General features: G+C 39.4%; 4 protein-coding genes and 1 long non-coding RNA gene across 15 annotated transcripts in view; 3 read left to right on the top strand and 2 right to left on the bottom strand.

Moving 5' to 3' along the window:
* The window catches only part of USP54 (ubiquitin specific peptidase 54), a 46,997-nt gene extending 2,505 nt beyond the window's left edge, over window positions 1-44,492 (top strand). The window contains exons 2-22 of one of the 3 annotated variants that reach the window (XM_066324044.1): window positions 1,140-1,232; window positions 11,053-11,187; window positions 12,109-12,222; window positions 12,356-12,438; window positions 14,254-14,359; window positions 16,236-16,382; window positions 17,729-17,878; window positions 19,147-19,315; window positions 20,542-20,712; window positions 24,739-24,870; window positions 25,165-25,545; window positions 26,582-26,816; window positions 27,582-27,721; window positions 28,756-28,929; window positions 31,876-31,995; window positions 33,142-33,334; window positions 35,552-37,005; window positions 39,332-39,450; window positions 40,586-40,726; window positions 42,170-42,356; window positions 43,072-44,492. In XM_066324044.1, coding sequence (XP_066180141.1) covers window positions 1,140-1,232; window positions 11,053-11,187; window positions 12,109-12,222; window positions 12,356-12,438; window positions 14,254-14,359; window positions 16,236-16,382; window positions 17,729-17,878; window positions 19,147-19,315; window positions 20,542-20,712; window positions 24,739-24,870; window positions 25,165-25,545; window positions 26,582-26,816; window positions 27,582-27,721; window positions 28,756-28,929; window positions 31,876-31,995; window positions 33,142-33,334; window positions 35,552-37,005; window positions 39,332-39,450; window positions 40,586-40,726; window positions 42,170-42,356; window positions 43,072-43,730 — 5,103 coding nt within the window. In that variant the 3' untranslated portion in view covers window positions 43,731-44,492. Of the gene's footprint in view, window positions 1-1,139; window positions 1,233-11,052; window positions 11,188-12,108; window positions 12,223-12,355; window positions 12,439-14,253; window positions 14,360-16,235; window positions 16,383-17,728; window positions 17,879-19,146; window positions 19,316-20,541; window positions 20,713-24,738; window positions 24,871-25,164; window positions 25,546-26,581; window positions 26,817-27,581; window positions 27,722-28,755; window positions 28,930-31,875; window positions 31,996-33,141; window positions 33,335-35,551; window positions 37,006-39,331; window positions 39,451-40,585; window positions 40,727-42,169; window positions 42,357-43,071 lie in introns of those variants that run through there. The other 2 variants (XM_066324045.1, XM_066324046.1) reach the window with 2 other exon arrangements.
* Window positions 44,493-54,419: 9,927 nt separating this feature from the next.
* Window positions 54,420-101,346, top strand: PPP3CB (protein phosphatase 3 catalytic subunit beta). Of its 8 annotated transcripts, XR_010744120.1 has the most exons (17): window positions 54,421-54,640; window positions 65,152-65,352; window positions 67,398-67,522; window positions 69,591-69,702; window positions 70,587-70,732; window positions 75,999-76,138; window positions 76,240-76,317; window positions 76,417-76,511; window positions 78,002-78,127; window positions 80,021-80,098; window positions 84,572-84,656; window positions 85,531-85,628; window positions 91,034-91,063; window positions 92,713-93,271; window positions 94,940-94,998; window positions 95,618-95,689; window positions 100,978-101,346. XR_010744120.1 is itself a non-coding variant. In XM_066324027.1 (14 exons), exons 1-13 carry the CDS (start codon window positions 54,571-54,573, stop codon window positions 94,948-94,950), a joined length of 1,365 nt encoding a protein of 454 aa, XP_066180124.1. In that variant the 5' UTR covers window positions 54,420-54,570; the 3' UTR covers window positions 94,951-94,998; window positions 100,978-101,346. The 8 variants fall into 8 exon arrangements, 5 of the variants coding, with proteins under 5 accessions (XP_066180124.1, XP_066180121.1, XP_066180120.1 ...); XR_010744121.1 differs by lacking the exon at window positions 95,618-95,689; XR_010744122.1 differs by lacking the exons at window positions 91,034-91,063; window positions 92,713-93,271 and having other exon boundaries at window positions 54,420-54,640.
* On the bottom strand, window positions 97,974-110,890 carry ANXA7 (annexin A7). The gene is made up of 13 exons (XM_066324028.1): window positions 110,809-110,890; window positions 109,253-109,310; window positions 106,500-106,716; window positions 106,074-106,175; window positions 104,992-105,032; window positions 104,632-104,734; window positions 104,256-104,350; window positions 103,465-103,578; window positions 102,125-102,295; window positions 100,462-100,632; window positions 100,278-100,353; window positions 98,838-98,950; window positions 97,974-98,322 (listed from the first exon to the last, which is right to left on the bottom strand). Exons 2-13 carry the CDS (start codon window positions 109,307-109,309, stop codon window positions 98,200-98,202), a joined length of 1,383 nt encoding a protein of 460 aa, XP_066180125.1. The 5' UTR covers window position 109,310; window positions 110,809-110,890; the 3' UTR covers window positions 97,974-98,199.
* A 3,403-nt stretch (window positions 110,891-114,293) lies between these two features.
* Window positions 114,294-121,286, bottom strand: EIF3F (eukaryotic translation initiation factor 3 subunit F). The gene is made up of 8 exons (XM_066324021.1): window positions 120,992-121,286; window positions 120,816-120,886; window positions 120,603-120,682; window positions 119,418-119,555; window positions 118,236-118,327; window positions 117,890-118,026; window positions 117,639-117,752; window positions 114,294-116,889 (listed from the first exon to the last, which is right to left on the bottom strand). The coding sequence occupies exons 1-8, from the start codon at window positions 121,269-121,271 to the stop codon at window positions 116,812-116,814; spliced, it is 990 nt and encodes a 329-aa protein (XP_066180118.1). The 5' UTR covers window positions 121,272-121,286; the 3' UTR covers window positions 114,294-116,811.
* Window positions 121,287-127,732: 6,446 nt separating this feature from the next.
* On the top strand, window positions 127,733-140,109 carry LOC136364249 (uncharacterized). 2 transcript variants are annotated; one of them, XR_010744119.1, is made up of 7 exons: window positions 127,733-127,821; window positions 129,203-129,279; window positions 134,005-134,121; window positions 135,971-136,074; window positions 137,030-137,101; window positions 138,476-138,660; window positions 139,415-140,109. It is a non-coding gene; the product is annotated as an uncharacterized lncRNA (long non-coding RNA). The 2 variants fall into 2 exon arrangements; XR_010744118.1 differs by lacking the exon at window positions 139,415-140,109 and having other exon boundaries at window positions 138,476-139,111.
* The last annotated feature ends 2,786 nt before the right edge of the window (window positions 140,110-142,895 follow it).

Raw genomic sequence — 142,895 nt, 5'->3', positions numbered from 1 at the left:
AGCACAAATTTTCCCTGGGTGCTAAATTTTTTCTAGCTGGTTGCTGTAGGCAAATTGATCAGAAGTAAGAAGTTTGGTTCCTCTGTGCTAATGAAGCATTTAGCTAGTCACATGCCAGCCTGGACCTTGCTGCTCTGTCTGGAACCTGTAGGACGTGATTTAGGTCAGGGCTTCTTGCAGTGCAGGCTTGTGCCTTCTGAAAGCCTGGTGACTGAGCTTTGCAGAAAAGTTCTGTTAGTTTGAGATGAAATAGCCAGTGCTGACCACCTTTATACATAAAGAGCTCACTGTAGAAAACTTCAGAGATAGGTATTATTGCTATTTTACAGGTACAAGTTTGAATAATTTCCCACGAGTGCACAGGTTTAGTAGTAAGACTGAAGAATAAAAAACCATGCTGCTGTTAGAGCAAATGTCACCTCTCATTGTTGCCAGCAGAACAATGCCTGCTTGCTTTTCTGTGCTGTGACCCTGCCTAGTCACACACCTGTTATTACCTCCATACCTGTTCTGAGAGAAAGCTGCAACTGCCCTGACAGGCTGGAGTTAGTAATCATGGCCTGTGAGGACACTTAGTAATGATAATATTGGGCATAACGGATTTTAGGATTCTACTGTTTTCGCTTGCACAAACTCGTTAATGTATATACTGTTGATGCTCCATTTTTTTTTAACATTTGGGCTTTCTCCTCATAACTAGAAAGCTGTGTAGGATTGGAAGAAGGGAAGAGTTTGGTCCCCAGCAGTCCGTGGGGTGCCCTCGGCAGCTCTGCTCAGCCTCATGGTGCGGTTGCCCAGCGGCCAGCCCTGGTGCCAGCACAGCAGAGCAGTCAGAGCAGGTGCTGTTTAAGCCAGCACTGCCACATGGATGAAGAAGCGAGTTTTCTAATCTAAAAAGCACATGGCAAGAATTTCAGAGGAAGGTCATACTGTATATTAGCATGTGAAAGTTACAGCTAAAGAAAAAAAGTTGAAAACGTCAACTTGCAGTTAGATAAAAGGCATCCCTTTTAAAGGTGATCACTGATATCATTGGTATACTTCTTGGATTATTCAGCATACGCAGTTTAACCAGAACCTTATGCAGTATTTTATTTCATGTATTCATAAAATTGGCTGTGCCCCTTTTTCTGTTTCAGGTTCTCTGGCACCTGGACATTTTTCGCCGCAGTTTCCGGCAGATCACAACGCACAAATGTATGGGTGATTCTTGCATCTTCTGTGCTCTTAAGGTAAAAGTTAAAAATACATTCTTTAAAAATTTGAGCAGAAATATTTATTATATTTAATTAATATTTATAATCAAACTTGCATCTGAAAATTGGTGAGAAGTAGGTCAGTATGATAGCTAATGGTCCAAGATCCAGTTTTATAAAATGTTCAAGCTAAAAATTTGTGAAAATACTGTTGGCAATTTTTCAGTTACAAGGACTCTTCATAATGGTGCGCAGGTCATTGTGAGTCTCCATTAGAACAGGCAGTAAAACACAAATTTGCTTTATTTTCCAATTTATCGTCGAGTGTACAGATGTAATACCATATGCAGTCAGTATGCTCATCAACATTTACCTTTCCTTTCAGAGCTACTTTAAATGTCAGGATTGGGAAGGCCATTTAGCTAAGCCTTTCTTTTCAAAACTGTTGATTATGTAAGGCTAAAAGGCTGTTTTCTACTGTAAATATTGATGTCTGCATTAAATGGCTCTGCTCTTTGTGGTCTGTTTTAAAAAACATCAATTCTGTTTGTAGCTGCAGATGCAATAACTGGCTGTCATAGAGGCTGCCTGGACAGTAAGATCTAGATGCTAGCTCTGATTTTGAGTACTGCTACATACTTGAGTAAATTGTGCAATCCTGTGTCTCTGTTTGTCTCTATCAAATAATTTGTTGCACTTCAGGGGGGGTTTTCTGACCTTCTTTCTAGATTTTGCTAGCTCAACCTCAACCCCCTGTCTTCTTGTGGGAGAAATGGACATGATGCAAACATGATGAAAATACCAGCTTTAATCTTCCTGAGAAATGATTTTTATTTCTGAAATTGAGACTTAGATGTCTTCTTTGATCACAAACATATTGTAAAATCCAACTAAATATATAAACTAATTGTGGGAGAATTTGTGTCGTGAATTCTACGTACAGTTATGAAAATGACAGACAACATCTTATAAAAATCGCAAAATAGAGAGTGCAGGTTTAAATTAAGATCATCTGACGTTCCCAGGCAGTATTTATGGTATAACAGCTGTCTTGCTGCTGTTATGTCACATCACAGGTGCTCTGGTAGAGAGAGAAAGGCTTGAAATGAATTATCTAGTGAGATTTTTGGCTGTTGTTGAGGAGTTTTCTCTGGCAAACAAACAGCAAATGGGAGACTATTGAGGCATGAATTAAGATAATTTCTCTTTTTTTGAAGGGAAATTTGTCTCAAGACAGATCTGTTGAAATGATGAGACAGGATGATATTTACAGCAGTTCCATCAGAAGAAGAGGATGTTACAGTGGGTTAGGAGCAAGGTAGTGCATCCAAAGTGAGATACAGCTCTTCAGACACAGAAAAGATGGAGTATTATATATCCTCTTCCTTAAAGGCGAATGACAAGACTTAGGCATGATCTGGTTTCATTAAGTTCAGTGGGATAATTTAAAGTAATTTAAAGGTCTTTTTTGGATCATGCCCTTGAATAGTGTCAAGTGACTGTTGGTATTATTTGTTAGCCAATATGAGGTCGGAAGGAAAAGCATTTAGGAACTTACTTTTGCCATTATGGGGTTTAACCTAAAAGCATGATGAAAGAAATACCAGGAGATGAGAGGTTCTGCCATGAATGAAAGTAGACTCTCAACTCTGCACCAGAGTCTAGGTTTTAGTATCAAGATAATAGTTAGAGGCCTTTCTGTATGGAGTACTGAAAACGAGGAGGGGGGATGTGAACGGATATTACAGGAAAGAGGAGAGGATGCACTTTTGTGGTTCTGGTCTTGAAAGATGAACTGCAGACAAAGATGCATGTGGATTTGCAGTACTGCTATGAGAGGGAAAGCACTACAGGAAAACTGGAAGATGACAGGATCTCTGGAATATATGTATTAAAAGCAGACATTGGGTCAAAGAATGTTTAGTTTTGTTGGTAAAATCCTTGTTTTTGATGTCTTGGAGGGTGCAGTGTGCTATTATAAATTTGGAAATGACAGGTGGTGTGGCAGAATTCACAAATTCTATGCCTGCAGCCATATGTTTATTTTTTAAATTAAGCAGCTTTCAAAAAATTTGCTGCTCTCTCTTTTCCCTCTCAGATATCTGCAGATTTTGTTTGTGTATGTGTTTCTGCTTTTGTTAGGTTTTTTCCTACCTGAAGTTCTTAGCAATAATGTTTCTAGCTGAGAGTTGTTACAAGCTTTAATTTCCAATAAAACAGTAATACTGCATCAGATCCTTTACTACTTTTGCCCATTTTGGAAAACTTGCATCTGGTTGTGTGCAGAATTCCTAGAGCTTATAAAAACTCTAAAGAACACATAAGCAATTAAAAAATTACCTAGACAAGTATTTATGAATATGGGCAGTAACCAAAACTTGAAAAATTAAATAAATTCCAACTGGATCCAAAGCAAAAAGTTAGCATTTACTTTATCTGTTCTTCCTGGGAGATTGCTGAGTGTCCTACCAAAATCTGTTCCAGAAACTGTCGGGGTTATATTGTGCCAAGCTTTCACTTTTATTATCTTGTGTAAAATATTGATGTGTGTACATAAGTATTTGAAAGTTTCGCCATTCACCTTTTTGGGTTGTTATCAAGTCAAATACTATTTATAAAGGTGAGTTATAAGGGCTGTCACTTGACTCTAAGTGAAATTGGAGGGGCAAACATCACTTCAACCCCCCAGAAAATCCCTGGGCACCAGAAACATAAGCTGTCTTCAGCTTGAATGCAGCTGAAAAGGTAGGGGTGTTCACAAGGGACGGCCCCAAACCATGGAGATGGTCACACTCATCTTCATGTACTTCTTAAGCAGGCAGTAGAAAGGGGGGAAAGGCTGTTCAAGGTATTTACTCGTTCTCTGCTGCCCTCTGGATCAGTGTTTTCAAATTGCTCTATTTTTTCCTCCTGTAAAAGTCTGTCTGTCTGGTACCTGTTACGTGTAAACTTCTATAAGACAAGTGGGATTATGTGCTTAATGTGCACCTAATACTGCAAGCATCACCAGAATCATGTTTTGTGTCCCGGGGCAGCAGGGTCATCCCCTCCTTCGTGTGCTCATCTTTTCCCCTGCCCCAGCTCTCCTTTCTGCTCTGGAAGCCTTTAACTGTTGTCCTGCCAGAGTAATGCTGGATTAGCCTCCAGGTCTTTGACATCCTCTTTTTCTTGAACCTTAGGCTTTGCTAAGATGAGGGAGAAGAAGTGGCTGGATCCAGTGGGAACACCAGAATTTGGAGCTCTATACCATGCGAAAATCTCCTATTAGGGTCTGGGGAGAGGTAATTAGCCTTGCATGCTGTCAGGTGGATCTGCGCAAGATACTTGTCCAGACCAGCAAGGTGGAGGCAGGACACGTTTCCTCTTCAGAGCATGCTGGCATGTTCAGATTCCAGCCTGGCCTGGGAAAGGGACAGTACTTGCGGGGAGGAGCCTGTGTCATATTCCCCTACTTCACTTCAGGGACCCTTCACAGCATACCTGACCCCATCTGTGTTGTACAGGGAAGGGTTCATGCTCTTCTCCTACTCCGAAGTGTTGCTCTGAAGGTGACATCCTCTTCCTTTTGACTCTAGAGGAAGATAGTCTTCTCTAAGCTAAGGAATAACACTGAAGTTGTATTTTTTTCACGTTTTCTTGGCTTGTTCCAGCTGTTTCTAGGGATTTGGATGTTGTGCACGGTATTTACGGTAAATGCTTAGTTAGCTCTCTAAATATTACTTGTAATTTCAAATATGGGATCACAGGACAGTGATGTCATACCTGATCAAATCACATTTTATTTTTGTGTCACATTGAAGACCTCCATTTCACAAGTTCTTAAGGTAATTTTAAAACTTGGTTTGCTATCTGATTGTGTTTACGTAGCTAGAAAATGAACCTTGGACTCTTCCCAGATATGCATTTCTTGGTTATTTGGAAGGAACCTTGCATCAAGAGCTATTTAAAGGGAGAGGTTTTTGCTGGAATCCCAAACACTGCTCCTTAAGATGTGGCATTACTAAAATATTTTTTTTCAATACACAAGCTGTCCTTAACCAGTGTGTGGTTTGCCTGCTATAACGCTGGAACAGCTTTTTGATTTATTATTTATGCTGAAGTCTACTATGATTTGGTTTATTTTCCTTTTTTTTTTCAGCATGACTTCGCTTTGGTGTTTATCACAGCTGGAAGAGGGTAGGAAGGGGGAAATCCGTCCACTGTACTGAGCATGCCACAGAGAGTTTGTTCTCCTTCCAGGGATTGTACTGGGAGCTCCATAGTGCCAGGATACAGGACAGAGTGTTTTTTGTAGGTCACAAAGAAGAATGTTCTATTGATTGATAAATTCTAATAGGGCTGGTCTTTTCTGTTGTTTTGTCATGTGCAACAAAAGCAGGAAGAATGTGAATTTTCTGTGTAGAAATGATGTTGTTGTTTAAGATGAAAACAGAGAACAGTAGGGTTTTACAGCACTTTAAAAAAGTGGAATGACTATAGTTGGTTCTGAAAAGCCACTTGCTTGAAATTGAGTGATGTATTATGAAATGTTCATCATGTGTTTGAGGTTATAATAGGTTGGTCACAAAGATTTCAATCTCCTATGCTATTTTTCGAATGACAGTAGTATTTCAGGATAAAACAGTAGTCAACATACATAAAATAATTACTTTTATTGTTTGAACTTTTTTCTTCAGTTGGCACTTGTAATTAACTGCCTGCCAAATAAACTAGCAACAAGTACAGTTTTCTGAGTTAATAAACTGGTAATTGAAGCTTCCAAATAACAATTGGCTGTTTTGATCTTGATCAAGCAGTTAATGAATTGTTACCTAGTAGATGTGCACATTCTATGATTAGAATTTCTTTCCCTGCCACCTTCTTAAACAACACTTGTGGAAAGTATTACTTTCACTTGATTCTGGTAGTAGACAGGAGGACCTGACTTGATGGAGTCTGTACTGGAGACCAGATCTTCATGTTCAGGGTACAGTGTGAGTACAAATGGAAGAGACAAAAAAAGATGAATAAATGGAAATCTGACTTGGAGGTTTGAAAAGAGATCAAAAGACACAAAACCAAATAGACATAGAATTTGTTGCAGCCTTTAAGGCGAATGTAGCATGAGGAAATGTGAGCTAGTGGAAATACTGTGGGTGGAGGCTGATGTGTGTGGATAGGAGAAAAGTGTTTTTTAGCAGCCATTTGAAACAGGTGGTTGTACTGAGTACAAGAGTTCACTGAGAGAGTGTAGTGTTCTGAATGAGAGATTAGGTACTATGAGCAGGAAAAAAAGGTCCACTGAATTGAACAGGGTAAGAAGAGCATGCTATTGTAATGGAGAGAAAGCTTAAAAAATTATGCAAACAAAAATCCTATTGCCAAAACCGAGAAACAATTGATTAGTGTAGGGAATACTAAGGCGTTTGAGGGGAACGTGTTTTGTTCTTTGAAACACCATACCACCAGAGCTGCAGTGATATCTCTGTACAGAAGAAACTTCTGTGTAATTCTGGAAAGGAATAGTTAGTTCTCAGAAAACTGCCAAGGACACAGCTCAAAATTACAGTGCATGAACACTGTTCTGATTCAGTAGCTGTTCCCTATTGTCTTCACCCATCAATTTATTCTTATGTCAGCCTACTTTTGCATGCTTGATTAAAAAGTCACATGTGAATGTATATCAAGTTTGGTTTGTTTCATCAGGATGGTTAGTTACACACTGCAGATGTTAGTTTATTCCAAATAAATGGAATTCTTCTTTCCTGTGGAGGAAGTTGATTCCAAACACTAATAAAGATAATGGAGCAGATCTTGTAAATAATGGGGGGAGGGGTTCACAGTTACTACAACTTTCAAATCTTGGAAATAACTCCCAAGAATGCATGTCAATCCCATGAATTACCTAGAAGAATACTTGCTATCTTTTTTCTCTATTATTCTTTAGTTAAGCCAGGTGAGAAAAACTTCGTTTATGATCATGCATGTGAATTTTAGTGTTCTGAAATATCTTCAACGTTTCTTAAAGGAGTTGCGTGATAAATGCAGCTTGTCTCAAAACTTAGGTTGTTTTCTTTTATTTGATCTTTGATCGATATACATAAAAAAAGTTCACACTGATCCCCATACCCACACGTCCCAAAGTGGAGGACATTGTTTTGTAAGCCCACTGACTCTGCCTGGCTTTGTTCTGATGTGTGTCAGAGGCCCAGCTGTGTAGTAGTAGAAAAGATATGAAGACTTCAGTTAAAAAATGACGAAAAATCCTTCTGAATTGTAAAAAAAGTGAGGCCCTACAACTGATTGTTTGAGATGGTTAAGGAAGTTCAAGGTTTGGACCCATCTGAAAGCAAGCTGGTGAAAGATAACAATGTAATTGGAGTTGATCTTCATATTTGGGGAAGGACTGTATGCAGCTAGATGGACTTTGTGAATTTATTCGTCTTAAAGAACACATACACTTCTTAATTCTCTTCTCTGCTGCCCTTTCCAGACTTTGGAAGAGCTGTAGGGAAGGGGGTGTGAAAGGAGATGGTTTTTTTCTTCCATATAGATCTCTCATAGGAATGCAGTAAAACCAGAACACAGACTTCCTATCTGAAACATCCCTTGCTCACACTGCTCTGTCTTAGCTTGTAGACTGACCAATGTGCCAAGAGCATGTCCTCAGTGTAGAAATCAAAGTAGTGCTATTAATACAGTATTAGTAATTCTTAGATTTTTTGATAAGCTAATTCTTTTTTTGTTCTGCACCCTTGATTTTAGTTACTGCAAACAGGTAAAATAGAAGAAACTTCGCATTTTCATGGGGCTTTTAGCAGTGTCAATTCATATTGTTGCCACTGTTAGGGACATGCTCATTTGTGTTGGAATGTAGCCATTGAAAGAGATCATCAGTGCAGGGAGTAACACTGGTGGATTTCCACCATCTTCAGTTTCAGAAGTTGGAGTTTTTGAAGGAGAACAAAGTTTGTATGTTTCATATATAAAGTTGTCATGTTCCATAAACCCTTGGAAGAAAGGTGCTGTGGATAACTCCTGGGGCAGAATCAGGAGTGCTTTTCTGGCTTTCGTACCTGTGTATGGAACCAACCAGTATTTGAGCAATTAACAGGATCGCTCACAGACAAGACCTTAAATTAAGGTGGGAGATCTGACTTAGATAATGCAAAGTGATGAAATTGCAGGAAATGCCACACCTGTCCATTTAAGGTTGAGAGACAAGAAAGACTTGTTCTGAAGGGGAGTGAAGAACCTGTCTTGAAAAAGAAAGGGGAATCAATCCCAACAGCCCCATCTCCCCTCCAAAACCCCAACTCCATTGACAGAAATCTAAGAAAAACTAAACTCCCCTGTGTTCAAAGAGCCTTTGACTCCATTTGAGGTGCTTTTGGGTCTTCTTACAAGCACTGGATTCCACCGTGCTCTAAACTGCACTGTGCAATGACACAATAAGCTTTGATCTTTATTAGATTAAAATGCACAATTACTGGTTTTAAGATTTTTTTTTCTCTCTTGTAATCTAAATAAGACTATATACCATTGTGTGCCATGTCATTACAAATGTGAAGAAGCACTCTTCCATATAATATTGGGATCTGTTACGTCCTGATTTTTGCATTCTTCACAGAACTGACATTGCTTAATTATTTTTTGTTCCACGGTAAGTATACTGTTTCTTTAAAGAAGGAAGTTTAAAAGAAGAGTTTCCTTGTTTGCTTTTCCTTTTACATAATTTAGAGCCTGCATTGTTTCTCACCCGTCAGGAGTGCAAAGCCATTTCAGGGCTCTCATTGAAGCAAACCAGGTCCTGCCCATCAGCTCACGGCAGTGAGGTTGTGGACCAGTTGCTAGACAAGTGGCTCAGATCTATGAAGTGAGATCGAATAAACAGAATAAACACATTTCTGAAGCACAGTTGTGAATATTGTGAAGTGCTCTTAAATTACTTAATGTAAAATGTGAAGCAGGATGCAGTTATGCTTCACTGCCTTCTTTTTTTGAGGGTCACTGAAATGAGAAAATTCACTAATGAAACATGAAACTTGCTCAGTTATCAGTGACAGAAATGGCGATCAGGTTGAAGCGCAGAGATGTTGTCATTCTTTCTGTTTGATGTCTGTATATCTAAAAGATATCTGAGGAGGGGTATTGTCTGTAGGTCATGCAGTATGCTGCTGCCTCACTTTCTCGTCATTACCCTTTTCTCACGATTCTGTGATACTTTAATAAAGGCAATAGTAAAAGAGCTGTAGACTTCAGCACAATGGACTGTTATCCATGATTGAGCACCTTGAGGACTACCAAAATAAAAGTTGCAGTAAAGAGAGATAGGCATATTACATCTGTGTTAGACTGTGTCAACTCTATAAATTGTACCATTCCTATGGGCAGAAATGTCAGAGGCATGGAGGTTGGTTTGCTGCCTGTGCAGTGACAGCTGTGCTCTGCACTTTTTCCAGCTTCCTCAAAACAGACAAGATCGTACCATTTGGCAAATGTCCCAGCTTACTTTCTCATTTCCTGATAAGAAACAAGTAAAAATAGTTAAAAGAGAGAAAGATTTAGATTATTTCCAGTAGGAATTTCCAGTAGTATCTATATATCCTAAGTATGTTGGGGACAAGGTATCTATAATTAAAGGAAGAAGTACTATGTGAATTGTGAATCACTGCAGATTAGTATAGATTTGAAAGAAAATCAAACAGGCAAACCAGTTTGATTTTCTCGTTATTTTACTAAGTTTAGAAGGCAGAAAAGCAAACTGGTGCACAATTCAAGGTGATCCCTTTTTCCTCTCATGCAGTATGAATTGAGCTTTTCCACAGTCTTTAGAGAAATTGTGAGGAAAGTTTTATAGGAAAGGACAAGCAGAATTTTGAGATTGACAGTGATGAAGATGATTGCTTGTCATATGAAATGAGGTAGAAAGTAGAGTACAGTGGTGATGAAGAGTTATCTTGTATCAAAATAAGGGCTAGAGATTTTTTTACTGAAACTGAGGATCTTGCATACAAAATTATGGTCCTATTCTTGTAGGAAGAGCACAGTGAAAGTTAACTGTTCAGATGATGTTTTGGATATTTCACACACATGTGCACACAAGCACACAAAATAAATGTGGACATTTAATCAGTTGGGGAATATGTACGGAACTTTGATGGGTATAACCCACAGTTCAGACAATAATGTGTCTTTTTACAACTACTCATCCTTGAAAATGATTGTTACCCAGGTGATGTGTGAGTTACAGTTATGAAAATGCAGGTTTATGGCAGCAAGTGAACAGCTGGCTATACATAGGTGCTGCCATTCCTATTCACGTCATGCCTTTTCCCTCCTGCGTGCTGATACAAAAATCATGTTCTTACCCACTTGGACTTAGGAAAGGTAAATTTAGTAAAGTGTGCAAGTATCAAGTTGAGGCCATTTAAGGGCTAGAGATGTTTAGAAGGAGTTGCTTAAAGGAGGAAACAAGGTGGCATGAGTAAGCCAGAAGTGAGAAAGTTAAATGGAGAGAGAGAGAGAGAGAGAGAGAGAGATGGGAATAAAAAGTACCAAGTTTTGGTGTTTGTTGTATTTGCTTCAGGAATCAGATTTGGAGAAATAAAAATAGATCCAGGCAGGTTGACACTGAGGGAAATTTTCTCCTGAACTCCTAAACTTCCCTTGTATATGTGAAAGGAAAAATACACCAAGATGCATATGATTTCAAAGGAGGAACTTTCTGGATTTTCTCTTATAGTCTGTGTGCCATACAAGTTTCTGTGTGTTTCAAGATCCAAACAAGTTAAATGTTTGCTGTTTGTTTTCCGATCAATTCAGTTGTATTTTGAAAAATACAGTAACTTTATTATCTTTGTGGGTTTTTTGCTAGGGTATATTCAACCAGTTTCAGTGTAGCAGTGAGAAAGTGCTGCCTTCCGATGCCTTGCGCACTGCTCTTGCAAAGACATTTCAGGATGAGCAACGCTTCCAGCTGGGTATCATGGATGATGCTGCTGAGTGTTTTGTGAGTATAACTGGAAGATGGTTTGACAGGCAGAGATGTGGCCCACCACTACCCAGTCTTCCTTGTTCTTTTTCCCCCCCCTTAATTTTTCCCTCCCTTATTTTTCCTTTCCCCAAATTGTGACAGACTTTGCAGTCTGGCCTGGAAAAGTGCATGGAGAGATCCACAAACTAATGATTTGGAAATGGTAATTTCATCAGTAACTGGTATTGCAGTTTCTTTGTATGTGTACTGCTTGGTCTCTCCCAGTGTGCTTTAGACGTGACAGGCAGCTAGTAGTGTTAGTGAAAAATCTTTTGCTGGAAGAGTTGGCAAGAGATTTCTGGCACCCACAGATTAATGTTGGAAACAGTGGGAGGAGAGAAGATCTTGGGACAAGAACTCCTGGGAACTTTAAAAACAGATGTAATTGTATGAATTAATATCTAGAAAATGTTCAGTCTTTTTGTTTCATACAGAGTTTAGTCTGCCTCTTCATATATTAGTTCTCCCCCTTTTTGATTGCATGTAGACGATGTGTGGCATATTTCAAAGCTCTCATGGAATGTAGAAGTTGATTTATTTTGTGGTGATGAGAAGGTAGTGTCAATCCAGTGATTTTTAAAACTGCATAGGTGCTCTTACATTTGGTCATATCCATGGATGCTTGAGAACTGGACAGACAAATTATCAGCAGAGTCTTCAGCAGTGCTAGTAAATAAAATAAATGGTTATCTGGTCCAGCATTTCAAATCAGAAGTGGAGGGCATTTCCTTTTTTATCCAAGAAATACCAACTTTGTTTTTGAAGCAATTTTCGCAAATTTGCAGGAGCCGTCTGTCTGTAACATAATTGCATCTGATATGCTTTTGTAATATGTATCTTAACTTTGTCTGCAGTTGAAATTATCTAATGCATTTTTTCCTTTTTTCCTTTGGCTAGGAAAACTTGTTAATGAGAATTCACTTCCACATTGCAGATGAGACAAAGGAAGATATTTGCACTGCACCACATTGTGTTTCCCACCAGAAGTTTGCAATGACTTTATTTGAGCAGGTGAGGTAATATGTGCTTAATACCAAAGGCCAGCTCTCAGACGTTGCCACAGTAAAGAAATGTGCAGGCAGAAGTGGTGCAGTGGAAATACCTATTTAATCTTGTCAATGTGTTAAATTTTCTTTCTCTTTAGTGTGTTTGTACCAGTTGTGGTGCCACCTCTGACCCGTTACCTTTCATCCAGATGGTACATTATATTTCCACAACCTCACTCTGGTGAGTTGAATTTTTCACAGGGAACCTCCCCACCTCCTTCCCCCCCCCCTTTTGTTTTTACTCCCCCCTTACTGGTATTGTAGTTGGATCTTTATGAGCTTTATTGATTAAATGTCTAGAACATGTTTTGTTCAGAGTTGGCAGGGCTTTGGTAACTGTGATAAAGAACATCAGGATTTAGTGAAGCAGAACATGGCAGTTTAGGCATGGGTCAGTGTGTCTGCTTGTTTATGATTCTGAATCTTGACAACTGTAGTAGCAAGGACTCACGTAGATTTTGAAAGACTTTAATGTGTGAGCAGGTGATTTAAGAAGACAGATCAGAAAAACAAAAAAAAATTACATTGAAAAGGACCTTTGGACATCTACTCCATCCTCATGTTTAAAGCAGGGCTAGTTTCAAAGCTAAATCAGGCTGCTTGGGGTTGTGTGTAGCTGAATTTTGAAAGTGCTTAAAGGACAAAAATTCCATGACTTCTCTGAGCTGCCTGTTCCAGTTCTGAACTGGAGGGTTTTTCCTCCTTCATGGTGACCAGGACAATTCCCTGAAAACTAGGGAAGGATGCAGAAAGGGAACTTCTCACTAGAGGTCAGACATGATTTGCCCTTGGTAAATCCATTCTGACTGCTCTGGCTCACCTTATCCTTCACATCCATGGAGTTGATTTCCAAGGAGATTAATTTGGTTTGTCATGGCCCCAGGTGGTGGAGTGAGACTGACCAGCCTGTAGTTCCTCAAATCCTCTTTTCTTGGACGAATATATGACTCTTGTTTAATCTGGTTATGGGAGAACTTCCCTGGTGACTGTGACCTTTCATTAAAGGCAGTGCACAGAGCATGAGCTCTAGGTCTGTAGCAGATTGTTTGAACTAATGCTGGAGAAGTTCTCTTTGAGTAGATGGCTTCTCAGTTAAAAGCTGTTTAAATCTGATTGAGGCAGGAATCTGTTATTTGTTTCTGTCTGGAAATTTTCACTGGGATTAGAACTTCTCTTTGTTTTATGTCTGGCATGTGAGATATGTAGTTACAGAGCCTGAAAAAACTACCGTGAAAACTGCTAGTTGCTCTTCACATGCAGATCTTTGAAAAGGTACCACTTTACCTGTGTAGCAAGAGTACTGTAAAGCGTCCCCCTTGTGGCTGCTGCCTGCTGTTCCATCAAGCTGTAGATTTTCATTAGGTTCCAGCAGACACTGTATATCAGAATATTATTTATTAGAAAAGGGGGAAAATAGTTAAGTAAATGGTATTCAGTATCTTTTAGGAAATATCACAATAGATCTTAAGTCATGCATTATTTTAAAAATACCAATACATACTAATATATTTACCTCTGGAACCTTTTTAAGCTTGAACATGCTATGAGTATTAATACTCTTGTGTACCTATTGGCATCTTTCTTTCAACTTGGAGAGTAAATTAAATTGGGTATTGTGCTATTTTTTGTCTGTAATTTTATTCAGAATGTGTCTTTCTGTCCTTCTTTACTGTAATTATACTTATTGAAGGGGGCATATTTTGAAGGAAATATTTCATTTTGAAATCAAGTAATTATCAAAATGTTTAAATTTTCTTTTAAGATACAAAATTTAAGCCAAACAATCTATTTCTATTTGAGTATTTTTGTGGAAGATATAGTAATTTACAATTAATTATGTGTTTTTTTCTGTATTACAAAATAAATACAATTTGTTGTGTATTTTAAGTTTCTTAACTTTAAGAAAATTTAGGTGAAACATATCCTAGATTAGTGTGGGTTTGTGTTTTTATTTTATTGTTAAACTTCTGTTTTCCATACTTTGTCTCCACTGAAGCAATCAAGCTATTTGTATGCTGGAGAGGCGGGAGAAACCAACTCCAGATATGTTTGGAGAGCTCCTGCAGAACGCCAGCACCATGGGGGATCTGAGAAACTGTCCAGTGAGTAGCCTTGGTTTGCTTTGGGTGTGAATTCGGTATGTCACAGTTACTCAGTCAAGGAAGGCAAAACTTAGTGATGATGGGTGCTTCTTTGACTAGCCACAAGTATTAAAAGCGGGAATAGATGCTTATTTTTTATGTATGTCATAAGTGCTAGATTTCTAAAGTAAGAGTTCAATATCCTGTTCTGCCTTTTTAATAAATATGCAGAAAGAGTAGTCATCAAACTTCTTTAACACACTGATTAATAGGTAGGGCAGAAAACAGCTGCAGAGTTGCTGCTTCATGTTACTTCATGTTACTGTTACGTGCATTAGCGTTAACAGGAGGGCTTGTGTACCTGGTTATTTTTCTCTTGTGTACCATTTTATACCTGGCTCCCCTCTCAATTTGTAACTCTGAAACCTTCAGTAAAAGCCTCCATTGAAATATATACTTTTTAATATTGGCAAATGGTGGCTTACTTATCTAAGTAAAAGAAATTAGGATATTTTATTGTCATTTAAAAGGTGCGTATGAGTCCAGCTATTTAATAACCAATGAATGTGACATTTAATAGAAATACATTCTTGGTCAGGGCAAACTGCTATATGACTGTGAAATAATCAGTCGGATAAAATTGTATACCAGCATTTGCTGCCTCTTTCTTTTTATACTCAAAAAAAAATTCTATTGAGGTTTAGCTAAATATGATCTTAAAGTTATACAAAGGAAGCTTTTTATCAGGATGCCATGTTCCTGCTGTCAAGCTGAAAATGCTGAAGCAAAGAAGATAATTTGAGAGTAAGATAGGCTGGGAGGTAATAAACAGAATTGCTTGTACTTTAAATGACTCTTTCAAAATATATATGAATCAAACCTTGTATCTACATTTAAAAATCAGAGTCCTCTACAGTTTCTTTCTTTCTTTGTTAATTTTCATTTTTGTCTGTCACTGATGGTTGGGATTGAAATTCTGGTTAAATTTTCTAGATGACTGGGGGGAAGAGACGTTTTGTGATCTCTTCCCCGGTTTTAATGTCAGAAATTATTATATCCAGTTGTGAAACTGGACTCTGTGGACCAGAGAAATAATTCTCAGTATGAAAATGGTATTTTTCCTGCAGTCTTGTAGGAGTACCTTTGTGATGTGCCTCAGGGAAAAATGAATGTTGCAAATGGACTTTGTCATATTTTCTATTGCGTCATTGACATGCCCCTCCCCTGAAAAATGCACTGGTACTTATTTAAAAAATAAAAAATAGGAAGAAAACTCGAAACAGGAAATAAGAATTGTAGAACTTTTATGAATTACTGAAACAACTCTTCTTCTCCTGATCTTCCAGCTGGTGTTCTCAGATTTATACAAATACTGACCTGACTATATTGTCTAAGATGGGATGTTTGAGGTACCATGTAGAAACACTCAAATTTAACAGCAAAGCAGGACTTTTTCTGCTTTTTAAGCAAAGCAGAAAATTTTTCTGACACTGTCATATAAGGCACCGGTGTCTGTACATACAATTTTTAATCTGAGATTCTGATCAAAAGTGACCTTTCTATCCTATTCCTAAGAATGTTACTGGAATCTTTCATGTACATTTGCATCTTTTTTTTAAATAAGCTTGAGATTGTGCTCTATGTTTCAATCAGCATCAATAGCAGGAGGAGGAATTGGCAGTGTTGACTTCAAAGCTTGAGAATGCAGGATAGTCCTAATAGCACATCTCATCTATGGCATGAGAAGCTCCTACCTTGGCACTGAGCATATCGGCCGTGTTTCACCACCTCCTCTTTGGAAGCTATACTTCCGACACTTTGACTTGGTAATGTCTTGCCCTAACATTATAATAAACACAGAATTATATCCAGTGTCTTGTTTTATTTATATGCTCAGAGTAACTGTGGGGAGAAGATCCGTATTCGTCGTGTGCTGATGAATTCTCCGCAAATCATCACCATTGGCTTGGTTTGGGACTCAGACCACTCTGATCTGGCTGAGGATGTGATTCACAGTCTGGGAACTTGCCTTAAGCTGGGAGATGTGAGTTTTTTTATTTTAGTACTACTTTAAAAAACAGTCTTTTCTTATTTGTCTACAGTAGCAAATGGAGAAAAATATAAAGTCACTACCTTTACCTTTTTTGGTGTCAATAAAAAGAGGAATAGAGGGCAGAACCAAGGATCTGACCTGTCTCTGAAAGCCTTAGAAAAACCTGTGAACTCTATATTCTTGAGTTTCTGAAATGTCTGAAACTTTACAAATACTTTCAAATGAAAGGAAATTCTGGATTGGGGTTGTGCTATTGCTATGAAAATGCACGTGTGCTCTTTCATTTTAAAGAACAGCAGTTTATTTCTATTTCTTTTGAAGACAAGATGTAGTTTAATGGTCTTTGGGATTGGGTTTTTTTTTACTCTTTAGCTCCTCTTTTTGGTGAAATGTGTGGTCATAACTGAAGAGTTATTTGTGACTGCTCAGTGTCTGAGAGGTGGTGGCTTGCACTGTGTGATTGAATGACAGACTGAACTATGTAGGATCCAGATGTTTGTCCCCTGAAGGATTTACTAACTCTACATTAACTGATGCTTTAGAGCTGAATTATGTGTATATCAAACTGTAGCTGTGTCTTATTGTACAATTGAGATACTACATAAAATAGTTTATATATATACACATTATGTTTAAAAAATGCATTGTTTAAAAAAAACATGCACACAGAATCAGTATGAGCTAATGGAAATGTGGTTATGAAACAGTGTGGTCTTGTGTAGTAAAGCAGTAATGCACTACAATGTGAGACTTATGCATTTTATATTAATAAAATTCAGTCAAATAGAAAAGATTTTTTTTTTCTGTGTGCTGAATTTTTTTGATCTGATGTCTTCAGTTAATCTTTTATGTGTTAGCATCATAAACTGGTCCATGCTGAATTCTGGATAGCCCTTGCTGAAGTCAGAATAAATGCCAGCTGTTTACTGTCCAAACCACTTTGTTTCTGCAAAAAAGAATGAATGTTTTAAAGAGTATTTGATGTAATCAGTAAGCATGACACAGAATACAAATTTTCAAAATAGAGCCACATTCAACTTATGTAACAGGTATTTTATCATTGTTGTAAATGTCTTCCTTCAAGTAGACACATTCTCCAAGTCCAACTTCATTTATGAGCATGTGGTGAGTTGGTCAGAATCCATTTCTGATCTGTGTCTCTGGTTTTGCTTAAACATTGCATGATTACTTATTTATTGCCTTGTTTTCTCTATCTTTTGAAGTAAAAGCCTGACACCTCTCTATAGTACTTTGAGATCTTTGAACATTTGTGGTATGTAAAATTCTGAGCACTTCATTAATTTCTCCTTCCATTTTTCTTACCTCCCTTCTTAAAGCTCTTCTTCAGAGTAACTGATGACAGAGCAAAACACTCAGAGCTGTATTTGGTGGGAATGATCTGTTACTATGGAAAACACTATTCAACCTTCTTCTTCCAAACTAAAATCCGCAAGTGGATGTACTTTGATGATGCTCATGTCAAAGAGGTGAGAAAAAAATGTTTAGGAAAATACTCTTGGAAATTCTTTAGCTGCTTGTGTGTAAATCCATACTGTTTTCTACAGATTTTGAGAGGTTTTTTGCTGGTTTTCCATTCAGGATTCACAAATTTTGTTAGTCCTTTTTTCTCAGCAAAGCAAAGTATTATCAAAAAAAGCATACCAGAAATCTCAGTAGCCCTATTCTTAGTTCTGTTCTGTTGGCTCCCACTCTTGTTTTTATGCTGTTTGAAAACATGCAGTTTGCTTGTGCATACAGCTAACACCCATCTCTTTCCTTGCTGACAAACAGTACAGCTATTTAGTACCTGCTGTTGAACTCTGCTTGAGTGTCTACATGCCAGTCTTCCCGAGAGTTTGCTGCCAACAACAAATTTTCCACTCTTCTGTTAATGCTTTTTTTAACCTTTGCACCAAGCATGAGGTCCTTGATATTAACAACACCAGTGCTGGGATCTTGGCACGACATTTATAACCCATTAGATTGTTTGACATTATTTTTACCCCTCTCCTGTTTTCCTTCTAGTCATGGAATCACAAAGGTGAGAGAGGAAAATTTTCTCCTGCAGTCATGCCAAACACAGTCTCAGTGGGGAAAAAACTGTTGATGCATTTGTTCAATCATACTTCTTAGCAGAAAAATTTGGCAAAGATAGATAGTGCAGTGCTTTAGTAGAATACTCACCTACAGAGCAAATTTCTTGGAGTAAATGCTCAGTATATCAGATGAAACCTGTATTAATACATAGGGAAGATTAGAGATTAGTATTACTAGGTGAATTAATTGCCTGGCCTGTCACTGCTTGCAGAGGTCACAGCAGAAAGACTCACACTTGAAATATTTAGCTTTGACTTGAATTTACTGTCCTGGTGTCTTTTATGGTTCATTTTGTTCATTAAAAAATTCTTCAGCTTTTTGGTTGATGCGAAGTTAGAACATCTCAGAGGATGAAAAGTTTTTTATGGAAAAAACATCTGAAAGGGAATGATTATTTTTGTAGTTGTTTTTTAGCAAGAATTGTAATCAATTTAGCCATAGGATGATGAATACCTGAATTTTAATTCGGTTGGCTCAGTAGCATTCTTGCTGAGTCCAGGTCAATGCTGGCTATAGAAAGAGTTAAAGTATGTCAGTGGAAAATCAAACTGTGAAAGAATTGTGATGGGGGAAAAGAGAACTTATTCTAGAAGATAATGACAGAAAACTTTGCTGCCTTTTTTTTTTTTTTTTTTTTTTCCCCTGGTTGTCAATTCAGATTGGTCCAAAATGGAAAGATGTTGTGACAAAGTGCATTAAGGGTCACTATCAGCCTTTGCTGCTGCTCTATGCAGATCCAAGAGGAACTCCAGTGTCAACACAAGATTTGCCCCCTCAGGTGGATTTACAGCAATACAGCAGGACTTGCTATGACAGTGAAGACTCAGGTAAGCAATGTGGTCCCTGTGCCTTGTACCTTCATGCTGAAATGTGGAGTGTGAAATGTTTTTCTTCTTTGGAGTGTATTATTGTCAGCAGGGATCCTTGTTGCCTGCTAAAGCTGGTAAAGAACTCTGAATAGGATTTCCAGAGTGAGCCTCTCTCTTGGTCTAAGACTGCTGATTGTTTGGATAGCAATCTTCTCCAAAGAAGTTTGGAGAAAGAAATTGAGGGATGGGGGAAGTGAAGGACCTGATGTGGTGTGGATGTAGAAAGGAACATTAACTGATGACTTCAGTAACTGAACTTTCTGACTTCAAAAGATCTAAACTGTCCTTAAATAGGACATTTACAGCAGGTCTTGTTCTCGCCAAAATGATGTGCCCTCAAGGACAGTTTTTGCAGTTAAACATAAGAATGACTTCCTTCTTTATTATATTTATTCTTTAATTTCCTCACTGAGGAATGAGTATGAAACTAATAGCCTGTGTATTAAGGAGTGTATACATCACATACGTAAAATAACCAACAGTCTTCAAACTGTTCAGATTTTTTATTTTTATTTACTGAAAGTGGAGGGAGGAGATTGCCTTTTTCACCCCCTCTAATGAGTTCAAGTATTACTGTACTGCATCTGAATCATGATGCTTCATACTTTTAAGAAGGGGATCAATGTTGGCTTCTTGAGAAGGAGCAGGTTACTTTGCTTTAGATAATAGTATGTCACTACAGAGTTTATACCAGATAAGCTTTTGATTTTTAATAGAGGAAACCTGTTAATTATTATTGCATGATGTTCTTGTTACCCCTATTAATATTTCGTACTTGGGTAATTTCTTTTTACTTTCCCCAAAGCAGTGTTTCATATTGTATTTGCACTCAACAGTGTTGAAAATGGACAATAATTTCAGTGTGGTACTAATGTGTACTTTCAATCCAATGTATGTAGTTTAATTTTGCATGTTAAAAAGATTCAATAAACTTGGACTTAGCAAAGAGGAAGAAAGAACAGGTTGTCAGAGGGAATGACGCTGTCTCCCTGCTTCCAAAGGAGCAGACTATTCCTATAATCTCTGGTGTTCTTAAATCAGAATTGGTATCTTTGATACTCTGTTTTTCTGTTAACTTCTGTACAGTTGCCCCTGCTCTCTTTTCTTAGCCTTTCTTGACTTTTATAATAGCTGAAAAAGATTGCAATTTGATATTCCTTCCCTGACATTTCTTTCTTCCCCAGGGAGAGAACCTTCCATCTCAAGTGATACCCGGACAGATTCCTCTACAGACAGCTATGCTTATAAACAGGCACACCATGAGTCTGTGGTCAGTCACTTCTCCTCTGACTCCCAGGGGACAGTCATCTACAATGTGGAGAATGATGCAGCTTCACAAAGCAGCAGGGACACAGGTAGCAGATACCATTACAGTTGTGTGTGATCATTGTCATTAGATAAGATGATTGCAGTGGATTCCAGTTGAAAATATCTCAGTATATACACACAGCCTTTAAATAAAATAGGGAACAGTGTTTGATATCCTAAATGTTTGATTCGTAGTGAGCTGTTTGCATTCACCAACATGATTTAAAAGTCTTGTTGGCTACTGTAGACCTGTGTCTAGGCAGAGAAGCATTTATAGATTTGTTTGACTGTTATCCACAATACTGCCTGCTCTGTTACATAATTTTGTGAGTTAGAGTCTGCACAGCCCTGTTGGGTTTGATAAGTGTCTTGTGTGCTGCTTTCTTGTCTTTGGGCAGTAATTTCATTTCAGCAGTTGCAACTATCTGGGAAAGGTGCTTTCATCACCAGAGTCCCTCATACTTGGGATCTAAGGACTTTCTCTGTAAGTTGGTGTTGGTAGTATTTACTGCACCAGTGAGGAGCATAAGATAATATCGTCCTGTGCCATGGAAGCAAGGCGTTCCATTAAGCTGGAATATCCACTGAAAAGGCAGTCTGTATGTGTGTTTTTTTGGGCAGCTGAACAGTTTGTCTGAACACTCTTTAGTTGAAAAGAGGTTAACTGGAAGTCTAAAGATTTGATCTCCTTGATTATTCATGGCTGGTGACCACAGTCAGCCTGTTTCTGCATACAGTAGCTTCTAAAAACATCACTTCTAAAAAAGTAGTCCGTAAGTTAAGGTCAGAGTTCTGTGGCATCAGAAATAGGATCTGCTATTTCTGTTTGAAAAGTTATTTTATTGTGCTGTAAATAGATTTTCTAAGAAGACCTAAGAGTAGAATCAGCAGCTGTTAGGTTGCACCAGAGTGTCAGACTGCTTTGTCCTTTTATTTGTAAAATTGTTCCTCTTTTGTATCATAATTGGTTCATTTGTAACAATCTATGGTACATCAAAACCTGGAAAAAATGTTTCAAGTGCACTTTATTTAGTACTCTTTCATTCTTCATCAGAGGTCTGAGTAACTGTAGTACACAGGTTAAGATGGCCCCAACAGTCCTTCCAGTGTCTTAGCAAATACTTAATGCTATAGGGACCAGTCATAGTCTTAGGTAGGGTGTGAGAAAGAAAAGAAAATTGAAGCAGAAATTGAGTGATGCAGAAACAAAATGTATGTTTGTCTTCGGAGTACTAGGAAGACAGAATTGAAAGATCTAGTTGTAAACTACTTAAATAGTCTGCAAAAATGGCATAGAGTTTATTGGATTAGGTTCCTTCCTGCAAAATGTGCCATGCATAAGTTGGCAGAAAACGAGAGTAAGGGGGATGGTCGCAAACATGTAAGCATGAAGTTCAGCATGTAACCTTTTGTTCTGTCATTTTAAGTGACTTTGTCCTTTTCTTTTTCTTTTTTCTCCTGTTGATTCTATCCTGTGTTATTCCCTTCAGCTTAGCCCATTTCTCCACCTAAATTCAGTTGTCCTTATCTTCCCTGATTCAGCCTTAGCTATGGTCAGTCTGTCCCCTTTGCTAGCTACTTGTCTGGGCATTTCCCTTTTCTTTTACCTACCCATTACCTTTCCAAAAAAAAAGTCAGTCTGCCAACTAATACAACTGCTCTCTCATCAAATGGTGATCCGTGGGGCTATAAAGAAGCCATCCACACTGACCTGTCAACTGAATCATTCTGGGCAAGAGCAGGATTCTTCATTTAATGGCCATTTACCCACTACTCCAGCACAGAAAATTATGGACCCTATCCCACATCGTCCTCCGGGGAAGGACCATCATTGGGTTGTATGACCTCAGGCTCCTGGGTACTTCAGAATGGGGCAGAAGAGTGGCTGCATAAGCCCTCTGTTTGCTCCTACCCATCTGTGCTGCTGAGAAAAATGTGCGTATTCTGGCTGCCCTATTCATGCAACTGAGATTCCAGAGGGAGGGACTAGAGGGTGTTCTGTCTTAACCCATTTGGTTTCATTTTGTTCTCTAACATGCTCTTAGAGACACGCACAACTCCTACAAAACCAGTCTTTTCCTTTGAATATTGCTGTTTGCTTGTGAAGCCATCCCAAGTCTGGAGGATGAGGTATTTAAGTGATACGTTCATCAAGAGACACCTTTTAAGTGTACCATTAGGCACTCAGAAGTTCTGGCTTGTTATTTTAGTGAATTTTAAAAAGTGAATGTTAAGTGTTAGCTAATAATATTCTTGGGATTTTAATTCCTGTATTCCTGTATTTAATATCCTGTATTGCTATATGCTGGATTTAGTTTTTGTTCCAGAGTGTCCAAGTAAAGACAACAAAGCCTGTGCCCTGCAGACTTCTCATTCTTGTCATCTCCTCCATGGCTATTTAATGTCCGATGACAATGGGACAATATTTGAAGTCTTTGAAAGGAGGAGAAAATCTTAATGCAAAGCTAGCAGCCCTCATTCTGAAAGACTGAGCTGGACTTTATTCAATGCAAACCCTCAGCTAGTGCTAATAGCACTAAATCCTGTCAAACAGTTTCTCTTATGGTAGTTAAGGATGCTAACCAAGCAATCTCTATCAGGCTGGAATGTTTAACTAGAGAAGTTGTGCATGCTGAAGTGAAACGTAAGTCTCTTCTGTCTTGAGGAGAGCCACTACAAGGATAATACTGCTATTGGAGTTCCTGAAAGATATGTGACAGTCCATGCTGTGAAGGACAAAAAAATCCATCAAAGCACAGATTTATGTTCAGTCACCAAAATGCTACACATCTTTTATTTTTATTGCCAACATTTCTCTTTTGCTTCCTTAATTTTTTTTCTTTAATGTAATCTGCTTGTTTCTAAAAAAATTTGGCCACAAAATCACTCTTTGCTTTGCAAATGGATAGAAAAGTGAGCCTTGTGTAACTTGCTTTTTATTGCTTGGATTTTTTTCCTACTCATTTATTGTAATGTCTTTGTAGCAATTGTAGTTGCAGTGAACTTTTTTAAATTGTTGAAGGTACAATTTTATATGTAAAATCTGCTTTTAATGTTACTGATTTTGATGCTAATCTCTAGAACAGAGAGAAGGGTCAGGAGGGCCAGCTATGTAGTCTGGGGGCTCTTAGACGACTATTTGCTATTAGGGATTTTTGTTTCCTATCATCCTGTGCCAAGTAAAAGTTTGTGATATAAAGGCTAGAAAAAAGTCTTTGTAGCTTATCATAAATTCCCTTCTTATCCTGCATCTCTGCTTGGGACTACTCACGTGAGTAAAGCCATGCGTGTGTTTGTGCTTGCAGGTTTAGGACTGTGACTGTGTGAGAACCATAGACTTAAGCAAAGGCAATACAGAAAACTTGTGATGTCAAATAGTCTTAATTTCCGTTTGATGTGAGGAAATGGGGAGTAAATTGTGTTCAAGAGAAAATACTGGCACTCAGACACATAAGCTGTAGTAAGGGAAAGTTGTGTGTCAGCTGATCCATGTTCATGGTTTGTGCGTGTGCTCTTCGCTTGTGGCAGATGTGAATTAGCTGGCTTGGCCCTTGAGAGCCAAGTGAGGCTTCTTCACTGTAGACTAGGCTAACTCAGATTACTTAGTCTTTGCTACAGGCAAAGAGAGTGTAGATGAATAGTTAGTGCAGAGCAGCTGGTGATGTGCAGTAATTTATTATTAGATGGTAACTCGCTCATGTGTTTGAGTCTTTATTCAACAGAGTAATGTCTGGCAAACTGTTTTCAGGAGTTTCATGGTCATTAAAACTGACAGCAAGAAAATGATGTCCTTAGACTATTAGAAAACAGAGTCAACCTTTTTCTTGGCCTTGGATAAGCTGTCATTAACCAGAGTTGTCAGAGGGGCTGCCTTGTTTTTTTATGACCTTAAAAACGGAACATCCTCTCCAAGACAAAACTGAAAACTTAGGGATACAAAAACTTACCTGAACTTGCCAGTTAGTGTTGGATTGTTTGCAGTTCCTAAGGAGCAAGAGTCCTGCTGCTCTTAGCACAGTGAACACTTGATCTGAAGACTCTTGTCATCTCTACTGTGTTCTTCCTCCTTCCAGGCCACCTGACTGACAGTGAGTGCAATCAGAGGCATGTTTCAAAGAAGGGCTCGCTGGCAGACCGCAAGAGGAGTTCTAGCCGGTCTAGGCGGAAAGGAGATGAGGCTCAGTCATCAGGATACCACAGTGAAGGCAAGAGATCTTTATTTTAAATATCAGTATCTTTCTGAATGTTTCTAATGTTCTCAGTGTGTACATACATTTCCCTCATTGTTCCTTCCATCTTAGTCTTTATTTAGTCCTCTCTTTGCCTTTTGATGTTTAGTTCCGTTTTGGTTGGATGTTTGTTTGTGGAGCGTTGGTTCTTTTATTATCATTTTGTTGTTTTGGATTGCCTTTTCAAAGTCTGCATGAGGATGCTGCAAGTAGGCCTGCTGGTTTAATTGAAGTTATTTTTGTGGCTTTTGCTGTCTGTACAAACTGCAGGAGAAACCTTGAAGGAGAAGCAAGCCCCCAGAACTGCCCCCAAGCCATCCAGCAGCACCAGCAGGCTGAGGGAATTTAAAGAGACAGTGAGCAATATGATCCACAGCAGACCACAGCAGATTTCCCAGTCCATCCAGAATGCCCCTCGCGGAGGGAATAGCGTGGATCCGACAGAAACGCGACCCTCAAAAAGCCTGACTGCACACACTCGAGACTGGGAAGTGGAGAGTACCAGCAGTGAGTCTAAATCCAGTTCGTCTGGCAGGTACCGGCCAACATGGAGACCCAAAAGAGAGTCTCTGAATATAGACAGCATCTTCAGTAAAGACAAGAGGAAACATTGTGGCTACACTCAGCTTAGCCCTTTCTCTGAAGACGCAGGTAAGAATTTGAGAAGATTTATTTCACAATGTGCAGGAAGTAAAATTTTGAATGCAGAATTCAGGTCAGTGGTGAGTCATGTCTGTGAAGACTAAATCCAGTGTGGGTATTCATATTGCATGTATGGTAATTCTGTTTGATTTCTGTGTGCTACATTTCCTGCCTAAGGAAAAATTAAGGGAAACAATACCATCTACCCTGCTTAAATGGATATAAGCTATATTACTAAGTCTCCAAAGTTTGTCCTTTGGCATGAACTTTTGTATTGCTCTGGTTTTAACTCTGGTTCATCATGGTATTTTTACTTGATGGCTCAGAGTATGGTGCAGAAACTTATCTTGTATATCAGTGCAGAGTTCTTGTTGTGAAGATAACAGCCTGGAAGTCAGTGATGATTTATCTACAAAGATTTTACAGCTATTCAGCTTGTACATGGAGAATTTGCTGGTTTTGACAGTTGAAAAGAAATGGAAAGCATAAAGGAGTATGTGAAGGGAAGGTGAAGGGGAAGAGAACACGCCTCCAGGGAAGGAAGGGAATCAAAAAAGAATTAAATAAAAACACCATGAAATGTATAAGGAAAGAATCAAAAAAACCCCCAAGTTTTTCTATCCTCTACATAAGCCACTATAAATCACAAATGGCAAAATAAACAATGTAAAAAATGAGAGTATCTGAAATAAATGACATAGTATTGGAAATGCAATTAGATAAACTGTAAAATAATTTTGTGCAAATAAAAATTATTGCGGGGAAGAAAGGATTTTCATTCCAGACTTAACTGTTACCTGGGGGGAATATGGCAAATTATACTAAAAGGGAAAGATTCAAAGATAAATTTGTGAACAGGCTATTGCTTAAAATTGCTAGGAAAACTGTAAAAGTATTGCATTTTTCTTGCTTAATATTGCAAGTTTAACACAAAATTAAGGATGATGCTTCTGATTTAAGCAGAGTTGAGAAGGTAATGCACATGTATGTTTTCCTGGCATTGAAGCTTAGGTCTTCTACCAAGCTATATCTTTTATCTTGACAGGTAAAGAACTTACTGAGAGTGAGGTGAAGGAACAAACTGTTCACGAAACAAGGTCAGGCCAGTCAAATGTCAGATACAAGCGTGGAGTGCTGGGCCGAGGCACCCAGCGCCATATGGTGGATCAACACCCTCATCTAATCCAGAGGATGGAGTCTGGCTACGAAAGCAGTGAGCGCAACAGCAACAGCCCAGTTAGTCTGGACATGCCCTTGTCTGAAAGCTCAAGCACCCACAGGTAGATTTCAACAAAATTCATGTTTGGAATGATGGAAATCTTGATTTCTTTTTTGTAGTCACATAATGGTGTACATATAGTGGTCCTAGTTTTAAATACAGCTCTATTGGGGCAGGAGAGAAATAGTAGGGAAATGGGAGCCTATTCTTCTCACTATATTGATAACTTAATGCTAGTGAGAAGAGAAGAAAACAGGGCTCAAGTGAGCAAGAAATATGATCTAAAGCAATGCATCTAAAATAGTAGATGTATAATAGACTAATAGACCCTTAATCTGTGACTTAAAAGCTTGTACTTTTGTTAGCTCATAGTCTTTTTTGTTTCAATTAAACCATTGATTCACAGACACCTTGTACAAAATGAGAAATCAATAGCCTTGTATAGAAATGTTTGTTCTCAGACATACTTGAAATATTTGTATGTAAAAATAAATAGACAGCAAAATGTGTTTCTTTCCTTGACTTAGGAAGCTTCAGGTAACCACAAACTGGCACTGTTTATGGCCAGAATATGTAAGAATGTGTTCTGAACAACTCCTGGACCATAGTTTTAACATGAATGGCATAATCTGGTGGAGAATAGAATTACTGTCCTCCTTGTTAATTGTCTTTTCCCATATTTCTCCCAGTATTTTCTTATGGTAGGCTTCTTTTAAAGTGAAATTAAAATGCAAGTATATGCTTGTTTTGGATACAAAAAAGGTAGTTAGAATTTCTCCTGGAGAGATTAGTCAAATGGTAAACTATAATTACTCTTTCCTTGGAGGGATGTCCATGTGAAGCGAGGAGGTGGATTTGTTCCTGCTTGGCGTAACATCCCGAAGTCTCACAGCAGCAGCATCTTGGAAGTGGAGTCAGCTTCATCAATTGGGAGCTGGACAAACAGCTCACACACCATGGGAAATGGTAAGATACCCTTTGTAGGAGTGGTTATGCAAGGTAAATTATATCAAGAGTTGTTCTTTACTTTCTGGGAAAATTTACAGGGAAATTATGTTCACGAGGAAATTATGTTCACAGGGAAATTATAAGGAAAGGGAAAAGCAACTTTGAGGAACATAACAATTTTATGGAATAAGAAATAATTATAAGATTTACCAAGGGGATTTCAAAAAAATTTGTTGGAATATTCCTTCGATCATGTTGCTCTGGCATGTCTTTTGTGTGCTGACTTAAGTGGTAAAACTATTTTTCCTGTTCTTTCTTATAACTCAGTATTCTGCCGTCAGTCAAAAATACCCTTCCGAACATAACTCATAACTTAGTGGGGTCATGAAAACAAGCTTGTAATTCTATACAAAATTCAAAACTGTCAGAACTGTGAATGTTTTTTACAAGCTTTGGGCTGAGGCTAAGCTTTTCTGCTTATGTATCATTCTAAGCAAATACTTTATTTCAGAAAGGAGGGAACGGCAAAGGTTGCAGGGGAGGCACTTTCTGAATACCAGTAAAAGTTGAACTGAGAATTAAAACTGTTTGATTTCTGTTGTGTAGGATATTGAGGTGCTTTATCTTCCTCCCATTTTCGTCCACTTTATGCAGTTGGAGAAAAAATATCTCATTTGGAAACCATTTAATTTCCACAAGCTAGTGATCTGGCTAATTTGACATAGCGTTATTAACAAATTATAAACACAGTAAGAAGCCTCAAGGTTTTGTCATCAGCTTAGGCTTATTCCTTCCAATGATTCTCTCTGTTTGATATGCTGTTTCGGTGAATCTATGGGCTGTGCTACAGGGGAGCTTGAAGCACTACTGTATTGGGTGGAGTTTTATAAATAAAATTTAACAAAACAAAATTTATGTTCTACAATTCTGTGGTCTCAGACTCTTATTACCTAATGTTAATTTTCTTCTCCAGTAATATTTCCTTGTCTTTTAAGGGATACTTTAAGAGATGTAGCTATCAAAAATGTTTGGTCGGTTTGTTTGTTTTGAAGGTGGAGACATCTTTGTCCCTTTAAAGAGTGAGCTGGATGAATTGCAAGAAGAGGTGGCAAGGAGAGCACATGAGCAAGAGTTACGCAGAAAAAGAGAGAAGGAAATGGAGGCAGCAATGGGCTTTAATCCCCGTCCCAGCAGGTTCATGGATCTAGATGAGCTGCAGAATCAGGGTAACCTTTGAATGCAATATATTTTGCAAGATGGTACTGCTGAAGTTTTTTGAACCTTTGAATGTAATTTCCTGTTTTAATTGTGTGTATGTCTCTCCTCATATCTACCCCCCATCACAGTTTTTCAGGTACTGAAATACTGTCTATTTCAAACCTGTAAAAAGTTGAAAAACTGGTATTTTGACCGAATTTCTTCTTCAATGAGAAGGCACAGTAATGTAGAGATATTCTTAATAGATCTGCATTTTTCCATTTTCAGTGGTATACACTCAAGTTAATAATATTGATACCTAAATTTAGCTGTTAGCCTTTAACCAGCATCTTGGAATGAGCAAGGCTGTTGGTAGCTTTCAGGCACCTCAGCTCCACCCAAAGCAGGGGTGGTTCATATAAACCATTGTTCTGTTTCTGCTTGATTTTAGTACCTTTGTAGCCCTAAGCAATTCTGCTTGTTCCTGCCCTTGTGCTTTCCAGTGTTCTCCCTGCCTGGCTGGGCACCCACAGCACAGGTGCAGGGACAAGTACTCTGGCTGGATCAAATTGAAAATCTGAGCTGGGTTTAGGTTGCCTATTTCCTAGGGAAAAAGAAATTTAAAAAACAAATTAAAAACCAAATACTAAGTTTGATTGTCTTTTCCCTGACTCCTCATCTTTCTGGCAGGAGATGGCAGCAGAACAGGTTTAATTGAAAGGATGCAGCTGGGGCAGAGGGAGCATGAAAAGATTCACATGTAATACTTTTGTTTTAGCCCTGAACCTCCATCAGTAAGAGATTTCAGGAGAAAGGTGGGATAAAGTGCACTGACCCAGTGGGGAGTGAACCTTGAAACCTGCTGGCGCAGTTATCTGGGTGTTGTTGGAGGGTGAGCAGAGCCAAGAAGGGTGAACACCTGGGCTCTGGTCCAACAAATGTATGTATGATCAGGGCAATCCTACTGTGGTTTGCTAACAATCCTGTGCTGCCTCCTGGCATCCCCATGCTGCATCCTCCAACCTGATGTAGGAAAGAGTTGAGGTTGCTGGTTTGCCCCTCAAGGAGAGGGACAGCCTACAGCAGTGCCAGTTCTGGACACAATCTCAGCTGTGCTCTTCAGCCGTGCCAGCTGCTCAGCAGGCAGAATGACGCTGTGCCAATGGCAGCTGAACAGTATGATCTCCATGAGCATGTCTGACTGGCAATATATGTGTAATTTTTGCTGACCAACAGTTATCCTTTACAGTCCTACTATGGCCTGCTGGTAACAGGAGAAGAATTCTGATGTACCAGAGTAAATGGATATATTTTTCTATTAGTGTAGTGTTTAGTTTTGTAACATAAACGCCAGTGATTTAAAAATTGAAAAGTAAACCTCTATTGCTGAGCATGTTGTCTTCTCTGCTTCTCCTGCATGAAAGAAAATAGCATATTCTCCAGTACTTTACCCCTCTTTTTGATCTATTTTGTTAGTTGATGGAAGCAAAGATTGCTTAGCTTTTCTTTATTAAAAGGAAAGTAAACTAGAGTACTGCTTAATCAAAAAAGAATTTAGTAGAATGTTCGAGGAGTTCAGATGCATCCACTTGAGATACAGGAAAGTCTTTGTTTATTCCTTTTAAGTGTTTCCCCACCCCAGTCAGATATAATAGCTTAACAGACTGCTGGACTGCCTGGAAGGCTTGCTTGTATGCAGAACTCCAGAACACTTGTGACTCATTTTCCCCTCAAGTAAACTGCTAAATTCATGCAAAGAAAGCTAACTTTAGTATTCTGTCCTTGATTGCAAGCCTCAGTTGCCTTGATTTTTGAAACTGAATGTGCTGCTTGATTAACTTACTGCTCTAACAACTCTCACTTCTCTCTCCAATACCAGCTTTTAATGCAGGTTCTTTGGGGTTTGTGGTAAAAGAGTTTGTGTTTACACCTGTGCACAACAGTGTTGGGGGGAGCAGGTCAGACCACAGCATGTGTTATGCAAATTGAGAGAATGTAATTTATAATTGCATTCTGATAAAGGTGCTCATGTTCTCTACCACAATGACAGAGATGCTCCATTAAAAAGACCTGCCCTTAAACAGAGTAAAAGTGAAATTTTATTTTCTGTTTTCCCTGCCTCATTTGAATGTTCACATTTTAGTGCATAATTTGCACAATGCCTAATAAGTGACACAAAATAGTTTGGGCATTTATTCCTCTCAGAAATGGATGTTATGCTGCCAGGACGCAGTTTCTTTTTTGTGTCCAAAATGATGCATCCTTCTCCAACACTGTTTTCTAAATTGTTGCAAAAGGAATTTTTGACAGTTGTCCCTTTCTTCTCAGCTTCCACCACCTTGTTTTTCAAGTTGCAAGACTGTTAGGTTTTTATATTCTGTATGTTACTTACAGCAGTTAAGTGTATGCACTAAACTCGTTTATAGAAGTATTTCATGCAGGCATTTATGTTCACACTCAGCTCCAAGTTTTCTTCTCAAGACATGTTAGTTGTTTCAGTTCACTTCCAGTTTGATGAAGAGACCAGTGGATTTTGTCAGGCAACTTAACATACAATGAAAAAACCCTAATGTGCTCTATTTCTTTAACTGATACATTTTGGTTTAGATTTTAAATTTAGTTTAATTCCTTCTTTACAGAAGTAATTTGAACTGACTCTGTTATATGTCTGTACCACCTTTTATACTGATTTAAAGAGTTGAAAATAGTAGAAGAAGCCCATACAGCTCTCTCAACTAAAGAAAATTTGAGGGGAAAAGAATCCATTTCGCCTTGTTTTGCTGTGTGGATGTCAAGCATATCAGGGTGCTCCAGATGTACTTCTGCTTAGGGAAGGTTAGGTGGTACAGTCTGGGATACGTGCAGCCTCTGCAAGAATCCGAGTGTGGAAGGATTTGGTGATCACAAATGGGATGAGGGTAAGTGAGAGCTCTGCAATGAATGAAACCAAAATGAAGGGTGCTGCCCATTTACAGGGAGGAGTGATGGCTTTGAGAAGTCGATGCAGGAGGCAGACTCAATCTTTGAAGAGTCGCTGAATCAGGAGCAGAAGGGGGATTGTGCTGCAGCTTTGGCTCTCTGTAACGAAGCTATCTGTAAGTAACCTTAACCGCCTGAGCTACTGCGCTTTGACTGTTCACTAATACAGAGTGGAGTATGAAATGCTACATCACATTAAGTAGTAATAGGTAGTAATATGGGGATCCAGCTGCTAGTTAGGAACATGCAGGTAGACAGAATTTTTCATTTTTGTAAGCTTTCCCATTTGGGGGTTTTAGTACTGTTCCTCTTCATCTCTGTTTTTTCATGTTTGCATTCATTTTGTTGTTCTCTCTAGTGCTAAGGTAGTAACAGTACTGGGGTGCTGATATGCCCTTTTTGGTGCTAAGTGGTGTGTTTCAGCAAGCACCTGGTAGGTAGTTCCCCTTGCCATCAGTCTTCACAGATTTTCCCCATCATCAGGCCAAATTGCCAAGGCCATTAAGCTGCCCTGTTTTTCATGGAGGGTGCAGGATAGGAAGAAAATGGTAGCCCAGCCTTGAGTCTTCTGGATTAGCAGAAGTGAACTATGCTGTACTTTAACTTTCATAAAGAAAAAGCATTAGGACATTGAAGTGCTTAAATGCATTGTGACTTTTGAGAATGTGTGCTATGTGATTTCATTTTATTTTTGGTGTTTTTCCATTATGACTGGCTGGCTGTCTCGCCCCATGCTCCCCTCTGTCTGTGTAGAATGGCTGCAGACAGGGTGAGTAGCTCCTGTGCTGTTTGCATTTAGAAATTGGCTTTTATGGACTGCAGAATAAAGGGTGCAGCATACAGCTGTGGTGACAATTCTCCTAGCTTTCATTCCAGCAAGGAATCTCAAATCCCAGCTGATTATTCCTGCACACAAAGGGAGTCACAGGTATGGAGGATTCAGGAGAAGAGTACATGACAGAAGGAAGCATCATTGTAGTAGGGCTGGAAAGAGCCTGTGTGAAGGGATGAGAAATTGGGCTAAAACAAGGATATCGTTTTTATTTTATTTTGGTTTAGTTTTGGTTAATGTGTTTGTACACCTGGCTAAGCTGAATGTGCATTAATGGAAACAGTAGCATCCTTGTGAATCCTTTTGTGGCAGTATTTGCATGGTCCATGTTTTTTGTTCCTGCTGCATCTTTTTTCTTTTTTTTTTTTTCTTTTAGAATTTTATTCCTTTTTTCTGTTTGTTTTCTGCTATGTTTTCTTTTGCATTTTAGCTAAACTAAGACTTGCCATGCATGATGCCAGCGCTAGCACTCACAGCAGAGCCCTAGTCGATAAGAAGCTGCAAATCAGTATCCGAAAAGCCCGGAGCCTCCAGGATCGCATGCAGCACCAACAGCCACCGCAGCCGCTGCCTCCGCCGGCCTGCCACCCACCACAGGGCGGCACCATGGCCCAGTCTACAAGGTAGTGCGAGTCCCTCGCCTGGGCACGGACCCGGGCTGCATCTGTGAGCAGTGCAGTCTGAAAGAAATAGCAAACTATGTCTATTCCCCGGATAGTCCAAGTCCTACCTGTGTTACACCTATTCCTTTCTTCTCTAGGGTAAATCCTATTATAAACCAGTCATTTTATAACTCCATTTTCCCACTCCCCACCACCCTTTTTCCAGTCTTTAAGAAATAGTCCGATGTGCATGTGTTCAAAATGTGATCTGTGACAGAGAATTGTAGCAGTCAGTGCCTGGCAGCATTGATGTCTCATGCACCAAGGGAAAAATACAATAGACAATAATCTGGATAAAAAAGTGGGGATACGTTAGGATGAAATGTGACTTTATAATCGGGAGCAGTTTCAGGACTCAGTCAGTAAAAGACTGTACTACAGTCAAAATTTTGCTATAGTTGCTTTTATGTTGGGAACACCAGCCCATGTGTTTAGTGCTCTGTAGTTTGAAAACTGTCAAGTACACTGATCTTTTCTTTCTAATCCACTTCTGTAGTGGTGCACTGGTACAACTCTTGAATCCAGATCCCGATCCTCTCACCTTGACTGCTCCATCATTCTTCATTTTCTCTCTGTGCTTCCCAGCATCCTGTAGCCTGGCTTACCAGCCCTCAGTGTCTCTTCATGATTCTTTCTTCCATACTGACTTTAACTACAGCATAATTAACTCTCTGCTATAACTGATCCTTTCTTCCTACCCTCTTTAGCATGCAGCTTAATCCTTCTTTCTTCCCATGCCATTCCCTCCTAGCACTAGATCATCCCTATCCAATTTCTAGGCTATTTCTTGAACTGTTACTTTTTTCTCCTTCCCCTTTCTTACATGTTATATTACCAGAAGCTTAGATAAAATCTCAGATGGGAATCCTTTTTCTGTTCCTTTCTGTAAAATGCTGGGTACAACTATATACAAACCCAGTTAATTTGCACACCTGCCAGGCTATAATTCAAAACATCCTTTTCTTTTCCTGCAGTACCTGAATTGCATGCAGTGAAAGATGATCTTGTTGTCGATCAGGGGTCCATTATATTCTCTCTTACAGGAGAAATGCAGAGCTCAAATTAGGCTTTTTGGCAGATTCAAGAAAATGAAAGGCACTTTCTTAACTAGTTTTGCTAATGCTGAACTCACTCACTGCTGTTCTGTGTAAAGTGTTACTTTTGCAAAAAGTTATATCCAACTGAATGTTAATATTTCAAAGAAAAAGAAACTCTATTCGTAGCCAGAGTTCTGTACTCTAGCTTTGATTTAAATAACATTGTAGACAGTACAAAGTTTGTAATTCTTCCCAAATAATATTCCATTGCTACACACATTAACTAGGTCTTCATGATAACTTTCATTCCATGCATCTCAAGGAGGAAAGAAAGCAGTGATTTTACAGGTGCCTTAAGTTTTCTGCTGGAACTGATGTAGCTTGTCATTTTCTCATAGGTGGTGGACTTAGTACTGTTTGTTCTGTCTGTATATTAAAATGCTAACTAAATGCAGAAAAATGCTAGGGACATGTATGACCCAAGAATATAACTGCCTCACATTGGTACTTAAAAGTATGAACATTATTTTCTAGAAGTATGCTTATGATACAATGTATTTAGCTTGAACTTCATTTAACATTTTGGATAAATATCTCAAAAAATGGGAATATAAAAATGATATGAGAAAAATTTCAAGCTGTTCTTCCATTTGTCAAGTCATTCTTCATGAAGTTGCCTGGAGAGAGGGGACCTTAAAGAAATACTGTCAGTTCATGTTCAGATCACAAACATGTCCAAAGTATTTTAAAAGATATCTAAGATGTTACTGTTGAAAACAGTTACTTTATTTTATTTTATATAAATGCTATTCTTACTCTTCTTACAGTATCCCTACTCACATGCTCAGTGTACCTGGTTGAAGTTTGTCTGGTGCTGTACGAGTATACTTCATATAGAGCCCAATTGTAGCAAAATACTCTTAAAAATATGGAATGGATTCAGTTAGATTGTTAGAGTAGGAAAGCAAAGTTAGAAGCAAAGGACTAACATGAATGTGTCTAGTGAATTAATGCAAAGTCTTTATCAGAATACAGTGAGCAAAGTGTGTTGAGCTCTATGTCACCTAGTGCAAGGTCTGTACCCTAGGAATAAACGTAAGCAATGACTACTGCTAATCATTTACTCTTCTGTGTGTTTTAGTGAACAGACTGGCCCGCTCCAAGTACTGCTGAGCCAGGAGGTACCACTGGAACCCAACAAAGAAGTGGAATTTGGGTCCAGTTCTTTCTTCCACCCACCTGCTTCCTGCCATGAATTGCACTCATCATTATATCCAGAGTCTTCCTCCTTGCCCCCTTCTGAAAGCAATCCATCCAACAGGATCTCTCCAAACTTCCAGTCTGCTTCTGCTGATTTTCATGACCAAGTTCCCTCTTTTCCCTATAGGCAAGGGTTGGCAGAGCGGTCTGCAAGAACTGAGAATGATGCCCACAAGAGTGGGGAATTTGCTGACACGACAGCCACAGGGCTAAAAGACTATAGGGATTGCTGCGGTAGCAGCAAGTTAGAAGAGGTTCATAACATAATGCCTGTTCTCACACCTCAGTACCAATCCAAGGCTAACACAGTAAACTCTGGGTCTTTACCTACACTGTTTCCCTGTCCACATCCACCACAAGCAGCATCTCCTGAAAAGGACAACCAGCACAGTCTTTGTTCCAAACTTGCAAGCTCTCCGGTGCGGCCCAGCATTGATCATTTAGGGGCCTATCATGCAATGACCCCTGCAACTTCATCCCCTACACAGCAGTGCTCCTCGGATCCTTTGCAGAAAAATAAGTACTACAGAGCAAACAGCCAGGAGATTTTATTACCCTCACAGGGCGAATATGGCACAGCAGACGGTTGTAAATCCGAGGCTCTTAGTACAAAGGGACATGTTCGCTCCTTGGCAGAGCAGTTTCAGAAAATGCATGCAGTCTCCCAGGGAAAAGGTACTCGTGAAAAAGACTGGATTACTGCAGTGTGTCAGGATGAGAAGTCTCCAAAGTTAACACAAAAATCTTTCACCAACCATTCATCTTCCGTTTACAGACAGCTAATCCATCAAAACCAAGAAAACAAAAAACAATCTTCTGAAAAATTACACTCAACTGTGGATATTAGGGACGGGGTAGTTTCTTTGAAGGGTTTTAGTGCCCAACATGTTGCTTCTATGAGTTTTTGTTCTCACAGTGAAGAACTGTGTAGAAGAGGTGGACAGAATGTAGCAGACCCTGTACCCTACACGGAAAGGCACTGTCATGATGGAGGAATGAAAGAGGTGGATGATGGAGCTGCTAGTAGCGTGGTTGCCTCTATGCCTGTGGACCATTGGGTGAATAATGTTACTAGGTATTACAGTTCTCAGAAGGCTAATAAGAATACTGAATGGCTTCCTGTACCTGGGAGGAGTGCACTCCTTTCTGATCAGAGAGCAGTTGGAGATGACTTGAGCAGGATCCCAGTACACCTGCATCCACAGTGGAATCAAGACACAGAACAGGAGCTCTCAGAACTGGAATCCCTCTATCAGACTAGTCTGCAGGCATCTCAGGCCAGTAGGCCTTTCTTGGGAAGACAGGACAGTGCTAGGTATCCATTTGACCAATCAGGTAAGAATGATGCAGTTGTTTTTCTTGGTTGACCTGCCTATGTACTCCAGTGTAGGTGAAGATGCATTTTTCCAGTCGATTTAGTTAAATGGGTATTAATTTGTGCACAGATGCAGAAAAATTCAGGTTGTAGACTCTGAAAACATTCCAGCTAACTAGGGAAGGCAGTGTGATAGCACTGCCTGAGGTGGCTACAAGTAGCTGTTGATCATGACAAACATCTGTTATGAGTAACATAGATATAATTGATCCTGTTTTCAAGTAGGGAGCTAGCTGCTTGTGTCAGGCTAATGAATTTTGCTCTTTGAAAGTCCTACATCCTCTCCGGAATTTCTTAAATTGTTTCTATGCCTGATGTTAATGTTCTCCACATTGGTAAATTTTAACTGATTGTATTGGAGTTGAGAATTTGGTCTGTATCTGGTTGAGGGAAACAACTTTCACAAGTTTATCAAGGTCTGAGAGTTGAACCTGTGTTTTGCTAAGGACAGCCTGCTTTAACTTCTGGAAAATTACTTGTGAAAGCAGCACTGAAGGTACATGAGGATCCATGAGACCTTGTGGATTAGTTGCTGCCGAGAGAAAACGAACAGATTCCATGAGTGAGGACATCCAGCTGTTGCTGCAGACATTCAATTAGAGTCTGATGACAACAGTCCGGTTCCACTTGAGCTGATCTGATCTCCTGCCTGAGATAGGGCAACCTTGTTTCTCTGCTTCGCAAGTGAAGCAAATTTCTTTATAATCTGTGTCATAGCATTAAAGCTATGTATTTTCTGGGTAAATACAAGGCAGCCTGAAATTGGCTGGGTACCAAAGTGACATGGATACAGCTGTACAGATAGGGTATGTATCACAGTGCATACACAAGATAAATTTTCCCCTGCCCTGCACCCATGGAGGTGAAGCCTCCATCATTCCTGGCAATGTCAGATCTGGCTGTGACCAAAGTGGGTACTGCGGTAAACAGTAGCAGGTTTTGAAGAGGTTTTTGTTCAACAGCTTGAGTTTTCTCGGGAACTCTCATGTCTTGCAGTCCACTCACAGGCCAATTAAGACCTCGAAATGTGGCCATTTTCCATTTGTTGTCCTTTTGGTTTACTTTCAGAGTTAGGCGGGATCTGACTTCACAACTTTGCAGATACTGTCTTGGCATGGGCTTGAATCAGAAGGTCTTACATGTTCCTACCTAGCTGACTGATTTTGGAAGTTCTTTCTGGAAATCTACCAGCATAAAGCCCAGTTGCTTCAGTGGTAGCTGGATTTTCAGAGTTCTATCATCACATGACCCATTTCTTATGCTGATTTTTCTTACCTATTTTCCCACCTCATATATGATATGAGATACGGATATTCTTCTGAAGTGAAGTTTGTATTTGAGATCTTCTGGTTTGCTGTAACTTTCAGCTGTTTCCTTGTAAGTTCTGCAAATTTTGTATGAAACTGAAAAGTTGGAGCCAGTGCATCTACTGTGATGAACTGGATGAAAATCACCTGAGTTAGGTCTAGGACTGCTCTTTCTTTCTTTAAACTTGTATTACCTATTCATTTTCAAATGTTGTTGAAACTTAGACCCACATCAACTGGTTTTGTCAGACCCTTGTCCTCAGAACTGTAGTGAAAATGCCTCTGTTTCATTAGAGGGGTTTTACAGCACAGTTAAAGCCAAGTCTTGCTTCTCCAAATGCAACCACTTCAAGGCAGAAAAGGTGGTGTTATCAGCATATCACCTTTCTTCCTTTATAGAGGAACTCTCTGTGACTGGTTTAATTAGGCCGTTGATCTGTCTATTCCATGAGAAATTTTAGGATTGTAACTCGTCGATGGGGATTGCACTGAAGTGAAGTAATTGTAGCAAACCTAGTTAAAAATAACACTTTAAACTATTTAACCAGCGCAAGAAATGCCTGAGAAACTGTAGCATTGAATGGGAAGGAGCAGGTGAATGTGTGGGGAACCTGAGACTGACTTGTTTATCCCGAGTAACTTTAGGTAACTTCCTTCTGGTAGCTGATTTTCTGTCTTTTTGGGCCCTCTAAACGATCTCACCTCTGTATCAGGCAAGTGTTGATATGCAGTTAAATCATTTAAATCTTAAATACTTCAATTAACTGCTCCCCTGAAGCCTGCAGAAGGGCCAGGGAAGTAGGCATGGTATCCTGAGAAGTGTTGGGTGTTAGCTGATGTGTTCATGTTCCAAGGATCTGTGACTTCTTGTTCTGTGTGTATTGTCCCTCTGTCTCTGCTGGAGTCAGACCTAAGGTAGTCAGAAATGTGTCATAACGTGCAGTCAGGTGTTGAATTTAATCGGTGTTTCCCTTCCCAGTCTCTGTGAACCTGAGTGTGCGGAAGCTGCCTGCTACGGCTGGCATGGGCCTGTCGAAAACCCCAACAGCGGAGATCGAGCGCAGTCTGTGTGGATCCACTGTCTCTTCTGTCTCCAAGGTGACATTTTGGTACTTCACATGTCCTAGAGGGGGATCTTGCACCCTGTGCAAGAAAGGATAAGTGAAGTACATTATGAAAAAGATACTGGAGTCATTGATATTAATGTTAGAAAGAATTTTTAAGTGCAGTCTAGCTGAGGATTAACTAGCTGAAATATGAGTGACTCATGCTACATGCAGCTTGCATGCAATCAAATGATCAAAATTCTGGCTTGGAGGAACACGCTCCTGAAAATGTTAAGATGTAGTCTCTTTGAACTTAGTGACATGAATTCCCTTGCATCACAAGTGACGATAACTGCTTCTTAATTTTACCACTTGCAGGGGCACAGGCTCTTTTTTTTTTTTTTTTTCCCCGCTGTGTCACTACATATTTTTAAAGTGGGTGATAATTTGGTATTTGCTACAGTTTGTAGTTAGTCACCTCAGAGTGGGAGAAGATTTTCTCTTTTTTTTCTGGGAAGAAACTGTTTAAATAACTGGCAGTTACATATGACTGCCTGTATATGAAGACATGAAAGTATTTTCAAGGGGAAATGACATTTCCTGTAATATCTCTGTACTTGTTAAAGAGAGCTCAAAGTCTGTTCCTTTATAGAACAAAAGGAATGAAAGATGGAGTGAACATTTCCCTTGCTAGCATAAGATGAACAAGCCTCCAACATTCATCAAATAATCCTAGATTTTTTTGGGGGGTAGGAGGTTATAAGTACACTGTAAGATCTTTATTGTAAGATGACTGACTGTCAGCTGCTGCCATGATTATCTCACCAGAGGCAGGGATGCCTGTAGTAGCAGTCAGTCTTTTAGGTAGATTCATCCCACTAAAAACATTTTGTCCTGGCTTTAAATACTTACAGAAGAATGTATCTCATTTAGATCAATCAATCTATGTATGTTTACTAAGGACAGAAAGAGTAAAAGGAATAATATTTTTAATCAGCAGATCCAAACAGACCCACTTATCTTAAGTTTTCAAAGTAGTACCTGAATGAGGGATTTCAGGGAGGAAGAAGTTATTAAATATCACTGAAGTATGCTTCATTATATTTCTGTTTATCTGTTGCCTACAATTACTGTACAAAATTGATATAATGATAAACCTTGTCTGAAATGTGTGATATTGTCTGCAGGTCACATATACCGGAGAACATAGCAGGGAACCAGAAGAGGAGGAAATATACAGTGCAGAGAATTTCCGTCGCATTGCTCGCAGTCTCAGTGGGACAGTTATCTCAAACAGAGAAGAGACCTTGGTCTCTTCTCACAGTTTTGTAAGTAGAATGATGTGCAGCTTTCCAAAGAGCTATCATCTGTGTCTAGGGTTGCTGTTTTCTCCGTTTGCATTTAGTAGTTAACAAACAAGATGGAAGACAACTCAATAATAAGCCATGATAAAAGCCTGTCTTTTTTGTTATGTCTTTGGAAGAAGAATGAACTTTTAAATAAGTAGCAAAGCTGTCTTCTGCAGATGTCACTGCAGAGTAGTGGCTGCTGCAGCTGGTAGGCATGTCGGCTCACATTATTTGCCAGCATGCAGAAACAACCAGTATAAACTTTTTTAAGTTGACTTAAAGTATTTTCAAGAAAGCTTCTCATACACCTATAATTTCAAAAAAATCCACCAGTACCAATAGGAAAGTTTCTGCTCTCTTGTGAGTTTATTATCAAGCAAGTAATATTTTTAGAGAACAAAAGTAAACATTAAAGGGGAGGCAATTCAAGACTTGGTGCAGATAGTTACATACAGAAAATAACTAAAAGTAAGGGGATTGACCTTTCCTTTGTCCTCTCTGTTAAGTAGTCTTAGATGCAATTTAAAAATGTCAAAAAAACATTAACAGAGTGTTCAGCAACATAGCTAGGTATAATGTGAAGTTTTGGCTTGGAGTGAATTTTGTGCAAACTCTTCTTAAGCTTTTATTTGAAACCAACTGTGTAACCGGCGTAGAAGAGTCTCAGTTGCAAAATCAGTTGTTCAGAGAGTTGTTCAATTGCACCTCTTTGCTGTGTACCATAAACTAAGTATATGTCAACTCTGAAGAGTTTGCTCCTCAGCTTTAGTTAAGGGCTCTGACATAGCTGGAAGTGCTGGCAGAAGCACTCGAAAACCTCTAGCTGTCAACACAAGCAGCCAATAGGAGGTTGTCTGTTACTACTCTTCAAGTAACGCATTGTGCTCATGTCTGTGATGATTTGTTGTTGTGCCATTCAGACATCCCTGCTTTTTGGGGTAGGTGTGTCCTGATAGAGGGAAATAGTGCAGCACAGGCAAACACTTCAGCTGTGACAGGTAAATCTGTTCACAGTCTGGAATCAGAGCTTCCGGTAAAGCCTGCTAGAAAGTAGAAGGGAAGAATCAACAGTACTCTGTTTCATGGCTTGAGTAGCATACCATTTCCAATGCTGACTGGCCTGACATTGTTTTGTGTATTCAGTATGTCAGCCAAACCTCCAGGAGTAGTTTGTGTTTGTTTTGGCTTTTTCTTTTTGGTGTAATTCCAGTCCAATGATTCTCAGTAGCCCACAACTTCAGTAAGAGCCTTACTGGATTGATGCAATTTTTGTCTGTCTTTTTCACATACAGATGCATGTTTTTGTTCCAGTGACTCATCCCTTTCTTCCTTGGATAAACACCACTTTTGCTTGTCTCAACCCAACTCTGTGTTTACTCATCATTTTATGTTCTGTTCTTCTCCTTTCTCATTTTATAAAAGGAAGCACCAAATACGAGGAAAATGCCAGTGGACACCAGCCACCGTTCTTCCAGCTCCACTTCCCTTCCTTTCCCCCATGATCCTCCTGTATTTTCCTTTGATCCCCAGCACAACCCAACCCAGGTGCAGCACCCACCCCATGATGTACTGATGCCCAGCATGGTGGGCAAGACACGTAAACTGTCAGGTAATAATCACAGGACTTTTCATCCTTCTTCATGATCAGAAACTGTGCTGAAGTACATACAGCTCCGCAGTTCTTGTCTTTCATAATGGAGTTTCACCATCTGCCTGATTTCCTCCAGAAATCTGGAAGGACAAATCACATTTCTTCTTCTCTGCCTATCGGAATTTTTCTGTGGTTCTGTGCTAAATGTGCATAACCAAAGCCAATAACCTTTATGGAAACATTATGATGGCTTTATATAAAGTCATATCAGTATTTTTGTGAGTTATTTTCTTTAATGTAAAGGTAGCAGTAAGACCCACCACCTTGTTGCCATGTATGAGAGTACTTCCACAAGTTACTCATTCCCACAAATCACACATGTGCCACTAGAAATAACTACTTCCTGCATGAGAATTATTTTCTGTGGCAGCATCAAAACCAGTTTGATCTACCAGTCTTGGAATACTTTGTTGCACTCCTCTATGATGAAACAAGAGGTTAGTAAAGAAATCTGTGACAGCAGCTGCAGTAGGATAAGGAGAGGAAATGCAGTGAGGAAAATGAGTGCTGGAAAAGGTACAGCTAGCTTTTATTCAGAATTGCATGTCAGCCAGTAACTGGATGTATTAGTGGTTTCATTGTTCTTCTGTCACCTGCTGGCCACAGCTGATAGTTCAGAGAGGATGAAACAAAAATTATAACTAAGCAAACCTCCTTTCAAAATTTATTTCAGGAGATCAGAAGAACATCGTCCAGAAACTTCTGGTTGTGCCTGACAGGGGTGAAGCTTTCCAAGGTGAAGACTACCCAGGTGTGGCACTGAGCTATGGGAGTCTCCCTTGTGTACCCAAAGGCACCCTCTCCCAGGGGCAAAAGCCTCTTGTTAATTTGCATTTAGGAAGTGGAGCGTCAAGTGTCTCTGGCCGTTTGCTGAACACAAGTTATCCTGCTGGGCAAACAGCCACGTTACCAGATAAGCGAACAGTGCTCTGGGGGAAACATGCTGGCCAGCCAGGCAAGAGTTTACAGGAAGGCTTCCTCCAGCAGCCTTCACAACATCACATCCATGAATCTCACGCCATCGGCTGCAGACTACCAGCCAGCACAGACTACAGCACTTTAAGAATACCACGTGAGCCTTCTTGGGATCCCGGTGCTTCTCAAGGTTGCCCTGTGCCCCCCTCTTGTGTTAAGGCCCCGGGTCCAAGGAGAGTTGATATGCCTCCAGAAGAAGACTGGCGGGAGAGCAGCTACACCCCTCAGCCTGGCAGAAGGCGAATGCTGCCAGTGCATGTGATGGATGGGACTTTTTCTTCTGCTTCCGAGGCACACAGAAATATGCTGGCTCGAGCAGCAGCAGCTACTGGCACCATGCAAAATAACGGCTGGTGAGATCGCATCCACTCCGTGTGCCCCAGTACACCACTCTGTGGACTGTGGTTGTTGCCAGAGTGTGGATTGCATGGGGACAGGAAACTCTTTCAATCAGTACCTGTGCCAGTTTTGTCTTAAAATGTAGCTGTACAGTATGTGGGAACTAATTGCACTGTATTTCGTTTCTGACACTATTGAACTGCTGTCTGGATGGGGAATCTTAACTATTCTAGTCCTGGCCTCTCCTAGCAGACAAGTGCTATAGGAAGGGTAGTTGGCTTACGGGTAAGTTCAGAAGTGTGCACACGTTTTGAAGGAAGATGGCAACTAACAAAAGGACATTTTTAAGGACTCTTTTTCATGAAATGTAGCTTTGGTAAATTCTTCACAAAAAGAAACCAATCCTTTTGTTTTCTTCTCCTTCCTCTCTCCTGTTCCTTTCTAGGGGAAAAAAACTGACTCACCTTCCAGGTTCCAGTAAATCTGCACTTGGCAGGTGGCAGTTAGTAAAGCAAGCACAGTTTTCAGTGTTCTGAGATTTCATGCAGAAATCACAGTTGTAGTTGCTGCAGAGGAAGCGACAGGGAGACGTTGTTCATCAATAAACCCCAATTTTCTCCACTTCTTTAAAGCAAACTAATGATGCTTCAAACAGAAAAGACTGTTAATGCTGCACGCTTAACTACACCAATGTAAACACAGAATAAGTTTAACTATTTTAGTGTCAAGCATACTTGCTTTTGTAAGTATTTTTCAAATAAATCTATAAAAATAGTTCTATTTATCTGTCTGGTTTGAGCTTTCTTTACTGTTTAGCTTTACTCTTCAGTTGGCTGGAAACTTCTGATTCATTTTCTTACACATGAACAAACATGAGTAAGTGGTTTATTCTAGTTCATTATCAAAGTTTATGTAATAAAGACTTTGATTAGAGGATATGCCTAATTTTGACTCAGGACTTGATGTATTTCATTACTACTGAGCACTTAAATTTCTTTGGAAATTTATGGACAATAATTATGTGTCCTTTGAAAAGTATTTTGAGGCCAACTTCTTGTTTTAAGGAAAACAACTACATCTGTGCAGGATGGTGGTGTATGCAGGTATACAGAAAAATCATTAGAAATCATTGGTGTGGTGAGAAGTGTCATTTTAATCATGCTCGCTCTCCTGCTTCTGCAGATGCTTTCAGGTGTGGTGGTGATGAGGTGTTCAGAAGCATGGGGGGTTCTGTTCCGTGCTTGTCCTGGTACATAGTTCTCTTGGGAGCAGGGCTGGAGCTGTGGTGATGCCAGTGCTGGTGGAAGGGCTGCTCTGCCCTGCCCCATCCCTGCCCTGTCACTGACAGTGCTCCTGCTCCGTGACCCGAGGAGGGGCTTTGCTCTCATTTCATGCTTGGCTTGATGGAATCCCATCAGTTGTCCCTGTTTAGCCTGAGATTGAGCCTCATTCATTTCAGTTAGTGTAATTTGTTCAGTTTCTTGTTTCTAAGTAATCACTATTGCTTCTCGTACTGTTGCAGTCTCTTGTAACTGCATTTTACATTTGAGATTATGTTGCACGCTTCTTTGTACTTTACTGCTCCATTAACAGTGGTTAGCAGAAAAAGCAGTCTGTTCTCCCACCCCTCTATGCCAAAACAACCCTTTTGACTTTTTTACACAATGGTTTTGCCAACTTCATAATACGAAACGTCAATTTTTTTACTGATTTTCTAAATATGAACGAATGGAGTTTATATTTTACTTGAAACAGCTGTTTTATTCAGGTTTCCCAACAGGTACAGAAATGCTAGTCTCTCATGGCATAGCCGCCTATGTTTTCAGCTTTTTGATACCTTTAGCAGTTGGTGAAAGCTGCACTAGCCCCAGGATGGAAATGAGACATGGATGAGTATTTGACTCTTTGCTTGACTACAGCTGTAAAAAAATTCAGGTTGCTGACTGCAACTTACTAGTCTTCATAATCTAGAAAAACAAGCTGCCAAGGTAAAGTATGAAGTCATCTCTTAAGAATCAATATAAAGTATGAAACTTTTGCAACTGAAGATAATGCCTGCTTAGCTTTCTTATGTCCTAGTGACAGGAGAGAATGGAAGTTTATTTACGTAAAAGCTCTGCAGAATAATTCCGAGTTGATGCAATTTATTAAAATAATCAGTAGTAACCAAGTGGTTTTTTTTAAAAGAACTGTTTATTCTGTTACAGTTCTAGCTACCAGGTTTCAAAACTGTTTTTTAAATGTCCTTTGTATATCAGTTGCTTTCTATGAAGTTGACCAGGGGCCTGAGAAGGAAAAGCTGGGTCCGTACCAAGCAGTGTATTAGTACATGTGAAGAGATACAAACTGAAGTGCATTCAGCAATATATTTAACATGGGAGAAAACGTGAGACTGAAAAAATATTGTTGCTTCAGCTTGTGCCTGCAAATTTTAGTAAGGTCAGTAAGATAATATTTACTTTGTAATTCATTTGACTAACTTATCTTTTCAGTGATATTTAAACCATATAGAAATCAATTATGTAGTAGTTTAATAGCTTGTTAAAGTTCAATGATGCCTACAGGAAGGGGAGGAGGAGGTTCTCACAGGAATTCAGCAGCTATTTAGAATTCTTAAGAGTTACCAGTTTCTAAGTTTTGATGCAATATAACCTTTTCTTTGCCCCTGGCTGAAGAATGTTATTGGATGGAATTAAATTAAAAGAATGCCAGACACACTGAAATTCACCTTTTTTTTAAATAAGTGTATGTCAGTTCTCCTGAAAATAAAATTCTTATTCCCTATATTTCTGTGATCTCTCCTTGTGTTCATAACGTGCATTTAGACCTCACTGTGTAGGGAGCAAAAGAAGAGAGTAATAGAAGTAACTTGGTGTCCTAGCAGTAGCAAAATTATGTAACTATGATGCTTCTTTGTTTGGAAAAGGAACTGCCTAGCACAGTTCCTTCTCTCAAAGGCAACCAAGTTTGTACCCGCTGTTTGTGGAAATCATATTCAGACCTGCTGAGCAGCACATGTGCTCAAATGGAGCATGCAGCACTTGGGAGTTAACCAAAATGCGCTCTGCTTTAGAGAAGGGAAGTGCCTGTTTCTTTTTAACAAAGGCTACTGTACCCATGTAAAGATGGGAGGAATTGGGAATAGGGAAGGAACTGTCTTACTGATAATTTCCCCAGTTTGCTAACATTACCGGAGTGGACTTAGCAGTGATGGTTGGGTAGGATATAGCAAGTTCAGGTAGAATTCCAGAATGCTGGAATTCATGCAGGTTTTGTATCTAATGTCATGTAGGGCAGAGATGTAGGGAGAAGAGAGGGAGGAAAGCAAAAGAAAGGGTGGATTGGAATAGGAAGGAACAGATGGATAGGTGAAAAAGGCAGAATGAAAGGAAATGTGTGCATATCTTCACTCAGAATGTGGCTCTCTTCAGGAACAGTCAGTAATCAGTCTAAATTTTCCTTCCTTCTTGCCGTGGATAGATTGCTGTACAGAGATGGTCCTCAGCATGAAAGAGGTGCTGAAGCTTTTGAGAAGGGAAGATTGACTGATTGAGAGAGTAGGCAATGTTCTTTGTAGCAGTCTGGTTATGTTCCTGCTGTGGTAAATGAAACTGTGCAGAAGCAGTTATGTACTGCTGCTATGTGTATAAATAGACATTGGACAAACAGTGTAGGTTAAGTCAGTGTTTGTGCCAGCTTGGGCAAAAATAAAAACGTGCTTGGGGTTTACAAACACCTCACTAAAGTTAGATCTGTTCTGGAGTCTCCTACCACGGTGCAGTTTCTGTGCAGTGCTGTGGCTGGTGAAAAGCAAAAGTGTATTTTCATCCATCTGTGCTTGCTGCCTCTAGCATTTTATCACTGCATAGTCCAGAATCTTTTCAAGTCTAGTTATGTATCCGTAAGGCTTTTTAAAGGCTAATTCTTCAGCATTACTATTGCTGATGGAATTACCTTTAAAGTTTCAGAAAAAGCATGTTAGATCAATTATTTTTTAATTCTCTTGCTATCTGCATCATTCTTCTAGTTCATTGAATGATTTTTCTTTATTTTTTAAAACCAAAACAATATAACTTGGAAATGTTTTTAAGATTGCTTTTTCATCAATGGAAAAATACTAAGACCAGCTTTACCGTCACTTGAGCGCACTGGTATTTTCATGTTTGTGGAAACAGATGCAAGTGGAAGAGTTCTGCTGAGGAAACACAAACTTCCTTATTGGCATCAATAGAATTGTTTTAATATTAATTCTTCAGTGAGGAAAAACTGAATATACTCATGAATAAGAAGGTCAGGTGTCTGTGAACGAACTTACAATAGGTTTGTTGAAGGAGGATTATCTTAAATTTTGGCTGGCCCAGTCCCAGATGATTCACCAGTTAATCACAGGCTTGAGAAGTTTTATATGTGCATATATTACCAATCAAAATATTTTTAAGTTGAGAAAAGTGAGTACAGTAAGCTGTACTTCAGTAATGACTGTAAGAATCATTTCATGTTGCTGAATTTTAGCTTAACTTCTTTACTACTCAGGCAGAATGATTTTGATCAGAGTCTAGGGTTATCTATCATTCCAGGGTTTTACTCAAAATTTATACCAGGTAATTATTAGGTGACTGTCAATTGAGGGAGCTCCAAGCATAGAACTCCTGCTGCTTACAAAAAAAGCCACAAAGAAATCCAAACTATTCAAGGTTTTCTTAAATTTCTGAAAGCACTTTAAAGCATGAGCATGTTAAAAGACAGATCTCTGTGAAGGTTCACTGTTTTTTGTTTAAGATCTAAAATATGTCAATCAAATGGAAGTTAATAGTATATTACAGTTAAGTCAGCTACAAGTTTTCAGAAATCAGGAAGGTATTTTAAAGTACATTTAAGAAGAAATAACCAATTGTTTGTGGCACTATATCTTAATTGTTCCTAATAAGATGAAATAATGCATACATTACCTTTTTTGGTAATTCACTTAGTTTCTCCAGATAGCTTTAAAAAATCTCAGTTGACATTAGACAACCATTTCAGTGCTGTAGACTGGTTTTGGATAACTGCCCTTAGAGGCGTAAAAGGAGCTAGTTAATGTAGCAAATGTATCAAGCCAGGTTTTTGACACCATACCCATCTGAAGAGAGAGAAGGAGATATGTGTGTGGGAGTCTTGACTGATCAGTAAGCTACTGATTTGAACACAAAGTTGTAATTCCTGGGAAGAGCTCAGTGTACAACAGAGGAGAAAATAAAGTTGTAATGACTTCTCACAGCGGGTTGGGGGGAAGCCCACATCTCCAGTGGTTTCAGAATTTTCTATTAGCATAGAAATGTACTAGAAAAATACATAGTGGAAGAGCTTTTAAACGTTTATGTGGATTATTTTGATAAATCCTTGATAAGTCCATCCTTTCAATGAATCCTTTTCTGCATTCATTTTTCGTGACCTCAGGGTTGCCCAGTTATGAAGGTAATTTTTTGTTCAACCTTTTCTTCAGCCCTATCCAATCCTAATGTAACAGTTAGTTCTTATTATTACTTCATGATGTTTGGTTTCAGGAACTTGGGAAAGGGATGCAGAGAGGTAAGCTGAAAGCATAGCTGCACTTCCATCATGTCATCGTGATGGCCAGATGCGTTTGTGAGAAAAGAGTGCATGAACACTTCAGCAACTGAGTTGTCATATCTGCTTTTTCTGGGTTTGTTGCCCCAACACTTTCCCTTAAAATTGATTACAGATTTCTCTGATCTGTAGGACATGGTGTTCATGGATGAACAAAGTTAAAAAAATAGTAAAATGTTATCACACTATTTTCTATTACAGTTCTGTTACAGAGCAGTAATAAGTTCAGGGTTTTTTTTTAAGGTCCTGTACGTAGACCTGCTTACTTTGAGTACTTTGTCAGTTAAGTCTCTTGCTTGTGGAGGCGCTGAGGAAACAAGAGAACACAAAGGAGGGCAGCAAAAACCAGAGTGAACTCAATTTTTAGAGTGAGTAGAGGTGACTATTAATAGTCTATTAATATCATTAAGGTAGTAAGATAAATGAAGAGAGGGAATTGGTTGGTCTCAGATGATAGGAGAAAGAGCAATTGCTTAAGGCTAAGGAAGGAAAAGTTTGAACTAGATAATAAGGGCAGGGGAAAGAATGCTTTAAGCAGAGAAAGTGATGTTTTGAGGAACATAAGGAAGAGTTTGAGTACCATCACTCTAGAGGTGTGAAATTTAAATCAGCTATGAGTCTAGTAGGGTTTGGTATGTAAAAGTTACCTAAAATTTTGATGTTGGGTTGCTTTAGCCTGTTTTTGACAGTTCTGGTATGATGCAAGTAATGCCTGTGGCCTTGACTAGCTTTAATGTAGTCTGTGCTTCCTCAGCCTGTTCACAGAGTTTATCAAGCAATGAGGGAAATGTGTGCAGGAAGGGAGAGGGGCAAGATACACTGTAATAATAAAGTTGCTTGTCATCTTACACCAGCAACTATCTAATAATTTGGATTTATTTTTTCTCTTTTGACATCAGTGCAGCTTCTCAGTACTGGATGACATTGGGAGCTGGAGTATTGGAGTGATAATGTCTTTGTAATGCTGGAGAAATGGCTTAAGACAATGCTTTCAACTTTTCTGAACAATGCCTCTGTGTTACAGATAATAAGATTTGTCGTAAAATAGCTGACTTGGGACAGCAGGGAAGGCTTATGCCCTCTTAAAAAAAAGCTTTCAAGTATTGATATTGAAACTCAGTGCAGCAGTATGTCAATTTAAAATAATGTGTGCCTTGTTTTGAGGCAATCCTACAGTTCATACCAACCTCAGTACCATTTCTGGCATTTCAGAAAGGACAGCTTCAGACAGTCACTAGTGAGAGCTGATGAAATGGAACAACTTCTTAAAAGTTTTGTCTTCATCTTACTGTCCTGCTCATATCACGTCTTCCCCTGTCAGACCTGGTTTAGCTTTGCAAGATTTGTTCTGTGCATCTTTCTCTTGGGATCTGGAATATATCTCTCTCTCCTGTGAATCAATTTCCTTCTAAGTTTTCAAAAAGTTCTTGTTGGGTAATTAGATGATTCTGGGACATTGTGCCAGTTTTTAAAGCTCTGTTGCTGTTAAGAGTCAGAAGAGACTGTTCTGATAACTTCTCTGCTGCACGAGATGGCTACAAAATTTCATGTGATCATTTTTATGTCTGACTTCTTTTTTCTTGAAATTCAATAAACAGCGCTTGTCTGGGGCAATGATTAACTAAAATGTAGTTGCTACTATACCTTGGAGCCCTCCATCAGGGGAGGTGTCAGAAAAGTCTTGGTTTCAACATAGCACCTTTTTGTTTAAACGGCTCTTGCATGCTGCTTCAGCAGGTACTGCTTTGAGATGGAGCAGAAGGAAATCAGGTATCCATCATCAAACCAACCCATCTTCTTCTGTACCATGGGGAATGGTACAGAAGGAGATGGATTGGTTTGGTTATTCCATGTGCTTCTCCTGCTGAACTCTTTCTTCATTATGAGAGCAATTGCTCAGAAAGCAGTCTAGTCCTAGCAGCTAGGTAATGGTTTGGAATATCCCATCAGAATAGGAATTTATCACATTTTTCTTTCCCTTTCCTTATTTTTTTTTCAATGTATGGAAGGAAATGGCCACTTGGTGGCAAAGCTGAACAGGAAGTAAATAAAACATGACTCTGCTTTTCAGATTTGTCTGGCACTTGTGGGGAAACTCACAGGATTATACAGGCACACTGTCTTCTACCTGTAAGGCTGTATTTGTTAGTCATTGTGTTCCTAAGTTCCTACAATCACAATGCTATTTGTGATGCTAGTGCAAGATGTTTGATTTGTTGAACACAAGATGTATCAAATCAATCATCTTTGCCTTCACCATGAGGATAATTGGGGCAATGTGAATGTCCCTTCCAGAATCAGTAGCAGATTTAGGGACAATACCATGTGAAAAAGCTTCAATGACAAGATAAAGTGCTTAGGGAGAGAGGCAACTATGTATTTCTGCCAAATGAAGGTTTTTGTATTGTCCTGATGAGAATTGCACATGCTTAGCATTTGAATGAGGTAATATAGAACATGTCATTAAAATGACAATAAAATACCAAGGTAAGTGTGCTAGCCAACTTAATTATTTTTAATGTTTTTAGGATGTGTGATTTGTGGGAAGACATAGTACTATTTTTCATATCATCCTGATGTATTGGGGGAGCAAACTGAGCAAGATTTAATCCATATGAACCTTTTCTGCAGGTAATGCCTGGATATAACTGGAAGTGTTTCAGCATGCTGGGCACTAGGTATGCTGCCTGGAAGCTGAAAATGTCCCCTTCTGGCATAGCACCATAACAAAGTAATATTTTGCCGTGCTTTTTCCTTGATGAGCATTCTGACTGCATCAACCCCTTTTACTGCACACCCCAGGGAACATGGCTGCAGGCTCCTGGGAGAAGAGAACAATTCAAATAAGTAAGGTATCTCTCTTGCTACTGCACTTCAGGTGAGGTGGAGGTTCCTGACAACACTCAGCAAGGTCTCTGGCTCTCTGTGTTTGGAGATGTATGGACAAATGAATTTTCTTATAATATGGGGCTCTCCGCTGTTTTGTGCTGTCAGAAATTCAATTATTTTATTAAATAATATTTATTTAATTTATTACTGGCCTACTCTTGATTTTAAATACAAGACTGAATTCATTCCCCCTACTCCTTGTTTCAGCAGATCTACTTTAAGCTAATGTTCAAATCAGGAGTGACATTTACTCACTGCCCTTCCTGTCCTGTGCTTTCCCTGCGTACTCGGAATTGATACACATCCTTGCTGTTGAAGGAAACGAGCTGTTGTCCTATTTAAAAACCAGGCCCTTTAAATTGATTGTACAATGACAGACATTTGCAGAACATGTGGTATAAAGTAGTAATTCCTGCTGCTGGAAAGCATAGCAATTAAATCCAAAATAGTCATCCAGGATTTTTTCCATGATACTCTAATGTATCCCAGCTCTCTTTCTGCATTCATGCAAACACTTTTTTCTTTTGGGCATGCAATTACTAGAATTTTGTTTTTCCAAAACTTTGGTCTTGGAAACGTACTAATAAATACCCCAAGGGTTTATAATTCTTATTCCCTTAAAATTTTCATTGGATTCTTTTGAATGTTTTTATCTGATGTTTCATTCAAAGTTTCTTGCTTGTACTGTCTTTGCTGTAAAATAAAAAAAAGCAGAGTTAACCCAAGCACTTGTGTAATATGTCAGTTTCAATGTCTTTTTGCTTAAGCCAAAGAGCTTTTCCTGTTCAGCATGGCAGATCCTCACCTTGCGTGTTACCCTTTTTCCTTGGAACTGAATGGGGAAAAAACGAAGACCTTGCTGGAAACAAGTATTCTGAATGGCTTTTCTTTGTTAAATTCCTGGTTTATTGTATGGAATAGATTGCACAGCTCAGTACAAATAATGCATATGGACTTTGTTGTTAGCTGGGATGTAAAGCAGCAACTCTTTTAGATAACCATAGTTAATCAAATGCAGTATATATGTATATGTTTAGATGTTTGCTAGATCTGGTTGATGTGTTGGCTGATATTTAAGTGATGCCAAATCTGAAGATTTTCAGTTGGCTGATTGTTGTTTGGATTTGGTTTCCTTTGTTTGTGTGCTTTGTGGGTTTTGTTTGGTTTAAATACAGCTCATTTCTGTGATCTCAAGTACAGTGCCAGTACTACAGCCAACCTCCACTGGTACAACTGAGGCGACAAATCAGAGAGGGTAGGGTTGACAGCTGCTACAACAGAGAACAGGAACTACTTAGCTTTTTCCATCAGGAACGTGAATTTAATATGGAGTAGTCATGATGACCAGATTACCTGAGCTGTTGGAGAGTTGTACCAACCTTTTGGCCAAGGCAAAGCTGTGTGTTACGATCTGCAGCTGGCTAGACCTGCTGCTCTGCACAACATTGGCATGGTTTGTATAGCACAGAAGGGCTGCGATGTGCTGTTGCCTTTGTCCAGACCGGCCGTGGTGCAGCCTCTGCCCCCGTCAGCCTGCGCAGCTTTGGGGGGTGAGGGGGCAGCTCCTGCCGCAGTACCATCCCTGCTCTTTGGTCCACTCTTGTTCAGCTCCAGGGGCAAGGCAGAGACGTTTGGCTGAATTATCTACTACTGGGCCATTGCCCCAAGTTGTGCCCAGGTTCTCACTGAGGGGAACATCTCTTTCCTCCTCCCTCTCCTGCCAGGTGAGGCTCTGGGCCCCTTCCTGCTGTGCACGGCCGCGGCCCTCGCTCCGCGCTGGTTCCCAGGGGGCAGTGAGGGCTTCGCCACCTCCCAGCAGCGCTTCCCGCCGCTGGGCCGGCCCCGGCCCCCGGGGCGGCCTCACGGAGCTCTCCATGGTGGCCGCCGGCCCCCGCCTGCGCTGGTCGCTGGGGGCCGGGCCGTCCGTCGCACCGCCCCCTCAGCCGCGGCCTGGCGCCCGCCCGTCCCGGGGCGGGGGCGTTCCGGCCGCCTCGCTCGCCTCCCCCCGCTGTCCGGGGCGCGCCGGGAGGCGCCGGGCCGCATTCCCCGCCCCGCCCCGCGCCGCCGCCCCGGCTCGGGCCGGGAGTCTCGCCGTGGTCCCGGTTGGGGCCGGGAGCTCCGCGCGCTCCCGCGGTGCCCGGCGGGCGGCGGCGCGGTGCATGCCGGGCCCGGGGCGGACCGTCCCCGCGCTGCGCCAGGAGCCGCGAGCCGCGCCCGCCGCCATGTTCCGCCGGGCCGCCGCCGCCCGGCGCCTGTAGCCGCCCCCGCCCGCCCCGCCGCGCCCCGCCAGCCGCCGGCGGAGGGGCGGACGAAGGCGCTGCCGCGCCCAGCAGCCGCCGCGGGAGCCCGGTAGCGCCCAGCGATGTCCGCCAAGGAGGGGAGCAAGGTGCTGCTGCTGACGCCTCACGCCACCAGCGAACGCGCCGTCAAGGGTGAGCGTCCCGCTGTCCCGCAGAGGGAACATGGCTGCGCGGCGGGGCCGTGACACCCGCCCGAGTGCCGGGGCGCGGAGCGGCGGCCGGGCCCTGAGGAGCGGTGGTCTCCGTGTGCGTGCCGGGCTGCCCTGTCTGCAGGCGGGGACGGGAGGGCGGCTCGGCGCCGTGCGGAGGCGTGGGATGCCCGCGGGAGAGCCCGGGGTCGGCACTGCTGGGGCGGGGGGCCGCAGCTGGGCCCGGGAGGGCGGCGGGGCCGCGCTGGAAGCCGGGGCCGGGGCCTGCGGGCCTGGATCCCGCCCGGATGCGCTGCCCGGAGCCAGTGCGGGGCTGACCGCGGGCACCGCCGCGCCCCGGCCCTGCGCGGCTTTTCCGCCGTGTGCGCGGGGGAGAGCCCTCTGACTGCAGGGCTGACAGCGCCCGGGAGGAGCGGGTGGGAAGGTGCTGCCGCCCGTCCTGTTGGCTGCTGTTCTCAGGTTCCGGTTCTGATGGAGAAAATTCACCTTGATCTATTTCTTTGTGGCCTTCCTTGGTAATCTCGTGGGAAGGCGTGAAAAGTCAAACGTTACACTCACTTGGAGAAAGAATAAAGCATTTTATAGTAGATATATCCATTTAAAACTAGGATGATCTAGCACCAAAATGGTACAAATAGTTCTTTTTTCTGAAGCGTGTTGTTTTAATTTTTGTGAGGAGAATAATCCTTTGCAACCAGAGCATCCTGAAATACGTGTGTTAGACATAAATTAATAGTTAAGGGTAGAGCATAGGTAATGCTTCAAAAAATTCCTCGGTTGTGTTTACTCAAGTTGCACATAATTTTATTTTGATGCCAGTGGTTTTCATATTGCACTGTATTTAGTAATGTCAGTGTGGGCAGTTGTTATGGCAGGCCTGGCCTGTTGGAAATCACAGGTGTACATGAGCAGTCTCCTTTTAAGATAGACATTCCTGGGAACACAGGGCCTGACTGACTTTGAAGGGGTGCAGATCTGGTTGTTTAATCTTTTATGTAGCAGGGGGCCTTGAGAAATGAAAAGGATGCATTTGTCCTCCACGGGTGTTAATTAAAGCCTTGGAATCCCATTGGATGTTTTGAACATTGGCATGTTTTCTAGTAAACTGGAAAGCTTTACTTGCAGTAAGTTGTTACTCATTTTGAATTGGTTAACCTGTTGATTTGTTTGAACAAATTGCGAGGGTAAAAGTGGAAAATGTTAAAACCAGTCTACTGAGGACCTGCACTCCTTAGTGCTACTTCACTGTGTGGTGTTTAGACCTGCTGAATTTTTGTACCTTTACTGCAGTGTGTGGTAAGAAGTTCTTCAAACAATGTGGAAGAATTAACAGTAAACGGTCAGATACTTTAGGACACAGTGGAAGACCTGCTGATTTTCAATCACGTAATAATTCAACTTGTTAAATGTGACCTGTGCATCTGGTTGTTTAAAATTGTAGTTGAGACTTGCTTTATTCTATGCAGAATTACTGCCTGACTTTGTTTTATTTCTTTGAACGTGGATGTTAGGATGCAGAACTATTGTAAAGGTAATCAGGCTTTGATGGCCACGTATGACATAATTGCAAGCAGTTCATATAGCAGCATTTTTCTATACCTTCTGTTGACCTGTCCTATCCATCCCTATCCTGCTGAATCACTGGCTTCTGGAGAAAGCCTGGCCAGTTGTGCCAAACTGTCTGTGTTATTGATATGAAGGACAGGGTGGTTTGGTTTCTCCTCCCCCATTAGGTGCAGTGCAGTTGGAAATATATATTTTTTTAGACAGTGACCCCAGAAGTGCACGATTGCAGGTTATGTTAGTCCTGAGTGGGAGTATCTATGCAATTTTTTGAAACCATGCTAAAATGTGACAACTGTGTCACATCCCTCTTCACAAACAGATGCATTGCCTCTTGCATACCAAGAAACATTCACCATACTCTTTCCTATTATACAATGAATAGGTCTTTTATGTTGTCTCAGATTCTTAAGAAGAGCTAGAAAGAAAATGTAGTAATATTATCTGGTGTATCTGTGTATTGGCATAATTCAGCTTTTATGCTGTCTATATACTGTGACTTTTGGGGAGAAATTTTGAATTTCGGACCTAAAGCTTGCTGTTATTTGCATTCTTTATCTTGACTTTATTTAAGTTTCATTTTCTTCACTGGAAGAGGGGCGTGAAGAACAGAATCGATTAAATTTCAGAGACATGAGAAATTAAATTCTTTACCATGTTAGCAGGAATGGGCAAGAGATGCTCACCCAAGAAGAAGTGATTGAATTACTGTTTCATCACTAACTAATTTTTTCTAATAAGGTAGGATAATGATTAGGATGTGTCCCCCTTCATATTTTGACTTGTATATTTAGCAGTTGATGAGAAGTACAAATATGTGGAGAAGTCTCTGAAAGGCTATCAGATGTATTATGTCGTATCAGATAGATAGATATAGAATAAACATAATAATAGCTTGAAATATGCAGTCTAGCTGTGCTGTCTAGCATATCTTTCCAAGTATGAATTGTCTCATCAAGGGTCATTGATTGCTTTTAAAATGTATAAAAAGTCAAATTTTCTTTTACATGGCTTAGTTAATTTGCCAAAGCAAATTGTGCTTACAGAGTTTCTTTAAATTAATGGTTAGCTATGGAACAGAAAAGCTGTCTAAAGTCAGCTTTTGGCATTTGGTTCCTGAAAGGAGTCTTGTGATGAGGCTTTTGTTACTGCTTTTTTTTTTTTTTTCTTTTTTTTTTCCCCCCCAAATAGGGATGAGAAAGTGTACCTGTTCTGATTCACTCTTCTGAGGCACCCTCTCCATCTTTGAAGGATACTTAGTGTTTTACTTCTCGTGGAACAAAGCAGTTCCCTTTGTTATGTTCTGTCAAAATCTTTTTTCTATAAACTGCTCTTGATACTTAAATGCTGGATCTGGTTCTTTGGGTTTGCCTTTCTTTTTGGATGCCGATTGACTGACTTCAGTCAGCTCACCTCATCTTTCAGTAAGCTTTAAATCTGTCGATGTATCTTTCCTCCTGAAACAACTGATCTGCTGCCTTGTAGTAAAGCGCTTTTCCCTGGTAGGGATGAAGAAGTGCTTGGCGCTGCTGGGGTGGTCCTGAGCACGGCAGGGATGAGCCTTCAGTGCCTTTTCTTGGAGAGCAGAGCGTCAGGGCTGCTCGAAGTGCCCTGGGGTGGTTACACCCCGGGGCTGGAAGCTCCTCTCCTCGCAGCGTTACACTCTGGGGGTTGCTGGGCCTTGGGACGCAATCCACGGGACCTTGTCATGCTGACCTAATGCTAAATTTGGACATTATGTCTGTTCTTCTGGAAATGGAAAGATTTTGGTATTCCTTTGTTTTGGATAAAAGTCATGGTGCAGTCTGATTGGCAGACAGTCATTTTAGATATTAAATGGAAGCTTATTTGAAACAGCTCTTTAGAGAAACCCAAAGACGCGTAACTCATATCCTTGAGCAAGCAGGCTCCTAAATTAAGGCTCTAATAGCTACTTTTGAACAATTACACCCATGTAAGGAGGAAAAAGAAATCGTTGCAGTATTTAAATTCATAATTCAGAGTCTGGTTTTAAAAAAAGGTAAAAGGTTAAAAGTTGACAGGCAGCATGAAGCCTATTTTAAAAATGTTGTAAGGCACTTACGCTGCTGGCAAGAAATTATTCTAAGTTGATCCAGAAAAGCAGCAGTGTGAAGAGAGTATTAGAGGGTCATATTAAAAAAAAAAAAAAAAAAAAGAAAGAAAAACCACAGTTTTGTTTTGGGGGAGAGACAATGGAATGGAACTCAATTCTGACAAGTAAGTGTTTGGTCTTTTTTTGTTTGTTTGTTTCAGAGAATGTTTAGAGTGGCTAAATCTTGAAATCACAACAACAAAACCCAAAAACCCCCACCCAAAAATGGAAGCCTGCTTCAATTTCAGTAGGGCAGATTGGCAGCTGAGGGCTGGGAAAGTAAGGCCAGAGCAAAAAAATCTGGCAACTGCTCACATGTATGTTTATTTTTAAAGGAACTAAGGACTTTTTCACACATGAGTCAGTTCTTACTGCTGAATGGACCAAAGAATTCTCTCATTGAAATGTAAGTGGTTTCAAAATGTATCAATAAAAGAAATGTTCCCAAAAAGTATCCCAGGATCACAAAATATTTGTCTGGTGCCTCTAAGGAAATTCTTTGGGGGTTTTGGGTGCAAAATTTTGGGTTTATTTTCCATAGCCTGTGGCATAACTCATCTTCTGAGTCTGAGAGATGGAGCATGGCAGCATTTAAAAAAAAAAAAAATCTAGATTTAACTGGACAACTGTAGATCAATAAGTTTGATTTAAACAGATTCATAGCACTTGTCAGAGACAGTGGCCTAACTATATCCCCGAGAAATACAGTGTTAAAGAGGAGTTGGTACTATTTTCATAGATGAAAATCAAGAGAAATTGTTAGAATATTTTGAAGAGGCCAGTGAGCTTACTGATCCAGGCAAAGCTATTTGTCATGTTTCTTGATGGAAGTCTTTAAAGTAAACAGAAGAGGAAATATCCTCTTCTGGATCAAAATCAGTTCGGAGAAAAAGGATGTTAGTAGGTGATAAACTCCCATGGTGGAGGGAGATTAACATCTGTCATCTGTGCTCCTTAAATGTGTTGACAAGTTCTTCAGAAAACAGAGTGAATGGCAGACAGTAACACTTAGCCTGGACAGCAAACTTCCAGAGATGCTTCAGTAAGCTCTTGTTAGACTGAGTGCCTGTAAAGAAATTGTAGGAGATGCTGTTAAGAGAAAGACAGAGCAGACTGTACAAAGGGCAGAACAATTCTTTCTTAAACATAGAAGGCAGTGAACTTGGGAAAGACATATTGGGGTCTGTAGGAGTAATCTGAAAATGTTAATGCAGTGGCAGTCAACTGGTCTGGTAAGAATTCAGGGAGTATTAGATGACTCATTTAGAAAAAAGGGGTTGCACTCTCGTGCCACTATATGTATGTTGTGTTGTGTGTGCATCTTGAACAGCAGCATGTAACTTGATTCCGTCTTCCTGGTGTTTTTCTTTATCTCAAGAAATATTCAGAGGCACAGAGCAGCTGGGGTGAGGTGGAGTGACAAAGATGACAAGTCTCTGACCTGGAAAAGGAGTGGTTGAATAGGGGATATAGTTAGACATTTCTTACCTTATGAATGGTATTTAATGGGAAAGTTGAATAGGAAGCAACTGTAACTCTTGCCTCCCCGTGAAAAATGCAATACCAAACGAAATAGAAAAGGTGAAATGCCTTCTCGTATTAACATGTCATTCAAATTGTGAAATTGATAGCAATAAGGTGCAGTGGAGGTAAAAACTATTAAAATGTCTCTTCAGAATCTGGACAAAATAGTGGAAAACAGTTTTAACAGTGGCCATAAGCATGGTGGTCTGGATGAAACTCTAGAGAAAACCCATAAACCACTCTGTTTCAAAAACAGAGTATGGAGAGTGGAAGATCTATGCATCTGTCATTGCCACAAGTGCATTTAAGCACTAAGTAATCTTTTGGCATAACACAATAAGTTATAATACTCCAATTTAATGGCTGGAGTATCTTCAAATACTTTTCAAACAAATAATTGTATTTTTCCTGTGAGTAACTTCCAAAAACATTAAACAAATTAATTGAAAAACTACTCAGTATAAAAGATGAATGAAAGCACCATGTCATACAAGATATATCTAGTTTCATTTGGGATTTAAAATTCTATGAAACTTTTGAGACTGCAAATACATAAGTGAGGATGAAATAAATAATACCTTCAGTGCTGTTGTAGGGTTTTGAGGTTTACAGGACCATTTTTTCTTGCTTCTAGAGTGCTGACTAATATAGCAGGAGCTTTGCGTTCAAAGAAACTTCAGGATAGTTCTGGTAATTTGCAAGAAACTGTCTTTGCTGAATCTGTGTTTTCTTGCTCGAGGTGAGTAGGGTAACTTGTGGTTTTGGTCAGCTTTTGACTGTAACTTTCTGATTGCAGTAGATGTGGCTGTGTATTTGTGCTTATCTAGTATTTTCAAGGTTGCTGGTCCACAGACCATCTGTGATGCCTTTATGTTATTTCTTTTCAAATCTGTTCTGCCAATGCAGCAGAATGATTGGATATATTCTGTTCTCATAGCAGTTATGGGTGCTGCATCTTTTCCTTCTGTAGAGATGTCAGAGGTGTGAAAACTTCAGGGACAAACTGAAAGATGTAAGTAGGTGTTAGGCTTTGTGATTCTTCTGAGTGACAATACATAGACAGCAATGCATTTATAGAAGCAAAAGACCACAAAAGGTGACTAAACGACAGAAAAACCACAGACCATTTTGCTCTCATGGTAATAAACCTGCTGAGGAAATGAAGGATGCTGGTCTTCCTTTTCACAGAGCACCATGCTTGTGTTGCTATATGATACATTTGGTGGCGACAAACATTATATATACTGTTTCATGTATACCTGTCACCAAAGCAACAAATTCTTTGCAAACAGAATGTCCATATTTAGTAACCTTAGTAATGTGAGGTGAGACTTTATCTATGAAATCAAAACCATTTGTGAAACAGAAAATGCAGTCTGGGATATTGAGCCCAAACTTAATTAATGAAAAATGCCATGGGCTCCTGATGATAGAGGAAAAATGGCTAATACTCTTTCACTGTCAGAGAAGAAGAATTATGTAAGTTTTACAGTCATAAGAACAGAAACAATTTTGCTTCTGAAAGTACAGTACCTTGTATGGTTGATTCATGATGCTTTTTCTTACATTAGTCTAGAGACTTTGATCTCCTTGTTTCATAAGCCTGTTCCAACAGGGTGTCTCTTGATACATGCTAGATTTAACTGAGGTTATTACAATGCCATATACATCAGTGGGGTTTAAATTTAAAGTATCTACATGTAAGATTTTATTAGCAGCTACTGTTGCATTTAGTTATTACTAGGCAATGTGAGATCTGCCTTGGGTCTGGAAGTAGCGTGTTTGTGTTAGTTGCCATATTGCACCTCTCAGCAGGGATTATTATATTGGGTAAAGTGCCACACTAAGGTAGTTTTTCTCCTTTGAACTTCTTACTACATCCTGGGGATTTATCCCTTCAGATTGGTGCTGACCTTTGAATCTCTACATCTTCTACAATGCTTTATTGTAAAGTATCAATGTACCCAGAGGCTTGTAGAAAGTCAGTGTAGAACTAGGTTTAGACGTTTTGCTTTCTGTATCTCTTACTAATACTGCTCTATAAAGGAAAGCTGATTTTCCCCTCTTTGTTAATGCATATTCAATTAGTAATAAAAAGCCATCAAAATATTTTCATTAACTAGTCCCAAAAGCTATTCACTGTTTTTTTTTTCCCCTGGCACTACTGTTCACATTTTTTGATCAGTATATTAAAATTGTATAATCTGTATCTGTTTTAAAAGTGAAATTTATTAATTTTTACTAGTAAGCAATGGTTTGTTTTAGAAAATCTTGTCTGTGGTTGTAAATCATGATGTGTTACATTTGTTATTAGCATCTCTACTTTTAAGTTTTTTATTAACATCTATACTTATACTTTTAATAAGATGTAATCTGTTATTTTGTACTGCAGCGTGTATTACTTCAGAGATTCATCTCTAGATACTATTGTGTAGCTTGGCTGGGAATGGAAGAAGAGAGTCCTTTAATGCCAACACCATGTTATTTCCTTAGGGTAATCCCTCTTAATTACCATTCTGTTACAGTCCCGAGAGCACAGGTTGTGCACAAAGACTTTGAAACATGGATTGTATTTGTGTCTTGGAACACATCATGCTGCAATTCTTTTTCCTTAGGCTATAACATTCTATGACTACTTCATCAAATGTTTAATTAAACCCATTAGTTTGCAGAAATTGTCTACATGCTTCAAAAATCATCATCCTTAACCTATTAAAAGCAGTTGTAGTATTTTTCAAAGGTATGCACTCTAATACAGTGTTAACTTTTGCTGGAACAAAACTTTAAGTATAAATTGGAAAGAAACAATTTTTCTAAACAGTGTTACTTTTTATTTACTGGCTGATGGAGACCATGGCTGAGATCTTTAGCCATATTTTGTTACGCCTTCTCTGAAAAAAATATTCTTGAGATAGCCTTCTTTAACAGTGGGAAAACACATGTATTGTGTGAAAAGGATTTTGTTAAACTCTGAGGAACTAGTTTTACACCTTTATTTTTTCATGAGGCAAATACAACTTTAGAGATGCTTAGTTACTTCTCCTGCTACAGTTGTGGGTTTTGGGCATTATGGATAACAAACCCCTGGATACAGAGTTTTAAATCTGGGTCTTCATAAGTATATTAATTCAAATCATTTGAGACAGATCTTGACACTGGAGTAAAACAGCTGGTTTTTTAGCCTCCCAGAGAATATAATTTGATAGACAAAATCAAAGCTTTATTTTGCTAGTAGATATAAGAACTTTATTAAGAGAAGAAGATTTCATTTACCATGGACTTAAATGCCGTGAAATATCTGCACTGCCATAAGGAAGAGATCCTTTGGAATTCCTCAGCCATTGCTAGTTGTAATAAGTTAGTAATGGTTTGCACTTAAGAGAATGAAGAACGAATGAGGTGGTCACCTCAGCAGACCATTCTCTGCCACACCCTGCATCTACCCAAAAAAGCCTCCAAAAAGAACAAAACAGTTACCTTTCACCTAAGTAGATCTGAATAATACTAGGATTAATGAAGCACAATTCTTACAAAACTGTCTTGGAGGTGACTGACTTTGTTTCTGGGAAGGTGTGTGAGATCTCTTAATATTTTTGAAAGAATTAAAGCAGAAGAAATCTTCTTTGTGAATTGTCTGGTCTCTCTTAAAAAGATGAGCTCAATTTTGAATTGCTGAAGGCAGTTGTGGGCCCACAAAAAATGTATTGAAAAAAGTGGGGCAAGAATGAGCCTAAAACTAATTCATGTACAGATTGACATAAACTTCCAAATAATGCAAAAAATAACATTAAGAGATTCTGAAGGTTGGAAAGTTAAGTTCAGAAAAGCAGTGAATATTAGAACTAATGCTTGCATGGTCATAATTAAGTACTTTTAAAAATTACATAAATTTATTTTGTCATAATAATTAATTTCTCAGAGCCAGATTTATGTTTTTAAACAATTGTGCGTGGAACAGAAGTGATTGTCATTTGATAGGTTAAATTAGGTTTATTAACATCTGTACTACAGGGAATTTTAACATTCCTGAGTGAAACTTAACTTGCTGATAGAGGAGGCTGATGGAAAGGTACATAATTTCCATTTTGTTAATCAAATACTTTATGTCCACAAAAACATGAATTCATTCTACACTATGTAGAGGTGCATTTTGCAATTTCTTCCTACTTAGAAACTTTTGTAAGAGGAATAGTAGATATATTTAGTTTGTTTTCTAAAACAATTTAATTTCAGTGAGTATATGTATGATTTATGCATCAGGTGTTTTATTGATAGATTTCTACTGCTCCATACAGCAGAAGGGTAGTAATATGTTAATAGTAGTCTAGAAATCAATTTAAGTGAAGTCAGCGAATGTTTCAGTATCTAAGCATTCATTTTTGGAATGTAAAGTTTAACTTCAGAGAGTAAGAAAATAAATATGAATGCTCTGTCTACAAGTGCATTCATGCTACTAGTTGTTATCTTTGAATGGATGTGCTCCTGCCATCTTTCTCTTCTAGCATACAGTACTTAAATTATGAGAAACAGAATATTGTAGTTCGTTCTTTCAAAAGTAGTATGCTCGAGGAGGGGACAGGGTCAGATTAGTTTTATTTCCTGTAATATCTTGAGTGCCATGACATTGCTTAGTGGCAATTTTGAAGTATGCCCTTTTTCCATGGCTCACATCCATATTTCACTTGTGCAGTAACTGAAGTACAGACTGCCAAATGTGCTGTCTGGGCAGTTGCTGAGCCTGCTTTAGTCTCCAACCACAGCTTACTGACTCCTATTTCTAGGCCTTAAAACACGATTGAATCCTTTTCTTGCTAGGCTTGCATTTGTTTTGGTGGATCTTTTTGTTTGGTTGAGGTTTTTTGGTGTTTTTTTTTTCCCTGAGGCTTTGATGATGGGATAATTTTTAATGTTTTTCAAAGTCTGACTGGCTATTAAACAGATAATCCTGCATCACCAGTACTTCATGAGCCCTTCAGGGAACTGTGGTATATTTGAGAGAGATGATTTCCCTTTGCAAAGTCAGTATTGGCTCTTCCAGATATTGCACATATTACTATGCCTTCTAACTCTGTTTTATAGTTCCTACAACCTTGCACAGTAGAGACGTTTATTTTTTTAAATTCATCCGCAGCCCTAGTCTGTCCAGATTTTAACAATGGCATAAAAGGGCTTGGTGAAAAGACAAGTTTGTTATTTGGGGTAGTGGCTATTCCATGATAGATCCCCGTTCCTAAATGGACTCAATTTAGCAAATAGCAGTGTCATGACTGCTGTTTCTTCTTTTTAAATTTTAGCTGTCCCTTTTCCACCCACGCATCGCTTGACATCTGAAGAAGTGTTTGACACAGATGGAAGACCAAGAGTTGACATTTTGAAGAACCACTTGATAAAGGAAGGTCGAGTGGATGAAGAAATTGCACTTAGAATCATCAATGAGGGTGCTGCAATATTACGGAGGGAAAAGACTATGATAGAAGTTGAAGCTCCAATTACAGGTAATATTCATAGGTAATTTCATACATAATTAAATTTGAAAAAGTCAGATTTTTTTTGGTAGTAGAATTTGTCTTAAAATACTGAAACCAGAATTTCTTCGTTAGTCCTACTGAGTTATCCCTCACAACTGCATTCGTTTAACAGTCTGCATATTGATTTGCAAAATGAAGACATTAAACCTGTTGAAAAAGCTAGTGGGATTGGTATTAAAATTGGGAAAAAAGAAGGAAGTAGTTAAATGCTGTTGAAATACGAATTACTAATTCCTTCAATATTGTAAGTAGGAATAAAGGCATCTACCTGAACTCAGGATAATTCTGAAATCTAAATATGTGAAGAAAAGATAATTATTGTGGTTTGAGACAGATACTGTGAACTGAGATTCTTAGTGAATACACCTTTGTATTGGTTGGTAGATGAGACTGGTGTCTGCACATAAAACCACATTCTTGTGAGAGTAGTGGTACTGATAAAGATTGTTTTAGCATCTTTGACACTAGGGCCAGAGCCACTGGGATACAAAACTGACTTTGAGGGGTTTCTTCAGTATTTTCGTAGTTTGAACTGTTCTGTTTCTGTTTGAGCTGGTGAAAGGTGGAATTGATGTCCTTTCATACTGTTATTTATAAAAAATCTAGACTCATAGAAAGTAATTATGTTGCATGTCTGTTATTTATAATAATTAAAGTAGATTTGCTTTTTATGTTCAAATCAGATTTTCTTTATTCTGAATGTGTTTTCTTCTAAATGGATTTATATAAAATTTATCTGAAAGCTTCTTTTAGGCCATCATCTTGTTAGTTGTTAGTATGGGGTAAATTAAAACTTTACATCATTATTGTTGTTGACATTTTTTAAAAAAATGAATGATTGAAATGGTGGAAACTACTTAGTGGCTGTTCCAGATAGATTAAATTAAAAGTTTGTTTAGCATTTTTGTATTTCTGTGTATACAGGTAATGGCTATATTGGCAACTTAAAAAGGAGGGAAATTCTTTCAGTGTCTGAGTAGAAATCTTAAGGAAAGAGACATAAAAGAGAGCACATTCTATTTAGTCTCATTTTGTAGGTTGTGATGACAAATGGTCTGCTCTAAGGGAATAACAGCCTTTAAAATGTGGTGTGCCATATCCAGTATTTCTTTCCAGAATTAGGACAACTTTTTTTCCCCAAAGATTTTACTGATAAACTCTAAGAAGTCAGGAGATGCTATTTTTCAGTTGATAGGTGACATTTTGCATCAATGAAAGACACAGTACCTCAAATTCCAGTTAATTGTTACCAGTGACACTTTATGCTGAAGGGAGAAGAAGGCAGCTCCTGACTTGCACTGAACTGGGAACTCTTGTGGGAAAGAGGAGATAGGAGCAGTTGTCTCTTCCGTGCACTTTTTAATTACTTTTTTAAAATTGTGAGATGACCTGGTTGTGCTGTGTGCTCCCCAGAGACTTCCCATCTGCTTCTGTCTTTGGCACTTCTGCCATGGATTGCTGACCACTGGTCTTGTCCCTTCTCATATTCTAAAAACACAGGAAAAATCCACTGTTGAAATAATTAACATGGTTATTTGAAGGAGAAAAGTAACTCAGCAAGGAGAAGATATGATTTTATTAAGAAGTATTAGTCTGACTTACAAACAGAAGTGTACTCCCGGCTTTTTTCGAGTTCACTGGACTCAGCAAATTGTTGCAAAAAAGCAGGTATTTTCAAATATACATACTGAGGAGAATTTGCAGAGATACCTAAGGAGGTGGGGAGGACATTAAAGAGATGCTTTCAAGACCTTAATGCTCAGTGCATTAAATGTTTGGAAAAATATCCCCCCAATCTCCTGGACCCAAGAGCTAACATCAGTATTGTCACAGGTAGTGAAGACAGCATCTTATTGAAAAGCAAAGGGGGAACCTTAAAAAAATTTCTGTTATTCCTGCTTTATACCTGCATTCCTTCATAATTAGAAGTACTTTGTGGCTGTTAACTATAACTTGGTAACTTTTCCGTTACATTTTTTTAAAATTAATTTGAACAAAATTTTTGCTTGCAGTGTGTGGTGATATTCATGGCCAGTTCTTTGATCTAATGAAGCTGTTTGAAGTGGGAGGATCACCTGCTAACACAAGATACCTCTTCCTCGGTGACTATGTAGACAGAGGTTATTTTAGTATAGAGGTAACTGAATATATTAATCTGTTCTGTCCTAATTTTTTTGTAAGCACACTTTCACTTAGGTTTTCAAGTGAAATTTTAGGTCTGCTTTAACATTTGAATGTGTTCTTCCATGCTGTGCCTTCTCCTGTGATAAAGGCCTGTTTCCAGGGGGATGTTGACCAGTCGTTTGGACTGTCCTGTTGAAATCACCAGACTTACTCGTTTTTTCTCCTCTTTCTTTAGCTAGTCTTCTGAAAGTCGAATTCTGTTACGTTATTGTACATACTGCTGCTTGTCTGGTAATATGTTTGTATGTTTGTGGAGAACAAGTGAGTCATTACTGCAAGGTCTTTTAATTGATTGTAGTATTAGTATATGTTTTTTATTATTACCTGTCTATTTTTATAGAAAAGCCTAATTTTATTTAGATAATAAAATCTGTTTAAATATTTATTAATATATTTTCTTTACAAAAATTCTTAGAGTAATTACAGATGTTCCTTAAGGATGACCTGTGTTTCTGCCATTAATTTTTCAGTTACTTTGAATTGAAATAATTTTTTAATTTTCAGCATTTTTCTTAAGTGTGCTGTATTTCAAAGATATTCACTTATTCACATCGATTAGTTTCAGAGCATGGTTTTTAGAATAACTGTTCTTCTGGGACCAGCCTGGGAAGTGCCTCAGCTTGGAATGTCTTCATAGATATCAAATCTAGTAGAATGGTATACCCTTTGAAATAGTGTCTTGCAAGTCACAGTATATGTTCTTTCACTGCTGTATTAAAATGTTCCAGTTCTAATTGTATGAGTGTATGTGCTGTGAAAGGTATGCACAATGAACTTTGGAGTTGATAGAGATGGTAGATGAACAGGAGATGCAGCAAGAGTGATTGCCTCGAAGTCACCTTTAAGGAAATATTTCAATAGACATTCCCTATTTATTAATTTGATCTTCTTTGCCTCTTCTTGATAATTACAAATAATGTAATTGTCCTTGAAAAAGGCATTTACTTACCAGCTCTCTATGTTAATATATCAAAACCTGGTATGAAAGCTTTTCAACTGTTACACTTAAGAAAACCTCTGAACAAAGATTGGTTTTGCATATTTTTCCTAAGAAGATAAAAATTCAGTAATTAGTTTAGCTAAACTTCACAGTAAAAGTCTTTGATGTGTTTCTCAATGTTTGCAGTGTATTTTTAAAGTGTCCATTTGTTTTCTTTCTTCCTTTCATGTACTCTGCTATTCTGTGCAAAATAACTGTGAGGAATGGTAGCTTCAGGGTTCTTGTATTGATTAAGAACAATGATAATAACAGTTTGCAGGTGACTTCAATGAAGTCCAAACCTTTTGCGGTTTTAAGATTTCTGTGCTCAGTTAAAAATACCAGAATTAGATTTGAAATGTATGAAATCCATTTTGGGCATTCAGGACTGCTGGTTGGTAACAGACTGTAAACTGAAATAATTGTGCGTGTTCTTAGTCTTATCTTTTGGAGGGTTTGCTGCTGATGTTGCAGTAATAGTGATAGATGGAAAATTACTATTGTTCTTTGACTCTGCTGCTTGTACACTGAAAAAGCAATCAGCTTCCTCAGTGTTTGGGGAAAGGATGATTTACTCTGTTCATTTGTCGTTTAAAAATTGTATCCATAAGATGTATATAATCTTAAGGGAAATTATTTTGTGGGGTTTTTTTTTCAGTCTCTTGTAACAAATGTCTGCTTTTCTTCTTATGCCACTGTTTAGAATCATATACCAGATTTTAGGCAGAAACACATACAGTATTTGTCTAGATGAAAGTGTTCTACAGTTTAATTCTGCTGAGTTTATTTTACTTTTGAATATCCAGCAAATATAAATATTTTTTCAGCATTCTATGAGGCTATGATCAGGAAACGTAGTAAGCAATTTGCTTAACTCATGTTCAGAACTAGACTCGGGGAAGTAGTGCTACTTTTAAATGGCAGATTAAGCAGTACCTGCCTTTTGAAACTGTTAACACCCCTGCTCAGTATTTCTCAGTAATAATTTTTGAAGTTCATATAAACTAGTGTTATTTTACTGGTTATTCTGTTTTCTCAACAGTGCGTGCTGTACTTATGGGTCCTGAAAATTCTTTACCCAAGCACATTGTTCCTTTTGAGAGGCAACCATGAATGCAGGCACCTAACAGAGTATTTTACCTTTAAGCAAGAATGTAAGTACTATCTAAGAATGTAAAAATAGCTACTTCCAGCCTGCTGATCTATAGTCTGTCATTGTGCTTGAGAGATTGTTGGTCTCTTAGTTTAATTAAGGCATTGCAAACATCTGGAGGCCCCACTGACTTCTGTAGAATTGCTTGCAGTTCACTGTGGCCTTGGAGAGTAGGAAGAGAGCTGGCTGAAAATGTACATTATGGAGTAAATTTTGATGTAACAATCCTGATTTTAAAGTTCTGGAGAGGAAGATAATTTTGCTGTAGTCAGGAGTGCAGAGTGGCTTGCAGAGCAGTGTTGTGAAGCTAGCAAAATGTCCCTACTGTGGGGCAATTTTTCCATTTGGAGGATTCATTTCACCTATACTAGTAAGATAAGTCTTTGGTGATGTAAGCTACCTCTCCTTTTGAAGGCTTGTATTAGCATTGATCCTGTGATAAATGGATCATTTGGTCTGGTAAAACCCTCTTTGATGTAGGTAAAAATGATGTCATCTATAATCAATTCTTAGCTTTTCACTGTAAATGAGAATTCACAGATTTCTTAGTAATATTTTATACTGAAGTATGCTGTATAGTTCTATAAAAATATGAAGTCAGTGATTTTTTTAAACAGAAATAGTTTCTTCATGTTTGAGATAACAGAAGAAGTGAGAACAGTTTATAGTTCTGGAAGAAAATATGTCTTAGAAATGTACTTGCTGTTGAGGTGTTTGGAAATGCTCATTTAAACCCCAAAATACTCATTGTTTTGTGGTTTTTAAGCACTCACTTTGATAAATGTTCTTATAACCATGATATATGTTCTTATAACCATGATCCGTGAAGATTACTTCATCCATATATTATCAATTTTTTAATGGTTTCTATTTTCTTTCCTACAGGTAAAATAAAGTACTCTGAAAGAGTCTATGATGCTTGTATGGAAGCTTTTGATTGTCTCCCTCTTGCTGCTCTCTTAAATCAACAGTTTCTTTGTGTTCATGGTGGACTTTCACCAGAAATTAATACACTAGATGACATTAGGAGAGTGAGTATTTTGTGTATTTGAAAATAAGTGGAAATAGTGGTATTTATAAGATGCTATGCACAGTCATCTTTATGAAGTTGTCAGTATCTTTTCTGTTCTTGTCTCTTGTTGAAGTGTAAATCAGGAACTGAAATGTAGGCTAAGCAGTATCATAATTAAAATCTCATGGATTATCTAGTGCATTTTCCATTAGTAGACTTCATTGGGACAGCTGAGACTGTTATAAAACACACACAAAAGAGCCCTCAAAATCCCTGCACAACTTTTTAAGACAGGTAGTACATGAGAAGAGTTTCATATCCAATCAAAATAATACATTGTATTTCTTTCTAGGTAAGAGCTAGTGTTTTCATGGTTTCCGGGAGAAAACTTGTTGAAATTAATTGCAGTCTTAATTTTTTTTTACTGTATCTAGCATTGTATTTCAGTTATTCTCAAATTTCCTTGATTTTTTTTTTACTGTCTTAAATATGTGGATTTTAGTTTTAACAAAGTGAGATACTGCAGTATTTAATAGAAATTCAGATTGATACTTAAAATGGCAAATCTGATAGGCATTTGAGTAACTGTTGAGGAGTACTTCTCACTGCAGTGAATGTGCTGAGTATATTATTATAAGAAGAATTTAAAAGGATTTTTTTAATTATGCAGTGGAAACACTAAGTAGTGGTGTGCAATTTAAAGGGCAGAAGATTGTGATGACATGAGGTACCTGTTTCTAATAACATGGTTTCTGCTTGCATGGATGACTTGTCAGGTGGAGATTGTATCAGATGGGAATTTTCAAAGTCCATTGCTTTCCTTTTTGCATACTCCTTTCAGACTTCTTTTAAGTTAACTCAGCTGACATCTTGACTGCTGCACTTGGAAATCAAAACCATTCCTGTTAGGATTAGGAACAGCTGAAATATAGATGATTTCAGCTTAAAATATATGTAGGTGGTTCTAAGAAAGCTTTGGGGTTGTAGGTAAGGATGGAAGAAAAAAACATGGTTTATCCACATATGGAAGAAGGTATATGGGGGCCTGTTTGTAAAGAGATCTAAATGTCAGAGGGAAAGTAAAAGCATGCTCCTAAATTGCTCTTATAGTATATAGAAGTATATATTGCAGCCTGTTTTGTCTTTTTATCTTCATTAATTACATTTCTCATTTTCTTAGCATATTCTCCTTTATTTGTGCTTCATGTTTTCTTTTTTACTTCTTCCTTTCCTGAAATTCATAGGCCATCCAGTTGAATCTCATTTTTGAATTCACTGTATTTATTCATCAGGGATTTTTTTAAATGATTGGACCATTTCAGAGCCTCAAATGTCAGTTTATTTCACTTACAGATATTACACTGCCAAGCAGAGTGATGTGAGAGGAGAAGAAAATGGTAGAAACAGAGAGGAAGTGTATTTACAAGATCAGTGGTGTAAGTGGGAAAATGTACTGAGGCACATGGCATTGTCAAAGCAAATACTAATGTGTACAGAAATCCAAATGCATTGTGCAGAGAAGGGGAAGTAAGAAAGCAAAGAGACTAAACAGTGCCATTCTCACAAAGCCCTGATACTTCTCACTATACAGATGAAAAGAAGCATGGTCAAGGCTTTTTGGCAAGTAATGTAAAGAAAACATACTGTAGAAAAACTCTTTGGAAAGCCACTGTTGTAACAGGATTGTGATTCATTTTTCTGTTAGTCTCAGTCTTGCAGCTAATCAGGTTTCAAAGAGCAAATTTAACTAAAATGTAATTCTCTTGTCTTGGCCTGTACTTTCAGATGTGCTACTGTAATGTTCAAGGCTACATTAGGGTGAAACGTTTATATGCATATATGAAAATCTACATTGTATTTTGTTCTGATGAAAAACGCATTTATAGATCTAAGGCAGTGGTAGTAGAACTGTTCCTTGGGCCTTTTTTGTTTTGAAAGAATCATCTGCTAACCTGAAAAAGGCACTAGGCATGGATTGGCAGCAGCTTCAGTAGCTGCTTTAGAGCTTGGCATGCACTGATACTTTAGATGTATTTCAATTAAATGGGTGATGTGAAATGCTTGTTTTATATCTAGGAAAAAATCATATACCTGGGGTACAAGTGTGGTGTGGGAAATTCTGTAAGCAATCAAGACAATTGTATAATATTCCAGGCCTTCTCGTTTATTAGCAGAAGTTCTTACTAAGGAGAGCTCTTTGCTGCAAGGACATAATTATCTGGCATGAAAGGGAAATCACAGCTCTATAAATAGTGCAGGAATCACCTAAGGAAAAGAAAAGAAAACTTCTGTGCAGGGTGTAGTTTCTTTTGGATGAAATCTTTCATCAGTATTGACATGTAGGAAGGTGATTCAACTGCACAATTTAAAATATTATTTTTGCTGTCATAAATTTACTTCCAGAAGAGGACAGCTATTGTACTAGGCATGACAGTGAATCCTAACCAGAAAGGTTGTGCTAGGTGCTTCATATTTCTGCCAAAATGGAAGTTTGTAAAACTTGTGGTAGTCTGATTTTTATTTTCTGAATATGAATTCTACAAATGTTCTGATTGTCTTGGTAAAGAGTGTCTCTGTCAGACATGTGACCGTCAATTTAGAGATGCTGTTTAGTTGATTTCATTTACACTGCCAAGACTTCTACTGAAACAAAATGCCAGGAATTCTGATTTTTAAACCTAGAATTTTAGAAAGGAGGAAGTGTTCAGGTAAGACTATGGAGACTCTAAAAAAGAGAGATGAAGAATTTTTTCCTCATTTACAACAGATGGTCACTCCTTTTTTTAGCTCTTGGTGATACTAAGACTTGGTCAGCAAATTGCCTTGAAATATATGGCAGCACAACTGAGAATCTGTCTTTGTAATACTTGCTTCCTTTCTGTGGCTTGCTGAAATTTCTTTTTGTTCAGTAATATGTAAGATGGCTGCCACTCTTCACTGGCCTTCTTGTTGTTCTTTAGGCTTTGTTAGGTGATAGCTCTCAAGAAAATTAGGACAGACTAATTAAAACTGGTGTCTCTGTGTGAAATTTCTGTGAAGGTCTTTTGCCTCAAAAGTAAAATTGTTTTAATTTTCTGTACCTTAATCTGCCTCTCTGGTTTTGGTACTTCTGTGTTAGAACATTCATGTGGAGGTATAATGCATGTCACTTTAGTTGTCCTGACTGCATAGAACGTAGAAAATAATTCAGATTTAAATGTTTTACAGTATAATAATAAATATACCACCTAGTTCTATTTCAACACCAGATGTATTTATTCTTATTCTTGAAAATTGTCTTTCTCAGTTACCTCAGTTGCCTCTTAATTATATTTAGAAAAATGTTGAGCCAGTTTGTATGGAGATTTGCTGTAGTCAAAGCACATTCAGAAATAGTTCAATCAGTAACGTGTGTTTTGAATTTACTTGTGTCCTTTAACTTTCTTGCTGTGCCAATAATAGAGAAGCCCTTAAAACTGATTATTCTGATTTGATATATGAAGTCTGGGTTGAGTAGCTTGCAGTGATATTTCCTTAAATTTTGAGATATCTTGAGAGCCATGCCAGTTAGTAGATGTCTAATGAAGAAGAAACTGATCTGGTATGCATGTAAGTACATATATGTGTATGTGAGTATATTTATTTTTTCCAAACTGACCTCACTTCAGGCAATAGCTGCATTATTGTTTCAATGCTTTGAGAAATTACTTAGGGAGAGAGGTGTGTTAATTGCAGGCAGCCAAAACTTTTATTGATAATGTCTCTATCCATTGGCCAAAATCATATGGAAAATCCGTGAAGACTAAAGAAAAAGTCTTAGAAATGTTTTCTAGACTTTCAGCCTTCTCTATTGCAGGAAACATCAATCAGCAGAGAGTTGAAACTTCCTTGTGTGAATGCCTCTGTTAGCTTCTGGACCCAAATTTATTGCTGGAGGTTTAGAAACTTGATGGTTTAATCTACAGAAATTCAGGTACTTGCAGAAGTTGATGGACTGACTTCTTCAATCTGGAAGAAATACTCCATACCAGGTTTATCATCCAGTATGGGAAATGTTAAACCACAGGATTTTTAATATTGAATAAATTCCAACAACACCTTCAGTTAATACCTGCCTTACCATTATCTGGCAGGAATTTGTAAAGATCTGGACCTCTCCACTTATGTTGCAGGTGGCAGCCTCGGGAGCTCTGATTTTCCAGGGCATGAGAGAGCTTGGCACTACTGCTGGTTCCATATTTGAATGGATTCCTATGGACCGTTAGACTCAAATTCACCAGGTGCTCACCAAACCTCCCTTCGAGCCATGAAGAGTTAAGTGTTCTCTAGTACCATCAAAGTCATCTTCTTTGGTATGGGAAGTGAAGTGAGATAAATGCACTGTCCATCAAAGAACTGTTCCTACATTTCTTGGATAAAATCATCTTGTGAACAAACTCCAGCTACATAAAGACCAAATAAACTTTACATTGAACCTGGGATATCTACTTTCATTTCTGGGACATCAGAGATTGATTGCCTGTAACTTACTTAAGCAGGGTATTTTCCTTTTATGTTAACAAATGCACTTTGCTCCTTAACTTCTGCCCCCTTTGACCGTGGTTACTAGGAAAGTTGCAGGCTGCTAAAATAGGTGTTTCAAGGGAAAATCAGTAAAGAAGCTGCAAGAGAGAAAATGCAGACATCTCCCAAAATTCCTATGGCCCATTACATCAGGGATAGAGGCAAAAAATAAAGCTCAAAAAAAAATCTGTGACAGCTGGGCCAGTCGCATCTTCATTACATTGTTAAATGATCCATTATGGAGATGGGTGTTTCAGGGCTTTTGTTTTTTTGGGTTTTTTTTTTTTGCTGGTTTGGATTTTTAGGGTTGTTCTGTAATATATATTTAGCCTCTTCTAGTTGGTGCTAATTATTCATGCTTTTCTTCTATAATTCCTGTTTTCTGTACCGTTTCTGTTTTCTAATTCCTTGTAGTGTCTCCAGATTGGTAGATGTGGCATGTGCATGAAAAAGGACCATTTTGTTCCTTGTCTGTATCTTGACCTTGTATTACACATATCCATCAGTCTGGAAGTTGCCTTCCTTCCTTTTACAACTAATAAATCTTATTGCTCTTAACAGGTCTCTTTTGGCATGCCTGTGCCTTATTTCATGAGAAGGAGAGGAAAAACTATACGGTTGATATGGTTGGGATTTATTCTAAAAATGCTTGGTATTGATGGATATGTAGGTTAACAAATGTGTAAAACTCAATAATTAGTATTTAAAGAGTATTTGTGCTGTTGCCTTTTCTTTCTAAACAGTTAGATAGATTCAAAGAACCTCCAGCATTTGGACCAATGTGTGACTTATTGTGGTCAGATCCTTCAGAAGATTTTGGAAATGAAAATTCACCAGAGCATTTCAGTCATAATACAGTCAGAGGATGCTCATACTTTTATAGGTGAGAGTAAGCTATGATTTAGTTGGGTGTTTTAGTACTGACTCTTCTTCCTGAGTATTTTAAGATAATATCTTTTACTCATAATTGTTTTCGTTTCACAGCTATCCAGCAGTTTGTGAATTTTTGCAAAATAATAATTTGTTGTCAATCATTAGAGCACATGAAGCACAAGATGCAGGGTGAGTACGTTGTATCTTTCAAGGAAATAATCACAACGTAAAATAAAAACTGATTGCTTATTTGCTGTAAGATGTAATATAATTTGTTTGGTTTTGCAGTTATAGAATGTACAGGAAAAGTCAAACTACAGGGTTCCCATCTTTAATAACAATTTTTTCTGCACCTAATTACCTGGATGTCTACAATAATAAAGGTAAGACCTTGTTATTAGTCATTGTATGTTATAATAAAATAAAATAGAACTGTCTGACTAGATAATCTAATATCAACAGCTTTTTGCCAGAGACTAAGAGGATAAGAGACTAAAGAACAAAAAAAAATCCATTAATGACAGTTATAAAAAGCCATAAATGTCAAGCTCCTGTAAGAGGAGTACCTTGAAGGATAAGCGTGGTCAGAGGTTTCCTTTGTGAAAGTTGTTGCTATTTAGTATTTGTGATTAAATCTACTGGTGTTATCCAGTCAGGCAAGGTTTCCCTGTGCTATGAGTTTGCACTGCTCTGATTGTCTTTAGTGGGCAAGGAAGGTGGGTTGCATTGTGTATTGTGGGATCTGAACATCTTAATTGTGATTATAATTCCCATAATGGCCACATGTGGGAAATGAAGAAAGAGCAAGTAGAGATGAAAATACTGATCACCATTGGAAATATTAAGAAGGAGGTATAAAGCAAGAAATCCATTTTTGTCCATCGTCTGCTAAGATAGAGCTGAACAGGAGAAGCATGTTTAATAGTGTGGAGAAGGATTTACAAGTCAGAATTATAGAGAAGAGCTTAGCTGTGAATTAGTATTCATAGATGAAAATAAAGTTTGACAATGGAAATTAAAAATAAAGCCTGCTGAAATTCAAGTATGATATTAAAGTAAGGCATTTCAAGTATATGATGAATGAATGATCTCCACATTTTCAAATAGTGTTCTTTGAAACCAACACCTTTTTTAATTAAATACATTGCATTTTCTTCCACCCACCTATAAAGAACCACCCCCAGCTCATACTTCTGTAGGGTGAATAACTGTACACAGGAAAATATGAGCTGTTGTTACTTTCACTGATTGCACAGTAAGGGGGAAGTAAAAATATCTTCAACTGGCTTTTTAAGTTTTTTCACTATCTCTATGGATACTGCATTCATAGAACCCTTTTTCACATGAGCTATTCCCAGTCTGATGCAAGTACAAGTATAGAAAAAATGTTGTCAACTGCTTGTTTAGCTTTAGAATGCTTTTGTTTTTCTGTCTTTTTTCTTTGTTTTCTCTTTTCCCTCATCTTCTAGATGTCTATGGTTTTACTCCAGGCTTATAGCATGGGAAGACACATAAGAAGAATAAAACCTAAATTTGCATATGCTGAATATACTTCTGTTCTGAGTTAGCTTTGTTAAATTTACTGAAATTATACCTTTTCAGGACTTTTAAAAATCTTTGTTGATTCTAGACCTAAAGTAGGATAGTACAGACCTATATTGACATGTAACAGTACCTTAAAGTGAAACGTACATAGTAAAAAATCCAAAGTGCTTCATGAGTTACCTGTCTGTAAATACTGTGAAAGAGAGTGGAATACCTCTGGGGTTATTTAGTCTACAGTATAAATAGACCTAAGTCAAGCCTTGACTTTACCTTTGTGGCGCTCACAAGTTTTAAACATTCTTTTCAAAATGTCTGAATTTCATTTTAGCTGCTGTATTAAAATATGAAAACAATGTGATGAATATTCGTCAGTTCAATTGCTCTCCTCATCCTTACTGGCTACCAAATTTTATGGATGTTTTCACATGGTCTTTGCCATTTGTTGGAGAAAAAGGTTAGTAGATGTTATGCATCAACTAATATCTTTAGTCCTCCCAGATTGATGTTGGGAAGACTTTTGTTTTTTAAAAATACATTTACCAATGAAAGATGAATTGCATTATTTTTGTTTTCTTTACTTGTTTAAGTCAAGGTAGTTAGAACTGCATCTAATATAGCTAAGATGTTAACAGAAATTATAACTTCTATTGAAGGTGTACATCTGCACTGTTAAGTAGTATCTTTGAACTGCATTTGAAGTTAATATTTAAATCATTAATGTTCTACAAAATGCTAAGTTATGTTCATTATTAATCCTGTGTAGTTAGAGGTATAAATTTATATTAAGATGTTCGTGTAAAATGTTAACTTTCCTGTATAGATATAACAAATTGACCTTCACCAAAGTTTTTCAGTTATCATTTTTCTTGTAAAAAAGATAATTTAGCACAGATCCTCCCTTTTTTTTTTCTTTTCCCTCTAGAGATGATAACTCTGAATCTAGGACACTGGGGCCCCAAGTAGTCCTCAGTTGACAAGCAACGAGGTTAGAGGCTATTTGGGTCTGTTTAAAATCCTTCCATGACAGAAACCGCTCTTTTCATAAAAAGAGATCTTGAGAGCTCTTTAAATGTTTTTTAAAATTTCTTTGTAATTTAGTTTAAATTTAATTCAAAGAAAATAGATTTAAATAAATAAATTTTAGGTTTCTTGCAGTTATGTATGTAAGGACATAAAAACCTAGGATTCTAGATTTGCTTATGTTGTCTTAGTAAGCAGTTAAATGCAAATAGTTTGGGCACTTCTTTCTGTCGTTAACCTACTCAACAATTTACTTTATGTTTAAATGAAGGGAACTGACTGACATTTGAAAGAAGGTTTTGTTTACATCTCTCTTGCCTGATGATGCAGTAGATAATGTTTTCAACAGCAAAGGGTTGATACTGTGTATTTTGCTTCTGGTGTGTTGCTGGTAATGACATCCAGCAGTTTATTTAACAGTGTTTGAGTGTTACATTGCCCTGCTCAGTGCTTCAGACTGCTGGTGTCCTGGCTCTTGTAGATAGCCTTGCCTTTGGACAAATGCATGCTTCCACTTTTGATGAAGGATTTAGTGTCAGTATTGTCTGGTCTGCATTGATCAGATCAAAATCATAATAATTTGGTTGGGTTTTTCTTTTACAGTAGAGAGTAACTTAGGGTAACTTTCCCAAGAATGAAGAATGCAACCACAGCAGATAACACAGGGGTTGTATGAATTAGTAATGAATAAATGTAGGCAGCAGTTTACAGGGCTTTTAACCAATTGCCTTTTGGATAGGTTTCTGAATACTCTGTGTAGAGGAAGGTTTGACTATTTTAGGAAAGAGTCCGATATATGTCAGAAAGATTGAGTTGCTGAATTAAGAATATTCCAAGAGAAAAAAGATACACAAACTTGTCTCAAAAGGCTTGTATTCACTGTGTTGATGTATTTAGGGGGAGTTTGAAAAGGCAAACTCCCCAATTTATGTTTTAGGTTCTTTTTGCCTGCAGGTGTCAGGAATAGAATAACTTTTTCAATTCAAGCCTGAATTTGAGCAGTCAGAATCTTTCATATTTAAGTAAAGTTTGCATAAAAACTAGTACAAATACTTGACTTTTAATGTAAAACTACTAATTTAGAAAAAAATCTTCTTATCTAAAATAACCTCTTGTAAGAGAGGAGTGTTCTTTGTATTGTTTGTTTAGTGTTTAGTTGTGACAGGTCACATCAAGAAAAAAACTTATTTTGAGATGAGGTTACTGGGCAATGGCTGTGGTATGAGAAGTTCATTCACTAGAGTTGCTGGTGACTAGCTATATCTTGTGTGCATGGATATATTTTAAATCCTAAAAAATGAATTAAGGTTTCTTTTTTCCTCTACAGTAACAGAAATGTTGGTGAATGTTTTGAGCATTTGCTCTGATGATGAGCTGATGACAGAGGGAGAAGATCAATTTGACGGTAGGGTTTACTTTAAGATATGTAAATCTTCCTAATGGTAATAACTTGTAAACAATAGTTAACTTAGACTTGTGTAATATTGCCTGGCACTGGAACAAAATTGCATTCAAATTTTTCTGTAGAAAACAATGCTTTTGGTGGGGCAGAGAAGGGAATTTGTGTTTGTGATCAAGAAGCTGTAATAGTAACCTTTGCAAATCCTCACATATGATTTTTATTTAAAACAAACTTTTTGAAAATAATCGTATCTGATTACCGTATAAAACAGACTTCGTGGGAAATTGTCCAAATGTCTTGACACTTAGAATTTGAAATGTACTAACTTACTTTGCTACTATTTAGAGTAGAATTTAGAATGTAATGTATTATAATACACTAAATTTTTTAATTATTGCCCTTCAGTAACAGTTGATGTAGGAGAACAACAGATACAATATTTTTTATGCAAAGTACTCTAAATAAAGTCTGAAATGCAAGTTTAAGTGTGCTTTTGAGTTTAAGCACAACTTGTATATGTACGTTATGTGTATTCATGTAATGAATTATAACATCTTTTCTTCTCTTAAACTGTGATACAGTAGATTGTTAAGAGAGGTTTGTAGCATGATGATTAGGAAGCATCATTGACATGAAGACCTAGCATATCACACTTTGTTTTGTTGGGCTTTTTACAGAAGTGCTTAATGTCACACCTAAACATTTTTCAGATTTGTTCATTTCATCCAATAACAGAACTGATCTGGTGAAATGTTGTTGATGGGGGAGGAGGAAGAAAACTTTCAGCAGCCTTTGAGGAACATGAAAGGATCATTTATAAAGAGATTAGAGACACAACCCCTTTGTTAGCATTTGATAACTACTGTGTTCAAATTCGATAGCAGAATAGTGTGGTGCTAAGCAGCTGTGTGTTTTCCCTTGAGTGCACTGGTTCTGAGCCACTTCAGCTTTGCTGCTATTTAGATGATTGCCAGAAATGTGAAAACATGGAAGTCTCAAAAGTGATCCTGCCAACAGGCGATTCTTGCTTTTCATTCGAGTAAACCTCCTAAACTGAACATAAAGCAATTGCACCAAGCAGGGTTAGGTGGTATTCTGAGGCATTAGGATTTATGTTTGCCAGAGTAGTTGCAGTTGTTAGTTAATTGCATATGCTCTGTCTGTAGTTTCCTAATTTGAATTATTTTGTTCTTCTGTCTCTTTTAACATCTCTTTGCTTGATGCATCTCTTATGCCACCTAGGTACTGTCTGTGCTTAATCTTTCTATGTGGTTGGATTTTTTTTAACTGTTGACTTTCAAGCTTTCACTTGTTATTTATCAAATTTTAAATATTCTCAACAATTCCACTTCTTGTTTGATGAATGCATTTTCAAGTGTTGCAATTTTCCATTTTTTTTTTTTTTTTCATATTTCTTCTCCATTCCTTCTTTATTACCACTGCCAAGTTAAATATCTTTTTTTTTTTTTTATCTCACTCACCTTTTTCTCCATCGTTCACTTCCTTTTTTTCTGGACTCTCCATCTGAAGAGCGACTCATATATGGCAATAAAAAAGGTACAGACCAGACAGAGTAGGACTGTTTTGAAATATGACTTCACAGAACCTGACAGTATAAAGTATTAATGAGAAAATACCTTTCTATTTTGAGTTGCTATGTAGTATTTTATGATTATTGTTAACCAGTTTAATAGGACTTTTATAAAGAATTGTGTATTTTGTTATCAGAAGTCATACTTCAAGACATCTGTCTTTCTGTGCATGAATTTTTTTTCTTCCTTTCTTCATTCCTTTTTTTGTAGAATTTCATTCTTTTACCTACTTGTAAAAATTTATCTTTGGTCCTGCATGTGTAGGGAGCTTTCAGTTGTCTGTCTTGCTCTAATTCTTTCCTCATGAGCTGTTTTTTAAGGTTGTGCATGGAATGTGTTTATAAAATGTTCCAAAACCTGGTTTGTGTAGTACATTTCGTCTTCTTAACTGATATGTCAGAAAAAGTACTTCTTGATTTTCTGTGCTGTTTTGAAGATGGCTGGATGCAAATTGTAAAAAGAAGCCTACTTACTAACTTAAATTCGTGGTCTATCACTTGTTTTTCAGAAATCACAGGGTAGATATTCTGTACAGAGAAATTCTTCTGGCTACTACTTGCCTAGTAATAATTTTTCTTTCTGTATAAATTTGCTGGTTCCAGAGAATATTTCTAATATTTGGGAATGCATTAGATTATATTATGTTTCTAGAAGCTATGTCTGTGGCATAACATATCAGCATTTCAGAATTTGTTTCTTGTGCAGGCATTGAGAGTGAGAGATGGCAAAGTTCTTTGTCATATCGCCTATAATGTCGAGTGTAATCAAGACATTCTTCTGCAAACAGATGCCATTCTCTAAGTAACCAGATTCAATGGCCACATTAGTGCAGTGCTGCAGCCTGGAGTAATGAATTTGGCTTTTTGCCTTGGCTGTGTTGCTTCTGGAGGGTCAGGACAAAGAGAGATCATCTTTAAAAAAAAACAAAAATCACAACAAACAAAGCCCCCTCAAACAAACCAAACACCCCAAGACAACCTTTCTCATTTTAAAGCACAGGGACTAGCCGTGCCTGAAGTCTGTCCATTTGGCATGTTACAGCTTGGCATCAGTGAAGTCTGCTAATTGGTGTTGGTAGAAGGAAGATTTAGAAACTTAAAGAGAAATATTTGATGGTCCCCTTAGCCCTGACCTTTTCAAACTCTGAAAGAGTCTCCTCTTTCCAGATTCTCAAGTGGCTATTTAGAACGCAAAAATTTCTAGAACTTTAAAAATTAAAAGTTAAGATTTCAAGGAAATTATTTTCAGTAAAAATTGAATTTTTCATACTATCCTAATCCAAGTTTTTCCTGGGGCACCTGATTTGTCACTTTTTTAGTTTGATGTCTTTTAAATTTGTTACTTTGTCTAAAAAAAACTTTACAAAAGTTCCTGGCTTTTTCATTTTGTTTGTGTGGACTGGCAGGTATTTGTCATACCCCAAGAGTCTCTCATTGTGTTCTTACAAAGGTTTTCTCTTACCCCCGTTTTTTCTTTGTCATTACACCTTTTCTGTCTTGTGTGGTTTTGTTGTTGTTGTTTGCCCTTACATGCTCTATCTTTTGTATTTTATTTGGTTTGGTGTTCGGGGTGGAAAGTCTACCCACTCCTGTGCCACAGAAGGCCTTGTGTCCTTGCAGCTGTGGTCTCAGAAGTGTGGCTGTTGTGCCCGAGTGTCTGTACCCTCACAGAGAGGCCCCATGCTAGTGAGCAGGATGGAAAACAGCTTCTTCCACAGCTCCCTTTTTGAATGCAAGTAGGCGAATTATGGACACGTGGCTCTTCCTCTGGCCACTTCTGTGGTCCCCTCTTCTACATTCTTGCAATTTAGTTGGCTAAATTGCCAACTTCTTATTGTGTACCTTTCTTCTCCCAAGACTGAACAGCACTGTACATGAAGTTCTGGAACACCTAACAGACCTGTCTGAGCTTGGTCACTGTTCATCCCCTGTGGGTCAATTCACAGTATGACCGAGTTACTCTTACCTTGGTGTGATTAATGCTCTTTTTCTCCAATGGTTGAGGAGAAGTAAGGATTTTGGTTTTGATACCTCCTCATCTGCCTCTACTATTTTAATAAAATAGAGGAGTTGGAGAAGGGAAAGTAAGATGAGGGGAAAGATGGCTTTTATACATTGGAACAAACCAGAAACACTTAGTGTTGGAGAAAGGTGTTTCTGTTTTCATGTCAAGGCAGGCAAAGTTGGCTTTCCTTCCCAATCACAAGCCTCCTTTCAGAGTTTTGTCTCCACTTTCATTTGTCACAAGTGGTATCACTCTGCCTTGTGGAACATGCAGTATTTACTCCAAATGTTTGGTATTTGTAATTTCTGCAAATGATGCAAACCTAAGATGACATGGAACACAGAAAAGTGGTAAGAAAGGTACCACTGCAATTTTTTGCTTGTTTATTTTCTGGGCTTTTTTCATGGAGTTGTGTCTTGGTTAGCTGACATAAATACAAGGAAACCACTGATTTCTCTTTAACCAACTGTGTTAACAATTAGAAATTTTTTTTTTGGTGGCTGTAGTATCTCTTTGGCTTCTATATTGGGCTTCTTGCCTACATCTTGATATCCACACATGTCAATACTAAGATTTACAATGTAAAATTTAGGTAAATGAGTTATGATAGTTACTACGCTGTAGTGGTGGTATTTCAGATGCTTACTAGCTTTAGGAAATCTTTCTGAATAATCTAAACTCTTTTGTGGACACAGAGATTATGGTGGTTTTGCTGGCATTCTGAAGCTCTGATTTGATAACATTGTGCCCTTAAGTGTTTGGGTACTCACCTCATGTGAAGAATACTGAATTTAAACAGTTGTGTTAGATTTGATGCACTTTAAAATGATGACCTTCTAAATACTTACGAGCTTGAGACTCTTTCTTCTTCTATTGAAAGTAGGTACAGCTGCCGCAAGGAAAGAAATAATCAGAAACAAAATCCGTGCAATTGGCAAGATGGCAAGAGTCTTCTCTGTTCTCAGGTACATGCATGACTTCTGCATTCCTAAAGCCCTGTTACATATGCAAGGTAAACATCTCTGTTTCAGGATAATGAATGCCAAAGATTTTTCAGGGAGATCACTGCATCAGAATCTTGTTTAGCATATTGGTGCACCCTGTTGATACTGGAATTTTTGATTAAAGAATATTTTTGAGGGTTTTTTGCTACATGTTTCAAGAAATTAAGAGAACTTGATCATTAGTTTACCTGTTGTTTGTCCAGCTGTTAACTATGAATGTTGGAAAGGCAATAGCAGAGAGAAAGACTGAAATCAAGGGTGTCATGGAGGAGGTCAGGACAGACTCTGAAAATCTCTGACATTCCAGGAATTTGGAGAGTAGAGGGGTTTTGTTTTCCATTTTGGTTTGGGGTTTTTTCAGCTATTTAAAAAAGACCCCATCCTCTTTAAATGTAGAGATTTCATCATCCTATTTACCCAAAATGTCTGGTTTTCCACAGAACGTAATTGCTCAAATAGGGGTGATTTTTTGAAGTAATTTCCCAAAGTAGAAACGTTTAAAACAAAATTGGGGATTGTTTTATGGTAGTGAGAAATGTTCAGCACTTCATGAGGCATTCAGTGCTTGTTTCAAAGCTAATGAACCTGCATATGAATAATTACTCAGAATTTGGTTCAGGAGTAGCCAGCATTTACAGCTCCTAGATGGAGGAAAGACTAGTATGGAATAGAATTATTTTTGCCTTTTAAATTGTTGGAATTTGAATTTACATTTAGTTTTGACATGCCTGAAACACAGCAAAACTAGGCTCTCCCTTTCCCCATGAATTATTTTATTCCAGTGCAAGTTTGCATGCAGATATTTAAGGTTTTGTTACTGGCTTTTTTCACACAGGGAGGAGAGTGAAAGTGTGCTGACACTCAAGGGTTTGACTCCCACTGGAATGTTACCTAGTGGAGTGTTGGCTGGAGGACGACAGACCCTGCAAAGTGGTAATGATGTTATGCAACTTGCTGTGCCTCAGATGGACTGGGGCACATCTCACTCTTTTGCTAACACCACACATAATGCATGCAGGGAATTTCTTATGCTTTTCAGTTCTTGTCTTAGCGGCTGATACAAGCATAGTGTTATGTGTTAATCAGGCAATGTGAAATGGATCCTTACCCAGGGTATAAAACTAAAAGCCAATTAGTTCAGCTGTGTCAGGCTATGTTTTTCAGATTCTGAGCTTCTTTAGTTTACGATTTTTCAAGGTGGCGTGACCTTACAGATCTCGTATTGAGGCATTTAATCATTACAGATACAAAAATGGCAATGTAATTTTGCATCATTGTGTGCTCTCCATTAAAATGGTTTTATTATAGCTGTGTTAGTATTCTCATTGACAATGTCAAATACATGTTGATATTAATATTACCAAACACTACAGACTGCATAGTTCCATATTACACTCCATTGACAGATTGGAATGTGCTATGTTTTGTACCCTGGTAATTAATGCCAAAGTTTGTTCTCTATGTTGTTTGTCAAATGTTCTATGTATAATTGACCTCCCTGAATTGTCCTTGTAACATGCTGTTTCCTTCCTCTGCAGATGTAGCTGCTTTCTTAGATCTGTCTGTCTCTCTCTAGGTATAGATGTATGTCTGTATAAGTGTTAAAATTAAACCACTATCCCAGACACTTGTCTGTCTCTTGATGTAGAAGCAATGTTGTAGCACCTTGTTTTTGAGGTTTGCTGCATTTGCTGCTGCACATTGTCTGTGCATTTTGAACAATAATGTACTTGAAAAATATTCAATCATTTGTTACAAAATCAGTTGAGAATAAAGGGATTGAATTTAAAACTTGTAAATAAATCAAAATAAAAGGGTGTTATTAAGTGTGCATATATTTTTTTTGCATGAAAATAAAAAGAACTCTATACAAAATATACCTGTAATCTGGCTCATTGAATATTTTGTAAAAGGTTTTCATTCTTTTTTTAGTAGTTTGTTGAATCATTGGATCTTATTTTTCACAAGGCCCATAATGATTAACTAGGATTAGGGAGGATTCTATGAGCTTGTACCAAGTGTATTAAAAGAATGAAGTCTGTGTTTTATGTTCACAGTGGTGAATAACTAAAAAACACCAATGTGAAACTGGACTTCATATCAGCAGCACTCTTAACATATCCAAAGACTTTTTACTGGCCACCTTTAGGCTTTACTAGGAAGTATAAAACTTTAGTATGGGAACACTGAATTTTATAACTGTTGAAAGATTGTGATACGTGAATACCACTTTTTACACAATCTGTTTTTCAAGAGTAGCTGCTTTTCTCATTTCATGATTTAGACTATTTGTTTGAATTCCTTATATTTTCTATGTAGTGTTTTGAAAGCTTTTCACTACATTTTCTATTAAACTATCAAAGCTGTTTTTAATAGCTTTGAAACACGAGTGTCACATTTTAAATCATTTTTCAGTGGACATATAATGTCTGCAAGTAAGTTTATATGTCCAGTGTATGTATGTGATTGTTTTGTGAATGTCTATAACAAGAAATGGTGTATGTTTTCTAATCCATTCAACTATTCCAAAAGCATCTGTTCTAGCTTTAATTTTCATTGTTTAATAAGAAATTTTATTATGTTTAAAAAAATGAGTCTGCAATCCTCTCAATCATTTAACAAATTTTTATCCATGTTGCATTACAAATACCAGAGAGGATCAAACTGACTAGAAAATGTTTTTACATAAATCATGACTTTCTACCATTACTGAAAACGTGGGACATTTGGAAATGCGCAAAATCCATTCTGGATTTTTGTGGGTGTGGTTTTTTCTTGACTAGAATTTTTGATGGCAATATTCCCTGATGCACTACGTTAATATACCTCATTTGTTTCGTCATGTTGATTGTTCAAAATTAATCATGCCAACTGTTAGTTCTTAAACTGAAGTAACTTCTTTTTACTGCTAAGCATGTTACTGTTTCAGTCTTAAAAGAGTAGTTTTCAAATTATAATCCTCAATTGCAAAGGTAGCAGTAAACCAAAAATAAAATAAAACTTCAGTAACTGACCATTTTCTAAACTGCTGTAGTATCAGAGAGTTTATATTCTTGACAAAAATACGGTCACTAGTAGAATTTCTTACTACAAATACTTAATTACTCTTTTAGTATTTTGTACTATGTTGATCAGTATACTATCAATAACCTAAACTAGTCTAGGCTTGCAAAAATAAAAGAACATAATATTAATTGAAGTAATTTTTTTATTCTGTTCTTTTTTTTGTTTAAAAATACACAGAATCGATGAGCATGCCCTAAGCTTTCCTGCTTTCAGTCTTACAAATGCTCATTTTTCAATGGCACATTGGTTACTGTTAAATCCATAAGCAACTTTGAAATTGATAAGAAATTGGAGTGTGTATCTATATTTTTTCTAGAGAGCTGGGCTGAAATTATTTTATCAGGGCAAATAGGCATACACACATACATACCTATTATAGCTCTTAATGTCAGTAACATTTTCCATACCGGGTGTTAGCAAATGCTGCTGTTGTGTCAGGACTTTGCTGGGCCCAGCTGCTGTGTCTGTGAGCTGCTGGCCCTCCTCCTCCTCTTCCTCCTCCTCGCTGGAGCAGTGGTGCCTGCGGCCTTGGCTGGTGGCTTTGCCATCCCGCCAGGCAGCCCCAGGACAGAGCCTCACTGCACACAGAGCAGCCTAGGGGACAATGGCAAGTGCAGACTGCAGCCGAAGGCTTAAACAAAGACTTTTGAGGTATTTGAACTGAAAACAGTTCAAAAGCATAATTCTGGAAAAAAATGCAAGCCTACATCCTATGGGCGATGTCAATGTATGATTTTTTTTTCCTCATAAGTATATGGATATTCTTTTTTACTTAATTATAGCTTACTTTTGGATAGCTTTAACGTGTTAAGATAAAAACAGGGAAATCATGTCCTTTGTATATTTCTGATTTTTTTAAAATTTGAATTTGGTTTTTATTATTTTTGTTGCTTGCATTATAGTAGCTGAAATAATAAAGATCATATTAAGTACTGTTATTTAAAATAAGATTTCCTAGTGACTTATTTTATGAATTGAATTCAATAAAATTAACTTCCTAATTGAGCCAACATCTGCTAAAACCTGAAAAAACCACCTAGAGCTATATTCAGCAACATACTAAACAGAAGTCTAAATTAAAAATTTTAAGTATTACCATGGACATCAGTTGAACTACTGCCCATGCTATTAGTCAGAAAGCAGTTAACATAGTTTTTTGTGTTTATGTTGAAAATTGGCAGCATTAAGTAAAACAAGGAGAGAACTGAAATTAAGGATGGAAATGCTATTGGAACCTATTGCTTTAAGTCAGCTCTCAGTTGAAAATTTTCAGAGCAAAGACTTCAGAGTTGCCTGTTAATATGATCTAATATTTATTTGAGGTTTATCAAAGTCTACAAATATTAAAGTTTTAATTTAGATATACCTGCAAAAGAGAATCCAACAAAATGATTTTCCAAATTGAGTCTCTACAGGTTTATTAAGTGCTTGTATTTTCCAGTCAGTTTGTTCTTTTATGTCAAGTTGAAAATTATCTTTTACATAACTGTGATGAATATTCCAAGGTCTTTTTGGAATAGTAGTACTACAAGTAGCGTGAACTAGGAGTAATTTTTGAAATTTGTATTTATGACCAAGCTACATAATTTGCAGAGATAAATCAGTATTCGTGATCTTTTCAGGAAAAGATTGAAAACAAAGACTCCACAGGTAACAGGAAATGGTGGAAAGAGGTGGTTTTTTTTACGTAGTTTCATATTTGTATGGCAGATTGATTATAGTTTGAAAGTATGTGTTTGGTGACTTTCTAAAACAATTCTTAAGGTAATTTATTTTTAGAAATAGAGAAAGTTTCTTTCCGTTAAGGTAAACATAAATAAACATCCGTTCAAGTGGCTTTTTGATTTAATTCTGGAATTGCCCTTGTCTCTGTAGATTTAAGTGCAGGACTGTTCTAACATTTTTTTAATTTTTTGTTCCCTGGGAAGTGCAGTATATGAAATTCAAAATGCTGCACTTGCATTAAATATTTCATATTATTTTGTGAAATAAAATAGTATTTATGGGATACTTACTTAATGCAAGTATCCAGGTTTTTTTAGAGTATCCCAGTGAAAATTAGAATCTTATGCAACAGTGAGCTTAAAACATAGTGTAGGCAATTCGCATAGGCATAGTGTAGGGGATTAGTTTTGTTGGATAGGAAATGAGAAGTAATAGACTTAAATCTCTTTAAAGAATTCTATTGTCATCTAATGCCCAATTTTCTTATAGAGGTATTTTCCCCAGCACGTGCTTGAATACTCTGCCATGATTTTTGTTAACAGTGTGCACGAAGCACTAAACAAGTAGGTTTACCACTATGTAAGCTTCTTTTTGTCAGTATTTCAGAAATTGTGGTATTAGAGGCATGGGAAATAGTAAAGGAGGTAAAAAGTTGTTACCATCTTTGACTTAGTTCAGACAGTTCAGGTAGTAATAATAATAATAATAATAATGGCCTTATGTTAAAGCTTTGTCACTGAGAGCTAAAACTAGAAGGAAAGATCTTACACATAAGGAATCAAACCAGTTATCTGAGTTAGTTAGAAAAACAGCTAGTGGGCTAGATGTTCTTCATGTTCACATTAATTCACCCACTTAGGCTATGTTAAATCCAGACCTCTTCTCGCTGTAGACTGTTGTTGATTCAACTAAACAATGTACAAGACTTCATAAATTTGACTTTCTAGATTTGTCTTCTTTGGCTTAAATTTCATGATTCAGTTCTCAGAGATGCCCATTTTAGCTTAAAATATTGTGAGAAATTGAAGTAATAGTTAAACTCTAGGGAGCTCAAGATAAAGAGAAAAATAATTCATTATTATTATTATTATTAGAATACTGGTAGTATTATTCTTATAGTGTCCTTCCTGGTAATTTAATGAAGCTCACTAATGCATTTTTATCTTCAGATATAGTCTCAAATAGATTTTTAGTATTTTTTTAAACCATGCCACAGCTTTAGCATCAGCTGAAGTTTTCTGTTGCTGTCTTAAAAAACAAAACAAAAATCACAACCAAAAGTTACAGAATTGTATAGTTAATAGTATCAGTTCATTAGTGTTACTTTGGCAGGCTTTTAGTTGATAAACTCTGTTAGTTAAAATTTAGGAAAAGATTCACTTAGACTTAAAAACAATCCCCCAAAAACTGAATTGTCATTTTAACTAATTGTAATCTAATCTGGCGTAGCATACTATATTAAAGTGATCATTGCCTTTTCTGCTATGCGATATTACACTCTTCATCTTTCTCATTCATTTTGCATGCATCTGCTCACTTCTGTACAGCCACTGTAGAGGCAATTGAGGCTGAAAAAGGTATGATCAGAGTCTTTGCCCTTGGCAGAGATCTGTGGTGTCTGGGAGGGAATTCAAAAGTACTCTGTGTGGGTGTGTTTTATTTTCAACTTGCACAAGCAGAGATGAATCAACTGCATTGATTCATCTATTTTACATGTAACATTCATTTCTGGCTTTAGGGTGATGATTATCTCTAATATTTTAGGGAAATTCTTGGGGGTTTTTGGTCTCCTTTTGGGTTTTTTTTTACAGAATATGCTATAGGTTTTTGTATAATAGCATGTTGTGATATGTGATGTTGTCTTGAAGTTCTTAAAAATAGAAGTGTTTAGTGGTTTTTTTCTGCATTCAACTGAAGGTTTTGTTTGATTGTGGGGAGGGGATGGTATATGTGGAAGGAGGGTTGTTTATGCATGCCTTTTCTCATAAAATATATTTAATGCCTTTGAACTTTTTTTTTTTACTTTCTGTGATACCTGGTAGTGCAAGACGTATAATATTTTTTTCTAGATTTTGTTTATAACACATTGTTCAAATTTATTTCTAGTATTTATGAGACATATAAATTCAATGGATTATTAAGGCTTCTGTGCTAAATAAGTTGTATATACATCCTCTGATAGTGGTATTGAGCAAAATGCCATCAAATTAATTTGGTTCAGAGTATTCAACTTCAGATTGTTTCTTTTCAGAGAGACTTTAGTTTCTTCTTGCTCAGAATTCAGTGAAGTGAATGACAAATAGCATAGCTGTTGAGGGCTGCCTTTGGGGTTTTCAGATTTAGTTGCAAAGCACCATTTAATGACTGTATTCTTTGTTTTTTTAATTAAGGAAGTCAGATCTCCAAAAATATAAACAAGTGCCATATTCTGTTCTCACACACACCTGCAAGAGGTCCTGTTGTTGTGAGTGGAAAGCTGTACTTAAATCTCCAAAGAATTATTTCATCCCAAAGACTTCAGTCTTATTATGTGGTCAGCCATTTTCAGGTGTAAATTCACCTACAGACCTCATTCATCAAAATAATCAGTAGCAAAATAATACCTATTTTCTATACTTGCTTTAAATACATCTGTATTTAAATGATACCATTGTTGACCCACAGTGCCAACTTGGTGATTATGGTTGTGTCCGTTTCCATCATCCACATGATTAGCACAGTGTGAACCACATCCTGCAGTTTTGCCTGCATGAAAACTGCAGGATCAGGCCATTGGTGCGTGTGCAGGATGTAAATCTGCCACTACTTTTGTAACTCTTTGCTGCTTTGCCTCCACTGCACTTGCTGTGCTGCTTAGATCTTACTGACATTGCCCTGAAGAGAAGGGGGATGTTAAGATTAGCCCGATGAGCTGGGCAGCCAAAGCACAGCAGTGATAGCTGGCCCCGCCAGGGACACGCAGAAGCAATCAAGTGGGCTTAAACCCCTTGATTCCTACTTGCAGAATATTTGCCATACTTTGTTCTTTTTGTAATGACCTGAAATCATGATTGCTGTGAACATTTCAGGAAAGCAGGTTAGAGAATCTTTTAGCAATACAGTTGCAGGGCCATAAGTTTCTTTGGCTGATTTTTTTTATCTTTTTTTAAACACAATTTGTTAGAAAAAGTATATGCTTTCAACTTATTTTTCCATTACTGACATATCAAATTTGCATTTTGTTAAGCAATACGAGGATTCTCTCCGCAACATAAAATCTGCAGTTTTGAAGAAGCAAAAGGTTTGGATAGGATCAATGAGAGAATGCCACCAAGAAAAGATGCTCTTCAGCAAGATGGTATTAATACTATAAACACAGCAAATGCCAATGGAAACAATGGAACTGGCAACAACAATGCACAGTGACCACATCAGCTTCTGGTTTACTCACTCATGTCCTGCCTGAGAATTCCTAGATTACTGCTTTTTGATGTGACAACAAATGAAATAGGGGGATCACTTGAAGTGACTACTTAACACGAGGTGGAAAACCATCTGACTTGATCCCACTGAAGAGAGACCATCATGCTTTTGAGACAACAGCCCCTCTCTTACACGGTGACCCAGCCTCCTGGGAGCGTGTGCCTCACCCTTTCACACCAACGTCCATCACTGGCTGCTGCAGCTTCGGAAGAGATCTGGGGAAAGGATCGGACTGTTCTCACTAAAGCACACCTAGACTAGCATCTTATGCTTACGTTGTCAACACTTTTAAGTTTACAAATGGGATTTTTCTTTCAGTAGAGGTAGTTTGTTTGTTTGTTTTTTAAATCAGACTTTCAAATACAACCCTAAGAGCTAACTATTTATTAATGGACATTGGTTTCATTGATATGTCTTTAAAATTATAGATTAGAATGGTCTTAAAATATCTGAGGCTGCAAAAACTGTATTTTAAATTACAGAAAAAAATGCCAAAAAATTTCAGTTGGTCATTCTGTAAAATGCTGACCTCAGGTTTACTCCTTTAGATGTTGCTAATTCTATATTGTATTCACTGTATTTTTTAGTTACAGCTTATCAGAAGATTTCTATGTAGGAATGTTTATTACTTGAACACAGATTTTAAAAACATATTTAATTTAGAAACTTTTTTTGCCCAGCTTTTTCAAGACTTTTCCCCACCTTGAATTTAAAAAATTAAAATTATATATACTAATTTTAAAAGTAAGAAAAATATGGAAGTGTTAATTTTAAGGTACTTTTAATTGAACTTTGTACATTGTTTAAGTAAATTTTGATTCATATCAAGTCTGTAAAGCTTGGCATTGTACTTTGTGTATGCATGTTTTCATTTTGCAAATATTTAATATATAGACCTATGATGTACATCTATAGGTTACCTAGATGTTATGGGTACTTTTAGTTTATTGTGAGTATTACGGTTGCATAAATAGCTAATAATCACTGGGCTGAATAGCTGCAAGCTTTTTATTATTTTTAAATCTGTAAAGGAAGCTGAACCTGTATCAGACATACTTTTTGTTTAAGCAAAGCAGCGCGTAAGCAATTGCTCTGTTCAACTGCTAAGGCATTAGTGAAAGTGTAAACTCGAGACTGCATGTATTTTGGTATCTACAGGACTGCTTGGTTAAAATAAAAATTGAAGCCCTGTGCTAATTTGTTCACAAATAATGGACTGTACTGATTGCCAGTGTACTTTGTTATATATTTTGACATTTGCTACATGTCCTTCTCATCCCCTGGAACACGACTTGAAACTTATGTCACTAGAGTTCATCTCTCTCTTTTTTTTTTTCCTTTTTTTTCTTTTTTTTTTTTTTTTTTTTTTTTCCATGAACTACAATCTGTACATACCCCTAAGTTGGAAATTTTATGCATGTTCCGAACTACTCAAGTATTTTATAAACAGTAGCACACAATAAATTTTGTGCATGGGCTGCGGCTCCTATCACTGTGTATTGGTTTTATTTGGCATACATAGGTCTAATCTGACCTTGCAAATTGTTTAGAAGTAGTCTTCAATATTTAAGCCATTCAAAAATATAGCATAAAAGGTCAGATTTAGCTTGCAGAGAACTAGTCGAATGTAAACACTACGTAATTTAAATTTTATTCCTGCTACTTTTTTTTTTGCTTTTGAGTATTTCTCTCTCAGAAATACTTTGTGTGTGGTGAACCAGACATCCACTTCTGGTTTTTACAGGCTTGGTAGAGCAGGGTTAGTGGACTCTAGAAAAGACTCTTATGCATAGCTGTGTTTCATATGTTGATTTGAATTAAACATTCGACTACTGAAGTGTGTTGGGGCTGCTTTTTGGGCAGAGGGAGAAAATTGTTTTGGTGCTCTGTACAGACACACTAAGGGCAAGCTGCTTAACAGGATGAGAATTAAGATAAGTGACACACTATTGGTAAGGGGAATTTTAATATTCAATTTTACTTTATTGCAGATGCATTCTAATTGGAAATTCTTCTCAGAGTTTGAGTCCAGAAGATCGAGTTAAAAGTGGTAAGTTTTTTGGTTTTTCTATGAAGCACCTTCATCCCTGCGAGCTTCACAGTCTGCGTACAGTGTCATATTAGAGCAGACTAGAAACCTATTACAAAGTACAACTGAAATTTTATTATGAACATGTGATGGTACCTTTCTCCGTGTAAGTGCTAGTGGAAAATGTCACAACCTCACAAGAAAGCATTTGTCCTGATTTGATACTCAGATCTTGGTTATGATGAGGATTTCAAGCAGCTGGGTTTGTGTATATGGAAAAAATACAGATAAAATCTTTGTGTGGAAATACCTCACTGTAATTGGAGAGAACTGGTCCTGATACTTGTATGGCAGTAAGTGCCCAGCAGCAGTGATGTTCACTTCTGTTAGGATTCCCTTGCAGTATCTGTTTTGCTGCTGTAAGGATTCCCTTGCAGTATCCGTTGTCTGTAGTAGTTTTTGCCAGATACGAAACCAGATCTGCAGTAAAGGAAAATACACTGGGTGGTTGTTGGCCTGATTTCTCATGCTGTGTTTCTCCTGTCACCCTTTAGGGAAGTAATCAGGTTGCAGGGTTGTGCCTGGGAGTGTTCCTGTTTGTAAAATAGCCACTCATTTTTTGCTACTGTGTTTCTGTAAGGTGGAGTCTGGAGCTGTATCTAATTCTTAAATTGTCTGGGAGAAGAATTTATTTCCTTACTCCCAGAAAACTGTAAGTAGTTTGCATTCCTTATTTTATGCTATCAGCATTTTAAGGAGGGGAAGAAAAAAAGAAGTCACCTGTGTGTCTTTACTTTGTTCTTGGGTGGGAGGGGAGAAGGCTTGGCTTTGACAGCCAAAGGAGACAGGCAGCAAAAGCTGTGAAAGGCATGGCAGGTTCCTGGTTTGAGCTGGACTGGTCAGTGCCTCTGTGCCCTGCCCTGGGCTCAGACACGTGTGAGTCACTTCTTTGAGGTGAGGGATGGGACGATCATCTGTGGTGTGCTTTCCTGGAGGGCACCATCAGCAAAGATTCAGAGGTGGGCTGGGGTCTCTGACTGCCCCAAGGAGTTTAGCTGTGTGCTGGTGGAACTGAGAAGAAGAACAGACCAAGCTGGGTCAAGTTTTGGGGAGTTATTTTCCAGCAGGGCCTTGTGCTGTCAGGAAATGCACTGAGCCAAACAAGGAAGAGCAGCCAAGTTCACAAGGTACCTATATCTAGTTCAATGGCAAACAAACACCTTCACTTCCCAAAATCATAGCGTGAAACAGCTTTCCTTTCGAAACTTACTAAATTCTGTTGTGAAATGGAAAAATTGCTCTAATGTCTTAAATTATGAAGCTTGGCCTCACCGCAAAAAGGTTGAGATTGAGGCTGTTTTTCTCTCAGAAAGGGAGGCCTCTTCTGGTGCCAGTCTGACTGCTTTTGGAGGGAAGACTCCCATAACAGCTTGCTTTTTTCCTAATGTTTAATCTGAAAGAATTATTGCATAAGTTGGGTGGAAAATTAAGGCTTTCTTAGAGGCAGGATAGACAATACCTGTTCAGTCCTTCTTTGCCTATTTTTTGCTATAATTTCATTGGCATTCAGTCCTTGCTACCCATTTAAGAATTCTTTGTTGCTATCATGTGAGGAAAATATTTTTGCCATAAAACAGGTAAATGTGTTACATTCACATAGAACAGGACATAGAAGCCTATTCATAGGTTCATTTTCTTGTGATAGTATGTATGAACCAGATTTAATCAATATTCTGCTTTGAATGACAGATGAAGGGGTAGGGATTTTTGGTCACATAAAAAGATAACATATGCACTAATATGCTTTAATTATTAAGTGTTAAGGTGCTTCACTTGTAAGGAAGTTTGTTCAAGAACAAATAAATGAGAACCAAAGCTTGTAAGAATCTTAGTGAAGCTCGGAAAGCAATTGACATCTGTATACACACATGTATATCTATCTCAGTGGATACTTGCCCTAAGGATGACCAAAGTAGTGCAGAGTAGAATGTCTTCTGGTCTCTCCAAATCAGCTTCCATCTGTTTTGTATTTTAAGTAATTAATCTGACTCAACTGAACTGTATTTCTCTGTTGTATCAAAAAAAGTCTGTAGTCCAAAATCAGATTTAGGTTGCAGACCACTGATATGAGTAAAATACATAAGCTTTTTTGGTATGATACACTTGATAATCTGTTGTTGCTGTGCATAAACCTCCATGTTCCTGCGGTGCAGAGTGAAAGGTTTGTCATCTTGGAACTGGCTCTACCAGCCCTAGGGATTTTTCCCTGAGAGATACTAGAAATAGCTTTTTGCTGTTTGTGTGAGGGTGTTGTATAATACAGTTGTTACTCGTTAAAGTATTGCTGAAGGAACACACTGCTTATTACTGCTGGACTGGAAGCTTCTCTTAAATTTATGGTTGGGGACTGATTCATTGCAGTTTTCTAAAAAAAACAAATGTGCTGTTCAAAGTTGTTCTCTTTAAATCCTTTGAAAACGCCCACATAGCCGTTTATATTGTGTAGGTCATAACTGCTTTGAGCTGGATTTACAGGTTAGCAGTAAATAAATGCTTTTTCACTGCTTGGTTAGCTGCTGTATAACCCATTCCTTTACAAGAAGAGACTTCAGTATCAGATCCAAAACGATTTCTCCTTTTCACTGCTGCCTTAAGCATATGGTAACTAACTGCTAATTTAAGGAATAGGGGGTGTACAGTCAGATTCTGCCAAGGCCCTAAACTCTCAGTGTATTGTGACTTACACTGAGCACTTGCATTTTTTTTTAGCATTATGATGGAAAACATTAAAAAGGGACGGCATGTAAAATGCTTTACATCACAAAGCCTCAGGCTTTGTCTTCCACAGTAAGCTCAGCAGTTTAGGTATTTCAGGAAACTTGCTGAGTGCTGGAGATTCATTTGGCTGAAATAGTTGACTCCCACAGAGATGCATGCAGGAAGCCAGTACAGGGGAAGTGGTTTTGTCTGGGTAAAAAAGACTAAGGCTTAAGGTCTAATAGACAAGATATATCTTTTATTATACAATAAAGAATATTATGTGCTGTAAATTAAGGCATTGTAAGTGCAAAAAGCTTACTGAATCATCAAGAAGGCATATTTGATTATGCAACCTTCAAAATTATTCTTTTACAAGGATAGTTAGTGTCTGCTTAAAGCATGTTTCATGTTCTTCAGTTTGTTTAAAAAAAAAAACCAACCAAAAAACAAAGTAATCCTCTTCTATTGCCCAACAATTGCCAGCAGCAACTTCCGGTAATCACCACTGGTATCACTTGCTATCATTGTAGCCAGTGTCTTCTGATACATCTGTGTGAACATCTGTTTAATTTGCACAAGGTCAATCTATGCAAAGACAAAAAAAAGCAGAAAACTCAACCACAATGTATGATTTGAATCCTAGGCAGTCACCCCCTGTCTCCTCCCTTGCAAACTAGGGAACACATGCCAAGGGTGAGATGTGCAATGATTAACCCAGTGCAGTGCACAGGCCAGCTGATCCCTCCAAAGGATAGAGGAGCAGCCCCCAAGGCAGAGTACAGCATTGTTCCACACTCTGTTAAGACTGTGCTGTCCTAACTCTGAGCAGGTGAACTTCTCACCTTGAGGTGCTCACTTACCTACACAAACACAGTTAAAAAGGAAAACAAGCAGTTACTACTATCTAGGCAGAGTTAATTAAATTACTATGTGAAAGCCTGCTTTAAAACTAATTAATACATGCATCTAAATGTGAGCCCCATAAAAGCTTCATGCAGTACATGATTTTACACCTGTGAAATGAGGACTAAGTGACAAGCTGGTTTGGGTAGGTGGCTTTCTGCTGCATGTGACTGGTACACAGGAAAAAAATTTCTTACCTCACTGCGAGTGACTACAATTCTGATGAGGGTGGAATCATCTGTGCCAGCTCCTTTCATAGAGTAATAAAGTCTTTCTGCAAAAAAGGCTGGCCGATTTAAAGCACATTGCACTGCAACAAAATATATTATTAAGATTAGTTCCAGTAATGTAACCTGTATAGTGATACTTGGCAGAATGTTTTGCTGAAGACAGCTAGAGATGGGTCTTAGTGAAGATCCAGTTACTGTGAATAATGGAACCTGTTTGTAGAGCCAAGCTTATTTTCAAGTTGACCACGTGAGTTATTCCTTCACACTAAAAACTTATGGTTAGTAGCAGTTAACTTCTCTGGAAGTGCTTTTCAAAACTCTCTGAAGTCTTAATTCTCAAACGGGTAATTAAAAACAGTTCTTCTCTTTGGATAGCTGGTATTGGGACATGAGGTATTTTACTCATGTTCCATTGCTAAAATCTCACTAAAGAAAGTCTCTAGAAGTCTCTAGTAGTTCTGTAACTCCTGTAGTTACAGAACAGATCTTGTTTCAGGTAGATTGTTCACACTCAGAGACAAGCCATTATTCTACCTGATTCTCAGACCTGAATTTTTCCCATTAAACTCTTGAGTAGAATACACTCTGGGAAGTTTTTGCTTATCCATTATGGCTACAGAATTGCTGTCATTTGGGTAAGCACTGATATAACTGGTATCTCCAGATTTACTACTAAATATTACTGATTTTCACTATCATTTAATTGTGCTGAATTGAACTGTTTTACCATAACAAGTTAGTAGGAAATAGTGAATTCAAAACATTTTCTATTAAATTAAATATCAATTATTAAATTATATATATATATATATATATATATATATATATATATATATATATATATAAAATATATAAATAAATAATTAAATATTAAATATCAAAACATCTTCTATTATATTCTAAGCTTGTCCTTAGCCACAGCTGAGCTTTTTGGGGTGGATGGTGATGGGGAGAAGGGGGTGGAAAGGGAACTGTGCCTTCAGTAGGTTCACACTGTCTCTGAGGTTATCTGTGTGGGTGGCTCAGCTGCCTCTGCTGAGGAGCTGCACACCCAGTCACGGCTCTGTGACACTGGTACCCCCTTTTGCAGAACTCTGAATTACACAGCTACAAGCACTAACTGGTGACCCTGGGTTCTGTGCACTTGCCTGCCTTCCCAGAGAAGTGACAAGTAGTTTCTGTGTGGTCTTTTCTTATTCTAAACTGATTTCCTCATGATGGATGCTTATTTTCTTCATTTAAGTGCAAGATGAATCATTTGAATAATTGAAGCTACTTCTGTTCTAGCAGAGTCTCTGATTATGTGATCATTTGCCATATGGCCAGTGCTGAATTGGATTTTTCTTTGGTTACATTTAGGTTTAATTCCTAAAGGATAAGGGGGGGAGGGAAGAACATATAACTTACCAATAGTCTTCAAACCACGTTCCACGTTTCCAGAGAATTCTCGGTCAATGCTGCTTAATAAATCACGATTAGCAATCTACAAATAAATGAGGTTAATATGTGGATGATGAAAGGCAGTAGCAACTGGAACCTTAATTTAAAATACATTGACCAAGCTTATTTGAAATTAGTGAAGAACTCCTACCCTGGAGTATGCCTCAACTGTTGCTTTCAGCTGGGGAAAACTTCTGGTTGCCAGAACCATATTAAAGCAAGATTCATCAGTCCCAAGTTTTCCTTCACCTGCTTGGTACAGACGCTGAGCATCTTCTTGAGCTTTTTGATAATCCACAGTTTGATTCTCATCACGATTACCCTTAATTCAAAGACAACAGATTTCAAATGAAATTTCACAGAGAAAGTTATGCTTTAACTGCTTGCAGTGTACATAGAGCCCAGGCATTTATCTTCAAAGCTTGAAGCAGAAATAGTTTGAAATACATTACATTGCTTTAAAACTTCTCTTTGGTTTAATATTCTTTATAGGAAACAAATACAAAGTGGCTCAGAACCCTATCTGTAGGACATGCTTTAAACTGCAGATACACTGACTCAGATAACTTCACCCCTACAAACCATCTCATAGTTCTAATAAGGTACTGTACTTAATTCTCTATTTTGCTTAATAATGTAAGCTTTCTCTTGATTTGTTTGTTTCTAGGCTTCAAGTTGCAAAGACTCTTCCCAAACGAACTAATGAATTATCTTACTGAATATGCACACCTGAAATATCTCAGGTTTCCCTCCTACTTTATTTAGAAGTTGTTTATTTCAAGTAAGAATGTCTCCAGAAAGCACTTACTACAGTTGTGTCAGTAGGGCTTATGTGACATTTCATTTGCTTTGGTGGTTGTTTTGGCATTTTGCTGCCCAGTGCATGGATGGATACTGCTAAACATACTGGCTGAGTAGGCTGAATACATTCTCTCCAATACTGTTGTATCTATAGAGGTTAATATACTATTTAAATGATGTGGTTGTCAGTTATTGTAAACTACTGGATTTATCAAAATAAAAATTAGCAGCATGAGCTTCTCCAGGTTTGCTTTCTTGTGGATTTTGACCTTTAACCAAATATCTAGAGCACAGCTGAACTCTCACAAAGGTAGAAGCCAATGACTTAGAATTTCTATGATACTTCTCTAACAGAAATAGGCAAATTGATCAGAGCAATGTGGGAAGTTGCATTAGTTACATTATTTCTTCCTAAATATGTGTAATTGCAAGTTAGTATTCTTCAACACAAAGGGAGCCCTAGTAAATGGAATGGGATAAACAAGCTCCAGTGCTCACCTGAGTTCAACAGCAGCACCTCTCTAATTCTGGTGGTGGAAAGGGAAGGCAGGCTATGGAGTAACTTGGGTGGGGTGATTTTGCCCTGTGGCACATCTTATCTTGTTTGCAGGGATTCTCACAGACATTCTACATACCACAGAGGTGATCCAATCATCTCAGCTTAGATTACTTTGTTAACATGCAACAAATAAAAAGCATCTTGCTCTAACAGCAGTGTAGAGAACTGTTTTAGGGAACCACTTGGTTGCATCTACACAGTATTTCCACATAAGTTCTCATGTTAATTGAGGGTGCTAAATTAGGTCACACAATTCATCATGGATTTGTAGGTAAGAAGTATCTCTTGAGGAAGGACTCAAGTGTTACATCTTAGGGAATAAATTAATGACCATGGGCTAATTTCTTAAAAACCTGCCTTTTGCTAAGCACACACAGGCTATTTATGGAGCCTTTATGACTAAACACATCAGACTGTACAGTGTTATCTTATAAAAAAAAAAATAAAAGCTCACTTGGCACATAGATATCAGTAATCGTTCAAAGTGTCCTGAAGTGTCTGATCTGATGTCTTCTTCAATGTCCCTTCCAAATTCTGATTTATAGCAGTTCACTATTTCACGAATTTCCTGGTTTGTCCTTGTGCAGAGGATTTCGATCAACACGCTCTCCTGCGTGCCTGCTCCCTGTTGCCAGAGAAAACAAAAACATAATCTACATTGCAAGAACAGCATCCCTGCAGTGTTAAAGCACCAAGTCTACTGTATACTTAAAATGGAGTGAAGCCTCCTCAAATGTGCCACTCTGGACCAGTTCAGAGAAACACCCCAAAACTATACATCCACGTCAGTGACATTGGCCAATGTTAAATGGAAAATGGTTTAGGAAGGAAATTCTTTCGCAACCTTAATCTGGAAACTTAGCAAGGGAAGGTAGAGCTCTGTGATAATCATTTAAGTCAAAGGTACACATGTAAATTCTCTTTGGGCCAGTACACAAGTGTATTCCCTCACACAATGTGAAACTTTTTATAGATGCTTCCCTCCCCACAGAATAAAAGTGAATTGTAATTTCTGTGTACAGGGGGATCTTACTGGCAGGAACAGCTCAATTCAGGGAAGGATTAGATAGGAGAGGAGATGTATGTGAGACTTCTAGGTAATCTTACATTATGAATTTTTGAAAATGGTTGAGTGGCTATTCCCCATTAAAGGCAGATCTTCATTTAAGCTCCATGTTCTCCAGAAGGTGTGCATTAATACTTGGGTTGAGTTACTCATTTCCACTATCTCCCACCTGCTAGCTGCTGCAGCTCAAGCAAGACATTCCAGTAAAGTGGATGTACCAGTTTACCCAAGTTAAAAGTTTAAATCAACTAGCTCACCTAATCTCTAAATGCTGTCTTTCTATTTCAGCAGATACATTCATCATCTGACATTCAAGAAATTATTTTTTTCATTGTCTTTTTTGGGGAAAAAAGGATAATCCAAAAATATCTTCTAGTAACAGAGGTTTGTTCCTAGTAAGGAAAGGCATATACCTTTAGTTTAAACAGTGGTTATGGTTTTAACAGCACCCTGGCCCTTTCTAGGTTCTAGTAAAAATTATGCTCAACTAGTAGAGAACATCATTCTATCCTGCAGCATTTCCTCCTCTACTCAATGAACATGTGTCCTGAACTGGCTGATCCTGCAGAAATTGTCTGGAACTGGGGGACGCAGCAGAAAAGAATTAAGCCTTGCAATCCTAGGATTTGTTTGACACTAGTGAGTATTTCAACAGTGCTGGGACCAGGTATTCTTAGATGAGCATTTAAAGATAGTTTTAAACTGTTTTCTTCACAGCAACACCATACCTTCATCGCATGGCGCAAACTCCAGGCATCATAGTAGGTACTGGGCATGAAGAGGGCTAGAATCAATTCTTCCACATTACCACTTAACTCAGACTTCAGATCTTTAATTAAGTCCTGTTCAATTATAAACACAAAAAGGGCTTTGCAGAGTGTTAGGCATATATAGATTATGTACTGAAAAAAGATCAAACTAGAACTTATTTTTATGACTTGTACCTTTCTACTTTTGTGCTGTTTTTTCCTGTAAAGCATTGTTTTCTTTATTAAGAACTTTCCTCTGTCCAAAATCTCTGACAGCTCAGCTCTTCTCCATTATCTCCTCACTAATGCCACAACTACAAAATTTCACTTCAGGTTGCAAAAATGACAGGGAAGAAATTAAATTAAATTTATTTTATTTAATTTACTATCCAATCCTCAATCATTTCTCAGTTTGTTTCTTGCGAAGAAGATTTCAGTGCTGGTTTGCGCACATAAAAAGCTCAGTAGTTTCAGACACTAATACAAGGACAGTTTAAGCTTGATTCTTTTCTGTCAAGCATTAGAGAAGCTTCTTGTATGGTCAGGGACAGAGACAGCCTCCAGCCTTCCACCACGCCTCCTTCTGCCAGGTGTCAGGACAACCCTATGTCATATACCAGATGTCTCCCAATACATAAGGAATATAACCAAAAAGAAGTGCATTTTAAAAATGCCCAAATCATTCCCCAGGACTAAAATGCAGCCAGGCAGTTAAAGCAGCAGATGAAAGTTCAGGTTTGTTTGCCAGTTCAAAAAACTAGTGAACGTACCTTGCCATACATAGTCTTGAAAGCTGCCTTGATTTTTTGCCTTTGATCATTGGAGCGGTTAGCAACAACATTTATGATGGCCTGCTCATCAGTTCCTTGGAAACAGAAGGGCAGTGTCATGTAAGAATGAAACAGTCTCTCCAAAAGCATGCATTTTATACTGTTGCATTTGGGCATAGTTACAAAATAAGAGGCTTCTATTTAGTCCACCACATTTTCTGTGAAACTTCATCTACTAAATAGCCCAGGACATTTTGAAAATGTAGCTTTTGAAAAGCTTGTGGCAGGGGAAGTACAGTTAAATAAAAACTGAAGAAAAAACCAAAATGGTATTAAGTTAGATCAACAGGAACTAAAGCCTCTGCTGCTTACTTACCAAAACCCTTCATAGCTTTGCGTAGAATTTCTGCATCCCTTCCAGCATCGAAGTTTGGAGCAGCTTGAATTGTACCCTGGGTATACTGAACCATTGCAGCAGGCTGAAAATAAGAGTCACATGTAACTAGATATCTACACAATAGAAATTCAAATTAAAATCACAGCTCTGCAATCAGTACTTCAGAAGGAGTTCTCCATTTCTTCTCCATTTCTTCCTCTAACACAGAATCAGGGCAACATTACTCTGAGGGTAAATGGAAACTCCTGATGCAGAACACGATCTAAATCTTTGGAAATCAGCTGTAAAAACATTAAAACGACAGAAGCCACATAAGATACAAGAAAATACAGCACGTACCGGACCAGGCATTGGGGATGGTACTTGTCCACCAGGAAATCCTGGTGAAAATAAAGAACAAGGTAGGAGAAATTAATTAGGTCTCCTCTTATTTATATTCAGATTATCTAATCTAAATATAAAGCCAGACCTACCAACCTGTTTCCTAATGATACCTACCACTTCTTCCCTTGGGGGTAACGGGAAGAAGCAGTCACAGATGCATTTTGGTACATACACTAGCAAGGCAATTCTAGAAATGCTAAACCTACTGGTGTTGTGGGAACAGGAAGTATCTCTCCTTATGAAATTTTTCTATTTTTGAAAGAAGCCAAGATTGCCCAAAGAAATGAAGAATGTGTGTTCCATGCTCTCTTTAAAAGCTGTTATATACACATTAAAATGCCTAGCGTGTAAACAATAAATATTCAGAATTCATTGCTGCAAAAAGAATTGAAGGAATCTCATTTTGTGTTCAAAAGCACTGATAATTCAAAAGCTAAAACTTTTGGTTTTATTCATAATATGTATGCACATTCCTTATCATTTTAACAGCACCTTAGTACCAGAGTTAACAGAGCAATCATAAAACAAAAAGGTTTTGCTGCTTTGAATTTCTTTAAAACACAACTGATACATTCCAGGACAAAAATCATCTCTGTAGCAACTGACCACTCAAAGTATTACAAACACTGCACTGCTTTTAAGCAAATGTTTGCATTCTCCTTTCCTCTTACTCCAGTGTGTCAGGAATCACTGTGAACACACAGATGTGAGAAATGCAATTGAGATTAACAGAACTGCTAGATACTCATTGAATGTGTACTTTGGATTTTGCAGTTCTCATCAGATACTTGCAGTTTGAAAAAGGGTAAGCACTTAAACCACTACATCATGACTGTCATTCAGGGACAGCCATCCGTTTTGGATGTAGCACCTACAGAGCTGGTTGAGTGGCCTGGTCAAGAAAGGTGGCAGGAGGTGTACAGCATACAAACCTCAACAGCTACAAGTAACAAAGGTAAGGGCCTAATTTGTTACTACCTATCCTGGGGTCTCCTGGCTTAACTTTGGATGCTTGAAGTTTCTTATATATGACATACCTGGAATTTGTGCAGGTCCACCTCCAGCATAGCTTTGGGCAGGAGGCTGCTGTGGATAGCCACCAAAGCCAGGCCCAGTGGGAGGCACAGCAAAGCCAGGGCCTGGAGGAGCCAAGGGAAAAAAACCCAACTTCAGCACACTTAGTATTTTGTACTTGACGTCTTGACACAACAGGAGCCAGGTTATTGAGCAGAGCTATGTAAGAGACTGGTTTCTCCATGTCTGTGCAGTGACCCAGAACCACCAAGGCTCTGCCATCAGCATGCAGGTATTTACTGCTGGATGGCAACCTGGCTGCCTGCCTGTGAGCTGCTGCCTGCACCACTCACTGAACAAAGCTGCTTTTCTTTACTGTTCCTAATGAGCACAGGGAATGGTTACACTGGAAATCACTCCTGACTGCTACTCTTAACAAAGGATCTTACCTCCAGGGTAAGGTGACATTCCTCCAGCCTGGGGAGCTCCAGGGAAGCCCCCTGAAGCAGGGTAGCCCCCTGGGGCAGGATATCCTGCTGTCCCTGGAAACCCAGCATTCGGTGGTGCTGCAGGATAGGTCCCTCCTCCTGATGGAGGGAATCCTGCAGGAACAGCAGGATAGGTGTACTGACCAGCTGGTGGGTAGGCAGACTCCTGTCCTGTTGGCTGAAACACAAAAATGGGATGTCTGTATGCCTGTTAACAGCACATAAAAGTAAAAGCTCCCAAGCTGCCAAAATGTCCACGTGTATAATAACGTGAATTATCCAATGAGCTGTAGGGCTTGAAGCAGCAGCAGCAGAATTCCTGAAGCCTGCATGGGGTCCTCCTGGTTGGGTGTTCTGGTGCATCTCCTGTGTTGACACAGAATCGGAGAGTGCTGCAGGGTGGAAGTCAGTTCTGGATGGCCTGTGAGCCCATCCAACCTCAAAGCAGAGCCAGCTTTGGAGTTGGGTGAGATATGCAAGGTCTGATAGTGAAGTTTTCAGTACATACAAGGAGGCAAATTCACAGCCTCTCTGGGCCCCTGTTCCATTGTTTGACTACTCTTCTAGAGAAAAATGTTTTCCTCAAACCAAATTGCAATTGCAGCCTGTATTTGCTAGCTGCCCTTTCACTGAGTACCTCTGACAAGAGTTGGCTCCAGTGTCTCTATTGCTCCTTCTCACCCAGAAGACTGAGCAGATCTGTGCTTAGCCTGCTCTTCTCCAGGCAGGCAGCCTTCCTGGGACATGCTCCTCTTTGTCTATGTCCTTGTTGTACTGGGAGGCCACAGCCAGACACAGTATTCCAGAGGTGCTCTTGCTAAAGCCTGTGTCATTAGCCTTTCTCCCTGAGGACTCACATTTCCCCATTTCCTTTGGAATACAGGTTATGAAGCATGATATTGAATGACATCTGGATCTCTGAGTCAGACTGAACACCTATTATAGGTTTTAAATACAAAGAACAATTTTGCCACATGATTTACCCGCCATAGCGCAAAGGTTGCTATTAGCATTAAGATACATTAGAAATATTTACTGGAATGATCTGGATCTCTAAGGGAAAGCCCTGTAAGGTAAGTGTCATTATATCTGATCTTAGAAATCAAGCATTCAAAATCAGCTTCATAATGAAGCCTAATAGATGGACCCATTACTCACTTGCTGGGAATCATCTTTACTGACTGGCTTTAGAAATACAAGTCACACATTACATACAGTGCACCTTCATTCTTGACCCCAGGAAACAGAAATAAAGTGCAGAGCAGCAAAGCCTAGCTCAAATGTTCTCCTTGGCTTTGGCTGCTCCAAGATTTCTAGGCCCACATTCCTGTGCCCAGGCTATATAATATTCTTTTCCTCAGAGGTTCAGTCTAACATTTCTCTGCCTGACTCAACAAAAAGATTTTGTTGGAATTTAGATTAATAAATCCAAAATTAGGATCCTCAAAGCCGTGCTCAGATTACTACCAGTGCTGCAGAAAAAAATAAATTCACATATGCCTTTTGAATTGGTTATCGCATTGGGCATCATCCATGAGACTAGAAAATTATTTATAACAAGTCTAAAAGGTCTTTTAAATGAATTCATTGGAGCTGGCTATTTTTTAGATGGTAGCTAAGAAAAAAAATATTTTCAGATGTAGTTAAAATTAAACTATGGCTAAAATCTGAGGGTTCAGCAGAACCGTGAGGGAAGACAAGAAATCAGTGAGTTAAGAATCTTGTTTCTAACATGTTTGTTTTTAGTTTTACTGACTTCAGGGTTTCAGAAGAAGTAAGGGTAGATAATAGAGCAAAATCATCAGAGAATTTATTGCATGTATTTATATGTATATATTTATATCTTGCACATATTTCTAGCTTTTCAGTATCTTAAAGGCATTCAGGCTGAGATCCGTGCTGAAGCCTGGTTCTGTATTACATAGAACACAGGTAAAATTCCCACAATTACAGTAGGACAAGTGCCATGAGCGCCATGATCAGTACCATAAAAGCATAGAGATGAATTTAGCTTTGAAAAATATTGCAGGGTATCAAAAAAACCTGCAATATCAGCTATACATGATACATTTCAGCCTTCCGTTAAGTTTCCTTCAAATTTTTAATCCTTTCAGTTGCAAGCTGAAGGTGGAACAGTCCTGTGGATAGGGTAGTCAAGATACAGTGTCCTCTATCCTCAGAAAAATATTTACTTGGTGTTACATGAAAATTGGGTTACTTGAGTGAAGTGTTCCAAGCTCTTCCTGATGACTGTGACCATTGAAGCTTGTTCAACATCTCTGTAAATCCTAGGATACAGTTATGAGTATTTGGTACAGATTGGTTCAGAGATTACCTCTAATGTGTCAAGGGCCTCCTATTTACAGAAGAAACTTAAAAAAAAAAAAAAAAAAAAAAAAAAAAAAGGAAAAAAAATTGTTGAGATGAGACAGCTATATTTAAAAAAACAAACTCACAAGAAAAAGATAACACAAGACCAAAAACTTTTCTAGAACAAGAGCATCATTTAAAAAACAAAACTCCCTTCTTGGAATTCTTGTGTGACAGATGTAAAGTCATCCTCAGAGACATACAGATGAAAACAAAGACTGTAATCACTAGAGAACAGGGTAGATGTACAGCTACTGTTTACAGACACATGGAGCACAGTAAGAAGAGGTATTGATAGAATACAAATGCATTAGGAATGCAACACATTCAAGATCCATACTTACAGGATAACCTGGGAAAGCAGGGTAGCCATCAGAAGGGGGATAACCTGGGTATGACATTCTGGGGAAGAAAAAAAAAAGCATGGTATTTTCACTGTGGAGCACTAGATATGAGTTTGTAGCAGGTATTTGCTTGCTAATTACTTGTTAAATCACTTGAATATTTTGCTATTAACCCACAAAACTTTTCCTTTTTCTCTCCTACATCTGACCATAGCAATCAGAATTCAGAAGGGAAGCATCTTCAACTTCTTAATTAACTGAAGTTATTAACTTCAGTTGAACTTATTAACTGAGGATAATTAAGATGCTCTTATTTAGCTTCAGACAGACATTTAAGCATGGTAAGAGGCTCAAACAGAAAGCTCTGAAATACAGGCTACACTCTGAGGTGCCAGCAGGAGGGAGATGAACCCTTTGCCAGAACAGAAACCATACAGGTTTCTGCACTGCACCAAGCACCTGTATCCATCCCTGCACTGCTCTGCTCACAGGGGTAGTTCCTAGGAGAAGAACAGTACCCTAGCTATCCCATGTAAAATAGTAATTTGATAAGAACCGGTGTAATCCCTCAGCATTACTTCATTTATGGAGCAAATTTCTATTTCCTGACAGTAACTGTTTATTTTAGTCACGTTTTTAACAGAGGGACTTGGGGAGCAGGGGTAGAGATCATCCCATCCTGCATGTTGGCAACAGGTTGGGCACGGAGATTCGAAACCATCACGACATTATGATACATTTAATGCCGGGGGGAAAAAAGGACTTTAAATTTGGCACAAGCGTCCTCAAGTTGAAGAGCGGCTCTGACGTAACTACTTTTATAACCGAAACAACAACAGAGTTTCTCGGCCTGTCGTTTCCCCCGCCGTCCCTGGACGGGCACAGGGCGGGTTAAGCCGGGAGCTGGGTGTGAGTCAGCTGCGGCACTGGTGGAACATCAGCGGGAGCTCCGCCGTAAACACGGAACCCCGGCCCGGCCCCGCACCTGAGGGGGCACCGTGAGGGGACACCGTGAGGGGGCACCGTGAGGGGACACCGTGAGGGGGCACCGTGAGGGGACACCGTGAGGGGCCCCGCCCGAGCCCCCGCCAGCAGCGCGCCCGCCCCGCCGCCTGTGAGGGCCCCGCTCCGCTCCGGGCAGTCACGCATCGCCCCAGGCGCCTCCCGCTCCGCCAGCCGCGGGCCGGCCCGGCGAATCCTCCGGCGAGGCAGAGCTGCGGGAGGAGGCAAGTATCCCGGTGTCCCGGTACCTGCTTCTCCCGAGGCCACCCGACCTCGTCCCCGCTCCGCAGCGCCAGGGCAGCCCCCGCCGGGAGTGCGGCTCCCCGGGGCAGGCGGCACCTCCCTCGGCCGGACACCTGCCGAGCGCCGAGCCGGGGACGGGCGCGGCTCGGGGAGCGCTGCCCGGGGCCCCATGCAGTCCGGCCGCCCCCGGGGCCGGGGCCGAGCCCCCCGGGCGCTGTGTGAGCGCAGCCGGCGGGGCCGCGCTGGGGCGAGGGGCACACGGCCACGAGAGTCGCGGCCGGCCGGCTCCTCCCTCCCCCCAGCCGCCTCACCTGAGGAGAACTTGCGGAGCCTCCGGCCTTTCCCCGCAGCCACACCGCAAAATGGAGCCCGTGCGGCCCGCGGTGCCCGCCCCGCCCCCGGCACCGAGCCCGCCCCGCCCGGCCCACGGGCCGCGCTCCCCGCGGGCAGGGCGCCCGGCCGGCGGTGACGGCCCTGCCAGCGCAGAGCCCTCGCTGCCTGTGCGGGTCCGCCCCGCTGCAGGAACGCTGCGACATGCCCGGCCGTCCCTCGGGACGGACCAGAGGTAAGCTCACAGGTGCAAGTGCCGCAAGGACAGGGCCACTCGCCAGTGGAGCTGTGTCACACAGGAGGCGCCCGGGGATGCTGTCCCGCGGGAGTCCTTTGTCACCCGCTAGGAAAGGGAGAGAAAAGGTCACGCAGCAGTTTCCCCATAGAACCAAGGCAATGGAGTTCAGCGCTAATGCGTGTAGTGCTAAGTCAAGTCTGTAATCCCAGTAACACATGAGGCTTTAGCTCAAGATCGTTTGTTCAGTAGGTGTCAGGGGGTCCATCGAGTCACTCAGGCCACCAGAACGGCATGTAACAGGCAAAGAATACAAAAGACCTAAGTGCATGGAGCTGGAGAAGCTGCTCCTCCGGCTGTAGTTACTGAAGACCAGGATCTAGGCCCCAAAAGGACATAAAGGTAAGACTGACTGACTACTACATTCGTTTCTCTAGAAAAAAAAGTATCTTAATTATAGTCATTTGTATGTAGTTATGGGGAGTGTGCTTACTGTTTTGTTTCTGTCTGTTGTAATGTTTATTCATATACTTTGAATAGACATTACACGCTCATAGTCCTTTCTTTACCTGGTGGTTAGTTATTCGTAAGACATCCTGACAAACAAGATACAATTTATGAAGGATTCACCTATCGTAGTATGCACCACTTACTTGAGTTATTCAAAATATCCTCTTTTTTGTTTATGACAAACATGTTAGCAGTTTAGAGACCATTCCAATGCAAACAGCTTTGGTTCTTTCCTGTAACCTGGTGCAGCACTTCAGCTCTAGATGAAATAGCAATCTATTATTTCATTTTTGTTCTATTTGTCTGTAAAACTGTGTGAGGTGCAGACAGCAGAAAATAGGTGGGTAATAATTTACCATGCTTGCTTGCTTCAAATGAAGAGCACGTAAAACCACAAGAATCTAATACATTACCTATCCAGGAAAATAGGGCTTGTTCTCTCTTGTTTACCCAGAACACCTCAGGAGTGGCTTTAAGAATTTAATCCTCACAGCATTCTTCAGCTGACACTCCGAGTCCATGTCTACTTTATTTCACCTGTTAAGCAGATTTCTTTCAGGACAGATATATATTTTAATCCTTATTTCCGTGGGAACCAAGTTCATTTATAAAATACACAATTCTTTACCTTTTTCATTTAGTGGACTGTTTTAATTTGAGCTACTCAAGACAAGAACAATTTGTTTTAAAAACAAGTGTAAAAGGAAGAAGAGAAATTTTTTTAACAAAACTACATGTGTCTGAAGAATCTGTTAGATGCATTGAATGTTTATGTATGAATATAATTGGATTTTTTTAAAGCATGCAATGGAACCATTTTGGTCATCTAATGTCCCCTCTCTGTATTTAGGGAAATCCCTTGGCTTGTTACTATACCTAAATCCCACACATTTAGAAAAGCTTCTGAAACCACATACAGAGTCAAGGCAGCTTCTCACTATTAGAAAACTCAAGTTTAGTGGAGAGACAAAGTTTTGTTCTTCTGTATTGTATTATTCTTGCATCTGATCCTGAGACATTGTACTGGACAGAATTCTGGTCTGGACTGACTTGGCTCAGCCATGTAGTTGTGCTGAGTGCTATCAAGAGCTGAAACAACTTTTTTCCAGCTGAATTTATTGTTGGTGATGTAAGTGGCTAAAGCATTGCTGCTTCTCTCTTCTGTGTGTCCTGGTTGGAATATTATTTCCCACTTAAATAGTATGAAGTGTTACTTTTGGTGATCTACTCCAGCCCATATAGTTAAATTAAAAACATAAACTTTCCCCAGGTTTTTTGTAAGAACTGGTCAGCTTTGAACCACAGGTCAAAGTGTAACAAACCCACAGGATACTTGTAGTGGTCCAAGTCTACATTATGTACTAAAAATACTTTTCCTGTTAGACTTCCTTGTGACTGCAGTTATTAGAATGCACAGTAAGCTGTTAACATTCCCTGTGTGCAGGGAGCAGGGCGAGGAGGAGCCCGGGGTTTGGTGAGCTGCTCCGGGGAGTCACTGCCCGGTGAGTCACGTTAGTGCTCCACCCGCCGCGCTCGGAACGTCAGCGTTTCACACAGCCCTTACCTCTGAGCTGCCAACAGTCTCTAGTTCCATTGTGAGGAAATTGAAGTATCACCCTTCACTCAAGGCACAGGAGAATAGCAGCGTGTTCTGCTTAGCTGCTCTAGAAGGGCTGTGTGTCAAACATTTTCACATCAACCTTTTAATTCTTAGGACTAAACCCACGAATTTCATGTATAGGTGGCACATGGCCACAGGTTCACAAAATTACACACCAAAACACTGCCTCCTCTTTCCAGCAGGTTTAAATGTTCTGCCAAGAAACTGAAGTGACTCAACTAGAAAGGCAAATTTAGTGACCTTCATCCCAGTGCATGGAAGTAATCACCAAATGAAGTTGCTGTTCTGGCAGCAAGGATGTAAATTTCAGATTGCAGATAACAGAATAAGGTTTGTTATTTCCAACAATTAACTTTTTTCTGCTGAGTCTCATCAGTTAAAAAATAGTGTACCATTACCACCCCTTCCTGAATTTTTATGAAGACATTTCATAAATTATAAATAAGATAGTTTATCCTGTAAGTATTAATTTTGATAAGAAACACAGTGCAGTTTGCATGTCTCATGTGCACTTTCAGAGCTGTGAACGAGCATTCTTACTGTGCTGAGAAGGTATCAGAACAAAGCATAATGTCTGTGTGCTGATTAAACTGCAGCATGTCCAAAGTCACCATGCTCACTGCAAAACCCATAAAGTTTCATTGCCTCTGTACTGCCCAGAGGTGCTTGGCTGAAACTCTCCTCCTTTGTGGTGTTGCCTAAGATTGTGTCTGAGAAAGGCCCAAGGCAACAAGATGGATGGATTTGATACATTCTTCCAAGTTATACCAAAAGAGAACAAGAGAATCAATTGTGACATTGAACTCTGTTCTGAATATTTTTATGTATATTGAAGGAAAGAACTGTTCAGGAACTTCATGCTGAGGTAAAAATCCAAGATTAGCTCAGTTTAGCCAGGATTTAAAAAAATCTAAATTGAGACATTAAATACTTGAGTGCTGGGAGCTCGTAAAAGAGTTGTTTGAACAAGGTATTTTAAAGCCTAATATTTACCATGAAAATACGCATACTGCCACAAATAAATGTAATATAGTAATGCCCAGGAATTTATACTCCTTCGGAGAAGTAGTCCAGGAAAAGAAAATACTGAAAGCATCACAGAGGATGGAAGTTTTTTATTGTATTAATGAGATCACTAATATGACTAAATATAATATACAGAAGAATATCAGACAATTTTCTATCTGGACTGTGTAAAACCAACTTTGTCAATTATTTGGAACAACACATTCTGAAGAAACAAACAAAAAAAGGAGAAAGGTCCCTAGTAAATTAATGCAGCTTACAAATCAAGACAGAGTTAAAGCTTGAAATCCTTGGTGATGTTTCTTGACTCCTCAGCTTTTCCCATCAGATTTTCTATTGAACTTCCAGTTTTTAGACAGATTCCCATAGAGTGGAACAATTTTAATAGAATACCTTTAGTAGTTCCTGTCAGCATTTCACAACTCCAGAGAAGATTCCTTCTAGGTAACAGCACAGCTCAGGCTTTAAAATTAAGCAAAATGATGCATTACATTTGTGTGTGCAGTGTTGTCCTTCATAAAAGTGGTCACTGAAATTTGAAATCAGGCATTCAAAACTCCAATCAAAGTAAGGATCACCATGTGTCCATTCACAAGAACTGAGTGGATGGGATCAGTTTTTAAAAAGGAAACTCTCTTCATACTCCACTTCAAACCACTTGGCACTGTCCTGTCTTGCAAAGGCCTAAACTCATGGACTTTAGTCACTTCAGACACTTCTGCTTTGCAGTGAATCTTTCTGCCTAGGAAGACATAACCTCAGTCCCTTATCACATATTTTCATTAGTCTTCAGGTACTTGCAAGAACTGGCAAATTCCGCAGCGATCACAAATTGTTCTTGGAACTTTGCATTTTGTGCACACCAGCTTATAAACAACATAGATTTTTAAAACTCTGAAAGCTGAATAGCTTTCCTTTTATGTTTTCTCCCTTTTTGTAACAGGGAATGGCAAAGAGTTTCCTGCAGAGGAGAGATCAGGGAAAGAGTATTTTGTTTCCCCTCTGCAACTTCTTTGCAGTAATTGGGAGACTTATCTATCTTTGCTGCTTCCTCTTCTCCTCCATTCATGTCAAAACATTCTTCAAAAAACATCTTGATCTGAAAATTTTGAAACATTATATGGCTGAATTTAAGAATATTAAGGAAGAGAAAGGAAAGCAAAACATTTTTATTCAGGCTAATAAAAAACCAGGGTTGAGTCCCAATCCTTATTTAATGTTCACAAATAACATTTTCAATGAGATGAGGATCTTTGCTGGACTTTCAGTTTTCACTTACATAGACCTTGCAAATTACAACTTAGGATTTAGCACTGAGTCACTGGGGGAACTCTCTAGATTGCAAATTATAGATCCTGTATTGGTTGTTCCAATCTGAGTCTTATTCTTAGCTGGCAAATTACCAGAATTATTTTGGAGAACACTCTCTTTGCATACTTCAATTTCAAGTTCATTCACCAAGCTAAATACAGTCATTAATAAGGTGGGTACAGTTTTGTTGGAGAGGAGGGATGCTTTAACAAAGTTCAAGCTGAGTACCCCCTCAGCACAGCTGCATGGTAAGACAGCCTTCTAAAGGTAATGTTATTGGCAGAGACATGCAAAGTTACAGCTGGTATTTGTATTGGCTTTCTTCCAGCTGGAACTCAGTTAACAGAAGCATGTCTTGGGGAGAAAATGGGTTTCTTTTCACATCATTTTACCAGCAGCACAGCATTATGAAATAGAAAATTCCTATTTGGCAACACCCAGCTTTTAACCTCACATCTCATGGATTGTCATTTTGCTGTCCTTTTCTTCTTTGGCAAAGATGGAAACTCCAGTAGCCAAGTTTGTTTAGCCACAGATGCTTTTCAAACTCTTTTATCATGAACTCAGCTGCTGGCTTTAATCCTCTGAACTCCCCCTTTATGAGGGGCTAATGCTCTTGACCTTGACTTCCTTTCCCAAACAATCAGAAAATAATTATATGCATAGAAGTGATACCATAAACTGAATTTACTGTCTTATAGTCTGTGAGTACCCTGCTGAAGGGATATACACAGCACCACTAATAAACCAGAGACCATTCTGCAGTCCTTCATGGTTAAACGTATTATATGCAGCACAAATCCCCACACTTTCAGTGTGCTCTAACAGCTGGAAAAAAACCTGCAAAGAACTGGAGTTCACTCACATCCACTCTTTCTTTCCTGATGCCATCTTACCCCCTCCACCCTCTTTCAAAAATGCATTCATTACACAATAAATGAGAAAGTTTTTTTTCTGGACAGAAGCCATTGTTGCCACTGCAATGGAACTTTTATTCCAAATACATTCTTACAATAAAGCTGTATTTTGTTAGACAAGTAGACAAACCCAGGAGACAAAAAATTCTCATATTCCATTTTAAAATACCAGGCTCAACTGAACTGCAGCCATTCCCATTCATTTCCTAAAGCATGTTAGGGATTTTTCAGAGCAATGGAAATAACGATGTAAACCAAGTCATGTAGGTAATTAAATTACAGTCCAAGGAAATTTCTAACACCACAGAAGAGTGTATCTGCTCATTCTTCAGGCTCCTTAAAGTGTGGGGTGGCAAAAGTTTCCTTATAAACTCAGAAGTTTTTCGTTGAGAGCAATCTGTGACTGTGTGAGATTTGCCAAGTAGGTTACCATCAGTAGGTCCTGACAGGGGGAAAAAACAGTGATCAGAAATATTAACAAATCATAACTTATTAGAGAGCTGAATTTTTAACATCTGTAAAGCATTTTACAATCAGCTACAATAAATATTGTTAGTCCTGAAAGTCCTACCCTGAGGAATGCTTTCCTTGCAGGACGCTTTTGGTATTCCTGGAATATCAAACACTGCTTGTGAAATTTTAACTCTGAGTTCACCCATGTTAACCAGACAAGTCAAAGGGTATAAGCAAAATTAAAAATTAGTTTTGGTCTTTCAGACTTGTGGGTGAACAACACATTCAGATACTGAAGTTTTCTAAAAATCTGTTACAGAAATCAGGTAGCATGCTAAAACCTTGTTCATGTTATAAGTGTTATGCAAAGAGACAGAACTCCAGCTCAGGCAAAAGAATCTGGCAAGTCATCAGTTATTGCTGATATAAAAATTGAATTCAAGTTTGATAATTCATATTGTCCAATTGATATGAAAGAAGAATTGGTGCAGGTTTTCAGATGACTTGTTAAATGCCTAAGTCCTTAAAAATTAATACTTTATGTGCAGTTGCTTGGAAGATTATGCTGAGCTTCTTTATCCCCCCTCAGCCCTTAAAACACCAAATTACTGACAATAAAAAAGCTATATTTGCTATTAGCATGTTTGTATGAAAAGACAGATCACAGACAAATTTGTGTCTATAGGACAAATTTTCAAAATTGCTAGCAAGGCACAGAAAAATGGATTATGATCTTACATTGATATTGCTGTTCAACATGGTCTCAAAGTCCTCTGGTGAAATCTTTGGCACTTGGTTAATAAGATCCATCAGGAAGCGCCCGACAGTGTTGTCAGCAGCCACTTTGCCAGACTAAGCATAAGAAACACACGCTTCAGCACAAGTGGAACTCAAAGTTTATGGCCCAGAAAGAGAAATAATAAAGAGAAAACCAAGATGCACAAGTTAACATCCAACTCATTTTCTGGCTGATAAAAAGCTGGCCTTACCAACACGTCCTCAGCGTACTGCAGCACCATGGTCAGGGTATCCTGGATCCTGGCTGAGGCTGAGCCCACCTGCTGTAAGTCACTGGACAAGCCAATCACTCGATTGGGGCTGAAACAGGTCTTCATGATAAGATCCACTGAAAGCAAAAGGAGGATCAGTGAAAAAAACTGACTGCCACAGAGACCAGTTTAAACCCTTAACTTGTTGAAGATTTTTTAGGCCAGCTTTAGCAAGACAGTCTGCTTACCAGTAAAATTCCCAGAATGGCAGTTTTGCCAGGGTAAAAGAAGCATTTGAACACTGTCACAACAATGATTATAACCAAAACAGGAAGAAAGCATTCACCTCCTATCCGCTCTGTATCATAATAAACATATTTCACTGTTAGGGGTGTAAACATCACGCCCATAGTTTTACCAGGGACTCCCATTGGGGCACTAGGAAAAAAAAAGAGAACAACAAAACATTTTCAGCATGGACATATATAAGGGAGGAAGGAAGAGATTTCCATCTCAGTGATCTCTGTTAGCACTAAAGCGTGAACACGACTATGTTACTCATTCTCACTAAAATCAGCCATTTTAAGACCCAAGGATAAGTGAAGACAGGAAATCAGTTCTGGCATGCTATCAACTGCTCTTTTTCATCCAAGAATACTCCTAGCTGGTTTGACATCAGCATGAAGAACTAAGTACTATCATCTGAGCCAAAGTTCCTTCTCACTTTTAGTGAAGGAGGAGGCTCTTCATTTTTAGTGAAGGAGGCTCTTCTATCCTGAAATACTTCATGCTTTAAGAAATGACTGAAACAACAAGCAATATGACAAAATTTAAGTACAAAGCACTCTCAATACCTTTATTATACCTATTACTCAAAGTACTTGAAGTCCATTTACGCTTTAAGTAAGTTGTCATGGAACAGCTCACATTTTAAAGATTCACAGTCAAGAAGCAGTACTTTCTCTACAAAAAATGTTTTTTTTTCCTTACAGAGCAGAGCTCTTCAGCCAGTACTGGGAGGAATTCAGGTGGAAGAGTTTAATTTCTCTCCATTTATAATCTCCATTGTTAATTGATAAGAATTTTGGGGTTAAGGGGAAGAAAGACCCATCAAGAAGATGCCGTTTGAATTGTTTTAACCACATTAATCCTCTGACCTGTGTAAATGCACTGCTGAGCAATAAAGCCCCATGGCTACAGGCTAGTGTTCAGTCAGTGTGATGGAAGTTAGTGACATTACTGCTAGCTGTGTGAACCCTGTAAAATGTCCCTAAGATGTTTCTGAAAATCATTAATTAAGTCACAATTCCCCACCCCAGTGAGGTTGCAGTTAATGAAGTCTTTCACCCTACATACAATGGTCAAGACATTCCAATGAGAAGTAAGCCATGATCCCTGGCTCATCACTATGTTTAAATTCTGCACACTACTGTCCAAAGAGGACCCTGTACCCCACTACATTTCTTGTTACCCTGATGGGACATCTCTCAGTAATTCAGAACACTCCCCTCCCAGAAATACAGAGTACCTGACATAGGCTTTGATGCTCATGCGTGAATTCTGGAGACTTGTGTCCACAGTGAGGTGGATTGGATTGTGTGCTTCCCGGCTGTAATACTCATGGATCAGGACTGAGTGTTCCGTGATGTCATGACCTGTTGCATACCTTCAAAAGAACACACGCTGAAGAGCCATTCTTCCAACATTCAAGTGCCCAGTGTTTTGTATTGTTGGTATTTAACAGGTTTGTATCCTAAAATACCAATTTCCAAACACTGAGCTGTATCAACATACTAAACCTAAGTGTTTTAACTTGGAGGTTTTTAGTTTATGGCCACTTGTCCCTAAAATCACTTGTAAGAATCACAGGCTGAGCACACCCACTCCCAAAATATGCACGGGGCCAGTGCTGTAGTACCAGTCATAAAACATCAGTAAATTGACATCAGACATCTAATATTGAGTTATCTGTCACTTTTTCCATCTATGTAAGTAAAAGCATACCAAACAAACTTGGACAAATTTTGTTTTCCACAAATCACACATCCCTCTGCAGGAGGTCTAACTCGTTAATCTAGCTCCTTTAACTGCTCTACAATTACCATCTCATATCCTCAGGGAAACTCCTGTCACTGGAGCTGCACTCTGCTGTGCCATTAGAAGGCTGTTGAGGAAGCTTGCTCCACAGGAAGAAAATGAAGCCATTTTGTAGGATCAGAGAAGCATGGAAAGAGTGATAAATACACTGTGCCACACACAGACTCTGTTCCCATAACGCTGTACTGATCTTGCTTCATATCCCACACACAGGTACTTCGAGCAGAGAACTAAGTATTCAAGCTGGTATCAGTGATTCCTCCTGATGCCTTTGGTACATTAAAAGCCTCTTTTGTATTGTCCCTTCTTTCTAACCAGTTAATTTCCATGGTTGTACTACAGGTATTGAGTCCTATTAAAAAAGCTGTCCATGCATTCTCTAACACATCACTCCTCTATGATACCTTGCTAGACATAAACGAAACAAAATCCTTTAAGCCTCCAGTACAGCCTCTTCTTTATATGAGCTGCAGGAGCTTTACCACTTACTGTGTAGCAGGAGTTGCAAGATTGCACTGTCACAAGTATTAGTGCTTCTCTATTATCTGTTATGTATTTTAAGTAGTTTAAAGAATCAACACAATTACTTGCAACTTCTTGCAGAAGGAGAACTTACCAGCCCAAGATGATCTCGCTAGGAGAGACTTTCTTGTGCAACTCATACATGTTTTTGGCAAATTCCATATCCACAGCCACCTGAGAAACGGGAGAGTGCCGAGAGAGCTGGTTACAGGGTGCTTAGCCGGGAGGGCAACACGGGCCGCCAGCAGCGAGACTGCGGGGTCGCGCCCCGCCGAGAGATCCCGCTCTGCCCGGGCCGCCTCCGTACCTCATCCTCGGACTCGTTGTGCGGGACGGAGAAGCAGTTGGTGACCTCCACGGAGTGCTTGTCCACGGTCCCTGCGGGAGGGAGGGAGCGCGGCGGGTAAGGGGGGCGCCGCGGGGAGAGCGGGCGCTCTCCCCGAGGCTGTGGCGAGCAAGGCAGGGCAGGGCGGCGGTTCTTACCCAGCAGCGTCCCGATGACCCGTGCCGCGCCCTCGTTGCGCCGCTCGAAGCTGTCCACGATGGAGGCGAGCACAACCGGGTGCAGCCGCACCACGCGGCCGCCGGGGAAGGGGCCCGAGAGCGCGGCTGACAGCGGCGCGGCCGGTGGCGGGGCCGGCGCGGCGGGCGGGGTGGGCGCGGCCGCGGGGGGAGCGCTCCCCGCCGGGGCGGTGGGAGCCGCCGTCGGGCTCTGCGGCGGGGCGGCCGCGGGAGGAGCCGCACTGGGAGCCGTGGCCGCCATTTTGCAAGAGAGAAAGGCTGGGTCCTCTGTACCGACAGTAATTGGCTGAGCCGAACGTCTGTCATGCAGCGCTACCTCTCTATTGGCGAGACGACGGAGCTGAGGCCATCTGTTGGCCAATCCGGGGCGTGCGACGAGGGGAGACGCTCTGATTGGAGGAAGCGCGCTCCGTCTGTGACTGAACCTTACTCTTGTTCCCACCCTCCCCGGGCCGGAAAGTTTCTCAATTGGGCTCTCGCATTCCCCGCTGTCCGCTCTCCTATTGGCCAGCAGCGCCCTCCCTCCAGCCTTTAAGGCCGTTTATTGGCTGCGGAGATGCCGCTCAGCGCGGCGTAGGGAGGCCGCGGAGTGGCGCCTGTGTGTCCCCGGCGGGGCTGGGTGAGCGCCCTCGTGCGGGTGGGCTGGGCGCGGCAGGGCACAGGCGGCCGGCGGTGCCTCACGGCGGTGAGGTGGTGGAGCCACAAATGCAGCTGTGCTCCAGCAGTGCTGAGTGCGGGGCTAGACAGCCCTTGGGGTCTTGGCCCCGTGAGACAGGCAAGTGCTGTACCTCGACGGAAGAATTGTTGTCAAGTACTGTGTAGAGAGGAAACGCTGGTTACCCCTACCCAAGGTTTAGTGACTACTCAACAAATTCCTTACTGGATGACACTTGCCGTTCCTTGTAGCGCCCCGTGTTCGCTCCCGAGCAGCGGAGCTGCGGGTGGCGCGGGTATCGCTGAGGCGCTGGAAGCACATCGCAGCCCGCGGCTTCCTCCTGGGGGCAGCGGAGGGGCCGGCACGGGTGGCTGGGATGGCGCTGCCAGGGGCCAGGAGAATGGCCTGAACGTGTCTCAGGCGAGATTTAGTTTGGGTGTTAGAAAAAGGCTCTTCGCCCGGCGCGTGGTGGGGCACTAGAACAGGGTCCCCGGGGAAGTGGGCGCAGCACCAGCCTGACGGAGTTCAAAAAGTGTTTGAGCACTGCTCTCAGGCACTCGGTGTGACTCCCGGGGATGCTCTTGTGCACAGGAGTTGGACCAGTGGGTCCCTTCCACCCGAGGATATCCTGTGAAACGAAACATGTATGCTTTCAATAGCTGCTAAGAGGACTGGATTATTTGTGAGCTTTATTTTCTCTTTCTTAACCATTTTATCATGATGGATGGCTTTTGGAGTTTTCTCTGCTTCATTAGTTGAAGCCTGAATGTCATCAGTTAATGAACAGTTTCAATTATGTCATAGAAGAAGGCTCCCGAGTATAAAAGAAACACCTCAATAAAAGGATCACACATTCTGCCTATGTGGAAGCAGTTTGCTTCTCTTACATAAGCGGGGAACACCTTTCTAAACTACGAAGGAGAGCTAATGCATGGGAGCATGAACAGATTTTATCTCTTCATAAAAGCACTTCCAGGTCTGTGTACCAGTTAAAACTAGATCTCTTATTCTTAGGCTTTCTCCGCGCAGCCTTCGTTTCTTGTAGGTGTGGCTGGGTCAAATTGCATAAAGCTTTAAAACGTTTCTGTTCGCAGGGCTTTGATGTGTCATTGAGAAGTCTAATGTGTGAGGTTTTCTTGTTAGAGAGTAGTTGTTTGATCTCTTTCCTGTTTGCATCAAACTGGGCTTGGTGCTTAATTTGACATAGTCAGCTGCAGTCATGCCAAGCAGGCAAGGCTCTATAAGAGCCCATTATATTTTTATATTTTCACCTTAAAAATTGGGCAACTTAATATGAAACAGCAAATGTGCTTCCAAACTGGCAACTGTGATAACCTTCTTTTAATATGTTGATGTCAAGTTGCTGTACATACGCAGAGAGTGTATATAGTGAGTGAATATGGATAGTCTGTATCTCTAAAGCCAAAGAACAGTGGTTAGCTCACACAAAGCCCACTTAATACAAAGACTTTATAAATCTAATGATAAGAAAATCAATCATGTAATCGTACCTTGAGCAGATGTATCCAAGTTACACAACTGTTTTTTCCTTCCTAAATGACTGCTGAAAAATGAAGACCTTTAAAATTAATATTGTTTCACAAAGTGTCAGTTTACTTTTAGAGGAGGGTAGATACACTTATCAATGGTGCCTATTGATAAAAACTTGACATCCATCTACTGATATGATTTAGAAGTTCAGATACTACCCCACTGCAGTAGAATCTGGCTGCCTAGAGAGACACAGAAAACACATTCTCATGTGTGCATGTATCAGCATGGTAACCCAGGGCCTTCTGATTTTACAGTTCCCCTTGCTAGGTTTCCCTGCATCTGATTTCTGTGGTGAATATAATTATCTGCAAACTCTTCTCTTGTATGATTTCTCTTCATAGTCCTTGATTGTGACTGAGTCATTCTTGTTGCATTTGCTATCATGTCAGCTGCATTTTCACTGATGATGTGTAATTTCTTTATCAACAGCAATCTTCTTATCTTGCTTGTATTATTGGAACTAACATAATTTCTTGCTCTAGGGGGCATTTGTTACATTGCATTACAGGTAAAATAAAATATCTACAATTTATTTGATTCATCATTTCAGGATGTAATTTTATCTAGTTAGTTTCATAGTTGGGGTGCAGTTTTGAATATGATATTTTTATTCCTTTATTATAAGAAAGGTTTCCCAATGTACATTCTGTCTACAAGGCTGGAATAAGACACAGTCAGGTGACCCAAAGTGACCAAAGGGGTATTCCAGACCATTTGACATCATGCTCAGTATATAAAGTGGGAGAAGAAGGAAGAGGTGGGAGTGATGTTTTTTGTCTTCCCAAGTAGTGGGAACGGGTGATAGGATCCTGCTTTCCTGGAGATGGCTGAACACCTGCCTGTTCCATAGAGGTAAAACCTTATAAAACAAGGGCCTTGTTACCCTTGTAAAATCATGGCTGAGGCCTCCTGCTTTGGCTAAGTACAAAAGGACTATGGGAAAGTGACTCAGCTGAATTTGAGGCAGGAAAACAAGTTATATAAATATTATATGTGCTCACACTGTGGTTTGTGGCAGTTGGTTGAATTACATTTGTTGTGCTTAAATGGAACATACCTGATAACGGGCTAACTGCTTAAAAATGCCTGGCTTTTGCAATAAAGGGCTCTCTCTTGCACCTGCCTGGGGACTCTGCGTTACTTGGCTTCATAACACCTGCTGTCCAAAGGAAGCAGTGAATTAACTCCTTGTTTTGTTTAGCTTGTGTGTGAGGCTTTTGCTTTCCCTATTAAACTGTATCCCAACCCATGCATTTTCCAGCTTTTACTCTTCTGATTCTCTCCCTGATGCTGCTGGTGGAGCTGTGAGTGAGCAGCTTTGTGCTGCTTGGCTGCTGCCTGGGCTAAACCACGCAAGGATCCATTAGCTCTGCCTCCTATCCAGGACTTTTACATGATGCAGTCATGGGGCAATAGTTTCAGGTTTTGGGTTGTGATGGGTTGGTTGGTTTGTTTGTTTGAGGGGGTGTCTTGGGGTATTTTCCTATTAAAAAAAGATAATAGTTCCATTATTTAGTCTTCATCAAATATCTTAAATACTCATGCATTTGGGATTTCCAGTAGATGAAAGAGCTGTGGACAGCCACTAGCTCCCAGCGGGATGCATCAGCTGACTCAGCCTCGTCATTTCAGCAAAAAGGATTCAAGCCCTTCCCTGCTTTTGTGTAATGTTCTATGGAGCCACCTTAATTAACAGAGAAATAACACTGACACATAGGACTATTGAGGTAATGCTTAGAGTGAAAATCCAAATAGCACCTAAAAATAATGAGGCATAGCGTCAGTTGCATACCATGTTGATAAAAGAATATACCATTGCTGAAGTTAGAGTGGTAATGGAAGTTATCATTAGGTGATCAAAAATAGCACACTGGGGGCTGCCTGGTGCTTTTTAGTCACTGTATGGATCTCTTATTTCCATACAGCTAAAGTAAAAATGTACAATAAAACTTGCGGTGAAAACTAACAGACAGCAATGTCCACAGGCTGGCATGTGTAGGGCACAGATACTTCCATGGTCAGAGTTTTATACTCACTGAGGAAGGGCAAATGGAAACATGTACTCAATAAAGAATGGTTGTGGAAATAAAAAAAAGTATCCTAAACCCCAGGCAAACCCCAAATGGTACAAATGTTTGTCTCAGAGAAGGGACAAAATTTTAAAACTGTTGAGATATTTCCCAAAACCTATTTATTTTGCTGCTTTTGTTTAGTTCTTGCATGTAGAGTTCCATTGCTTCCAATGACCAGTGAGAGATCTGTCAAAAAAAGATGGGTGAACTACATTTAAAAACCACAGTAAAAGGCATTTTGATTTGAAAGCAAATTTTTGATGTTGCAGTACCATAACCCTTCAGGCCGAAGTGGGAATGTATAATAACTTGGAACAGGCTCTTCAAGAAGTGAAGATGAGTTTGGTGGTGTGCTTTTTTGTTGTAATTTTGTAAATCACTGCATACTGTTGGGATCCATGGCTAACAGCTTTTATTCTGAAAGTGGAAATAACCTCAAGTTGCACCAAGATAAGATTGGATATCGGGAAAATTCACTCACTGAAAGGGTTGTCAAACATTGGAACAAGGAAGTAGCATGTATAGATGTGTCACTTGGTGAAATGGCTTAGTGGTGGACTTGATAGTGACAGGTTAACAACTGAACTTGATCCTCTTAGAGGTCTTGTTCAACATAAATGAACCTATGATTCTATGATATTCTGAAAGAGTCTTCTCTTTTCTCATACCACGCCTCTCCTGCGGTCTGTACAGTCTTGTGTTCACCCTATTTTCCTGGGTGTGTTACCTGACTGAAAATGCTAGTCCTAATAGTCTACATAAACGTAGCAGTGTATTTCATGGTGCAGACACCGATACATCTTACGCAAGGTGCTGCCTGTGGTGGCAGCCGGAAGAAAAGTCCTTCGCCCGGAGAGAGGGATCGCATCCCCCGGAGAGAGGGATCTCATCCCCGGATAGAGCTGCCGCTGTGCGGGCGCGCCGGGCCCGGCTCCCCATTCCCGGGGGATGCGCCGCGCTTCCCGCCAGAGGGCGCGCGCCGCCCGCCGGGCCCAGCGGGGCGGGATGGAGCCGGGGGCCATTCCTGGAGCAGGGGGCCATTGCTGGAGCCGGGGGGCCATTGCTGGAGCCATGGGGCCATTGCTGGAGCCATGGGGCCATTGCTGGAGCCGGGGGGCCATTGCTGGAGCCGGGGGGCCATTCCTGGAGCCGAGGGGCCATTGCCGGCACTGGGGGCCATTGCTGGAGCCGGGGGGCCATTGCTGGAGCCGTGGGGCCATTGCTGGAGCCGGGCGGCCATTGCCGGCACTGGGGGCCATTCCTGGAGCCGGGCGGCCATTGCCGGCACTGGGGGCCATTGCTGGAGCCATGGGGCCATTGCTGGAGCTGAGGGGCCATTGCTGGAGCCGAGGGGCCATTGCCGGCACTGGGGGCCATTGCTGGAGCCGGGGGGCCATTGCTGGAGCCGTGGGGCCATTGCTGGAGCCGGGGGGCCATTCCTGGCACTGGGGGCTATTGCTGGCACTGGGGGCCATTGCTGGAGCCGGGGGGCCATTGCTGGAGCCGGGGGGCCATTGCCGGTACTGGGGGCCATTCCTGGAGCCGAGGGGCCATTGCCGGCACTGGGGGCCATTGCTGGAGCCGGGGGGCCATTGCTGGAGCCGTGGGGCCATTGCTGGAGCCGGGGGGCCATTCCTGGCACTGGGGGCTATTGCTGGCACTGGGGGCCATTGCTGGAGCCATGGGGCCATTGCTGGAGCCGGGGGGCCATTGCCGGCACTGGGGGCCATTGCTGGAGCCATGGGGCCATTGCTGGAGCCGGGGGGCCATTGCTGGAGCCGGGGGGCCATTGCCGGCACTGGGGGCCATTGTTGCCTCAAGTTGGCCTGTTTTTCACTTCTTGCATTCGTTCTCACGCAGCTTCAAGTAAACTATGGTTATTCTTAGAATTGTTTGCATTTTTCCTCTCTAGGAGGAGAATGAATGATTGAAGGTGATGTTCACCAATGAGGTCAAAGAGGTGGCTACCTGTGTAGCCAATCTTGACCTGTCTGTAAATTTGTATATATATGGAGTCAGAAAAATAAAGTAAAGCCTTTCCTTCTTCACCTCCTGCTGGCCTGCCTCGTCCTTTCGTGCTCCTAACAGCAGCCGCACTTGTGACCCTCCGACAGGCCATTGCTGGAGCCGTGGGGCCATTGCTGGAGCCGGGGGGCCATTGCTGGCACTGGGGGCCATTCCTGGCACTGGGGGCCATTGCCGGCACTGGGGGCCATTGCTGGAGCTGGGGGCCATTCCTGGCACTGGGGGCCATTGCTGGAGCTGCAGGCCGTTGCTGGCACTGGGGGCCATTGCTGGAGCCGGAGGGCCATTTCCAGTGGCCATTGCTGGAGCCATGGAGCCATTGCTGGAGCTGTGGGGGGCCATTCCTGGTGAGGGCCGTTGTTGGAGCTGTGGCACTTTTCTGGCACTGGGGGCCATTGCTGGAGCTGCAGGCCATTGCTGGCACTGCGGCTCTGGTCACCTCCAACATCAGTGTCTTGTGAGAGCTGCCAGGACACCAAAGCCTGGTAACCACTTAGTGCTAATTAATTGCTGCCTTCACTTTGCCGGCTATGAAGTGAGTAGCATAAGTGGGAATTTGCGCACTTGGGAACAGCTTTTCCCACCAGTGTTTATTACATGTATTTCACACAGCAGTTTATTTCTTAAGTTAGTAATGTTAAGGTTGAATCAATGAGGTAGAATTTGTTAATTTTACTGTAATTCTACTGTACTTCTCATAATTAATAAAACCCTGCCTTAATTTCCTATAAGAATGTCACGGAGAAATTTACTTATGGATGTTAAGACTATGCAAACTTAAGATGTGATAATATGGTAGTATAACCCCAAATTTTACTGAAATATATGGAAATGAAAGGTGTTTTGGGAGCGTGAACTCCTCAATCTCTCAAGACATTCCTGCTTCTTGATGATCTATAATAATGATTATTTTCTGGTTTTGACTCAAATAATGGACAGAGTCAGCTTTCAAATGAGAGGCATTTTATATGCCACTTGTTCTTAAAACTGAGAACATGCTTGCTCTGACCTAGCAAAGCAGTGAGGTGTAGTACTCTGCAAGATCAAACCTTGTGTCTTTATATGATATTCTTCTTGCCTACGCCATACAGTGAATACTGAAGAAAACCTAGATATGACTCTAGGCTTTTTTTCTTCTCCAGAGAGTATGGGGTAGAAGCGTGGCAGCACTAGTGTCCTTTCCATGTAATCAACTTGAATAAGTAATCTCTGGCAGGCAGCCTTAAACACAGTGTTCCTTTGTCTGGTAACTTGCTGCTACTGTGTTTGACTTAGGAGCATTTGTAATAGAGAAGAGCTGTGTCCTTGAATCCCTGACATCCAAATAGAATTAAGTGCAATGCCACTGATTGCAGCTAAGTGTGAAAGTTCTTGTGCAGGCAGATTTCATATGTTAAAAATTTCTAACACTTCTAGCAGCTAATGTGTCAGTGTGCTATTTGTTGGGAAGATAATCTCTTTTTCCAGTCCCTTGCTCTTATACAATCGCTTCACAGCTTTACTTCTCCTATCAGTAAGCATGTCCTTTTCCTTGGTGTCCTTTATGGCATGGGTCAAAATGACTATTTTCTACATTTCAGCCCAGACCAAAATTGCAGACGTCCTCAGAAGTGTTGAACAGGGCTTTTATGACTGGCAATGTTTGCTATGTCATTCAACACAAACATTTGCTTTGGTGTCTTGAGACAAAATCTACATGCAGAAGTGAAATAACTAGAATGGAAAATACATATTTCATTTGATGGTGGAGGGAGACCTGCCATCCTGAGATCTGGAATGGCAAAAAATGTGATTGTTTTGTAAACTCCAAGGATTATATGATTTTTATATCACCAAAGTCTGACAGTGTTTTCTGTCCTTTCAGAGCTCTGCAGGTTTTTTTTCCAGTTTGAGGCAGCTGCATCATGATGTGTTGGACGAATAAGTGGGCAGTGAGGGAGAAGGTAAGAAGATAATGATTTACATATAGAAATGGGAGCTGGAAAGGAGCAGTGGCAATAAAATCTAGGGGACAGTTTCTGTGAAGGAGCCTGGGGGACCTGAGGGCCCAAAGCGTTTCTGTTACTGGCATTTGGGAGATGTTAAGGAAAAAATGTCACAGAAGTGTTTTGGGTAGTGCTTTAGCTCTTACAACGTGAAGTGTTTGATAACAACTAGAATAGTATTATCCTGTCTGTTCCACTGATTGGAGCAGTCATTTAACCTTTAGATCTCAGTTTTCCACTTCTGCAAGATATGACTGATGATACTGTGGAGGACAGGTTTATATGTAGCATATGCACAGACAGTTTACTGAGGGAAGGCAGGAAAGACCTTACCCTTTGAGGAAGCAGCTTTGAGAGGAAGCTAAAGAGGGCATTTCCTGACCCAGAGACTGTACTTTGGAAAGGAGGAAGTCTTCAACTAGCCTAAGGATAAGGAGAATAGAATTGTGTCCATACTGTTTCCCAGTAATAAATAATTCTTCAGCTGAGATGAGCTCATGCTGCTGAGATCTCAGATGCAGCAGCAAAATTTGATTTCATCTTGTATCAAACATTGCAAAGGTTGCTCTTTGCTAAATGCTGTCCTAACCAATCTGTCTAGATGTGAAATACCATGAGCACTGACATATGAATTCACCCTCTATATTCTGATTGCCAATTTGCCTTTGTGCATCAGAAAGCATGATACAGCATTGGCTGAGTGAACTGCATCAGGCTGGTTGGACTGGTCTGCACAAACAAAGAGTTGATTCCAGCTGCCCAGTGCTCCAGCTGAACCATGAGTGTGCACTGCACTGCTCAACTCGAGTAATTGTGGCAGAAGGGGAGTACATAAACACACTTAATTAGACTGTTCAGGTTTGATTTCCAGGCCCATTTTGAAAAGTCAAATTTCTATTTGTAGCTGCAACTTCACAGCTTTTACAGTGTAATTTGACATGAGAAGTTCAGAATTTCCATAGTTGTTTTTAGATTTTCTGTGGATATTCTGTTCTAATTCTCTCAAACGTTTGGCATTTGCCATTTGCTATACTGAACGATGTCCCTTTGCATGTCCTTTTTTTGCATTGGAATAAAAAACAAGCTGATCCATCACCAAAATATCATCCCAGTAATTTGTTTCTGTAGCTACCAGCAAGACTGCCTTCTGCCAATGGCACATTTATGGGAGATATCCCTCACCATGCCTTGTCACCTTCTTTTACTAGCTCTACCTAGAATTTTTTTTTTTTATTATCATTTTTTAATGTCACTTCAGCAGTGTTTAAATTCACTCTCTTGAAAAGAAAAGCATCTCTCTGTGGTACTGCTTGTTGTTTCCCAGTTTGAAATCAACTAGCAGAACCCCAGAGGGTTTCTCAAACAGCTAACCATTAAACACAGTCAGGAACAAAGATCAATTGAAAACACATTTAGAAATAAGCTTTCTGGCCTTTTAATTTCTTCAAGTCAGCACTGGGAGTTATTACTATGATCAGTTTGGCCTTTTATTGTCCTATGGCTTATTCATATAAACTATCAACTTCAGGGATGTCCAACTGCTTTCTGGTTGGGTTGTGGGTTGGTTTTTTTTTTTTTTTTTGGTTTTTTGGGGGGTATTTTGTTTGTTTGTTTTGTTTGTTTTTGTTTTTGTTTTTGTTTTTTTTTAATATCTTCAAATATTCTCAAAGTTATTAAAGGATTATGGGTTTAAATGCAGAAGGCATTACATAGAATCATGTTATTTGAAACAGAACTATATTTATGAGTCTAGAGGGAGTTTGCAAGAAACTCACTTTGCAAGCAAAATTTGGGTCATGGCATCTTAAAGCTTCAGTAGCTTTCTTGAGTCTGGGATCTGGATTTCTGGAAGACTGAAATATTATTTCTGTTCAGATAGAGTTATACAGACACAAAATGATCTATAGTTCCAAAGGGTTTACAGTACAGATAGAAATCAGGTAGAGTCAGTGGTTTGGCTCAGCTTACCTATGCCTTCAGAGGAGAGAAGGGGAATCCTACACATAGTTTGTAGCAAGCTCTGGGCATTAAAATGACTGAAGCACCTGCAGCTCTGTTTGTAGTTGTCCTGAACTCTGAACTCTTTCTCTTGTGTAAGGTGCCATGCCACTGTCTTGCCATCAGAAGTATGATGACAAGCACATCATTCTGTTGCAAATTTTGCAATAATTCCTGGGTTTGGCTTAAGGGTTTTTTGGTTTTGGCATTTGTTTGTTTTTGGTTTTTTTTGGGGAGAGGAGGCTTTTTTTTTTCCCAGCTTTCAAGACAAGCTGCTGTGGTCTACTTTCACAGTTTAGGGGCTTGTTAGGATATGCGAGTGTTAAAAGCTGATGGCAATATAGCATCACTGTCACACACCCCCATGAGAGATCTCAGGCTCTGAGTCAGTATACTGAATCTTTTTAAGGGAATAGCATTAGTGATAGCTTCAATATACAACAGGGTATTCATTATGAATAATGGTAACCTACAGCCAACTAATTACATTTGCAGGGTGGTTTCCCTAAAAAGCAGATGTTGGACAGATGGTAGTCAGATGATCAGTCATGCCACCATCTACAGTAAATCTGAGGGCTGTGGGGAAAAAGGTAACATGTGGAACATACTTCTCATTTCTGTGGGAGCCTTGTATTTTTTTATGGGTATATAAAGGCTCACAGAAATGTATGAGCCATTGGTTAAGAACTGTAGAGCTGCTGATGTTTGGCTACAGCAAGTTGGCAAAACTTCACCTTCAAGTGCTTGTTACCCTTGCATGACTGTGAATCCTATAACAGAATTCTCCAAAGGTGATGAGACTGAGTGTCAGTTGGAGTTCTGCAGAAACCTTATTTTAGGCTGGAACACTTCTTAGTTTTCTTTTTATTCATTTTCCTTGAAAACTTTTATATACTTTTTTCAGTCTGCTTTCTCATGGCAGCTGTCTATGCTGTTGTGTTGCATATCAATATAATGGGAAGAGTACTTCAATATTCTGTTGCAACTGAGGTGCTCAAGCAGATAAAACTGTCTGCTAGTGACTGAGAGCACAGTCCAGTATTTAACGTGGCTTACATTGGGTAGTGTTCAGTCTTTATCATCTTTGTTCAGCATGGGAATTAGAATTGTGTTTCCTGTGTAATAGCAAGCCTTTCCTAAGACATAATTCCAACTGTGTTCATAGCAGTACTGATTTTAGTGTATCTTAGTTGTTGCTAAACACATTTGTGTTGTCAGCTGAAGTAAAATTACCGGACACATGCTATGCAAAAAGAACATGGTGCTTAATTGTTTTAAGCAATGTCCAGTTTGTGTCACCACAAGTTCTGGGTTTTGGGATAGAACTTTTGCAAAGGCTCAAAGTCTGCTCCATTAAAATGAAATCTTTGGTTTCCATTGCCCTTCTAATCAAATAAAAACCAGAGCTTCCAGGAATTGTAATAATGTATCAAGTTGAATTTAGCTCTTTTGCAGGCCATCAAAAGAAGTTGTCCTTGACAAAAACAATATTTTAAATATCTGCTCACAAGCACCAGAGCCAAAAGGTTTTTATTTCATTTGGCAAAATATCTTCCCAAGAACAAGACTGTGACCTGAAGCAGAGCCAAAATAAGCTCTCACAGATGCTTAACCTAGAAAACACTATACTGAATGGCTAAAATTGTTGAAGACTATATAGGAAAAAGGAAGGGCAGCTACCTAGTTCTGCTTCTGACTTGCTGTGTGGACAAGCTGCACTCCTGTTCTAATGCTCTGCCAACTAGAGGACCCATCTCCTCTGTCTGCCACCTCATTCAGCTTCTGGGCCTTAATCCAGCCCTGGCTGTGAGAGCTGCTATAGTCAACAACAGCTTCTTCTGTTCATGACAGCAGAGAAGTCTAATTTTGTCTTTTCCCAATCGACTCCGTTTAGCTTGAATAGTGAAAACTCTTCCAGAGGCTTTGCTCTGGCCTTCTGTTCACACTTTACCTACCACAAATAACACTTGGGCTCGAAAACACATTTCAGATGCTGTAATTCGAGAATTACAAAGTTGATCTAACTGGCCACACATTTCTCCTTGCCTTTCCATTTGCTGGTTCTGGCCTTTATCTGTCCTCATGTGGTGCCATCTTTGCTCTGAGATCTGGTGAGAAAGTTAGTAACTTTCTTGGTGTCAGTTCTGCAGCACAAAGAAGGGGTGTGGCACTCTGAGGCAAAGACAGCCCAGGACTGTGCTGGCCAGAAGTTTGGATAGGTTCAGGCTGTACAGCCTGATGATGCACAGAGATGCCTGATCCGTTTCTAGAACTGAGATGATGGGTTCTTAAGTGAGATTGTAATCACAGAAATCACCAGGATATAAGCAGCTATTTGCTGCTTTTCTGGAGACAATTGGTCTGGATAGCTTTGTTCAAGGTCAGAAATACCAAGTGTCAGTGCTCAAGAGAAAAGCTAAATAAATGCTGGTTGTGCTGCAGTAGAGGTTGGGACAGATTCTTATCTCATTGACTGTGATACATGCCTGGGTAGGCCTTTTATCCAGTGTAATTGATACCAGGGTGTCTTGTTAAATTAAAACTTTCTAGAGCTTGAGGCATAGAGAAGAGAAAATGGCAAGGATACCAACCCTGGTCATACATCTCTGAATTCAAAGAAACAGGAGTTTGTATATGTGACTTTATTTACTTGCACTGGCTTTAACACTGGGTTTCTTCCCTCAGCAGAGTTCAGAAGGAGCTCTGCCTTTACTGCTCCCATGAAGCCTGTGCCCATGGAAATAACACAATATGATTGATCTCCTTTGCATAAACTTCAGCATGGCTGAATCCAAGGAACAGGTAATCTCATTCCATGACTGTTGCCATCTGAAATCCAAGATCCCAGTGGAGAATACTGGTGAAGAGATTGTTGAAAAAGAAGAGTCATTTGCACTTAAATATACTCAGCATATACTTTCTCAGAAGCATGCTGTGATGTGATATATATTAAACTAAGTTAACATTAGTGGCCACAGAGCAATCCTAATGAACAAGAAAGGTCATTTGAAAGGTGTTTGCTCACTTAATTTTCAATATCATAGCCTGAATCAATTCCAAAAGCACTGACTTGGGCTTGTCACAATCCTGGTAAATTATTATCCCGATGTTACTCTGAGGAGGTGGTCTGAGCATGGTGAGAGCAGACAAAGCTCTTGGGAGGTTAGGATCCAGGGGAAGCCATTGAAAATCTCTGCTTGATTAAAAGCATCTGATTCTCTCTCTGAGATTGTATTAAATATGCATCAGCACTGTGCTACCAAAAATACATCCTGGGAAAGAGCACTGCCACAAAAATCTCTTTCCCAGTATTTCCTAGGATTCAGTTTGGCCACTGAATCTTGAACAAGATCACTGCCTTGTCAACTGCTTGGTTTTTATGGCTTGGCTAGAGCTGGTTTTGGGAGACATTTGAGCTTTAATTTGCTCACTGCTCCAGACCTTGTGAGGTCTGGTAGAAGAGGAGGCTTTCTTCATCCTGTATTTAAAGAAGCCTCAGTGGGTTGCTCTAAAAAACTGGGGTATTGGCTTCAGCTTCAAGTTAATGAAACCATAGCAACATGCTGTGGGATGCAGCAGCTGATGGACTATGCAGTTGTTCAGTCTCTGAAAAAGTGAGAATAAGCCTCCAATACCTGATTTTAAACAACTCCTACAAGTTTGGTTAAGACTCTGTATTTAACAGTGAGGGGTCTAGGACATAAAGAAGTTATTGAGATTTCATCTAGCTGAATCTAGATCTACTTGCTTTAATGTGACTGTAAGGAACTCTGTCCTCACAGAGGGACTAAGCAACAGTTGTCTGTCTATAAACATAGCCAAAATCACAACAATTAAAACATGCTGATTATTGGCTAGAATATGCCAGGAAAAGTTAGGTGGTTCAAGGAGCAGCAGGCATGTTACTCTCTAATGAGGCAATTTGTTTTCCAGTCTGGTTTGACCTCAGATTGTGTTCTTCATTTCCTTATCAAAATTGGTGATCTGTAAGTCCAGGACACCATTTTTTAAATGATGGCTGTAATAATTTATCACAGTTTTTCTCTCCATCTCTGGCACTGTGAAATGCTTCAGTTCAAAAAACCCTAAATTTCTGAGGTCAACCTCTTTTATGTACTTGTAGGGTATTTAAGTGCTACTCTTAAAAAGCTGTTTGTAATGCCCTAAACACTGATGCTCTAACAAACCAAATTACAAGCAGTGTTTATTCTTGAGCATTATTAACTTGAAGTATTTCTGGCTCATAGGAAATCTTAGCTCAAGTCTATCCCAATTCAGAATAAAAGCAGTGTTCGCAATTATCTGCAAATCAGAAATTTTTATGTAACCTCTTGGAAATGGCAATTGCTACATGAAATCATGTGTTTGCTTATTACACAATGAAGAGTTGAGCAAGCCAGAACAGCTGATCTGAACTGGGAAGCTCTGAGATTCCCAGCCCAGACCTTCTGCTTAGTAAGGAGGAGTACTGGAAGCCCAGAAGGTCTGTGCTTTGCCTTGAATTCTCTAGGTTCTAGGTTACCTTGGAAAAGAAGAGTAAGGGCCTTTACTGACTGTAATCCTGGTTAGTGGACTAAATTACTGGATTAGTCGGACTAGACTAGTGGATAGGGCTTGAGCTAAGTTGATTTCTTTTAAATTTTTTCACTAGATCAATCAGTGAGGTCTTACCTGCTTTTAGTCTTCTAGCAACTGGCAAAACACAAGAGTTATGTGTATATGGAACCATAACAAAGTGTCGTTTTATGTGAAGAGGTACTTGGGTTTCTCAGTCCTGAGACTGGGTTGAAATTTAGCACAGAGACATGCACTGGCAGCTAGAGAATAATTAAATACAGCAATGCACCTTACTTGGGATATATGCTTGCACTGGGAATCTGTGATCCTGTTCTACTCTCAGTTTTTGGCATGTGTGTCAGGGGTGAGGAGGGTGAGAACACTGATCCATAAACAAATACTAAGAGTTGCAGCTCATAGAAAGGTAGGGTGTGCTTAAAATGTCTAGTATGACACAAATTTTTAAACCACTTTGTTTTTCCATTAAAGAGAACTTAATAATGTCTCTATAAGCATTTTTTCTGTCTTCATGAAGTTTATTATCTGTAATTTATTATCTGAAGTTTATTGTCTGTAGAGTGGGAGATACCTTACCTGCATAAGGTTAGATATTGTGTTGTGAATAGGACAATGTGTTTTAGGGTAATGAACTGCCAGGTGTTCTTGGTCCAATCAAGTTTCAGCTGCTTTTGGTTGATCTAAGACTTGCCTGTTTTATGAAAACTGGTTGTGATTTAGTCTCCTAAACCTTACCTCTGAACTTCTGTGTTCCAAGGTAAGGATTTTTGAAGGCCTGGGTTCATCCATCTGAATCTTCTAAAGCATTGGTGTCAGGCTATTCAACACGTTCCTTGAGCACTGATTTAGTCAAAAGTGTACAAGTGTTCTTTATATAAAAGTGCAAGAGTGTTTCTCTGAAGAGTGATTGTAACTCCACGTGGCTATGTGAATCATCAGGATTAGTCAGCGGATGGCATTATGTGGAATAAAAAAGCTGCTCCTTACTTACAAGGGACTTGTCTTTAAAGTTTTGGTGCCCTTTTGTTGTTGTTGGGTTTTTTGTTGTTTGTTGGTTTTTAGTTTTGTTTTGTTAGCATGGTTTATGTTGCATTTTAGAAGATTGTTGTGTTTTACTGATATTTCCTGCTTTCAGTTTTGCTAATGAGCCACAGTGTCATTTCTGTCGTATAGGGAGGACAGAAGGGAGCTCATCTTGCTTTATGTTGTAAGTAAATGATCTCATGTGATGGGACTTTTAAGTCCCTGTTATTTGTAGCAGGAAAATAATGAGGACTGTCTATTAGCTCTCTAGATGCCTGTCCCTATGACTGAATGAGTTGAAAGTGGATGACTTTGTATTATAGTAATTCTGAGAACTTTATTTGGGCAAGTGAGTTTCTTTTTAGAGATTCCTGAAATCTGGCAACTGTATGCAAAGCAAGCAAGTGAAAATGAACTGACACATTTGGTTGGTTTTCGTTTACAGGCCAGCCAGTAATTCATATTTGCAATTCCTTCTCAACTATTGCAAGGGATGGGAAGTTAACTTCCTGCACCATGAAGGTGTCTTTCTAAAGGAATAAAAACCCTGTTTTCTAAAGTACCAAAACTAATTGTAAATAATACATTCCCCTGTATGTCATTTGTGACCTTTTCAAACTGAGGGATGCAGCTTGAGGACTGGCTCCGTGAACATGTGAAGAACTGATAGATCCACCCTCCATCCAAACATCTCTGGGCACTTCTTTCCTCAGAGGAAGGGAACCAATTCTAGGAGCACACTCCCTAGCTGTTACACAACTCAAGCATGCAGGCATTCAAATAGGTGATCTTGATAATTTCAGCTCTGTGAAGAGACCAACCTTTTTTGCCTCCACTCTGGCTGCCTTCTCTGTGTGTCAGGGAGGGCAAAGGGAGTGGCTTCTAATCTCTCCACAAAGCAATGTGAAGCACCGTAGTGTGTGGCATTGTTGAGGCCCCACAAGAAGGACTTCTTGCAGCAGACATTGGCAGAGCAGAGCTGACAGATATAATGATAAGCCAGAGGCACTGCAAGGTTTGATGCACAGCTTAGGAAGAACCTTTTAAATTGTATTTTATGTGTGTAAGGCTGTGTTGTTTACCCACATTTTATGGGGCTTGTTTTTACCCACAGAAAACACTGTTAGCAATATTTAGACAGATCTTTAAAGCATCACCAGATGTTTGAGACCAACAGTCAGCCTCAGTTTTGTTGAGATCATAATTGATACTAAATAAAATCAATACATGAGGGCTTTTACAGCAGAGGACACAGCTGTACAGCAGCAAAGTAGGATGTTGGAGTCTGTTGGCTTCATATGTACAAAGTCATTGATTTGAAGAGGTATATTTTAATTTTGATTCCTAGAAGGCCATTTGTCTTCTTAGTATGGAGAAGGGACAAAATGGTTTCCTGGAGAGCTGGGGGATAGGAGCAAGCTGGGAATTTGAGTATGTCCAGTATAATGGATAACTGAGGTAGCTGCAGTGGTAGTAGCATAAAGGCATCAAAATTCTGGGGATTTGGCTATGAAATGTCTGAATGTATCTGGTGAGAAAGCTTTCTTCTTGGTTTCAGTGGAGACTCAGGTGCTGAGGAAAAAGGAAGAGACTAAGGAAAGATATGGAAGAAGTTGTAAGCAAGATTGCTTGTGTTGGATTCTGGATGAACAGCAAGATCCAGTCTTCACTGCTGCTGGAAATTTTTAAACAGCAAGAAGTTAAATCTGTGGAGAAGGAAACAGACAAACCTACAAGATGGAGGTATATGAGAATCCTTGACATAGCTTAGAAACACAAAGTTAGTCTTCGTGTACCTGTTAGGTAAATCCTCTATTAGAATTCTTGCTGGTCCTCAGAGAATTCTGTAGACTTGTAAACCAGCTGTTTATTTCCCTCAGTTCTTACCTTATGTTTGCAAGAAAAGCATTTGAAAGCTTGAACTTGGGCTGAATGGTCTTTCCATTCCTTCAAATCGTGGTCACAGAAGCTGGTTCTGATGCTTATTACAAGTTAATTGTGATATCTGAACTACTGAATTTGTCTGCAATTTGTTCTGTTAACGAGTACTGTTAGACTAGAGAAAGCAAAGGTCTGCAAAATAATATGAACAATTGTGTTGGTTAAAATATGTAGGTCCAACCACCAATTTCTTGCAATTGTATTGTAACTGTGTGCTAATTTTCTGTCTATAAAATGGGACAAATGCTTTCTTCTTCCCATCACATATAAAATGCTATTATATGCTATTTAGGATGGTGATTTTTCCATTCATTACATTCAGATGAACCTTTGTGTCTCTTACACACCCAACCCTGTTACCAAGGAAAGGTTCCTAAGTCTTTGGCCACTGGCTCATTATCCAAGCCAAGCAGAATTGTCAGGGCACTCACAGGGACCATATTCTAAGTGAAGTCTTGGTGTAAAACAAAGCTATTTCATGGTATTCTTGACATCACCTGTTCATCTTGACATCATGATATGTCGGGTTTTTTTGGTTGTTTTTCTTTTTTTGCAGCCAATCTGATTTTGAAGGGTGGGAAGAAGGATGTCCTCTCTATTATGTGCTCCTTCATGGAGTGTTCTGTTGCATTAATAAGTTTTTAAAAAAAAGAAAAATAGGAAAAATGAAGAGCCTATTGGGCCTAGTTCAAATGTAATATTCTGGAAATACCATTTTCACTGGCAGAATTAACAGCCTTCCTAAAAAATAACTATTACATGGAATATACAGTTCTGTTTTGACACTGTATATGTCTAGCATTATATATTTATCTAAAAGATAATTGATTAAATTAAAGAAGCTCAAAACTACCTCCAGCTGAAAAAACACAGCATTTGTACAATATAACCCTTGGGAAGCTTTGATTTGTGTCTTTTGGATCAAATTGCTTTTCAAAGTTGAAGATGACTTTTGAATTTGGGATCCTCTTTCATGAGTTTAACATGCGATCAAAACGGCAATTTTGGAACCAAGATTCCCTGTGTCTGCTGGTTCAGAATATGTTGGTAGCAGTTCTTCTAAAAATCAATTCAGTATAATTTTTGGAAAATAACAATATATTTTGTTAGAATGTTATGCAGTGAGTGATTCTGCAGTAGACTCCTGTGTCCCCAGAGATGAGTTTCCATGCAATTTTCTGTGTGCCAAAGTAACTGCCAGGAGAGGGAATTGGGTAAGTGTTCTCTGTCATGTTACCTGTCTGAAGAAAGTCATAGGCAGTTGTGGTGAGATGTGGAATATCTCCAGTATAAATACACTGCAAAGCTGGTTGAGCACACTGCCAGGAACAGCACTGTATGTGCCACTGAGCACAGAATTCTTCAGAAAATCAAAGTAACAGCCACAGAATTGAAAGCTACTAAATAAGTGCACTGCAGAACACACAAGGGAACGACTTAGAATCTAGAATCTAGTCCTTCCCTTCATTCCTCATTTAATCTTCCCTTAGGGTGGGTACCAGTAAAGATCAGTTTAAGTCATGAGTCCTAAATTTGTCAGAAGTACTTGAATATTTGTTCAGTAAATACAGGTCACCTGGAAGACAGAGAAGATGGTTTGTAATGGGCAAGTGAGAGATCATGCTGTGTAATATTGTTGTGCAGTTCATGGTATTTGAGGCTGACCTTTCTCTTTTGGCAGTGCAGAATATTTTCCAAAGTAGACACAAACCAGTATGTTCTGACTCTGGAGCTCTCTAAGCTGTGAATCCATTCCTAGCAAGGGTTAGGATTTAAAGCACCTATCCTTAAATTGTCTTGAGGTGCAACTCCTTATTCTTCTCACATAGAATGGTGTTAAACTCTTGTAGTGAATTAAAATTATCTGGACAGAATGTTATATTATATATTTAAATTTTATGAATTCTTAAGTTTATTGCTAATTTAATAAATTGTCTATTTCTTTCCTCCCCAATTACCCTCACATTTTCCCCCACAGACATTCATATTTTCTTTTGATCATTATTTGCCTAAAACCTCTCTAGGTATGATTCTGGAAACACTAAATGTAGCTGATTACACTACTAAACTCTGTAACAAATCATTCCCATCCCATTTAGGGCTAAAACACAGAATGCAGTGGTCATATCTGGCACGTTTGAGAACTGCAGAATGGCATTTTGGCACCCTGGCTTACAGTAGGACCAGGAGTTAACTTTGTTGGAATAACTGACAACCAGTGGGGCTGGAGATCCACACGGTGGCAATCTCTCCGTTTCTGAACAAGATTATACTGAGCTGGGGAAGGGTCTGGAGCACAAGTTTTACAGGGAGCAGCTGAGGGAGCTGGAGTTGTTTAGCCTGGAGAAAAGGAGGTTCAGTGGAGACATTGCTCTCTACAACTGCCTGAAGGGAAGCAGAAGTGAGGTGGGAGTCAGTCTTTTCTCCCAAGCAGCAAGTGACAGGACAAGAGAAAATGGCCTCAAGTTGCACCAAGTTCTAGATGAGATATTAGGAAAAAATTCTTTACTTACAAGATTGTTAAGCGTTGGAAAATGCTGCTCTGGGAGGTGGTGAAATCACCCAGTAGTGTTCAAGAAGGCAGGTGGCATCTGGGGTACGGTTTAATGTTGAGCACGTTGCTACTGGGTTAATGGTTGGACCAGATCATCCTAGAAGTGTTTTCCAACCTTTGAACCTATGATCCTGTAAGTTTTTGCATGTTGCATTTGCAGAAAAGGTAACAGTGTTCCCAGAGAGGCAATAGTTTGATACTTCCTATGATGTGGAAGATCTGTGTACAGCCTACTTCCATGAAATAACATAGAAGCAAAAAGAAGATGGTTTTCAGTGTTTATTTGCTGCTTTATGTCACTAAGTGGTTTGGTTTGGTTTGGTAGTGTGTTACAGGGCATGAGACCAGGGTGTTGTCTGCTGCTTCCTGGAAACCTAGCCTGTGTTGTTAACTTGCTACTGCTTGATTCCTTCTTTACTGGGTCGAGTTTTCAAAACCGTTTATTCCTTTGCATCCTGCCGGAAGATGATATGTTCCTCCAGGCAGTTGAGAGAATAATCTGTAAGTATTGTGGTTTTGGCTAGTGTACCAGGAATGCTGGCTCAGGCCAGGCTGCTCAGATGGGCATTCCTGGGACTGCAGAGCAGTTGTTATAACTGAAGCCAAAAGACAGTAGCTAGAGATCTGGAAGTGCTTCCCCTCTGTGCATTTTTAGGGCAGTGTCAATGCAGAGAATAAGAGACCCCAGTTACCAGCTCAGTATCAGCTGGTTGTTTTTTTTTTTTTTTTTTTTTTTTTTTGGAGGAAGTAGTGTGTGTGTTGTTGGACAGAGCTGTCTTTATGGAAATGAAGTAAGACTTTACAGAAGACTTCAGGAAGCATCACAGCAAACCCAGAGTAGCACATTCACTAAGCATTCACCAGATTTTTCTAAGCTCTGTTTGAAAGACAGTTTCAGTGACCTGCATGTGCTGCCCAAAAGGAGCTGGAAGCCATCTGGCATCAGTGCATATCTGCACTTCCCTCTGCAGGCCCAATGTGAAGAAAGTGGTTATCTGGGCTAGTCTTAAGAAAGATCTTGAGTTGCCAAGATGTACTGCTGAAGTAACTTAAGTGGTATTTTGTTCTTGCTTTTTCTTTTAATTTCTTTTACCTTTATAGTTTCCCTCATTGACCTTATCCCAAGAGAGCATGGGAAAGAAACATATAAATAGAGGCTAGGCATTGAATGCTGGTGTTGCCTTACAGTTATCTATGCTTCCTTAGCACAGTCTGAACTTTGGAAGGGTGCTGTGTTCTTTGTAGTTTAGGGGTGGTTTATGTTACATCTCGCATGAGATTGATTGTCCATAATATGATATTCAGGTGCTACAACTTGAAGAAACTCTGGTAAAATGATAATTCTACTTATGAGCTATCAATGTCCTACAAGCTTGGGTTTTTTTCTATATAACAGTCTCCAGAAGTCTGTTGAATTCTCTTAGAAATTGAATTCTTTTAGGAAAAGTCATACCACCTGTCGATTTTTTAATCCTCCACCTTT

This window comes from Sylvia atricapilla, chromosome 8, assembly GCF_009819655.1.
Source record: "Sylvia atricapilla isolate bSylAtr1 chromosome 8, bSylAtr1.pri, whole genome shotgun sequence".
Taxonomy (NCBI): Eukaryota; Metazoa; Chordata; class Aves; order Passeriformes; family Sylviidae; genus Sylvia; species Sylvia atricapilla.
This window is presented reverse-complemented; position numbering and strand designations above follow the sequence as displayed.

Excerpts from the sequence above, each read along its gene's own strand:
- EIF3F (XM_066324021.1), bottom strand. The coding sequence starts at position 121,271 with ATGGCGGCCACGGCTCCCAGTGCGGCTCCTCCCGCGGCCGCCCCGCCG. Across the intron at positions 118,328-119,417 it reads AGCATCAAAGCCTATGTCAG|TGCCCCAATGGGAGTCCCTG; the intron begins GTACTCTGTATT and ends TTTTTTTCCTAG. Across the intron at positions 116,890-117,638 it reads TGTTGAACAGCAATATCAAT|GACCTACTGATGGTAACCTA; the intron begins GTAAGATCATAA and ends TCCCCCTGTCAG.
- PPP3CB (XM_066324023.1), top strand. The coding sequence starts at position 54,571 with ATGTCCGCCAAGGAGGGGAGCAAGGTGCTGCTGCTGACGCCTCACGCC. Across the intron at positions 65,353-67,397 it reads AGTTGAAGCTCCAATTACAG|TGTGTGGTGATATTCATGGC; the intron begins GTAATATTCATA and ends TTTTGCTTGCAG. Across the intron at positions 76,512-78,001 it reads GGATGTCTACAATAATAAAG|CTGCTGTATTAAAATATGAA; the intron begins GTAAGACCTTGT and ends ATTTCATTTTAG.
- ANXA7 (XM_066324028.1), bottom strand. The coding sequence starts at position 109,309 with ATGTCATACCCAGGTTATCCCCCTTCTGATGGCTACCCTGCTTTCCCA. Across the intron at positions 104,735-104,991 it reads CATCCCCAATGCCTGGTCCG|CCTGCTGCAATGGTTCAGTA; the intron begins GTACGTGCTGTA and ends TCTTATTTTCAG. Across the intron at positions 104,351-104,631 it reads CAAAGCTATGAAGGGTTTTG|GAACTGATGAGCAGGCCATC; the intron begins GTAAGTAAGCAG and ends TCTGTTTCCAAG.